General features: G+C 36.8%; 5 protein-coding genes across 5 annotated transcripts; 4 read left to right on the top strand and 1 right to left on the bottom strand.

Annotated features, from left to right (window-relative positions):
- Window positions 1-2299: 2299 nt before the first annotated feature.
- Window positions 2300-53938, top strand: LOC129369489 (ephrin type-A receptor 6-like). The gene is made up of 20 exons (XM_055044931.1): window positions 2300-2901; window positions 10596-10660; window positions 19464-19592; window positions 20064-20213; window positions 20301-20462; window positions 20573-20801; window positions 30746-30901; window positions 32036-32380; window positions 42614-42738; window positions 42906-43068; window positions 44592-44697; window positions 45761-45828; window positions 49968-50093; window positions 50760-50945; window positions 51145-51206; window positions 51320-51529; window positions 51616-51765; window positions 51880-52073; window positions 52527-52676; window positions 53150-53938. Exons 1-20 carry the CDS (start codon window positions 2733-2735, stop codon window positions 53262-53264), a joined length of 3060 nt encoding a protein of 1019 aa, XP_054900906.1. The 5' UTR covers window positions 2300-2732; the 3' UTR covers window positions 53265-53938.
- An 851-nt stretch (window positions 53939-54789) lies between these two features.
- On the top strand, window positions 54790-61199 carry LOC129369490 (ADP-ribosylation factor-like protein 6). Its single transcript, XM_055044932.1, has 8 exons — window positions 54790-54986; window positions 56207-56355; window positions 56600-56661; window positions 56811-56879; window positions 56953-57047; window positions 57376-57505; window positions 57747-57802; window positions 59121-61199. Exons 2-8 carry the CDS (start codon window positions 56236-56238, stop codon window positions 59144-59146), a joined length of 558 nt encoding a protein of 185 aa, XP_054900907.1. The 5' UTR covers window positions 54790-54986; window positions 56207-56235; the 3' UTR covers window positions 59147-61199.
- Window positions 61200-63250: 2051 nt separating this feature from the next.
- On the top strand, window positions 63251-69453 carry LOC129369691 (high-affinity choline transporter 1-like). The gene is made up of 9 exons (XM_055045260.1): window positions 63251-63370; window positions 64027-64252; window positions 64491-64604; window positions 64810-64965; window positions 65084-65232; window positions 65429-65572; window positions 66034-66187; window positions 67673-67890; window positions 67985-69453. The coding sequence occupies exons 2-9, from the start codon at window positions 64069-64071 to the stop codon at window positions 68651-68653; spliced, it is 1788 nt and encodes a 595-aa protein (XP_054901235.1). The 5' UTR covers window positions 63251-63370; window positions 64027-64068; the 3' UTR covers window positions 68654-69453.
- An 8410-nt stretch (window positions 69454-77863) lies between these two features.
- On the top strand, window positions 77864-79374 carry LOC129369385 (BTB/POZ domain-containing protein KCTD12-like). Its single transcript, XM_055044734.1, has one exon. It carries the CDS (start codon window positions 77982-77984, stop codon window positions 78768-78770), a length of 789 nt encoding a protein of 262 aa, XP_054900709.1. The 5' UTR covers window positions 77864-77981; the 3' UTR covers window positions 78771-79374.
- An 11768-nt stretch (window positions 79375-91142) lies between these two features.
- LOC129369668 (LIM domain only protein 7-like) lies at window positions 91143-114762 on the bottom strand. The gene is given in 32 exon segments (XM_055045228.1): window positions 91143-91605; window positions 91805-91907; window positions 92509-92617; window positions 92725-92913; window positions 92997-93125; window positions 93127-93173; window positions 93236-93287; window positions 93540-93584; window positions 93717-93901; window positions 94595-94678; window positions 94756-94863; window positions 94987-95012; window positions 96211-96270; window positions 96346-96409; window positions 96505-96674; window positions 96795-96956; window positions 97582-97696; window positions 99530-99811; window positions 100988-101614; window positions 101691-101844; window positions 101971-102116; window positions 102435-102603; window positions 103480-103539; window positions 107128-107269; window positions 108283-108448; window positions 108560-108673; window positions 108904-108934; window positions 109339-109445; window positions 111665-111734; window positions 112059-112129; window positions 114381-114481; window positions 114653-114762. Coding segments are annotated over 32 exon segments (4014 nt in total). The 5' UTR covers window positions 114759-114762; the 3' UTR covers window positions 91143-91585.
- Window positions 114763-144179: the final 29417 nt, after the last annotated feature.

A 144179-nucleotide genomic window follows, 5' to 3' on the forward strand; every position in this document is an offset into this window, starting at 1 on the left:
AAGTGGAAAACTGTAATTTAGATAGCCAACTCAAATATTTGCAAGTGGAGCACATACAGCTGCAATCTTTGACAACTGTCACTGGAAGTGAATGTGATACATACTCATAATTTTAGGGAGACTTTTTTAGTCGTATTTAAACAAAGAGTTTTCTCTATTCCACTGAGGATAGAACGAAACTTGCAGAGGCAAAACAGTTTGAAGGTCGATGTAGCTGTCCTTGGTGCTGAAGCATATTCTGTTCCCACTGAATTACATGGAGAGAAGAGGAGGGATTGTTTTATCTGAAAATCTCCATCAAGCTGTGTGCAGGGCTGCGTACAAAATTGGAGATGTACAGAAACAGGGTGGCATGACGGTGGGAATATATCACGTAATTGTGCTATTAATTTCAACCTTAAGATCATTGTGAAGAGAAGCCGATAAAGTAAGGCGTCTCAATAGACACGGCACAAAGACGCATCCGGGACAAGAGCTACGACTGTCCCATCGTTCCTGTCCAACCGCGTCTGAACTACAGACAACATGAGAAACATCTTAACTGAGAGAAGGAGGAAAAAATGATTGAACTGTTGCTCAGTGATCCAACTTAATCTTTTCAGATGAAAGTAGATTTGTTTTAAAATCCAGGTGTGGAGCGAAGAGACACAGAATCGAAGTTGCTTGAGATCCAGTGAAAAGCTTCCACTGTGAGTGAGGATTTAGGCAGCCTGCTGGTTTTGGTCAACTAATGCCCAAAGTAGGACATTTTGATTTATTATTATTAATCTTTTGATTGATCTCACCATTCAGCTCTCATTTTTTTAGATGCAAATTGGCAAATAAATATTGTCAAGTAGTGTTTAAATACATTTTCTAGATCACTTATTATTCCATCCAAGGAGTATTTTGTGATGGTGATTTTGCTCACACTGGAACTGTGATGATGACTTTATTACAATATATTGCGTAACTATATTTAGAACAATTTTTATCAACAATCGAGGAACCGCATGTGTGAATTAGCAATAATTTTCTGGTGCAACACTTCAGATGGTGACATTTATGTTTGGGTTTTACATAGCCCCTTTTAAAATAAAGCCAAAGTTCAAGTTCAGTCAGAAAAGGCAGCTCATATGTTTTCTCTTTTTTTTGTTTGTTTGTTTGTTTGTTTTCTTTTTTTATTGAGTTTCATAATGATTAGAATAGGTTTGTGATTATATGTTTGCTTTCATCTAAAAATAGCTAAATTGCCAAGAATCACAGATAAAGGTCAATGCAAAGCCTGACACAAAACCAAGAAATCCATTTAATTTCTCTTTTTATGTCTTTGACCTTTATTTAACCAGGAATCCCACTGAGGCTCAACATTTCTCCCTATCTTTTTTTAAAAATAAACTTCTCACCAAGATAGCAACGGAGCAGCTTGACTTCAACAAGAAGCCAAGAAAAACCTCCCCAAGTATACAGTATGTTATGTTTGTTTTCTTTGGTGGATTCTTTGTGATTGAGCTATTCCCAACTTCAGAGCGACCAGCAATTTCACCCACCTCTCAGCCAAAGAGACGGAGAGTAACTAATGTGACCCCCAGCACCTTATCAGCTGAGCTCTTATACTTTGGAGTCCAAAAGGTCACAGCATCTCCTCCCTGACTGGGGATCTCAGTTGACTTTTATAAAGAGCCACCTCTGGTATTGCGAAAGCTTGTGGGCTAATCAGCCAGGACTGGTTGGAGGGAAGATAAAAACAAAAACAAACAAAAAAAAAAAACTAGTCTTTGTTTCAACTAATCCTTAAAACAAAACTCAAACATGGAGTTTGTTTCCCCACTGCTCTGTGTGCACCCTGAACCCACCATTAGTTGCAACCCATCCGCCTAGTCTGCCTCCCTTCCTCCTCCCAGACCCATTACTATTCCTACAACATAATTCAATGCAGGTAAAACCTAGAGCACAGGCTTGATATGTCAGTGTAATAACGGCTTCATATTCCATCCCCCCCCCACACCTCCTTCATCTCTGCAGCCACTGTGCTCTGCTCAAATCAATAACCCCGCAGACTTTCCGTCTGATGGAAACTACGCGTTTTCAGCGACGAACTGTGAGAAATATCGCTAAGGACAAATTATTTTTGCACGTCTGGACTTGGCTCCAGAATTTCTGGCTGTGGAGCGGGAGAGGCGGGGGGCGTGGGGGGCACGAGTTGTTAGCCTGCGCAGGAGGATTTCTCCCATCCTGAGAAAAGAGAGAGAGAGAGAGAGAGAGAGAGAGAGAGAGAGAGAGAGAGAGATGCAAGAATTGATACAGAGCCACGGTGAGGGATGCATTGGCCGAAAGTGAGGCGGAAAGTCCGGATTTTTCCCCCCTCAAGTCTTCCACTTTATAACATATTTTGAAATAATAATAATAAAATAAACGAATTAGTAAAGTGACTTTTCATAGCTTTTGTTGACGTCAACTCTAGGGTGTTTTTCTTAGGTTTAAATGACTCTGTCTTTATAACTTACTGCAACTCAAGAAGCAATTTTTGCGCTTATTTTTTTGGGGGGGGGTTTGGGGGGTTTAGGGGGCGCGGAGGTCGTTCAAATCATCGGTCTGTCTGCCTGTCTGTCTGTCTGTCTGCATCCTGTCAGGGGAATCCGGGATGCCCGACAGAAGAAGAAGAATAAGAATAAGAAGAAGACAAGTCCCGTGGATTCAGCCGTGACTTCCCCGAGTCTGGAGATTGGAGATATATTTTCACCCCGCTCTTTATGAAACCCCCATCAACTTTTCATTCCGTGGATCCGTTCGGGAGGTCGCGCGACGGCGTGGTTCAAAGCACGCTCGTGTCTGACTCAACGATGCGCTCCGCTGGGAAATACTGCGTGTTTCTCCTCCTGCTTGAAAGTGTCCTGACGGACCCGGGAGCCTCGAACCAAGGTGAGCGGCGCCGCGCAACCACAGCGCAACAACAGCGCACCCAGAGCCAGGCTGTAAACCAGATGTGGCCATTTAAAGTCATTAAAGACTTTTCAACTGTGCCCAGACGCGTCACAATAGAAGTAGACGACAGTTTGTTGATCAAGCTGGATCACGAATCGGGACTCTGTCATGCAACAGAAGCGTGGAGTGCCGCAGAAATACAAATATCTGCACCCTGGTGGGACACGTGCTTTATTATTAAATGCAATGCTTGTCTAATTTTAGTGTTCCTCAGTTTTATTTTATGTTTTATCTTTTGGTAGTATTTCCAGGGAATTAACAATCAAACAAACAAACAAGCAAACAAACAAAAAAAGCAATTACAGTCTCAGCTCACCTAATAGAACAGGATAATGTAAAAACAAAAACTGATAGATTATCAGAAGAATCAAATCAGACGTTCTCGTTCACCTCCACAGTCTGAGAGCAGTAAACATCCCCACTGCAATAGGGGCCACTGAATGCTACAGTGGATGCAAGCCTCTGGCAAACTCTGTCAGCTGGTGCTGTGGAGGTGCATCTGTCTTCCTGATGAGTTCATACGGAGTATAAAAATATCAGAGGTTTCTCCCTGTCTGAAGAGGATTGCTCATACATGGAGACACACCATGTGACTCTTTTTTATTTATTTATTTTTTTTTACTTCATTATGTTTGCCTACTTTTGACAAAATTCACTTGCGCAATCTCTCACTCGCCTCCCCTGCTGTCTCGTGGATAAAGCTTTTGCAGCTGCATATGCATGAGAAACACAGGACATGATAATGTTATCTCTCCTCAGCCGCAGCGTCACACGGGCAAAAAAAAAAAAAAAAAAAGTTGCCCTAATGTAATCTGTTCTCCACATCTTCCACTTTGCACGTTTGCGAGGGTGAGTTCAACATTCCTCCTTTGAATACTTAATGTTTAGGACACACATTTTCCAAGATGACATGAGCCTTCTCACTACAGCCAAATGTCAAAGTCTCTTTCACTCGTTTTTTTTTTTTTTTCTTGTGAGTGTGTGTGTGTTTTCCCACTAGGACGCCTGTCTGCTGGTGACAGGTTGGAAGAGGAGTGGGTACACTCAGGGGAAACTGAAAAAAAAAAAAAAGAAAAACGTGAGATGTTTAAAATGAAATGAGAAAGAGTCAATACATGCCACTTAGGTTTGTAGTGAATGTGATTTCCTCCTCATGATTTGAGGAGTTGAGGGAGCAGAATCATTTGATTTTCTATATAACCGGTTATTTATAAGTGGTTTGAATTTTTGAGGTCAGGAACACTTTAGGTGGTTTTACCGTTTTTAAATAAATGTTGAACCAGAAAATGTCTTCATAATAATTGTGGCATACTTCAAGGTCAAGATGGGATATTTGAAAACACACAAATTTCTGGAGTTTATGTTATTATGTCAAACCAGTATAAATAGGTCGCACATGCCTTTGGTTCTGCACGTTTGAAATATTGGGTTTAAAAGCATGATCTAACACAGCATATTCTGGCCAAAAAGTTTGTGTGTTCATTAATCAAGCCTCCGTAATGCTGAAGCACAAAAAAGCAGTTTTTTTTTTTGTTATGCAACAGATCCATTAAGCATTTACGTACTGGTCTGCTCAAGTCACCTACCTGGTCTAAGGGCTTATCGCTGTGTTTTTACATTGTACTGCAAATGGACTCTTAAAAAGCATTTTGTCAGAGGAAATGGTTCTGAGTGTCTTTGTGTTTAAACGACGTTGTTTAAAAGCCCAAGGTTCTGGCCTTAAACATTGGTAGACCTCATCGTTATTCATAAATGTTGACCTAAAGTTCATTTCCTCTCTACAGCACTCCATGCATTTTGGTGTAAGATTAAAAAAAGGCTGCACAGCCACAACACAAGTTTTTGCATTTTTATTTTGATGATAACAAACAACCTGCAGCGTATTTCCGCTGAGACGCTCAACCTTTCATGTGCTAAACCCTTTCAATCATTCTCTTACATTTGTAGAACAATGCTGCAGTCATCTCTAATTAATTTTTATATGATAATAATTAGCATCTTCTGTTTCTAAAGATTAGCATTTCATTCATGGATTTCCCCTATTTCTGATCGTTTGGTTTTATGATGCAGAAAATAGGCATCCGCGATGACTCTGAAAGGCTCCTGAGGGACCCAGTGTCTTGAAATTCACACCTTTTAAACTTTTTCACATTTCATCAGAGCACTTCACTTTATTTTATTGAGATTGCATGTAAAAGACCAGCAAAGAACTGTAAATAGTGTGGTCTACGACTGGTCCACTCTTGAGTTAATCCTTTGTAGAGTCACCTTTTCCTCATAGGTTTACTTCTTTTGGGGTCTGTCTTCACCAGGTTAAGCATTTTAACAAACACAAATCTTTGTCTTTTACAGTTTCAGTCAAACTGGATGAAGAGTTAATTTAGGTGTCGACCTTGACTGTCTTATTTTGTCACATAGTTATTGGCGTGATCTAAAGCCTTCAATCGTTGCCCTGACTTTATGTTAAAGGTTCATATTTTACTGTCTTTCATAAACTTAAACACTCTAATATATTTTATCTTCTAAGATTACATCACAGACCAACTTTCCTCTTCCTTCTGCAAGTGATGACATGATGCTGCCACTACCATGTTTCAATGAATGACTGGAGTTCAAGTTGACGCTTAGTGTTTCTTTACCCCCATTGCATTTGTTGTGAATCTGCTCCAGGCCAACTATTAGTCAAGCAGTTCACCCAAACCGACAGGTTGGACATTAATTAAAGACATCAAGAGACCAGTGGTAACTGGTTGAGCTGCACAGAGCTAAAAGCTCAGGTGAGAGAATCTGATTGCAGGACAACTATTTGTCTGTCGGTTTGGGTGGACTATCATGCATAAGAAGGTTTACAAATATATCATATTCTTTCCATTTTCAAGACCCAGCAATGATCAGTGAGGTAATCAAAGATTTGTATGTTGTTTAAACATCTAAACCTGCTTTAAACTGAAATTGTTTAAGTTACAGCTTGATTTCTGACCTTTGTGTGCTTGGTGTGCTCTTTAGTCTTGATGATGCCATATGTTCACAATAGAGTAATTATACTCCATTGTAATCCAACAATAGAGTATAATTAAGTTAGACAGAGGTGGACTATATTTATCAGTTTAAAGCATTTGGTTGTACTGGAGTTTATTAAGGAGTTTCAGAGTAAAATAGCTGAATACTCACCTACTCCACAATTTCCACATTTTTATTTTTTATTTCACTTCAAAATTGAGGTTTATATAAATTACAATGAAACAAGTTAGAAATCGCTGTTAAAACATGCCAAAATGTCACATGTAGGAATGTGATTACTTCTGCAAGTCGCTGTACACAGCTTAACTGACTAAAAGATGTTGCCTGACCACTTAAAGATGTTTTTGCATAAGTCAAAAACTCTTCAGGTCCTTAAGTCGTCTCTTAATAGTGTGACCCACTTCCCATGTGAACTTTTCCTTCAGGCTCAGCCTGTGACTGAGTGTCCGGCCGCTACGCTTCAGTTAGTTCTAACACCTGAAAAATAAAACCTTCAATGTGTATAAAGTCTCACCTTACAGCTTGTGGGTAGAGGTGTGACATTGTGAACACTGCAGATATGTTCTTCATTGCTGATTTGGGTGGAAATGTTTTCTTTTCATAAGCGTTGTGTTAATCAGTCAGAAAATAAAATGATAAGGGGATTTTGAAATGAACAGGTTATCATTTTAATGTATCTTCCAGGCACACATTGCACATTTAATAGCCGTAATGTACCTCAGTTATTTTGTTTAAAACAAGGTGGATATTTTTAAAACATTACCTTTGTATTGACTTGTGACTTTTTAGGTTCACCTTGCTGTTTTTGCTTTTTTGCTCTTTCAGTTGGTGTCTAAAGTTTGCCCTTAAAAACCGTGCTGAAGCTTAGAAAGTAAAGAGTATTTCCTAAAGTTATAAGAAAAAAACAAAATCTGGTTATATATCTGGAGACTGCTGAGGTTAAAAGATGCACTCCAAACTCATTAACATATGCTTTTTGATTGACTACTTCCAGCAGAGTCCCATTGCTGCAGAACAGCAAACAAAACACAGATCAAATTATTTTAACCTGTTTTACTTTAAAAAGTTGTGCTTAAAAATATAAAATGCATGACAGGCTGTGGTTGCCTGTTGTTTTTTTAATTGTGTAAAACAATGTGTTAAATGGATTTCTATAATTTATCACTTCCTGTCTAAAAGCTTATTCTTTTAATCTCATGAAGCTAAGCTCATTTTAAATGCACATGTAATATTTCACAATTTAATCACTTACGAGTCTTATACTTATCTAAATAAATATACGACTTTACTAACTAATCGTATTTTTTTTGTTGATCATATCCTAAATTATGTTGACACTTAATTGAATATAGCATCAATCAAATACAAATATATAAAATAATCAATTAAACTTGGGAGTCTCTTTATATGAATGCTTAAATACATTCATAGGACTGTTTCTACTGTTTGACTTTATGATTTGATAACAGTAACAGACACTTGGGTGATCATTTACAGGCAGGTAGATGTGGCCATTGACAAACGACCACCAAAATTAAATATCCAGTGAATCAGAAAATATTTTTTACTATGAGGATTTAATCTTCAGGCTCACGCTGGACATCCCATAGTATGTAAAAGTAAAAGAGTTTTGGGGCAAACCAATTTTTCCAAAACACTCAGTAAACCTCTGAAGAGAGAGTAAGAGAAACTTATTCTTCAAGATAAAACACTCAGAAAAAACTAATGTGACTTAGCCTCTTGCTGCATTGTGTGGGCACTTGAAAAAGTCTCTTATATGAGCCACTTCAGTCTTCATTGTTTCTTGGCTCCATAGATATTTTCTGTATTAAATAATTTTCTGACTGCATTGCCGTGCAAGTATATTGGCATATATTTGAATAGGAAAAGGATGCACAAAGAGAATAAGTGGAAAATGTTACTGCTGCCAAACATGTCATGGGACATTGCTCCTGATTATGAAAGATTGTTCTAATTTGGTCAAGAAATCAATATGATTGTGTCTTGCTGTCTGTCTCGCCCTCCCCTGTCTCTCTTTTTGTCCTCCTTTCAACATAGGGAAGGAAATCTTATTATTATTCACTCCTTAATTACCAGCAGGGAATTCAGGCTAAGTGAAGTCTCTGTAAATACTAAAGTGGTTAATTTAGTCTCTCACTGCGTTTATCTTCTCTGGTTATCTAGGCGGTTCTTAAAACAGCCCGGCCCCCATTAAAGAATCTGGGTTTGCCAAAGTGCTGTGGTGCACCGGAGCGACAGGTCATCTGAAGATGTGACTCTTTGGTCTATAATGTCGACCACTGAAGTGGGACATACTTTATTGATAGAGATTGTAATTAACTGGCTGTGGGGAGACAAAGGAAATTGCACATTCATCTCATCAAATTGGCTCAGGGGGCTTATAGCATGGGCCCTATAATGGTTCTCCTCATGCCTGAGCCGTGACCAGGGTGCAGACAGCTACAGGCGTTATGTTTGTATGTACGCCATGCCATTTTGGATTCAGGAGAACAGACGGTCGTTAGCATGCTCGTGCGAAAACACCAGCAGGCATTAATACTGAGATCAGACTCTGCTGTTTGTGCCTTTTTGAAATGATCAGCGTGTCAGATTAGCTTTGAGAGGCATGAATTATTGGCATGGCTGTACGGTGGTTAATGATGCCACCCCAGAGCACCAACTGATGTTCGTGTTTGTGATCACAGCGTCATGAATAAAAGCAAGATACAAGGTAAGCCTGTAGCTGTGGGGCTTTAATATGCACTCACAGCAGGTAAAGGCGCACCCACAGGTGTGATTTAATGGATTAATTTTCCCAACTGGCGGGTAATACTGTTACACAGATTTGTTAGATGCTAAACAAAACCAATCTCCTTTTTTTATTATCACAGCACACTACACCTAATTGTCCTGGTATAGGTTATCAATGAAATCAATAAAAAAAAAAGTCAGATATCATTATTAAGCTTGTTTTTTTATCTTCAAGAGCAAAATTTTGTCATCATTTGTTGTTTTTCTCTTATCAAAATCATTAGTGTAATTAGATTATGTTGCAGGAACCCGCTACTTTTAGTTCATTCTCTAGTTTCACACATTGTTCTGCCTCTTCCATCTCATTAAACGATCTATAGTCAAACTTTGACATGAGTAGCATTTATTTATAAATGTTTCAATCTAATCTGTTTAATAGTCTTCGCCTAGGATCTTCATAATGGCTTAAAATAATATATTAATTTATAATTTAGCATCTGTGAAGTGTTTAATTGATATCTTTTTCTTTGCTCTGTTGTAAAAGAGGTAGATTCTTGAGGTCTTTGCATTTCTTCTATCTGTTAGAATGAAGTCACAACTTGGTGTTTACATTGTAATTAGAAAGAGGTTCTGCATGTGTTTTAAAGATTCATTTAAAGGTGAAGATCTGGCAGGTTTATAGAAGGTTTGGATATTTGACAAAAACTACAGTTGGTTAAAACTATGTATTCTTTGTAAAACATTTAAAGCTTTACAGCAGGGAGTTAGCGTCTTTACTTCAGGCTACCTCTGTTTCCTAGAAAGAGATGTTTGTTTGATTAGAATGTGATTGTAAATTTGTTAATCCATCTCTTAATGCAGTGACACTTTAACTAGTCTCAAACTCTCAGCGGCACTACCTGGTAAAAAAACATCACATAGAAAGACTTTATCTTTAAAGACAAAACTACTCTGCATCTGTTATTTCTTTGTTGATTATGCCAAATCCTGACAGAAATTGTGACTCGTTCACATGTGTTCATGTCTTTTGTTAGTATTTAATGTAGCAAAAAGAGCAAAATGCTTTTTCCCACCTTACGAAATAAAAAAAAAAATTGGACTACATGTGCTTTACTTGTTACAACTGACAGCTGTTAAATATTGCTCTGTGACAGAACTAAACTCCTGTTCACTGTGTGAAAGCTGCCACTCGTCAACACACTGGAGCTCCCTTCACTAGTGTTTAAACGCACAGCTCTTCCTGCTGAGGTGAAGACTGGCTTAATACAAGCGTATAATCCCAGAATGCCAGCCTGAGCAGATTTCACACATAAACTAATCACGTCTCTTCACTACCAGAAAAGGCTGTAAAAGTGTTGTGTTTATTTGTATATTATTTGCTATTGCTTCCATTTTTCACAGTGGAAACCTCTGTATTTTCTTAATATTGTCTCTCTAGTGCTTCCGTCTTTCCCCATTATTTCTGTATTGTTTGTTTTTGATAAAATGTTGCAAAAAAATAAATAAAATGCTTGACCTTTGAAAAGGAAAGTACTAATTTTCTAAGCTTCAGCCAGAAAGAGGATAGATCTGTGTTAGTCGTCCTGCACTTCCTTGAAAGCTGTTATTTCATAGGTGGTTGAATCTGTTAAGAGCTTTGCAGCTTATGTAAGCTTCTCATTGACAGCTTGATAACTACTGTGTGCTCTCTTCCTCTTTTGTCACCTCCATTTCTCCTCTTAAATTCACTGTACAACCTCTCCTGCACTTACTCCATTCTCCTTTACTTTGCTCACTGTCATTTGTCCTTCTTCTGCTCCACCAACACATCCCCTCCGTTTCGCATTGTGTTTCTCCCCTCACCTCTTTTCTATCTACAGTGGTTTTACTGGACACCACAACTGTACTGGGAGAACTGGATTGGAAGACGTTTCCAGTTAATGGGGTGAGTGAATTTACCTCCTAGAGTTTTTTTCATGTTTTTTCTTTGGATTGAAGAAGAAAAAAATCTTTAAAAATATAAAGATAAACACTGAACATGCCAACATTTATTTAATTTCTGTCTAGTGAAGCTTGATTCAAACCAGATGTTCAGATGTTCTTATCTCTAAACTTAGTTGTTGTTGCTGTTATACATCAGAGAAAATGTATATCACATTATTACTGACACATTGTAGTGGAGCCATTCCTCCTCTAAACATGATCCGTACACTGAGATCGAAAAAGCTAAATTCTGGTCTCATCTGACCCAGACTATAATTCTCTTGTATTTTACAGGCTTGTCCAAAGGTTTTGTCACAAATGTTCATTGAAGTTTACCATAAACTTCGACATGCTTTTTCTTCAGCAGTGGAGTCTTGTGGAGTGAGTGGGTACTGAGACATCTGCGGCTGAGTGCATTACTTTTTGTGGAAAAATTCACCTAGTCATGGCGATCCTCGCTGAAATTAAAACGTAAGAAATAAATCTGTAACAGATTCCATCTTGAGATGGATCATCATGAGATGCTTCTTGTGTGATATCTTGATGACCCTTAATTAATATACATCACACATTCTAAATGCTGTCCTCTAAATCCTGACACAATTGAGCTTTTCCTTGCTTTATGCCAATTTGAAGTTTGTTTTCTTTGCTATCCACTTTGTTCTACATAATGTATGAATTTCTTCTTCTTGACAGATGCACCATGAATCAGTGTGTCACCTACTTTATGGTAAAACAACAACAAAAACTATCTCTATGCCCTCTAACACTGGTGCTAAAGGGTGACTTTAAAGCTGTTCTTTTAAAATGGAAACACAGCTTATCTTTGTTAAATAGACCATATACCATCCCGCTGTTTGATATCTGGGCCCTGACCTTTTCAGCATAAGTGAACACGAAGCACAGGACAGCAGGGAGTGAAGAGTAACAACATTAATTTCCCCCGAGGGAAAGGCAGAGTCAGAATCTGGGATGGATGTGGGGCTTTTGAATGTCTTTGTGAACCGCGAACAGAGAGCAGCAGCCGCACACGAGCTTTCAGTTCAGGTGTGTCGCAGATTCCATGTTATAAATGCAGCGGTGTTGTGTTATTTCTTGCCTGACTTGAAGAAGTCCCAAGTGAGGTGTCCGCAGATATTAAGTGCTTTATTAAAATTGGTGTGCTCCTTTTCTTCTTCTTGTGCCTTAGTTGGGACATTGCTCTGCCTTGGGCTTTGGGGTTTTCATGCCTCCCCACCGAGCCGTTAATATTTTTAGTCGGAGTATAAGAACAGGTGATGGCTTGTGTGTGTGTACTTCTATAAACTTCGGTGTTCACCTGAATGGCCACAATGTGCTGAGCGCAGCACAAAAAGCCAGCCTGTCATCCTCTCTTTTGAAGTTGATGCTACTGTCCACGGAGTTGGTGTGCTTTGTGAAGTTTTCTGCTTCTTGGGTTTTGATTTTTACCCGGCTGTCATCTTGTGTCTGCACCAGTAGCTGGTTGTTGTTTCCTTAGAGAACTGCACGTTGTTTTCACTTCCCCTAAAGTAGAGGGTGGTGGCCTAAAAAAATGTTGGTCAAAGCATATTTTGTATTTGTGTAAACAGAATGTGCTCGAAAATATATTAGGAAGAGAAACAAAAGTAAGCAGATGTCATAAAAATCTTAATTATAGCCAGGTGCTTGATGTTGAGCATGCTAATTAGTCAGGTGAATGCAGTTTTATTTAAAACTCATTTAAACAAAGCTTGATTTTCCAAAAGATATAAGTGCACACAATATTTTTGCCCAATGATCAAGAAATCTTACAGCACTAATAGGGGTGTAATTTTACATGCCTTTATTCCAAAAATATTCTTCCTGTGTTTGTTTACCAAACAAATAGAGTCTGGTTTTATATGTAAAAACATTCAAAATGTTTATGTGTGGAACTAAAGGCACAGCCCCACATTCTGTAGTGCAACTTTAAAAAGTGACACCAAACCAGAACAGAGAGACGACTTCCAGCTATCACTAAACTCCGCTAGTAGAGAATGTTATAGTTTCTCATGCAATTCAAAAATGTGGAAAGTCAAGACACAGAGCGCCTCCCTGTGCATATTTTTCAACAGCAATAATATATTTTGACTCACTCTGCACTTTTTGTCTCGAACCAACATCCAGCTAAATGTAAACTTCACTAGTAAATCAGCTAATGTCCAAATTTAGCTGCCTGCAGTATTCACACAGTCCATAACGCTGCACAGCATTAGAGGCGGCAACACATAGGTCCCTTTGTCCAGAAAAGAATTCCCAACACTGAAGTATTACTTTAAAAGCAGAGAACATACCTAACTGGTTACTGTGCACAATTTTAAAGATGCACATGTATTTTTTTCCAAACATGTGGATATACGTTCTCGAGGTGAAGCGTAGACTCTTTTCGTAGCTGTGTAACCTCATCGCATTGTGGTGCCATGACACACATTTTAAGTGAGGGACGAGAGTATTTAGCAGAGTGATTAAATGGCCTGTGTAAGTCAAACACTTAGTTAGGATCATAAAAGGAATATTTACAAAAACGTGGAAGAACCTAGCATAAAACACAGCATGTTTGTTGATTTGATCAAATTGCCAACTTTGCCTGAATTCACACCACATAATTTATTCCACTGTCATAAAAAATGCTGTTTTCCCCTTGTACAGGAAATGACTTAAACATGTACAAAGCTCTACATTTGTACCTTTTCCTTGTACATTGTAGGCTGCATGACGATGAGGTGGAGTTCATCATCTTACCTCGTGAAAATATTTTTTTTTGCCAGTCCTTTTGATTGATGGCTGCTAACAATCGTATTATTTCCTCACTGAAAGGATTACAATAAAAGTTTTTACAAGACAATTGTGCACAATTGTCCAATTGTGTAGCTGAGTGCACAGCAACCTATTATGACATCTGCAGTTAATTAAAGTTAATAAAATCAGTATTAGGCCCCCAACAACCTTTACAGGAGTGAATGCACATATAGGTTGTTTTGACTTCCCTCGTGATGGACTGGGCCACTTTCTGAAGATTTACATCAAATGCAAAGGGTCAATAACTACAATCATTGACAGATTTGCCTCAAGGAGTGTCCACGACATGTTAACTTTATTCTATGTTGATCTGTTTCTGTGTGGTGAGGCTCTTTAGAGACAGACTTGATAAAATAAAAATCCAGTTTTAGTTTGAGATGATAGACAATTTGGAATCATGTTTGTGACTTTACAAACTTTCCCCCCCCAAAAAAAAACAACAACAAAAAAAAAACACTTTTTGTTGAAGTGGCTGATAACAAACTAAGTTGAATTTGTTATGTGGTCATTTTTGTAGCACTAAAACAATTAAATGCCTCCTCAAAACACCTGAAATACAGAAGCATTAAACGTGTGCACGTGAAAACATTTTCTATATTTACCTATTCACAGCAGTTTTTTCTGATTGGGGTGGTGATAATCTAATCTAGATGGAAAAGATGCTGAGTAGACACTGGACAGACTACAAGACCTCTACGGGGCGACGTGCTGACGTATGGGACATCACTCACAAACATACTCTGTATTTGAACAGAGCATCTCTTTACTACAAGGAAACAGAAAATAAAACCAGTAAAAATCCAACATAAATGACTAAGAGAACACAAAAAATGTCTGAAATCGTGTGAGATTAAACGAAGCGCTTCTTTCTAGCCAATAACTCTCTTTGTTATCAACTATCCATCCATCCATCCAACTATAAAAATAAAAAGCAATTTTAAGTATAAGTAAAAATGTTAAATCAGGCTTAAAAAGCAAAGAAAACATTTCCCATGAACACTCTCACTTGTATGTCTGCTTTTATAGAAGCAATGACAATGTTAATATGTTGTACAAGCACTACTGAAAGAGCTAGTAAAATATCCAGAGATTAAACTAATTTGATTGTATCATATTATAATAAGCCTAAAGGGAAAGAGAGAAAAAAAAGGAAGTTAATTCTTACAAATATTTCACCTGGAACTGAGAAACCATAGCAACAGCAGCGAATTATTATTATTTTAATTTTTTTTGACAATCTGTGTAGTTGAACATAAAGTAATGTATGTGTGAGAGAGTTTGGGGGTAAATGTTGGTACTTTAAATCTTTTATTAAAAGTTTAATAAATCAATAAAGCAAGACCAATAAACACCAACATGTTTTGTAGATCTTTTAAAAGTGAAACACCTCGATGGACGAATCTGCTTGTTTCTCTGTAAACAGACTTTATTGCAGTGGGGACCAACAAGAGGATTAAGTGATTGAAGAAAAGCACAGCACGATGCCACCCAGATTCATATCAAATCAATAATTCATCAAAACTACAGAGATTTAATGATATTTCCATAACAACTACTCTCTTTTTTCCCTTTAGTCTGACGAAGACAAATTGCTTTATTTTAATCAAACCCTCAAACGGGATGAGAGCCCCCACCTTTGTTGCTCAAGCAACGCAGCATGTCCGCATTATTGGTTGGATGGTGAGTGTGTGTGTGTGGGGTGTGTGTGGGGGTGTGTGTGTGTGTGTGTGTGTGTGTGTGTGTGCCACAATTTTTCTCAACATTCAAATGTCTGAATAGGAAATATTTAAACCCAGACAGGAATGTCACAAAAAATGTTAGTTTTCCATTTTCTTTTTTCCCCTTATTGTTGATGTTGTCTTTGATGATGTTGCGTTAAAGAGCAATGACTGCAGGTTAAGATATTCCACAATACCGTTAATCCGAGAATGGGTGATGATGACTGTCAACATGTTTTAGCTTAACAGTACAAAACATTTTAGCATTCTGCTGCAGTGATGTGCAGATAGATCTGCACTGGTAGATAAGGAGTTTGTGGTATTTATACAGGAAAACACACAAAAAAAATATGAATCCAAACACACCTTAAGGACTTATTTCTTGCTAGATACATTGTTTGCTCAGGGTTTTTAAATTCTGGCATCTGTGATTGACAACAGTCAAACAAAAACGTCTGATCATCTGTGACTATAAACGCAACTTTATTGACAGCCGAGACTTAAATCCCAACTGTGAACCTAGAGTCATTGTTGCATAGTGTCGTAAGCAGTGTCCTTAGGAATCTGAGACAAAGTTGCATTTGAACTTTAATAACTTTAGACAGAATAAATTCTGAGGCTGTCAAAGGCACCCATCAGGAACTGAGAATATAGACCTTATACTGCTGGGAAACATGATAAAAGAAAAAAATATATATTGTAGAAATGTCTGAATATCACAATGATGTGGTTTTGCACATCAAGAAGTCAAGGAGAGATTCTGAAGGAAAGTTATTCAGGAGGTGATAGAAGGCAAGATGTGTATGTTACCTAAGATGTTAAGTGCCCTTTCCGGAGTCCTGGTTATAACGTTAGGATTTATAGTATACACACAACGTACTGTTTGTCCTGTCCTGTTTGATTCTTGTCTGGTTGGTTTAGTTATTGTCTTTTTTTCTGCCAGTCCATGTTAATATTAAAATTGACAAAACAGAACCAAATAAGTGCTATACATGAACAAATCTAGGTTTCATAAGTTCAATAAGCAAGACTGAAATATAAGCTTTTCAAAAACATCACTTATGGTCACGACATAACGCAATCTGTAATTCTTTGTATGGATATGACAGCTAGGCAAATAGCCAAGTGTTTGAAAAAAACCCGATAAGATGCGTTCTCAAGGACTTTTGTCTCAAGGTTGTACATCTTATACAGAAATTGAAAAACTAAAAAAAACCTTGAACAATGCAAAGTTATGATGGAAACTGAGCTACATCACCAAACAGTTTTTCCTATTTTCAACTTTTTGAACCCTTAAGTTTTTTCTAAAATTCTCTGACACTTATGTGCTTTGACTAACTGTTGCATTATTTTCCACCCTTCTTTGAAAAATGAATGCAAACAATAAAATTAATTGCTGTGCTGCAAGCATGAATAAATCTAATTTGGTCTTGAGAGCATTTCAAATTAATAACAACAAGACAACACAAGAATGGGTACAGAAAGCATCCTTACAGTAGTTTTGTTTTTAGTTTCATGTCTTGTGATGAACTCAAATGAAACAATCACCAGTTAAGTTTCGGTGTTTCGTCACATTACCAATGTAAAGTAACCTGTAGGAATGAAAGTCTTAAAATATTGTATTGAACCTTCATATTCCAACATTATTATGAGCCTCTGCACATTAATTTGTTCTCCTGTTGCTCCTAAAATTCGTGTTACTGTCTGCTGAGCTTGTTACTATTAGTCAAAGCGATTAGTAAGCGCAGATCTCATTGCTTCTTAGAGTCTGAGCTGTAGCTCATCTTTCATACTCATCGCATTTGTTTTATCTGCTCTGAACCGTGTTTCATCCCCAGGGGTACATTTTCAAAGGCTGGGGCAAATGCAGTGACAAATCACCATTTTTGCTTGTTTGTATGCATCATGGAACTCTAATTATTTAATGCTGATCATATGCAAAACAATTCTTTTTAGATCCTCAGTTTTCTTTTCAAGTTCTCCAAAGGAGGACACTGAAATGAGAGAATAGGCTCGTCTTACATAAAACATGGGAGCTGTGCAATGAGGCACGATTCGGTTTTATTATTTGTATGTGAAATCTAATTCATTAACTCAGTAAATGCATCCTGGTATTGTAAAAAACAAAAACAATGCCATTCAATATGAAATATGAAAGTAGATAAAGTGAAGCTGAAATAATGAAAAATCGATCACTGGAAGGATTGGTGCAAATCGTTACAGACTGATAAAATGTCAGGCTTCAATCAGTCATCATCAAATAGTTTTTTGTTATATTAGCTTCATTCTTGCTTGTGAGCAAATTAAAAGCTAAAGTAACACTACTAATGTCACACCAACACTTTCAACGCCCGTAATCTAATCATCTGTCTAACACTTTCAATTATTTGTAATCAGGACAAATCACCCAGTTCTGACCCGAGTTTCATGCAGTTCCTTTTTGGCTACTGTCACTCCACTTCCCAAAGAAACTTGTTAAAAAAGTTTGGTATTTTTGATCTTCTGGTGACAGTGGTAATACAGAAAATGACAAAGAATGCTCCAGTTAGTTAACATAAACTGTTTCTCTATGTTTTGTATCTTGTACATTTTAATTATTTCCTAAAACTCATTAAGGCCTTTTGTATTTTAAAGTTCCAATATAAAATATGACAGTTTTGGATTTTGAATTTCTGAAATACGGGTGTTACTGTCACTTGGTCTCAATTGAAAATGGACATGATTAATAATGTAATAGGTTCATGAGGCTTTTTGACATTGTACATCATATTGATCAGTCAGTATTGAAGAATATATTGCACCGACAGTAAACTCATGACAGCATTGGGAATATGAGTTTATTACAAGGGAAGTGGATTGTTCCACTGTTAAAAAGTTTTTGGAGCACAATTTTAAACTATAGTTTGACGAATGAGGACACAAAGAGATATTTTGGACTAAATGGAGAGAGAATTATTTTTTGTGTGTGTGTGTGTAAACCTGGAGTAAAAATAGCATATGTTTTTCATTAACTTTTGTTTAAGACGCTGCTGAAAATAAATGTAACCATAACAGATCAATTTGTCTCCATATTTTGCATTGTAGTGTTCCACATTTGTTCCTAAGAACATGTATGTTTTTTTGAAAATTTAAACAAACCATTTCACAGAGCAAAATGACAAAACTGCAAAAGTGTGAAATGGTGAACTGGCATAAAGACCAGATTCCTTCCAAAACCCGTTGGCATCAGATTGTTTAGTGAGGGGGAAAGAGTTGAGTTAAACACATTTAATGCATTTTTAATGGTTTGAATTAATGAATTGTATATAAAGGGTATATTCATGCAGAAAATATTGTGAAGCCTGAACACTCTGCAAAACCAAACATACTCTTATTTTTTAAGTTAACACCACAAAGAACTGCACATAATTACAGTCTAACAAGTTTACTAGACATTATTAAGAGACAGGAACAGCATTGTTAGATGACCAGAGGACCAAGTGAAAGAGAAAATGAGTATGATTGATTAATCATTTGGCCTGGGGGTGTCACATAAAGATAATTTACATATCTTAATTAATATAAGATTAATTGCTTTTGGCGCACTCCAGTCAAGGTTAAAGTGTTATTCAATAATTCATAATTGAGAACACTCTACTTCAGTTGTTTAATTTCCTGTTTGATTCTCAGAGTCTCCAAGCTCAGCTTCAAATATTATCTTTAATTTAATAATAAGGAGTTTAAGTTGCATACAAAAAGATTTCTAGCTTGAAATTTAAACATAATTCCTCTTAAAATGTGTTTAAAATTTAATTCCAGAAACTCAAAGTGTTTGTGATGTTTAATATCGCCTTTCTCTCTCCGCAAATAGAAACAAAAACATCTTCATACAGCTGCGCATTATTGCTCAAAGTCTCGGGTACAAAAAGCTAATTTTCCCGAGCAATAATGTTCTGTACAAATGGCACAATATCAGCTGCCGCATTACTAGTGGATGAGTCTTGCCAATGTTTCAGGGCTTTTTGCGCTCTGATTGTTACACTGTTAAAGAGGAGAAAACAAATGAGTGGGAATGCTTGATGTGTAATTGAAGACTGTAGCAAAACTGATTCATGCTCTCTTTAGTGTCATGATTTTCTTTGTGTATATATATGTATATATATATATATAAAGCTATGTTGAAAGTTTGAGAAGACTCGCTTGTTGATTAGCTATTTATATTTATTTGTTTTGTCTGATGCTTGTCTGCAGTGGGATGCCATCACAGAAATGGATGAACAGAACAGACCCATTCACACCTTTCAGGTTTGCCATGTGATGGAGCCAAACCAGAACAACTGGTTGCGATCCGGGTGGATCCAGCGACAAGCTGCTCAGCGGGTCCGGACCACATTGCTACACTCGACATTTTCTTGTGAAATCCATTTGGAATCAAGTTATGCAAGTGCAGGGTTTTGCTTGTCACAGCTTAGACTGAGGACATGTCTTAATCCCTGGAAGGAATTTACTTTTTGACATCTCGTACAAGAAAAATGATGGGCAAATTTTAGAATAAGAAAAAACGTTGCTCTTGACAGAGTGCTGCATCAAAATAAGGAGGTGCAGGATATTATTTTAGACTTTTGAGTGCTTCCTAATTGTAAAATTAAATAATTGTCTCCCGAGATGTTTGCGCACAGTTAATTATTGCACAGTTTATGCCAACATTGTAAATGCAGCCAATTAAATAGTAGAATTACAGAAGCCAAATCTGTTCCTGAGCCAAAGCAAACATGTTTACCCAAACTAAAATGATGAAAAAGATGCTCACAATTTACTTTTATTTTCTGTTTCTGCTATGTTTCTACTCAGGTATATGTAGAGCTACGTTTCACACTAAGAGACTGTAACTCCATTCCCTGGGTGTCTGGCACGTGTAAGGAAACCTTCAACCTCTTTTATCTGCAGACGGATGAACCGCTTCCTGGGGAAACGCGGTTTCGCCCGACTGACTATGCCAAGGTTAGCTGATCAGTGATGTTATATTTCTCAGGTCCACTGCTGTCATATCTGAAAACTAAGCACAAAGTATTTGTTGTTGGGTTTAAGGTGGACACTATTGCAGCAGATGAAAGCTTCACACAGACAGATCTTGGAGATCGTGTACTTCGTCTCAATACAGAGGTCAGGGAAGTGGGACCCGTGACAAAGAAGGGCTTCTACTTAGCATTTCAAGACGTAGGGGCTTGTATTGCCCTTGTCTCTGTCAAGGTCTGTTGAACTGGACTGTGTGACATTTATTTGCATAACTGACTCTCATCAAATTTTCCGATGATTGTCAAATCCCTCTCATAAATTCAATTTGTGCTGTTTTGCTGAAGGTGTTCTACAAACGCTGCCCATCGACTTTGAGAAACCTAGCAGCATTTCCTGACACCGTGCCACACATGGACTCATCTTCTCTCGTGGAAGTGAGAGGGACTTGTGTGGAGAACGCAGAGGAAAGGGACACGCCCAAACTGTACTGTGGCGCTGACGGAGACTGGCTTGTCCCATTGGGTCGCTGCATCTGTAGCATTGGCCACGAGGAGATGGACGACCACTGCCGAGGTGAGGAGTTGCATTTTGTGCTCTCGTGAATGCGTTTGTGATCATTTTAGAGCGGCTCACTTTTTAAACAGTATGCAAAACTGCAAATAGAAGGAAACTAATGAGAAAGGAAAGCCTTACGTCACACTATCAGGTCTCCAGAGCCCTTTTGGAAATTGGGAGAAGTGGGAGCTCATAGTCTCCCCTCTCATCTGAGATGAGGCACCCTTCCTTGTGTGTTCCTTTCAATCCAAATTCCTGTTCATTTCATTTCCCATCATCTTCCCTTCTTTCTTGTCCACTTTGTTTACTCTTCATTTTCATTTCCCCCCTTTTTTCCAACACATACACCATTACTTTAGCAGGAATCAGTTAGAATTCAATGTACACACAGACGTCCACATGTAAAAACCGGTGATAAACACCACAACGTTTCAGCAAATGGCTTTTTAGGGAGCTTGTTCTCTAATGAGTACTCTCAGCATCACCTGAAAGTAGCGCATTGTGAACTGAACACATTAATGAAAAGTTAAAGAAACCATTTGCTTGTTCCAGATAGTCTTTTGGCCTGGTTTCTCATTTCGACTGTGCAGCCAGACTGGGAGCTAGCTGGCTAATTGCCTTCATTTGTTAGTTTCACAGATAATTTAGCTTGCACCTAGTCTTTTCTAAAACTCCCCCAACCCCCTCTTTCATCCCTGCCTGACTCTTGTAATTAAGGCAGTAGCTAAATTGAGCCACACTGCGTGATTACAATTACAGTGCCCTCCCTGTTTCTTACTGCATTTCTGCAGACTTACAGCAGTCTCGGTTGGCTGGGGTGAAATTCATGTTGTACCCCTGTGGAGATGTAGTTGCTCAGGGTCTTGCAGCTCAAACACTCATTAGTAGCTGATATGTAGGACAGTCTGTAATATCTTCTTTATTTGCTCATCGGGTGTAATTTTTCTTCTTATCTTTGTCTCTTTTATCTGCTTTTTATTTATCTTTTCACTCACTTTCACACTCAATCATACCAAGTTAAACAATGCTGAAGTCTGTCAGGAGAGATTACCAATGAGACGGCGGCTTAGAAGCAGCCGTCTCATGAAGCCTCCTGTATACGTCCCAAATCTATGCTCTCCTTGTTCACACTCTTTTGCTGACAGTGGTGGCTTCTCCTGATAGTTCAGTAGTTGCAGCACCCTAGGCTGTCTTGGCAGCTATATGCCAGTAAATTGTGCAGTTGTGACCCACTTAGCACTGGGAAAACAATGTGACAGATACCTCAGGCAATTGCTAAAGTGTTGTCAGTATTCACTGCAAAGCTGACTTATGTTTATAGTGATAAACTGTACTTTCCAAAAATTATTTACTTTTTTGCCCCAGATGAATGAAACAGTAAAATAAATAGTTTTCATTAAAACCAAAGTTGGTTGACTTAAGTCTAATAAATGAAACTGCTGGTGTCATTCCAACAGCTTTCAGATGTTTCCTTTCTCCTACGTACTTGTATTAAATGGCTGAAGCGCCTCACTAGCATGTAGTTAAGCTCTACAGACCTCTGCTAATGAGCCAATATTGGAGCCAGATGTGATGAAGCAGAGAGACATCTTGATGATCCTTTCCCACGGCCTCTGCTCTACCTGGCTCCATTCTACCCGGCCTGCTTAGCGAGCGTTTTGCTTTTACGGTCCCTGCTCCTGCTGGAGATGAGTATGTACTTTACTGTCACGTAAACTTACTGCTGTTCACTGATTGGCCATGAGGCATGGTTAGATGTAGAAGCAAAGAGAGCAGAAACTCCTTTGAGCTCTTGATTTGAAAATGTTCCAAGAGTTTCTGGTTCAAAACAAGGCAGCTGCCTCTCAAAATGTGATGAAGCATGAAAAAGACGTATCACTTTTGAAAAATAAAAATGTGTATTTGTTCACATCTTAATAAAAACGTGTAAGCATTATTTATGCCAATCACAAGAATCAGTGACTTACGATTTGTCTTTGATTGTGAGTCCCTGCCATCACCGTGTCACCTTGTTTATCTCCTCCACAGATTCAGCACAAAATTCAAAACATGCCAATGAGAAGAAACATGTTAGTTAAATACACTAAAAGATTAAAAAGATAAGATATAAGCCTCAGAAGCTTTTCAACACCTGAGTAAAGGACTATGATAGAGCAGTGTTCATTTTGCTGAAAAACCTCAGAAATATGCACATGCTCAAAGGAAACACATTTTTTCTAAAGAATCTTAGTTCTCATATTTCTTCTGCCATTGCTCCAGGGTCACAATCAGAGTTTCTTTTACTGAATTCTTTGTCTTTTCTCTGAACAATATTCATTAAAATATTCAATAACCAATATATATATATATATATATATATATATATATATATATATATATATAATATATATATATATATATATATATATATATATATACAAATTTCCCTTCTCACCCACCGCGGGTGGTTCTTATCCTCTGAGCTCGGGTCCTCTACCAGAGGCCTGGGAGCTTGAGGGTCCTGCGCAGTATCTTGGCTGTGCCAAGGACTGTACATTTCTGGACTGAGATGTCTGATGTTTTTCCTGGGATCTGTTGTAGCCACTGCTCCAGTTTGGGGGTTACTGCCCCGAGGGCCCCGATGACCACAGGCACCACTGTGGTCTTCACCTTCCAGGCCCTCTCCAGTTCTTCCCTGAGGCCCTGGTATTCTCCAGTTTCTCGTGCTCCTTTTTCCTGATGTTGCAATCACTTGGTATTGCTACATCAACCACAACGGCTTTCCTCTGATGTTTATCCACTGCGACAATGTCTGGTTGGTTCGCCATTACCATTTTGTCTGTCTGGATCTGGAAGTCCCACAGGATCTTAGCTCTGGCATTCTCCACCACCTTTGGGGGTGTTTCCCACTTTGATCTCGGGGTTTCCAGTCCATATTCTGCACAGATGTTTCTGTACACTATGCCTGCCACTTGATTATGTCGCTCCATGTACGCTTTCCCTGCCAGTATCTTGCACCCTGCTGTGATGTGCTGGACTGTCTCAGGGGCCTCCTTGCACAACCTACACCTTGGGTCTTGTCTGGTGTGGTAGATCTGGGCCTCTATTGCTCTGGTGTTTAGGGCCTGTTCCTGGGCGGCCAGGATGAGGGCCTCTGTGCTGTCCTTGAGTCCAGCTTTTTCCAGCCATTGGTAGGATTTACTGATATCAGCCACTTGGGTTATTTGCTGGTGGTAGATCCCATGTAGGGGCTTGTCCTCCCATGATGGTATCTCTGGCACCTCAACCTCCGTTCCCTGTTGTCTGAGACATTCACTGAGCACATTGTCTGTTGAGGCTTTGTCCCTGATGTATTTATGGATCTTAGTTGTTTCGTCCTGGACAGTGGTTCTCACACTCACTAGTCCTCTGCCTCCGTCCTTGCGGCTCGTGTACAGTCTCAGGGTGCTGGATTTGGGATGGAACCCTCCATGCATGGTTAGTAGCTTTCTAGTCTTAATATCTGTGGCTTTTATCTCCTCCTTTGGCCAGCTAATTATTCCAGCAGGGTATCTGATTACTGGCAGGGCATAGCTGTTTATCGCACTGATTTTGTTCTTGCCATTGAGCTGGCTTCTCAGGACTTGCCTTATTCGTTGGAGGTATTTAGCTGTGGCTAGAGGAGGTGACTGATGTTGGCCCCATTTTTGAGTCGGTATCCGTAGCCAGTCTTGTTGATAATTTGGCTGAGGGGGTTCAGGCCTATGCAGAACAGTAGCGGGGACAGAGCATCTCCTTGGTATATGCCACATTTGATGGACACTTGTGCAAGTGGTTTGCAGTTGGCTTCAAGGGTGGTTTTCCACAGCTTCATCGAGTTTGCAATGAAGGCTCTCAGAATCCTGTTGATGTTATACATCTCTAGGCATTCAATGATCCAAGTATGCGGCATTGAGTCATAGGCTTTCTTGTAATCAATCCAAGCCATGCACTGGTATTTACACCGATACCCTTCTGTGCCGTGCTCATGTGTTTATCCATGTGTTTGCTTATCTTGGCCGCTATGATGCCTGACATGAGCTTCCAGGTTGTGGAGAGGCAGGTTATTGGTCGGTAGTTGGGTGGGACTGGACCCTTTGATGGGTCCTTCTGGATTAGGATTGTCCGCCCTTCAGTTAACCATTCAGTCGCTCATGGAGAGCAGTGAGTTTCTTTAGCCAGTAGGCATGGATCATGTCAAGCCCTGGTGCTGTCCAGTTTTTCATACCTGAGACTCTTTCTTGAACATCTGTCACAGTGATGGTTACCGGGGCTTGCTCAGGGAGGTTGCTGTGGTCCTCTCGTAGAGAGATCAGCCACTGTGCATTGCTGTTGTGGGACGCCTCCCTTTCCCATATGCCTTTCCAGTATTGTTCAGTCTCCAGCCTTGGTGGGTCTGCCTTGTTATTAGTTAATCCTTCTGGATTCATTCTCCCTTGTGTATCTCTTTAGGTGGCTGGCCAAGCCTCTAACCGTCTTTTCCATGGTGGGTATTGGGTCTCATGGTTGCTCTTATAGCCAAGTATCTCAAGGATCACTGATGCTGAGTTGTAGATCAGCTCATTGGTTTCTGTTATGGTGTTGGTAGGGATCGTTCTCAATGCTCCATTCACATTCTCAATGAGACTTTCTGATGGTACTTCACTCAGCCGTTGATTCTCTTATATATATATATATATATATATATATATATATATATATATATATATATATATATATATATATATATATATATATATATATATATATATAAACATCCTCCAACTCACTGTAATTAGCCAAAAGGACCGGCGTATAGTAACAACACAGCATGGCCCTATGATAAATTATTTACTGCCTTAACGGTTTATGTCCAATCTTTTTTTTTTTTTTTTTTTGATGAATAATTTCTACATTCCTGTCAGGGCTTATGCCGTTATAAAGACATGCACTTCAACAGTAGTTGCAGGAAGTTTAGGCGTGAACTTTCGGTGACTTCTGCTTTCTCCTCGTTTTCATTTTGGAACACTGCTTCAAAGGGTGCTGTGATCAAAGCTGTCTGAGAGGCAGCATGGGGAAAAAAGCAAAAGAGGGAGAGAGGGAGCGAGAGGATGAGAGTCAGAGAGAGAATAGGGAAAACCCCAACGCTCCAAAATATAAGCAGAACTCGGCACTAACATGTCCATCTTTCCCTCCCAGCTGCCTAAACAAAGGCGTTGGGGCTTATCAAACCCGGCTTTCCACCCCAACAGCATTCTACCAGACTGTTCTGACATCTCAATCATGCACTTTATTATTCTGTTGCTTTCCTTCAGTGTCAGTCACAAGAGGATTACTCAGAGATAGGCTGGTTATATCATGACCTAGATAAGGCAACATCATAGAGCTGACTCTATTTGTTCCACATCCTTTCGTCACAGCACCACATACAAAAGAATGCAGCGAAATGCGGGGGGAACCTAATAGAGATGTCTATTCAAATTCCATTTGAATCACCGCAGATACTCTGCGAAAAATCAAAAACCCACCAGTCGCATACGAGACCAGACCAAGCAGAGAAATTCTGATGTTTTGGGACTGAATGTAGCAGTTCTGAGGTTCTGTATCTTGATTTTAATTGTAATTCATACATGTGCCTGGTAGTTGTCCTGTTAATGTTCATTTAATGATGGGAAAGTATTTGAATTGAGGGTGACGCAATAAAATGTGTATATTTTGGCCTAAAATTGAATATGTTGAAAGCCTACAATGCTGCCTTCTGATCTTAAATTTAAGGTAAAATGGAATAGGAAATGAGGGAATCGATAATGTCTTGGTTGTGTTGGAGCTGCTGTGCCACTCTTAGGTCCATTAAGGATTGTTTACTCGGGCCTGTAACTCAGCACAGGCAGGCAGCCTAGAACATATCTCATTCTGTGTGAACTTCCCATCTGCATATCAAAGCTGAGAGACCAGGCAGGGTAATCACACTCTCTGGCACCATCTGTTTCTGACAACGTAAAGCCAGCAGACAGCTTATAACCTTGGACGGTAAACTCAAAATTACCTACAATGCATTCTTGATAAATACACAACTGATGGTCTTTGATGGACCACTTCTTTGCAGGGTGACCTGCTGAAACTTATGTTTTGGTAGAAAAACTCAAGCTGAAGTTGAAAGATGAGCTTGATGACTGTGTAATCCCTCTTACTTTTACAGTATTTATGTGGATCCCTCATTGAAAAGGAAATAATTTGTGGAAAAAAATAAAGTTTTCTTTGCATCCTGGAATGTGTTTTAAAATTGAGCACCAGAGGAAATTAGTTGTTGATTTCATCATGTGCAGTAAAAAAAAAAAGCAAAAAATAAAATATAAAAAGTTTGAAATCAGCAGATTTGGAGCATATGAGATTCCACAAGCTTTAGTATAAATTCAAACCTAATTTACCAACATTTATTGATACAAGATGTGGACATAGAGCATAGTTTATATGGCTTTTACTTCATCTAGACTTCCATTTGCATCAGAATTACAAACAGTCAGAATGAACACCAACATCTGGGGACGTGTCTGAGTGTTTCGTGGAATGTTTCCCAGTGTTTTGTTAACATTTGTTGATGAGAAATTAATTCAGTTCAGACACCTTCTTGGCAACATTGTCTGGCAGGGTTTCAATCATCTTTGCTGAACGACAAGTTCTATGAAAACATGAATATGGCTAGGCTAGCAAGAAAGCTCTCAACAAGATACGTGATTTTTAAAATCATCTGTGGTGTGAGAAAAATAGTCCTCTTTGTTTTTTCAGCCCATTTAATCAGCAGTGGTTTCTTTCGTTTCATGCCAATATTTATTAGATGCATAAGGAAGTGCGTTTCTTGTCAGCTGTATTAAAAGTAATCTTAAATCTTGTATGTCTTTTGGCTAAAAGTTCAGCTAAAAATGCTGATTTCTTACAGTTTCTCTCATACATCTTGTTAATTTATATACACAATTCATTATACAGTGCACTGAATACAGATATGTTAATAAAAATGAGTCTGTCACAGTGGTCCAGACATTCTGCCTCTTCAGTCAGGTACCTTGATGCTTCCTTTGTGACAGAGGAGACTGAATCTGTGCATTACTTTTTTCTGAGTGAGGAGAATAGTTTGCACAACCTGAGTTTTCCAGCCCATTCCTCTAAGGAGTACCTTAGTCTGATTCATGTTTCAGAGAAATATAGCTTATTTTGATCAATGTTAGTTTGTATTATTGTGCTACCTTGAGGAGGAAAGGTTTGTGATTTTATAATGGTTTGTTAAGAAGTTATTGATTCTGGAGGTAAGAAAGGTAACTGAGCCCAAAGAATGATACCTTACTTGAACTCTATTAAACTATTTTTGTAGTTTCTTTTCAATTTTTAGTTAAATAACTGACATATGCAAGTCTCAATAGAAAGATGAAAGAAGTATTTAAGAACAATTTCCGTTCGTTGTATATGTGTTCTCAAAGTCCTGCAATAAACAAGCTACTAATGGTGCTTGACTGTGAAAACTGTTTCTTCCTTCTTTATGCTGAAGTGTTGGTCTGATTCCAGACTTTTCGTTTTTTTCATTTATCAAGAGGTGGTGCTCATCTGCTTGCTATGCGGTGCTTTGTTTTTTCTGTTTTTTGTTTTTTTCACAGAGATGGTTAGTGCTTAGATCAGCTGAAGGCACACTGTGTGGACTGTCCCCCAAGGGAACAAGGATAAATTTCTGTTCCTGTGACCCCGTACATGAAGCAGCTGTAGAAAATAAATCAATGGATGTTTTTAAACCATAAATTTGATCTTCTGGATGAATGTTATGTTAGGTTTATGCCCAAAAATATCAAATCTACAGTTATTCAAAGTTTTAGTACTAATTACTCAGGGTGGATTTTACTGTAATTACCATAAGAATAGCCACCTGCTTTATATCAGGGGAGGGGGGACAGCTAGAGATATTTTAGTGCAGTTTGTTAACTTATGGAAGGTAAAATGGGATTGGCTAAATCCAAGCCTCCCATATAAAGCTTGTTACTATGTAACTTAGTTGAGTTCCAACTTTTTGATCTGGTTTTACTAAATTGCACTATGAGATTTAAACCTAAGGCACATGTTTTCTGTCATTTTCCACAATTTGACATTGCAAAATGCAACACATTTAAGGTCCCATATTACTCTGCTATTACATTCAGAGTTCTCTGTTGTTTATTCAACCAGCTACAAAAAGGTTTACTGCACAGACCTTACTTGCCGTCCTGGAATTCAGAAAGACAAGGAAAGTGTAGATTTACACAAATTATAAATCTTTTTGGGATAATTTCTAAATCATTGTTCAAAAGGTTCTACATGTCTAAAGACTAAGCCTTCTCCGCTCTGAAATAAATTAGGACGTCAAGGAACAACTTTGGAAGAGTCACCAAATGTCAAGGTTGCCATGAGCAAAAAGCTGCAGGAGCACCACTGTCTAGGTTTAGACAGTACACAAAGTCTTGTAATTTCCAAATTCATGCTGACTGTATTTCCACTTCTGAACAAAGCTGGGTGTAGATGTTGCACACATCTGTTATTATCTAAACTGAAATCTTATTCATTGGTTGCATTTTGTTGTGTTTCATTTGGCTTCAATTTAACATGTAAATTTTCATTAGAAATTTATTGCATAACATACAAGATGTATCTGGATTAAAGAATATATGTGAGGCAGAGAGAGAGAAAGCATTTCATGTGACCCACATCCTGTTTTCCAGGTGTTAAATGTGTTGCTCTATCATTTCATTTCCTGTCCAGTAGCAGGCATATGTACTCGCTAATTTTGTAATTATTATCCTTCCCAGGAGTATATAATGTTTTCTTATGCAAATCGTCCTGAAAAATAAATTCCCAGAAATTAAATAAGCACTGTTATTGTTTTACTGTACATTCAAGGAAGTTAGGTAAGATAGGAGTAACTGTGTAATGGCTATTTCCATCTTCTGATAAGTGTTGGAAAAAAAAAGGCAGCAGAGAGTAAAGCAGGGAGGCAAATGGAAGAGGAAATGTAATGGAAGAAAGTTGACAAACAAGAAAAGGTGAAAACGGAATAGCTACACTATGTGAAATATTGAAAATATGAGAAATATTAATCGGAAAATAGAAATGGGAAGGTAGAATTTTAATTTAGAAATTCAACAGCTATGCTGTTTAAGGATGACACTTTGAGAATACCTGATTGAACTAGACATCATGAAGTTCAGCTGTAATTATTTTCATTCTTTTTAGTATTTTAATAGCACTCACCCATAAATGTACTTTCTTTGTCTGTTTTCAAGGTATTCTCAGTGTGAAAAATCTTGTAATCCAATTTAATGAAAACTAATGAGCTCCTCACAACCATCATTATTACTATTCAAACTTGGTCTGTGGCTTTTGATCTGTCATTTGTCATCATTGTTATTGTATTTTTTTCATGGGGTCTCATCAATTCAGTACATCAATTCAGAGTGTAACAGTAAAGAAAGGGAGTCAAAATACAAAGCTCTTGATTCCAAAGAGTGTTGATAAGGAAATATGAAAAGAAACCTGCACTTTCATGACACCTAAGCAGTGCCATGGGCTGATAATAGGGAAATGTGAGCTGAATGAAATTGTTGGCACATGCAGCTAAAATGAGCTTCCCTGGAGATAAGTAGGAAATGCAGAGGTTGTAGGCGCCTTTACAATTTCATATTGTCTTTGCTTTCTTTTCATTTCCAAACATGTTAGTGAACTGTGAATTGATTTTTGAACATAACCTTACAAGCGCAGCTTCAAAAATCCAAATGTGATGAAAATGAGCCATGAGGTTCACGTTCTGAAATGAGTGACAAAAAGTGTTGAAGCGTTAAAAAAGAGATCTAATTTTCTGGAGCTGCGCTTGCTTTGCTTTGTGAAATCGTCTAATAAGTAGGTGCTCTTCAACCACAGTACTTTACCTTTGAATGTTACATTTTCTCAACCGTTTGACTTTTTCTGTTCTCCAGCTTGTAAACCTGGCTATTTCAAGGCTTTTGCTGGGAACACTAAATGCTCCAAATGTCCTCAGCACAGCTCCAGCCATGACCAGGCTGCCACAATCTGTCACTGCGATAAAGGCTTCTACAGAGGTATCAAAGATCCTTCATCAATGGCCTGTACCAGTAAGTAGAATTATAAATGAAGCAAACATTTCAAGTTGCAGCCATTTTAGTTTTTAGAAGGAAACAGAGAATCCCATAGACGGGTAAAGATAGCATCCACTGTATAAATACAGAAGGTTGGATTTTTCCCACAGCTCAAGTTTACATTTTAATCCACTATGATACAGTTTATTGTATTTTCAATATTTTTTTTATTTTCTGTTATCAGCGGACATCAGGACTACAATCAGGACTGTGGGAATCCATTTCCCTACTGTAGTCATTTGTGTTAATGTATCCTACTTCCTCCATTAGCCACATTTATTTTTATCCTTATCAACACTTTAGGCTTTCTTATCATACTCACTTGACATTAAAGGGGCAGTATTATGTCAAATTTATTTTTTTTAGCTTTAAATGACATTATAAAGTTGTTGTTTTTTCTCATCAAAAACATACCTGGGCATTATTATTATTGTCTTGATTCTTTAATCCACGTTCGAGAAATCCTTTGATCTCCTGTGGCGGCCATTTGGCTGCGCAAAATAAGCGCTCACCTTGGAGTGTAACGTTTGCTGCAACCTTTGAGCAATGTTTTAATTAATTTAAAATCTTATTTCATTTTAATTTGTGATTCTCAGTTTAAACATGCTTTCACAGTGATTTTCATTGCCGGTCTTTAAGTTTTGACAGTCTAAGTTGTATTTTTTGGTTTCAAAAGCAGTTAAAAACAAAGTACTCCATTACAGGCATGGAAATTTCAGATATTTGTGTGTGAAAGATTGACAAGTCGGATGCTGGAGCAAAATATTTAAAACTCTGTGAAAGCCGACCACCCACACAACTTCACACAGACATTTAAGGACATGCTCACAAAACGTCACATTTCTTTGCCAAATGATATCACGGACAGCTTTGAAAGCTAAAATAAAGACGAGGAGCGGCTGATTTCTATCCAGGAACAGAGATATATTTATCCTCAACAACCTACATGCTCACTCTCTTTGCACATTATTTGCCTAAGTTTTCAGTAACACTCACTGCCCCCAACTTGTTATATGAAGAGTGAATTTAGGACAAGGTTTTTGTTTAAAAAAAGATGTTTTATTTGAAAAAAATATATATATTTTTTCTATTGCTTGCTTTTCTCTTTAGGGCCCCCATCAGCTCCAAGAAATCTCATCTCGTTAATCAATGACACTGCTCTCTTCTTGCAATGGATGCCTCCAGTCAACACAGGAGGAAGAAGCGACATTACCTACAACGTTCTGTGCCAACGATGTGATGGTAGTGATGTTGGTGTGAGCCAATGTGAGCCATGTGAACCAGACCTGAGATTTATCCCCCGACCGCTCGGTATAACCGGTACCTCTGTGGCGATACTGGATTATGCGATGCATACCAATTATACCTTCCACGTGGAAGCTGTGAATGGCGTCTCTGGACTGGGTGTGGCTCCGCGATCACTGGCAAATGTTACCGTCAATACACACCAAGCGGGTGAGTGAGCTGTGGTCGTAAATCGCATATTTTGAGAATAAAGCTCTCATCAAAGCGTTTTTGAATATTTTACAGACTTTATGTTTTAAGGAGGGTTAGGGTTAAGTTTGAATAATGTGAACACACTGCTGCATTTTTGAATGTGATTATTCTTATGTACTTTATTTATAAGATGTGTGAATAATTGAAAACTACATTCAAACTGAAATTGGTTTTAATTCTGGGATGTTGGTAACAATGGTGGTAGGAGTTGGCCCAGCAATTGGTGGGTCACTGGTTCAATTCCCACTTTGTTTGCCTCTGCTGTTGTGCCGTTGGACAAGACATTTACCACCATGGCTGCTGGTATTGGTCAGAAGAACCATCATCTGTGTGTGAATGAGAATGACTGATTTCTTTGTAAATGGTCTTTGAGAGTCCTGAAAAGTCTGAAGCTATTTTATTTGATAAAATAATTACACATTGTGTCTTTTGTATCGCAGGTTATGATCTCAATCATAGTTCATATTTTTTACATTTTTCTGTTGTTTGGTTTTGTGCAATTTATTTAAAAAATGTCTTTTATCTTTACATTTCAACACATTTTGGATGGTAGTCTATTGCTTTAAGCCATAATCACTAGGTGTAAACAGATTCTTCCTTTTTGTGTATGTGTGTCCAGCATTTGTTTCACCAAAGACAGACAAGTTACTGTTTTCTAAATGAGGTGGACGTAAAGGGTCAAAAGCACATGCATATTTTTATGCAAGCTGAAATCACAGCGCCATCTAGTTTTCTGGCATAACAACTAGACCAGGTTCAAGATGACTCTGAAACGTCAAGATCTGAAATACTGCCAGTTTCCAGACAGCAGTCTCATCACATAAAATCTGGGAAAAAGTGCTACTAAAAAAATCCTTGATTTTAGGCTCACAATGACATAACTATTTTCTTACTACTAAAACAATGGTACAAGTAGAGCTTTCTGTGGAGTAACATGAATGTGCAAAAAGTAAAGTTCAGACTAAGAATGAGGGAGAGACGGTGAAGAGGTATTTGGGACTATTTGCTTGCAATAATCCCAGGGGGCTGTCCTGCCTGTCCAGCCAAGCAGAGACAGATTAAAATGTTTAAAAATTTTCAGGCAAGAGTTTTTAATTACTGAAACTGATTTGAAATAGTTTCTTGTTTTAGGTACTTCATATACAGCTGCCTTCACAAAGTTCTTTGCAAAAGTTCAAATTCATGCAGTAGATTTACTTTGCTTTTCTTTGTTGGGTCAACACTGAATTGCCCTTGAATTGCTTTGTATGTATTAATATGTAAATGTATGTGCTTCATTATCTGATTCATACTTAAATAATGTTGTGTTTGCAGCTCGAAGTGATACTCTAGAAAATTAGCGGTTTTGCGTCCTGAGCACCGTGCTCTCACTTGACCAGCCTTGTAGTCCAACTTAATGAGTCAATGTGTGAAGCATACTTGTGACCCTCGAAGAGCTGACAGAGCCTCTCTGAGCTGAAACTAATTCTAATTAGCAGAACCCAGCTGACCTGAAGTCTGCTGCACCACAGGTTCACAAGGGATCACTGTCTTGGACTTGAATGAGCAAAAATATAAACACCTGAGGTCTAACCTCAAACTTAAATTTCAAGGGCAGAAATACTGAAAGAATAGCTGATTAATAAGGTCAAAATGAGGGTGGAATTGGGTAGGTTAATACATTATTCCAGTGTATTTGGGAATGTTTTCCCTAAGCAGCATATTAAACTCTGATCAGTTCTCCATTTGCAACAAAAATGTATACAGTACATCTGTGATAAATCCTATTATGTTCTTTTAACAGATCATATGGATTTCCTCATATTTAGCCTATTGTTTTTTGATAACACAAAGATGACAAATGTCTCCAGTGGTTGAATCCAATTTGACACTATAAAAAAAAAAATAATAATAATATAATGATAATAATAATAATTATATTATTATTATTATTATTATTATTACATTTTCCAGTGATAAGCAGTGATGCCTCTTGAATATCATATGTTTTATAATGTGACATGTGTGTTTAGATGTTTTGCAGGAGAATGTTTCATTTTGTATTCTTTAAAATGTTAATTAGCGACATTTGATGTGATTCTCCTAACTTATTAAGCGCTAATGATGGAAGTGATTATGAGCACCAGGCAACAATAGAAACCACCCACTAAATGTGTTATGTTCCAATGAGGAACACTCACACCACAGTAAGCCTCTAGTGAGACAAAATAATTTTTCAGACTCACATGGTGTAATCTCTTCTCTCATATGCTGTGAGAAGCTTACTATGAATAATAAATGCCTGAAGAACATCCACCTCTCTGAGGATGGAGCCAACCTTGTATATATATATATATAAGTATATATATACATTGTTCAGCATTCAAAGCTTTTATGTTTTAAATTCCATGTAGACTCTATAATTATATCTATTACAATGCTTTAGAGCTTTTACTCTAAGTATACTCACCAATATCCGTCACATCTTAGTTAATGTTGTAATAAATAGCCACAATAATCATTAGTGGATTCAAAATTAAGCTTTATCTTGTTGCTGTGACTTTGGATTGCAATTTGTGGCAGTGCGTTTCATTTTTCGATCAGTTTTATTCACTATGCTGGCTTGAGCTTTTCATGACCCCACAGATGTGTTTTGGTTGTCAGCGCTCTTTGTTCATAGACTCTTTGGTGCCACAATGTCAATGTCAGATTGCCTCTTGCAAAGTTTTCACTTTTCCACATAAAAGTCTTTTACAAAAAAAAAATAATAATAATAACTCCATCCATATGGATTGAATCATCGAACAGTTCAATTTATTCAAAATTAACTTAGTTTTATATAGAGGGAAAATTATTTGTTTTATTTTTCTGAAACTTTAATTTAGTTTAGTTTAGTTTAGTTTAGTTTAGTCCTCTGAAAACTTTGACAGGTGAACTACAAACAACTGACATCCCTGTTGTTTCTCAAGAGAGAGAAATCTACCATTATTCTGCAGGATCGGGGATCTTGATCAGAACTTTCATCTGCACAATGCAGGTCTGACAGGGTCCAAAACAAACAAACAAAAAAACTCTGAGTTTTTCAGTTCAATTTAATCCTGCTTCTTTCCAGTCTATTCTAATTCAATACAACATCCCAAAACAATCTGAGTTATAATCTAATTCAGTTCAGTACTGCCAGTTTCAATAAATCAGTGGTTATAAAACAACAGTTTGTGAAATAGTTGTGCATATTAAGAAAGAAACAGGCAATACTTCAACTTTACTTGCAGTACCTCTGTAGGAGCTTGAGAAAATATATATTTTTTAAACTGAAATTTTTCCTCCAAAACTTCAGAATACCAGTAACTGCACCTTGTAATTTATTAAGCAAATGTGAAAATAAACCTAAATAAATAAATAATAAAATAAGTAAAGCCATGTTGCAGTTTTCATTGAATACATGTTGTTGAGCGAGTAACATTGTAGCACAGTGTGCCGTTCAGTTCTTATACCATTAGTAAGTTCCTGCTGGCAGGAAAAATGCGATTCTTCAGGACCTTATTAGTACAATCTCAGAACGCCATTGGAACTGCTTGTTCCAAAACATGCATCATCAGTTTACGTTGTCGCAATTTCACTAAAGGAATCCATAGCAATATCCATAAGTGGAAAAGGGGGGGATTTTGCTTTTATGTGACTCAAGTAAGATGTACTGCAAATAATTAAGTTATTCTGTTTTTAAATAGAAATCTGAACAATTGGAAAAATATTGTTATTTTTCACTGTCATGAATTAAGCCTCTGGACATATTTAGATTGTGTTTTCATATAAGAAAAGCTAATCGTATGATTTTTTCTAATAATGTATTGTCTTGTTTACCCAACTTTCATTTATTCAGCTGTGTAGGTTTTAATTTAATTGCTCAACTAAGGGATTTCAGCTGAAACACTGGTGCTAACATAATACCAGATTTTGTCACTGTATCTCTACCTAATTGCCTTCTGATGCATAGAGGACAATAATTTATAAAGCTGTTTTTAGAGTAGATACGCTGCAAAACATTCATCTTTTTGTAAAATCAGATGTCGGCTGTATGTGTGTCACCACATTCCAGTCTCCCTGGCAAAAGCTGCTAGACTGATGGGAGGATGTCAGAATGCAAAGTAATCTCCACAGAGGAGAAGAGGCAGCCTGTGGGGATGTTCCTATTAGGATGTTTAGGCTGGATTAAGTTGTCAAACTGCTTTTCCTCAGCAGACATACTGTATGCATGCACAACGAGGCACATATATAAACAAACAAGATTCATAAAAATGACATTTGCACACAATTACCACCTACAGATATGCATATTGTTTTTCAAAGATTTTCTCAGTGGCATCCTTGGATTTCTAGCCTTTTCCTCCTCCTACCAAGATACACATTTTGTTTTTCCTGAGACTACATCTAATTCTTTAAACCCAATTAACAAAATTTGCATATACTCACTACAATTATTATTTCTATTGTTTAACTTTAGATCTCTGAAGCTAAAGCTCTTTATATCATATATTGTAGGTAATCCATCATATAAAATACATAATTCAATATTTTGGATTTTGTAGGCTAATCAGATTAAAGTAATCTCTGTTAAGCTACTAATTCTCAACAGACTTCACAAGCTGCTTATGCATCTGTGGCTGCATAACTAGTTTTTATAGTGAGCCAAGATTTTTCCTGGCCAATGACGGTCAGCTGTCATCCTGACGTTTCTCAAAGCAGTGGTGCAGAGCTGGGAGAGCTGGATGATCTCTCTATTTATGAAGACTGAGCTGCGCTCTGCCCAGAACACGCTGTGGGCTAGTTGTTGCTCAGCAGAGCATTTGTCACTGAAGATTCCTCCCACTTATTTCACTGCAGCGGTCTTTGAAGAATCATAGAGAAGTGAGTGCAAATTGGTGCAATGGGTTTGCTGCACGGATCAGAAATGTGCAGCACCAACAGGAATTCACCAATATAGCCTCCCTCTGTATGAAGCATATCAGAACAAGTGTGATCTAGTCTGTTGTGCATTTGTATTCGTCCCCCTTTGCTCTCACATCTCTGAATGTCATAAAGTGCAAACAATTACTTTCCTGAATCACATCAGTAGTAGAACTGTTCTGGGAAAACCTCCATGGTTGGTTACATAATATTAGTGAACAAACAAAATGAATAAGATTAAAAAAAAATATAAATAAGTAAATAAGAAAAACACCAGAGAAAAACACCAGACAAATCAGGGGTAATGTTTAACTATAGCTTAGAGCAGTCCTAATAAAAGAAAGAAAAATAAACATACACACACACACACACACACACACATATATATATATACCAAGCTTTTGCACCTCAATCACTGTTCAAAAGCCTTAATCTAAGAAGCCACCAATACATCCATGGTGTTGTGGGAATGGCCCGAAAAAAAATCCATGCTTGTTTCAAATATGTTTAAAGATTGTCGAGGACCCAGCAGGCATTTCAAAGGTAGTCTCCTGATCACACGAGACCAAAATAAATCTTTCTGAGCAAATGCAAATCACTAAGACTGCAAAAAGACCTGAGGAAACAACACACCAATGATGCACTGACTACACAGAGACAGACGTACAATAGAACAGTTTAATTTAGAGGATATCTATGTGCTGGGTCCATAGGGAAAGTGGCAAAGGTTGAACATTGATGTTCACAGACAGCATCAGTTCAGTTGTTGAGTTTAATCTATTTTGTAAAGAGCAATTAAAAACATTGAGTCTGAATGTGTAAAAATTGCAAAGAAATAACACAAATAACTTGCAGCTGTAATTGCAGCAAAAGCTGACTCCAAAGTCTTTACACTAAGGCATTTAAAACCCACAGCTCCCAAACCTCAAACAGATGTAAAAACTAGGTTATTTTTCTTCCGTGTACTGTGTTATTGTGGTCCATCACCAAAAATTGCAATGAAATGCATTGATAATGGAGCATGAATACTTTTTAAAGGCACTGTATATTTTTAGCATAAATAATATAAAAACTGTAGATTAAATGCACTGTTAATAAGATGAATTTTTAAAGTTTTATACTTTGTCAGTAAACATGAACTGCCTTTCAAGGATTTATTTGATCTTTACATTAAACAGAGCTTGTTAGTAGAAAGGAAACTTCATAATTTAGTGAGTATGAGTCATTCTTTTTAACACTCATGCAAGAAAATATTAATTTAATGACATTAAAACATCAGAATAATTGATTGATTTTGGACAGTTGAACTGTTTGATAAATTAAATAATGGAGGAGGATAACCTTATAATTATTGGTTTAGCTAACAAGAATATACTTAGCTTTAATGAGGGGCAAATTAATGCATGCAATTACTTTTTTACATAACATTATATTTGTATGGATTGGTTTCCTCCCAATAATTGTAATTATTTCAAATACCTTTTTTTATACCCCACCTATATTGCTATATGTTTGATAGTATGAAACATTTAGTTGTGACAAAGCAGCAAAAACCATAGAAATCTAAATTTCAAATATTGTTTTACACTCTTTTCAGGCCTGGCAGTTGGATGCCCTTAAAATGTCTTAATGTGTTTTGTGTGAGTGTGTGCTTAGGTTCACACAGCTTTTCTCTCTTTAACTGCAACTGGATGTGTTGTCATTGAGGAGTTGTATTTATTCAATCATCTGTTGATCTTATCATTTTGCGTGGCTGCAAACTTTCCATAATAGCAGGCCAATTCACACATCAAGAAGTTTCCATACCCACTGCAGAAAATAAGGAATGAAACATTTAGTGTTCAGTTAAGCTTTTTTATATAGAAGAACATACTAGACTCCAATCATAAACATTCAAAACCATGCAAGAGAACCCAGCTGTTTTTGTTTATTAAACTACAGCAAAGCCAACATGGAGATGCAGTAAAAACCTGAGAATACCCTTGTAACCTCCATCTCATTTAAAATGCTAAGCAGCAGCCAAGTTGTGCTAATGAAAGCAATTCATTTATCATTAGCAACTCTAAAACTGTCTTAACTAGACATTTTGTCTGGAGTGAATAAATATGTTTTAGCACAATGCCAGGAAGGATGGGCATCAGCATTGATCTAAGAGAAGCATTGAGTTTATCCATCAATCTGTTCAAAGTTATAAGGCCTTTTTCAAACATTTTTAAGTCCATTGTTCTACAGTGAAACAGCGTCAATCACAAGTGGAAAAAAAAATCAGGGAAGTTTTTTATCTTTAAGTTGCAGTGCCTGGTGAAAGTATTCAAATCTTGCCATTTTCTGTGTTAAAGTGTAATGCAATGTATGTCAAAGGAGTATTTAAACATGTTTGTGGTTCAGGATTTGGGCTTGTTCAGCAGCACCAGAAACACGTTTTAGGACACTTTCCAAACGTCTCACTCTTTCCTAATGTTGGATTATGCAAACTGTGAAATGTTGTAAAGTAGACTCACCCATTTGAGATTAATCATTTCATACATAAAAAAACCAAGACATACTTTTTGTTTTCCTTTTGTTCAATAAACAAAGCCACATTGGAACCTCACAAGTTAAGTTAGGTTTACATATTTTCAGTGCATGGTGAAAACCCGCTCAGTTTTATTATGTTCTGATGCATAAAACTTTAAAAATTATAAAGTGTGACCAGTTAATTTATTCTTAGCAAATTATCTTGACTTGTAAACTTTATTGCTCTGCTGCTCCCATTAGAGTGATCTATCCTTCTGTGGAACAACTGGTCTCGTGAACATTTTCCACTGTTTTGGTGTCCTGATTCAGTGGAGGATTCTCACTTTTTGCTTTCCCCCTGTTCCCTTCAGTTGATTCTCCTCTGTTTTCACCCCCCTGCTCTGGGAAAAAAAAAAAAAAAACTGTCTTCTATTTTTATGCTCAGATGCTGGGGAGATGCAACCTCATGGGATTTTTTGCAGCTCTCCCTGTTCACTCATTCGCTCTCTCCTCTTGGCTTCGTTTCCTTCGTTTTCTTCATCTTTTTTAGCATCTGCTAAGGGTTAACCCATTTTCACATGTTTTCAGATTTTCTATTACATTAGGCTGAGAGCTCTGTAAATAAATTAAAGTTTATTTTCCTAGAGAATCTCATAGATGGAGATATCTTGAAAGGTGTCTGCTTTGTGCCAAACGAAAATAGGTTATTGCATAAGAATGCATGGGTTTTTTTCAAATATTCATTTGTTTTTTTATCTTGATGCACAAAAATATTTTTTTTACTGTTGGTTTTCTGCCTAACTAATAGACTGTGCAAAAAGCATGCTAAGAAACTCTTGCATAGTAATGTCCCCTATGTGGTTTAAGCATTTCTTTTGTGGCTTTGACAGCTACTAACAACTAATTTTTAATTATCATTCAAAGTTTCTGAGATACTACTTTTCAACAGATTCCTCCAAATCACAAGAATTAATCTAATATTATTTCATGCAATAAGTTCCTGAAGGCCTTAGAGCTCAAGCATTATGCGTCTCCATCACGGAAGCTGACAAACTGTCACCACATAAAGAAAAGCCTCCTTTCTGCATGAGGATGTTCTGCCTGTGGGTTAAAGTTAACCCTTTGTATTCCCTGCTAAAGTTTTGTGGATTTCCTATGCAGTGCAGAAGTGAAAACATTCAGTTTGTCATTTTCAAGAATTTGAAACGTGAAATTGTAAAATAAATATAGAAGACAGGACAATATATTTTCATTTAACTGAAAAACAGAATTTGGTCGCAGAATGGCCGATTAGAGCAACGGAGCATTTTCACCTCATGATTAGTTGAAACCAATTATTTTCATGCACTGTCTGAAGAAAGGTAACCTTTTTCTCTCAGTGTCTGACTTAACATAAACTAAATTCTTCTGAAATCAATTGTGTTAGAATAAAGAAAATTATTTATTTTTTTCCACATATCAGAATGAGAGAGCCTTCTTATTCAGTTTTATTCTTCACTAGCAACAAAACACTCCCACAGCATAATGCTGCCAATCACCTTCTTTAGGATGGTTTCTTAGGAATACACAAGCCAGTCTCCTAAAATGTAGGTATTCACCTCAGAATACATTTGCAAGCTTTAATCTGACTTTTGAGCCATTAATCTTCTGGAGAAACTGTTGTGGTATTTAGTAAATAGATATAATTTTGGTCTTTTTAATTGGGTAAAAATAGGTCCAGTCTGTTTTCATGTCAGGGAGAGAGGGTAAAAAGAAAAAGGTTATGTAGCCTTTATCTCTTTCCGACTGCATGAAACCAGACTTGTATCAAAAGTCTGAATTTTTGAATGCTTACATGAAAAACTAATATTTTTGCAAGTGTCAGCATTCGATTCCTGCTTTCGGCGTGCTCCACTTCTTCTCTGCTGCGCTTTTTAATGCGAGTGTTTGAGCTGCTGAACTGTGAAGTGTTCTGTCTGAGCCGAGAAAATCTTGGCTTCATGACAAGACGGAGAAGTTGGTTCTGCAACACAAGCGCAACTGAATGAATGTAGCGACATGTCGCAGTCTTAAAGAGCCCTGTCCACTTTGAGTCTGCGGCCATCTGTCTGGACCAGGTTATCTGCTTCTCTGAGGATGAGAACCCTTTAGGAAACACGTCTGGTCCTGCATTAGTATTCCAGTGATAATCCTTCAAACAGTAAGCTCAGCAACAGAGAGCTATTAGTTTGTTGAATCTTACCACAGCAGCTCTGGGGATAATTGGTGGTAAATATTTGAACTTCTGATTGATGATTTTATCATGCTTGTAGAATCATTTTGCCCAGATTCCCTGTGGTAGTCACAGGCCTGGTGATATAGAAAAAAATACTTTTTGAATCTGCTCATTACACAAGAGTTTGGTGGTAAAATAGCTGCTTGTTTGTCATTTTTACCTTCAACTTTTCTTGAAATTAGGTAAACTGCTTTCAAGTTGTTACATCATTTTATAAAGATTTTCTACAACAAGTTTTGAAGTGATGATCTACAGGACCCGGCATTTCCCAAAATGACTACTTTACCTTCTTGTTAAGCTATTTTACCTCTTTGAAGTTTTAAAATGTTTTGTTGTGATCTGATGACTTGAACTCTTTTAGGTCATTAGTTTCCACAGTCTGCTGTTCTTCTTAAGAAGGACTCTTCTTGAGTCAGCTCCAAACTTGTTAACACTAAGGTGCATTTTTTCAGTCTTTTTTAAGTCCTTCATGTAATATTTAAATTCTCTGATTTCCCTTCTTTTCTGCCTTGACTCAGGTCCTGCCTTCGTGGGAATAGTTAGGAAAGACTGGGCCACCCACAACAGCATTGCCCTCTCCTGGTCAGAAGTAGAACAGCCGCCTTCAGACATTGTGGACTATGAAGTCAAATACTATGAAAAGGTAAAATTATTATACATCAGTGATACTTTATCACTTTTGTTTTCTGATTTTAAAGGTATTCAGAAAAACAAAATGATGTGTCTTGGTCTTTGATAACAAGCAGGAGTACAACCCAGTTATCTAATTCTTGTTCAGCATTTACTCATTATCTGTTCACGCCCATCCAGGAGCAGGAGCAACTGAGCTACTCGTCAACCCGAACCAAATCCACCAGAGTGGTAGTCACGGGCCTCAGACCCTCGACTGTTTACGTCTTTCATGTGCGGGCTCGTACTTCAGCCGGCTACACAGCTTACAGCCCCAACTTTGAGTTTGCAACTGCACCTGAGGGTATGAGAGTGAATGTTGGAGTTTGTGTTCATAAAGGTCTGAGGTAGAAAGCGGGCATGTTTTTAAGTCACAAGCTTTTCAAGCAATCCAGAAGATGCTCATGTCATTATCATCAGTTAAATCCTTACAGAAATTTGTGATCTTTCTTTGCTGCACATCAATAAAACTAATTAATGTCATTCATTAATTAGTTTTGAACTGAATTAATGTGGTATAGTGTGAGCTATACCACAATCTCAAAACTTCTTCAAATCTGCTTTTGATTTTGTTACAAATATATCATATAATAAGATAATATAATGTGATATGACTCTTCAGAAGTTTAAGCAATAAACTCAAGCATATCTTGTTGGAGATTTTCATATTTGTTTTTATATTCTTTTATTTTTTTTTACAATTGTCTGCAAAACCTATTTCTAGCAACTGCATCTGAACATTTTTATTTATGTTAATTGCAAGATCACCCTTTGGTGTGAGTTATTTGCTGTGCAGTTCCTCCTCAAGGACGTGATCAAATCAATACGATGATCTACATAATGTACTGCTATCTATCATAGGCAGATCACCCTAAATTGACAGGAGCTACCTTGAGAATTTCTGTCAACTGCAGCTGAATTAAAGATCAGCTGGGATCCACCGTTATAGAAACAAATAAAGAAAGAAAGGAGAAGACAGCCTGGATATGTACAAGTAAAGTTAAAAAAATGTGAACATTGTGAAAGATCTAAGCTGGTCGTTGAAGGTCCGTTCGGCCAATCTTCAACCAAGCATTACGGGACCAAATAAATCAGACTCAGCGTTTGGTTCTGTTACCTAAAACCTAAAAGTCATACAAAACAGGGATAATCGCAACCCTAAGAGCCATTCAAGAATGTAAAGGAGCTTTACAAGGAGTCACCTGAGCCTGGAATCAGTTTATCTTCAACTGCTATGCAAAGATGATGCCTATTCATGAGTTATAAGTATTGCAGTTCTTGTGGTAAGCCAGTCCAGAGGGAACATCAGAGGTATCCTACAGGGGCTAAGGAGAAAAAGGCCTGCACTGATGCTGAGTGGTCCAAAGTTTTCTTTTCAGATGAAAGGAAAGTTGCCGTTGCATTTGCAAATCAAGGACTCAGAGTTTGGAGAGAGAGTGGAGAGGCACAGAATCCATGTTTCTTAAAGTCCAGGGGGAAATTTCCACAGATAGTGATGGTTCTAGTTGCCATAATATCTAATGGTGTTTGTTCACAGTTTTTTTTTCCTGAAATGACAATTATATTTAAATTATCCAATGGTAACTGGTCTTATTATTCAAATTTTCTAAGACTTTTTGAATATTGGGTTTTTACTATAAGCTCCAAAGTTACAAAATATTTCAGTTTAGGTATAAATAAACAACACAATATTTAACTTCCACTTCCTGAAATAAGTGACCAAATTTTTAACTTTTTTCATGATATTTAAATTCTTTTGTGCTGTGCTTGAAAATGGTGTGCTGATTTTTTCATTATCACCTCTTACTTTCCTCCCACTTTCTGTAGATCCAGACATTGCTGATCAGGGTCAGGTTCTGGTTGTTGTCACAGCTTCTGTTGGTGGCTTCTCCCTTCTGGTCATCCTTACCCTCTTCCTCCTCATCACAGGACGGTGAGACGTCTTATTTTTCTTTCTGCATTGACTCTTCACACATTTGCCTTTCTACGCAAACACCATTCCTTCTCCAACTCTACAAAGTAATGCTTCAGAAATCTGTTAATGGACTCTTTTTTTTTTTGCCACTGAGCAGACACTCTTATTTTCCAAATGGCTGAACCCATTTTCTGCCTAATTACCCAGCATGTAACACACGTACCAGCAGTTTGCTCCATTCCATTAACCTCCACAGGTTTGCCCAGACTGCTGTCGTCTGTTCACCTCTCGTTAACAGGGATTTACCTTTAGTAGCTCATGTTAAAAAAAACCTATAAAAATTAACACAAAAAAAATAAAAAATCACATCTGTAGTTCTAATAATTATCTACTCAGTTTACCTCTGGGCAGTGATGTAAACTGAAACCATCTGAACTCAGAAAATTGTTGCCCTTCACAAATGGTGGGGTTATTTTTTAATATTCTAACCTTTGGTCCTGATTGTAGTCACTAAAATTTCCATTCCAATTTTACCTGAAATTTATCGTATTTGGGTGGTAAAACGTTTACGGTAACATTTCTGTTACAGTTTTCAACACTAACCAGACGGGAATGAAAGCTGTTTTGTTGTACTTTGTACTCTGGGAGAGATTCAGTACCCGTTTTGATGAGTAGGTGTCAGAAAATGTATTACATGGAAATGAGCTTTACAATCCATTATATTTGATCTTGTTGCATTTTATTTAAGCATCAGTGACTCAATAAAAGTATGGAAAAACTATTTATATATGTGCTTACAGCAATAAGAAAAAGTCCAGCTGCATTTTAAATCATGACATTTTCAAAGAGCAAGCTTCCAAAAAATGCCTCCTTTAGTTTTATTGTTTGTTTTGTATCAATTGATACCAAATAAGGAATGTGCTGTAAGTACAGATTCAAGGTAGAATGTTAGTTGTATTAGCAATTTAAGTAGGTGGTTTTGAAAAATCCAAAGTTCTCATTAGCAAAAACATCTCTTGAAAATTATTCTTGTCAGATTAAGGCCAAATTACACTTTTGTTCATTTGTTTCTTCTGTGCAGGTGTCAGGGTTACATTAAAGCCAGGATGAAGTCAGAGGATAAAAGAACTCGTTTCCACAGTGGACATGGTACCGTATATACTATTTTTCTCTCTCTTTTTCTCTTGCACAAGTATGTTTTTTTGTTCTTAATTTGCCTCACACTGGTTAGTATAGTAACCAATGTAACAGATGAACCAGAACCTTAAATGTCCACATAAATTTGTGCAAGAGACTCTAGCTTGGAAAAGATGCATTCTTTATCTAAAGCATAAGTTTTCAATCTAAAAGCAGGTGCTCTTACTTGCACTCTCAAGTATTTTACTCATCTCTCTCAAATGTATATCCTCTCATTAAAAAACCATGCTTGCTTGCAAATTTGTCCTCCCTCAAAGCCGTCTTTCTGGACTCATTCTGAGTTCCTCATGCATAAATATTCTCTCTCATTGCTTTCCTCCTGTTCAACACACTCAAACCTGCCCTCCTCAGATTTAACCTCAGCAGGGCTTGATGCAATCGATGTCACGTGGCTGTACAAACACCACAAAGTAGGCAGTGGTGTCTCAGGTCTACCATTTTGGTCCCACAAACCCAATTGGCACTCTCAAAGAACCCAGACTGTAACTCTGCCTGGTTCTCCCAACTAACAGAATGACAGCATGAAGGTTTCACCCCTTATTTCTTTTAGATGTTCTTGTGACCGAGCTCACAACAGCAAACTCATTGAATTTGAGGACTGTGGACACTTACTCAGGATAAAAATATATGATTTAAACATGTTTACACTTACATTTAAAAAAATGCTATATGCACAATATTTTCAATTAAATAATATTCAATGGTGTCCTTTTAGATTTGCATCTAAATGGAGGAATAGAGGCTTGTCTGTTCCACCTGTAAAGACAATTTGAAATTGAAATTCTCCAACAAAAGATGGTTTTGTTCAAGTTGTTAAAAAGGTTTAAATGAATATTTAAATATGCAAATATTACCAGTTTATACAATCAAAGTTATTTAATTGTGCAGCATAAAAAGTCAAAAGAAAGCAGTGATGTCTTAGTCACCTTGACAAATGTGCAATATTTGTTTCTATATGAGGATATGGATTTGAGAGAGATATTAACAATATCTGAGTGTGGAAATAGAAATGTTGCTGTTAGATTTATCATGTAATGAAGCTTACATCCTTTAATACATGTTGTCTTTTTCATCTTTATTTTTTATCCTTGTTTTCTGTTTGTTGAAATATAAGTAAACCAGAAATACATATTTTAAGCCACTCTGAAGCCACAGTCCCTTCTTTCAGGGATAATTTGTTGGAAGTTGAAATATTGAAAAGAAATACAACGGTTGTTTGGAGCTGAGTGACATTTAAGTTGAAATGATTTTTGAGACAGCATTGACAGCTAAGGAGAAAAAGATACAGACAGTCTCAAAAAGGCTTGAACGAATTAGCGCTTATAAGAATAACTAAACTGAATATATTCAGAATCCTTGAGAAAATGCCTGAATTTCGCAGACATTATTCATGTAATTTCAAGTGATAATCAGAATAATATCTCTAAAAATTCTCAATAACAACAGAAGCAGGGGTTAGCGCTAAGAAGGTTGGCAATATAAGTTTATATGTGAGTCTTGGCATACTAACTGAGAAAGATATGCTGCTTAATAATTTGAAAAAGTTAAGTGACTGAAGGAGAAAACAAATTGATCAGCGGCTCCCTTTGTTTACCTTATAGAATCAGAGAAAAATCTGAGGAAAAAAGAATTCTGCTTTCTGAAAGTGAAGGAACACTTTAGCAAAATGGAAAAATGACCAAAGGATACATCAGATAAACAACATTTAATAGTGTAGAAAGACTGAACAAATCCAACTCACTTTCAGATTGTCACAAAGTGGAGTTTAAAATATCATATAATGAAACGTAAATTACATCAGTTGCAGTATGTGCCTTGTATAGTTAATCTAAAAACATATCCAAGAAAACTGCTATGAGACACATCCGCTTTGCAGACCTTTTGTCTTTTTCCTACCTTTAAAACATCATAGTAAACTGCTTTTATTGGATTTTTTAAAAATACGCTCTTTCCTTCGAGAATTGCTGCACTGGCCATATTATGGGGCTAAAATTACAGATAACTGTGAGTTATTGATTTCCCTGAAGGAACAATGTATCTTTCTTTGGGAACTAAGTGATCCTCTCTGTTATACTGAAACCATTTGTGCTGTGGATTTTCAATTTGATTCCATCGGGGGGCTGGTCAAGTTCTTGAGGAAGCTATTCGGTCCTGTTTGGGCCGGATGACGAGATATTTGATTGATCTGAAACAAACAAGGAGGACAGGGATGATTAATACTACAACACAGGGAATTAACCAATACATTCACAGATCTGCTGTGCCGTTGCATTGACCTACCACAGTTTCTGTTTGAACTTACAATTATTGTCTGTGTTCAGTTTTTTTTTCTTTTATTGAATAAAAAAAAATTATGTTTTTGTTTTCTTCTTGGTTGTCGATGATTCAAAAGATTAAAGTTATTTAAATTTATTCACTAATTTGTTCATTGCATAATGTCGAGGCCTTTCATCAAGTATTGCACATTTATGATTTTGCCTCCAGTAGATCACTGATTTATAGTTATGCTTTTGTTTTTTGCAATTGGCTTTTAAATTTCTAAACGAATAAAACACAAATTATAAAACATAGCATAGAATGTATTCTATATTTTTTAAATCATTTTATTTAAGCTCTAGCTTACAAGTCTGAGTTACACAGTAATACCAAAATTGTAATATAAATTATTGTGATAAATTAAAGCTATGCTAACCTACTGTGATGTGCTGTGATCTGTGCAGTCATGCCCAATGACTGTTGGATTAGCGCAACGGTAAACAGTGGATGGATGGATAGCTTTAAGATAAACTACATTTAGTTCAGAATGTGAAATGATACTGTTTCCATTTGTTTGCTGAAATCCCTGAAAGGATTTAATGTTATTTTGATAGTTGTAATTCTTGCCTTCCTTGGTATTTCCTTGCTTATTCGTTCCTGCTTTTTTTTTTTTTTTTTTACTGGAGGCTCAGTCAGGCAGGTAGTGCCATCAGGCTCAACAAACTAGTAAAAAAAAAAGCTTCTTCTTCTATTTCTACAGACACCCCAGAGACAGAGGTGCAATTCAGACTCCAGACTTGAATCTTGAATCTGTCTCAAAGCTTTCAACTTTCTGCAATGTGAGCTGACAAAGCTATAAAGTACATTTTGTCCCAACCTCTCCTGCTCGAGGTGTCCCATGGTCTCCTTCCAGTTAGCGTTTGTGCCAGTCATCATCTACCCTGCTCTGAAGCAACATCCCAAGGCTCGCCCAAACAGCAGGTTGCTGGAGTCTGGCTACCTATAGTATTGGGGTTATAACTTTGGGGATTTTCTCACCTTCATACTTTATATTTATTCCACAGCTTTTTTTCCCCCATCTCTTGGCAGAAATACAGCAAAGTCAAAAAATAATAGAAACAAGTACTCCACCAGTTATTGGCTTTCAAATTTCTTTGGGACTGTCCCAGGAAGTGTCCGAAAAAAGATGTATAGGTTGAAAAAGCTTTGTTTCTTAAGAAAAATTAGCCCAGATATACTGAGCAGTTGGGAGCTATAAGCCAATCTTTGAGAAGTTTTTCACATCAGAATTTGCAAGTTGTTGGAAGATCTTTAGGTTCAAGATTTGGCACGTACTGCTGAGGGTGATTAAAAAAATAAATAATACTGAAACTAACCTAAGGCTCAAAACAGGAAGACAGAGTCAAATTAAAAGATATGAATCTACAAGATTTAAAAAAGTAATTGAAGTGTACAAATCTGCAACAGTTCCTGTATATATATTTTAATGTGAAGACAGACAAAAGGCAAATGACAAACTCAAGGAGAAAGTGGACACTAAAGAAACTCATGATGTATAAATATCAATGTCAAAAGTACTTTTACTGAAGCAGAATCAGAAAACAGTTACTTGTCAGCTTGTGATTTAGACACACATGTGTAGATTAATAAAAGAATAAAATATGATATGCAGTTCATGTAAGTTGTTCTATGTTGTTACAGAATATCTCTAATTTGAGTGTCTATAGTGTATAGTTTTGTACATACCAACATTTCCCTGAAAAACTTCCACGGAAAGTTTGAAAGAAATATCTAATATCATGTCTTGATTTTCATATCTCTCTTTTATGCATCAGTTCCATTTTCTGGAATAAAGACGTACGTGGATCCAGACACATATGAAGACCCGACACAGGCTGTGGAAGAATTTGCAAAGGAGATAGACCCCTCATACATATGCATTGACAGAGTGATTGGTGCTGGTGAGATTATTACTAATCCTTATCAGTAGATTGCTATAATTTGTGAACTTCTACACAGTGCCTGGAAGTTTGAGAGCGTTTTGAAAGTGTGGTGTCACCTTAAATTAGGTGCTGTTTTCTAAAAATATTACACAAGTCTGCCTAAGCTGTCTCAGTTATTATTATTGGGCACTTGAGAAAGAGACATGATCTCATTTTATGTCAAGGAAGATAGTAAAAATTAATGATTAATACTATAAACTTGTCATTGGAGGTTTTTATGGTGTCTAATTGTAGCTGTTTTTAAGGAAATTTATGCTTTTGTGGCTTAGACATGAAAAGTTGAAACTGCGTACTGCAATCAACACTTTTCATTGAACTGAACAGATGGCCCCTGCACTAAATACCAAGATTTGCTGCCATTTGATGATTTCCTGTCACACAGCCTCCATCTAGTGGACAAGAAGCGCAATTACCTATATTCAATATAAAGGCGAAATGACAAAGTTCTGTTGCAGTTTTAATTGAAACATTTAACATTCAAATATTCTAATATTTTTATAACCCTAAAATGTAAAGTTGTGTCTGATAAATCTCAATATAAAGAGTTAATTAATACCAGAAGGAAAATAACCATAATACATCACTAAAGAGTCTGATATAGTTAGTCTTGATTTGTCTTACCAGGTGAGTTTGGAGAGGTGTGTAGTGGGCGCCTGCGTATTCCTGGAAGAAAGGACATTGCTGTGGCAATAAAGACCCTCAAAGGTGGCTATATGGAAGAGCAGAGACGGGAGTTTCTGCGCGAGGCCTCCATCATAGGACAGTTCAACAACTCTAATATCATCAGGCTGGAGGGAGTTGTCACTAAGAGTGAGCAGAATATTTTTTTTTGTTCTTAAAAACAATGGTTTTATTGAGTTCTGATATTTTGTATATCTTACCAGCAGTCTACTCATGTTATTTGTAATCACCTTTCAATAGAGGCCCGCTTTTAAAATCCAATCCCTTTTTGTTTTCTGCACGCATCTTTCAAATCGTTTTACACAAGTACTTTTCTCCATTCTCTCAGGTAGACCAGTGATGATAGTCGTGGAATACATGGAAAATGGAGCACTTGACACTTTCCTGCGGGTATTGAGTTTTTTTTATTATTCTAATATTTATTTGTACGTCTTCATAGTGTAAAGACAAAACACTCACTTGTTTATCTTGTTTTCTCTTCCGTCTACATCTCCAAACTCCAGACCCGTGAGGGCCAGTTCACTGTGCTCCAGCTGATCGGTATGCTGCGAGGCATCGCAGTCGGCATGACATACCTTTCAGACATGGGTTACGTTCACAGGGACCTCGCTGCTCGCAACATCTTGGTGGATGAAAACTTGGTGTGTAAGGTGTCAGATTTTGGCATGTCTAGGATCCTTGAAGACGACTCTGAATCCGCTTACACAGCTACAGTGAGTGTGGAAATGGCGACTCAAAAGTTATGTTATGGTAAAACAAACTGAGCGTCAAAGGATGATTCTGTGTTACTTTGAATCAGGGAGGAAAAATACCAATACGCTGGACAGCACCAGAGGCTATTGCTTATGGAAAGTTTTCTTCAGCTAGTGACGTATGGAGCTATGCCATTGTTATGTGGGAGGTGATGTCATATGGTGAAAGGCCCTACTGGGAAATGTCCAATCAAGATGTAAGTTTCTATTTACATACAATCATTAAAAGCTGCAAGATTATCAAAAATGATGTCATTTTAAGAATAAAAAAGTTTAATCCAGTTGTTGCTTTTTTCTCACATTTCTCTTAGGTTATTTTATCAATTGAAGAAGGGTATCGTCTGCCAGCACCAATCGGCTGTCCTGTGACCTTACACCAGTTGATGCTGCACTGCTGGCAGAAGGAGTCCAGCCAACGTCCAAGCTTCAATGATGTGGTTTCTTTCCTTGACAAACTCATAATTAATCCCTGTAGTATGCTGACTCTGGTCAATGACGCTCTAAGGTAAATGTCAATTTATTATAAATGTCTTTGACTGCTTTCAAACCACAAACAAAGGAGTACTACAACCGTGCTAAGAAATGTTTTTTTTTTAATAATTACGTGAATAACGTCATAACATTTTGAGAATAAAGTTATAATATTATGAGAATAAGGTTGTATTATGATAATAAAAGTTATAATATTACAAGAGTGAAGTCACATGAGAATAAAGTAGAGATAATATGAGAATAATATCATATTTTTTAGAATAAAGTCATAATATCATGAGTGAAAAAACAAGGATACAGTATATCTCGTACCTCATAGTGAAAGAAGAGTAGCAAATCTAAAGTGTATTTTAATTTTTTTTTTAATTCACTTTGCACTATTAACTAGCCAAATAAAATCAACCATTCAGTTTGTTGGCATGCCAACTTGATGTTGTATCAGCTAATATGTTGTTTGTCTTCTCAGTTTTTCAGACTCTCCTGAGGAGATGCCAGACTATCCTCTTTTCATCTCTATCGGCGATTGGCTGGACTCCATCAAAATGAGCCAGTATAAGAGCAACTTCCTTGCAGCAGGATACACTACTCTGGATTCTATTGCAACTATGAGTATAGAGTAAGTGGAGCTAAATTATAAAGGGTGATGCTACACACAAATAGAATAAAAAATTGCATTAAACTAAAAAAACAATGGGAACACTATCAACGCATTGCATCAAGAACTGTGAGGATTCTGTAGAGTGCTGTATATGAGAAGGCATGTATTTGATGCAAAAGGTTAAAGTAGGATGCTTGTGATTTTTGACATGCCAAACAAATGTGTGGAGATCTGGTTTGAGTTCACATTAAAAGTAACTAAATATACAACTTCATCACACTTTCAGGATTTCTAATATTTCTATAAAAAATTTAATTTTGAGGTTTGTTTTTTATTACACTACCCCTGCTATGCTAAATATGTAAACGTTTTAGACCTACCTTTCTTCAACTTTCCTTGATTTTAGCATTTAAAGTTCAGGTTTCTGTCCAAGCAAAGATTTTGTCTAATGCTCTTATTTAAAACTAGATAATTCTCCTTCTCCTCTTCAGGGACATCAAACGCATTGGAGTCTGTTTGATTGGCCACCAGAGGAGAATCATAAGCAGCATACAGTCTCTTCGACTGCAACTTCATCACATCCATCAGAGTGGATTTCAAGTTTGAGACCATTTCACAAAACCAGACTCTTTTTACACATCCGGCTGCAGATCCTTGGCATCATTATCCAACCAATTGCACAAACACTGGACTGTTAGGTGTTGCCAGTACCACGTGCTGCGCATGAGGGAGGGGTCTTGGTTCTAAGACCCATGGCTGTCCAGATAAGTTGCACTCATAATCCCAACTATCATCTCTTCGGACAGCTTCCACAACAATCAACCTCTGTCAGCATTGGCCAAACCGGGTCTTTTTATTATCTCAGCAAGTACTAGCATTCACTTGAATTTAGGACTTCATGTCTCTAGTGTCTATTCAAGTGTTCACCAATACCTCTTATCTTTCCAAGTGACAATCCAATTGTTTCTATTGACTTTGAAAGGTGTCAATTCAGTTACCTCATGACCAGGGAAGATGAGGAGAGGATATATACCATCTGGTGACGTATGAGAAATAATGTGGTTCTAAGATTTCCAACTGGTTTTAAACAAAGAAATATTCCACAATGATTTTTGAACTGAAGACCACTGAATGTCAAACGATTTATTTATTTATTTATTTTTTAGAAATGTATGTTCTCTCCTCATGATAATGCAGTATGTCTTGTACAAAAAGAAGTCTTGTGAAAGTTGTATGTTTTATTCTGTAAGTTTCTTCCTTAATAAACAACTATATTTTAAGGCTGCTTTTTGCTCAAACTCTAAAAAACATCTTTGTGCAACGCTGGCTTTGTGGTTAATGCACAACAATAAACGAGAAACTTTAAGCATCTGTAGACGATCGCCTTCATGTGAACAGTCTTCAAGGCATGAAGTCTTATCAGGTATATATAAACAGACACTTGAAGGTCATATGGTGATAAGTACATGGTCATAGTCCTTATTTTTATTGACCAATCACATGGTGCAATTTGTTTTTGACTAGATGTTGAATATCATAAGATTTACATTTTAAACAAACAGGCGGGTAAAAGATGAAAATCATGCCAAATATCACTCTCTTCTCGATTTATTTCAAATCTTTATTTACATGGACATTTTAACCTTACGAGAAACAGGCTTCTTTATTCCATGCAAACAGTTTTGGTTAGTAATGTTAGCAATTTTAATATGTTAAAGTGTATTTTAACAACAATTAAATTGCATTGCAGAACCCCTGCTGCTCTAACCCCACCACCATCCCACCTCGACACTAGTAGTCATAGCATTGAAATTCACTTTTCATTTTTATTTTGTGTAATTTAGTCCTAGCTGACAACAGAAGCGGAAAATTTCATATTTGCCAAGTTTTAGAAATGTGCTTTGCAGGCTTTTTAAAAATAACAAACGGCCAACAAATAATAACGCTCAGTTTTCTCCTTCATAGTCATTACGATTAAAGGTTTCAAATTGTGGGTTTACCGAACATCATTGCACCTCTATCCATAGATCTGATTACTATCAACGTAATCACAGCAGAGTAGACCAATCGTTGCCGAGCAACACATTGACCAATCACGGCAGACCCCTGTGCGGCTGACGTTGAAAACCAGAAAGTGCCTTCCGTTGCCCCGGTGATCCAACCTAGCGGCAAGAGAGTGGTCTCCCAGCAACGTAGTGTAAATATCCAGTTATATTTTTATTTTAGGTAATACGAGAGAGCATCAGAGAAATGAATGAAACGTCAGTTAGTTAAATGGGACTGCACTAGCTGATCCAATATTAGCAACATAGCACGGGCGAATTACAGGTAAGTTACAGCTCTACTTAACGATCTGCGACAGGATAATACGGGCTAACGTTAGCGATATCTTAGCTAGGCTAACAGCGGTGTTGGTATTCGCTACAATTGCAGAGCTACATTTGGATTATTCAGAGTGGAAAGATATTGCGATTTTTTTTTTGTAGAAAGACCAAGGAAATACGAGTGTGTCGTATTGAAATGCCTGAAGTAGTTAACTTTCAAACAGCTAACGGTTAGCAGTGGCTTGCTAGCGACTATCGTAACAGAGATTAAATAGCTGTTATGGTGAAGCAAATGCGACCAAATCTGGTTAGAACCACCAAACACCTATGTCTGTAAGTAATGCTCTTCTGTTCTTTTTTATTATTATTTAAATACAATTGTGTCCTAAATGTTAGTTCGATGTTCATGGAAAATAAAGTGGTTGCTATTTAAAAAAAAAAACGAATTCCATTTACATTTATTATTATTTAGCAAAGCATTTTTTTTGCTCTGCATTATACTTTTTGTGAAAGAGGCTTAGCACCATGGACATATTTTCGAATGGATCAGCTAATAAGAGGGATATGGATACTGCTCGATGTAACTGTACCAGAGTTTTGTCGCTTAATTTCTCAGCATGAAAGGAATTTCTGTTCCTCACTGATCTTTGCTCTGTTTTAGGATACACTGGGCTTTTCTAAACGTAAAGGAGGCTAATGTTTTCTAAAAACATTGTAGCTAGCAACCAGATCAGTGTGGTGCATCTTTTTATGCACTTGCACAATAAATGTTCATTTTAATCAGAGCTGGATGAAGGTTTTATTGATTTCAATATCAAAATTAGACAACTTCCATTCTTAAAGAATGACTGGACGAATGTAGCCGTTGAGTAGCCATAATGAATGGAAAGGAGTAGTGTATATACTATGCTATAATATTTTAGTAGCCAAGGATCCACCTTCTTCAAAGCATTAATATATTTAGCCTGTTAGATGGACATTAACCACCAACATCTTATTTAAATCTCAGTGTTTGAGATAATAAAGGTTAAAAGAGGGGAAGACGCATAATGATGGCTGAAAACAAAAAAGAGGAGAGGAAAATATTAGTTAATGAAAACTCGTATCATCATTGCAGCTGGGGAAGTGTGACTGACTTGTGTCTATTACAGATTTCTTTTCTTTTCCTTATCTCTTCTCATTTGTAATTTTGACCTACTAACTTTTAAACTTTTTTCATTGAAGGCTCACAGCCGATGGTTGCTTGCTAGCCAATGGGACTATTTGACAAGTTGGTCGGATGGCTGGGCTTAAAGAAGGAGGTGAATGTGATCTGCCTGGGCCTGGATAACAGTGGCAAAACCACCATCATCAACAAACTCAAGCCTTCCAATGTAAGTTAATGATCCAGTGAAATGTGTGCACTTGTATTTAATACAGCTCACACTGACATACGCTGTGCATGTTCTCTTTGTGTTTCAAATGTGCTTTCCTGTAGTTATGTTGATCTGCTGTTGCACATTATTTACAACGCAATTAAGTAAAAAAAAAAGACTCCTTTCTTACATGACAATATAATTAGCTTTGCCTCTGTGAACTTGCCTTTGAGCCATTCCTGAAATTCTCTTTTTCTTTTAGGCCCAGGTGCAAGACATTGTTCCAACAATTGGCTTCAGCATAGAGAAGTTCAAGACATCCAGGTATATACTTAATACTATATAGTAAAAATTAAATGTATTATTGTTGTACCACCTTGTTTTTATTTGAACATTTCGTCTAATAGGTGATAGAATATTTGCTTCTTATGATAACTTTTAGGTTTCCAACTTGATTTTTTTCTATTCTCCAGTCTTTCATTTACCGTCTTTGACATGTCCGGTCAAGGCAGATACAGGAATCTTTGGGAGCATTACTACAAGTGAGTGCACACATACAATCTTTTGCCTTTTTGGTGATGTACATGCATTTTATTCCCATTATTCTCTTCTCAGGGAAGGGCAGGCTATAATATTTGTCATTGATAGTGCAGACAAGCTAAGAATGGTTGTAGCCAAAGAAGAATTGGAAACATTATTAAATCATCCCGGTAAGCGCTTTCTTATTTGTCTGCAGAGTTTTTTATACTGTTCTGTGTCTAAACCACAGAAGTTTGAATACAGATTTTTGGTTTATATTTTATAAAAAGACACAAACATCAGTGACTCTAAAGTAAAACCCTTTTTATTTTTTTTTTGTATGTATGTATGTATGGAAAACAAAGCACTTCATGCGTGAGAAACACAGTGAACCACTTTGCAGAACACATGCTAAGCAATATTGTGTCAAATATTAAGCAGTAGTGTCAAAATATTGTCCCTTGTTATGCAGCATCACAACTGTGGTTTGTTTACACTTTCCTCACCGTTTTGCTGCAGATATTAGACACAGGAGGATCCCCATCCTTTTCTTTGCTAACAAGATGGATGTCAGAGACGCTCTGTCTTCTGTCAAGGTCTCACAGATGCTCTGTTTGGAAAACATCAAAGACAAGCCCTGGTACATCTGGTATGAACAGATTAAAACTCTTTGAACTACTTGTCTCATAAACTGTACACTACTAATAATAATCTAACATAACTATTAAACCACAAGAGTGTATAGAACCAGTCATAGATTTTTGTACAGAACTTTTGGATTTCTTATAAGTGTTTTGTTTTGTTTTGTTTTGTTTTTTTCTGCATGGTTGGTAGAAATGCCTGGGTGGCTGCAGGTTTTTGCTTTTCAGAACAAATTTATTCTTTTCCAGTGCCACCGATGCTATCAGAGGAGACGGTTTACAAGAAGGAGTCAACTGGCTCCAAGGTAAGAGACCTAATGTGCATAATTGAAAATGCAGTCCGATTGTTTCTTTGCCCCCTAGATTAATATGAAGCTTACTTTGCTTTCTACTTTATTCTTAAATAATACATTTTAGTCAATTTGAGACAAGAATAGCATTCAAAATCTAATAAAATAACAACCACACACATGTGGTCATATTCCTCATGTTTTTATCCCAGTGGATCACTGAAGGCAGATGATAATCAAGTAGAATGACATAGAAAGGTAATGGTCAGGCTAATTAGGCTCCATAGCTGAAGAAAAGCTTCATGCTGTGTATGTGGTTTTCATACACAGCACGGAATTAGAAAGTTTGGGAAGTGCTTTTATTTATTTGGTTATTTGATATACCAGACTGCCAATTTATTCGAAGCAGCTGTTCTAATATCAAATTAACCCACCGCTGCTGTTATTGCCTTTCTAATGTAACTGCAGCTGTTCAGATTAGTTTCCTATCCACAGTAATACCCCAGTCTTACTTTTTCCAACCTAGTTAGAGTTCTGTAACGAAATGGTTATAACATCAGGTTAAGTAGGTGGAGTGGTTGTGAAATGAGGAAGAGATAAACCAACGAGACATTTAGTTCTAACCTCCATAACAGGGAGCTGTCATGTGAATGAAGATAATTACATCATTTTTGTCTCATCATTTATTAAAATATCTTTGTTTCCTCAATTTTCTCATTACTATCTTGATATCTCAAATTTCAAGATGTCTTCATCTCTTAACAAGACGGAGTTATTTTTCCAAAGCATGTTCATAATAAATATGTTTAATTGTCCGAGAATGTCCATGTCTTTTTTTCTTCTGTTATGTTTAATGCCCTCATTCAAATCCTTCCATAGATCAAATTATACAGTGAGTACTGGTTGCTTTTTAATACTACTTGTGTTGTATTTGTTTAGGATTTTTAACTGGTTCCCTTTCCTATGTTGTTGTATCCCAAGTACATGAGTTCACATGAAGCCACCTGTGCAATGTATTTAAGTGAGAAACCTACTTGTATCAAGCAATTTGATCTTAGTCTCATTGGCTTTTGCTAATGGGAAATACATGAAGGGACTGTGGTAGCTGAAAAGTATCATTACTGAAATGAATATTATTTATACACATAGATATTATTTTATGCAGTACATTCAACATTAGATTTAAATTAAACCCACCATGTAAACTCTTCATCCTGACTCATCTTTGTCCAGTTTTCTTTTAGTAACCCTGAGGATTCAAAGAAACAGCTGTCTGTTATTAATATTCATATATGTTATATTTTGCTGAATAATCATTTTCCTCCTTTTCTAGAGCAAATCAAAACAATGAAAACATGAGCGCGTGAGGAGCAACCACCAGAATGACCACCAGGATTCACAGATGTTTTTTTGAATTATTGCTTTGCTGTTTTTGAAGCACCATTTGAAGCTGTTTCCGATGATATATAAGTGTTAAAACAAAAAATTCAAATGTCTAAAAAGCAAGTGGACCACATTTTCACTTGGTTAGAGAAGTGCACAAAAAGCAGCAGGTGGACTTGGTAATTGCTTCCTATAAAATTTTAAGATTTGTTAAGATACATTGTTGTTTGGGTAAATTTTACTTCATTGTAAAATCATTGGGAATCAGAAGAAAAAAGAGGCAAAATGTGTTGAGATTCCTGTCTTTTTCAAAACTACATTGGCTGTTTTGTGCTTACACTAACGACAGGCACTTTGTCTTCACTTCATATAATTTAGAATGGAGCTCTGCTCAATTTTAAGCAAAGTTACTCTAGGACAATAAACAAAACAATAAATAAAAAATGAAAAACAACATTCCAACAAATTTACCTATTTTAAAGAGAATATAATTTATGTGTAATAATACCAATTGTAATGTTCCCTTTTAAATAGAACATAGTTAGCTGAAACAGTCATATACAAATACTAAGTCAGTGTATGTACAGATGTGAAATAAGTAGGTGAAAACTGCAAAAATAAGTCAAAGTCAGTCTCTGCAAAGCTAAATTCCAGCTACTGTCCTTTTTGGATTGATTCCATTTCCAGTGAACAAGATGCAATCATTCAAAAAGGCTGCTTTCAGTTTACTCTCAGTACTTCAATGAATCAAAGGAAGACCAGAAAGCATAAAATTACAGTCTATACAAAAGATTGTTTGTTTTTTTTTGTTGTTGTTGTTTGTTTTTTTAAGGCTTTGATCTTTTTATATAGACTGACCTAGTGCTTGCTATAAAAGCAGCTTGTTTCGTCAATGTTAACCTGTAGTACTTCAGCCCTGGTTTCTAAAAATTTTTTTGTTTTTAAGCCTTTTTTGGTTAGAATTAATCAGTATTATATATGTATATATATATATATAGACAGAACAGTGTGACAACTAAGCTCACAGATTTAAAAGTGGCAGCTACAAAGGCTTTAAGTTGCATTTATTTCTAAGAAATAATCTGACTTTAAAGCACTAAATTAAAATCAATACATTTCTTTATTTTAATCCTTTACCTATGCCACATACAAGGTTTGTCAATTGTGGCTAAATAATGTTTAGCAGCAACAACAAAGCTGAAACAACTTTTTCTACCATCATTTGAATGTTGTCTCAGAAAGTAACTGTTCCTAAAGCAAGACTTTATTGAACTAATTAGAGCTTGAGGTCTGTCAAAGATGTTTTCCTTCATGTGAATGACATGTAACTAAAATAGTGCAGATGGAGGAAGCTGTTCCAGTAACAATCACATTGAGGAACTATTGAGGTATTTGCAAAACCTAATGGTAGCTGTGAAGAAGCTTGTACTTGTATAGCATATAAAGATCAGAGAACCCCAAAGCTCTTCATGCTACGTTCACTCAATCACCCCTCCTCATTCAGATATCACATACTCTGAACTATGAATAAAACCTTATCAATTTGTTTAGATAGTTAGGGAAAATATGCTAAAAAGTGTGTGATAGTTGTCAGGAAAGCAAAGAAAAACATGTTTTAATTTATGTTACTTGTTTAAAATGTTATATCCGACAGTCTGATGCTGTCTTTGTTGTGAAAAGCTGGTGCAGGTTAGGCTCCTACATCAGCAGGCAATGTTTCTTCAGCGCTTCATTTGTGAAACAACCAAATCAAGAAAACCCCTGCTTGCTGTAACAGTGTAAACCATGTGGATTTATAATATTTCTGTGATTGTAAAATATAATGACTTGCTGTAAGGAGTTTAGTCTGTATCTTGTAGAGATCTCAGATAATTTCTGAAGGTCAGCTGTCCTGGATTAATCATGTTTTATATTTTAAACTGATATCATTTTTAGATTATTTGCTGAAACTGCATTTTTCAAAGGCCTGTTTCTATTTTATTCCATTCCGTGTTTTAATTTTCAAATAATAAATTTTGTGGAAATCCAACATTCATGTTCAGCTGTTATGTTCATATATCAGAGGTTATTCCAAATCTTGTGTCTCTTTCTCTCTTCCATTTATTCAGACTTTCTTTTTTTTAGAGATTTTGTGGAGCTGCCAGCAACAGCTGCTCATTAAACCTCCAGTCCTATGACTCCGAAAAAATTACTCGGTTGAATGTAATCAGTAAAGTTACAGATGTTTAAAGGTTTTCTATGAACACAATATATATTTTTTTTATTTTATATATTTTTTTCACAATCGTTGTGCTCAGAAATACATGAGGCATGTACTTTATATCTAATGAGATTCTTACTATAAACAAATCACACAAATGCCAAAGTTAAGATTCAGTGTTTGATTTAAAAGTGCTTCAAGGTTCTGCACCAACCATCTGTCCAGCATGCAGTTAGAAGATTTTCCAGCTGTCTTTTTATTTTTTTGGCATAAATATTTTCCAGAATCATTCAAAAGTTATCGCATTTAATTTCATTTTGATCCAAAAGCTGGTTTGTCTGTAAATCATGTAATGTTAGCAATATATTTTAAATACCCTGCCATACAAAAGCGCATAATGTAGTTTGCCAGTGCAGGGTGTTTTATTACTGTCCTATTAACTGCTAACTAGAAACATGAGTTAAGGTATAATTTCAATAGTTTTGGAATGAGTGACAAACTTTAAGAAAAGCTTGATATTTATAAACATAGCTCAAATCTATTTTATTTTCATCGACATGAATATTCTTCTTGTAAAAGTTGTAATATCGTCTTTAACGATGTACAAAAGTAATATCAACATCGATGTCCTGTATCACATACAGGCTGGGCCATATGTTTCCATATGTAGAAAAAAAAACATTTTATTTTTTTTGCGGAACTCTGTGTCATCGCTATGTCATCGCTGCACGTCTTGGACCTCTCCGTGGTTGATCAGCAACATGTCCAGTTTCCTGAAACTTGCAAACTTGTTTTCCCTCAGTGTCGTGAGTGATGCTCGTTCGTTTTCTGATAAAGCTTCGTGCGGTATAATGTCAATTCTTTGCTCTTTTGTCAAACGCATCTTCTTGGGTATCTGAAATATAAAATAAATATACATTTGACATTCTCCTATGTATGGAAACTTGTGGCCCACCCGGTATGACCTGTTTTACATGTTTTTGGTTTCTCTCCATGGTGCTGAATTGCTCTGTTTGACTGCTGAGAGAATCCTGCTCATTTGCCACCATTTACCATGACAAATAATCATCTTCTGTAAGACGGATTTTTTCCCTCTCTCTCTCTCCTGTTGCTGTGTGTATGTGTAAAGATCTTTTTTTTTTTTTAAGTCACATTGTATCATTAAACCTCACTGCATGCTCGGGACCCATCCTAATTGGATGCCTGCCAGTTTCGACAAGTCTTGTTCAGATAAACGGAGCGCAAGCTGAAGTGGCCATTAAGTGGACGCAGCTCAAAGATATATATCCTGAAGGGAAGAGGCGGACACACACTTAAGACTGGTCTAATTGCTTAAACGTGGGGAGTGTTTTATCCACGAATTCGTTTGATCACAGAAAAAAAAGAGGAAATGGAGTATTTCTCCTTGAGAGGGTGTTCGTAATTCCCGGCAACGTGTTTTAATAATAACATATTTATGCTGGGACATCCTGAAGGATGTCCCAGCATCCTTCAGGTGAACAAAGAAAAGCAAATCGACCATCAGAAGGCCATCTGAATTGTGCTGCTTACGACTTGTATGCGCTGAGTATAAAGAAAAAAAGTACTATAGGAAGCGGACCAAGCAAAAATCCTTCACAAATTTGTAATTATTCGAAGCGTGATGCGACGCTTTCAACAACCTTCTTTTCATCCAGTGAGTTAAAAAAATGTTCTTGGGTAAAGGAATTTCGGCCCTCTTCCAGTAACATCAGCCGGAACATGGTGACGTGTTTTTTTTTTTTTTTTTTCCCAGGTGCTCATTAAGAGGGACGGGTGGTTTCTCTGACGCGTGTCTCGGTCCTCTGACGGCATCTGCCCCCTTTATAAGCCTCAGCAAGTCACCCGAGAGACCCCCACCGCCGGCTCGCTTTACGCTCACCCACCGTACAAAGAGGGACGCGTATTTCAATGCTGCTGGAACTGTGATGCCCGTTTTCTTTGCTCATCTGCCCACACGCATGACTCTGGAAAGACTTTGGGTAAGTTCTGCAATCCTTTATATACTATTTCAAAAAAAAAAAAAAAAATTAAGAAAGAAAGACACAAAGAAAGGATGTTTCTGAGATCATTTGCGCTTCTGTGGATTTAGTATTTCTGTGCGTAATAAGGCTTTTACGCATACACATCCTCCACAAAGAGCCGAACTAAAGTAACAAAAAGAACATGATTTATTTAACGGATTAAAGTCATTGTAATGTGGAGTTAATTGCATTGTTTAAATATAGTTTATATTAGCTTTTTGTGGGGATTAATTGTATCTTTCAGTTATTTCAATTGGGAATTTTTGCCAACAAGAAAAAAACACATATTCTAGGTTTCTTATGAAAACATTTCCGTCTTATTTGTAATGATAGTATGACCGAATTTTACGAGTAATTTTACAAACTATATCAAAGTTCAATTTAACATTTAAAATCCAGGTAATTTAGGTAATGATTGAAGAAAATTATTTATTGGTGTTTCTTGGACCCGTCTTTATTTTTCAGTGTGTCTGGTCAGTATTTCAAACCGGAACAAAAAAAATAAAATAAAATAAAAAAATAACTGTTTCCACTCCAAACTATGTTGATATTTCACTTGCCACAAACACAAAGGCGCACATAACATCATAACTACGTTTTGTACTCCTCTGCAGGTCTTCATGTCCTCCCGTTCCTAGCAGAAGACCACTGCGACAATGACCATCCATGCAGAGGGGCTCGTGGCTATCGCGGTCTTCTATCTCCTCATTCTGTTCGTGGGCATCTGGGCGGCATGGAAGAACAAACACTCCGGGGAGGCGGAGGGCACCGACCGCAGTGAAACCATCATGGTCGGAGGGAGAGACATCGGACTGTTTGTCGGTGGATTCACAATGACAGGTGGAGTTTGTGTCAACTAAACACTGGACCTGGTTTGTTGTATCAGTTCTGGCATTTTTTTTAAAGAGAGTATTCCCATAGTCGATTAACTTTTAAATTTATTGGAAATGTTAAACAAATAAAAATGACCATTTTGTTTATACTCGAATTTGAGTTTCAATTTTTTTGTTTTATCATTTTTCTGTCCAGATAAATGTAATTTCAGTTACGTTCAGTGACGTGTTTGTGTAATTTGCAGCGACCTGGGTGGGTGGAGGATACATCAATGGCACAGCTGAGTATGTGTATCTTCCTGACTATGGTTTGGCTTGGGCTCAAGCCCCATTTGGATATGCTCTCAGTCTGGTTGTTGGTGAGTTTTCTTAAGTAGTATGCCATTCTTAAATGGCTGTCTCAATGCTCTTCTGTTCAGCTTTCAGTGGTAACATTTAAACACGTGTCAAATAATGATAAAGTGATAATCTTTTTATTATCATCATTTCATTCAAATCCATTTATTTTGTAGAATCTTTGGGCTCTGACATGTATTTCCATCAAGTTGTCCCTCTTTATCCCAGGTGGTCTTTTCTTTGCTAAGCCCATGCGCTCGAGGGGTTACGTAACCATGCTGGACCCGTTCCAGCAACTTTATGGGAAACGCATGGGTGGTCTTCTCTTCATACCTGCGTTCATGGGTGAGATTTTTTGGTCTGCTGCCATCCTGTCCGCCCTCGGTAAGTTCATGTGTCTGCACACAGCAGAACAAAAATGTTCTTGGATATACCTCAAAACGTATCTGAATTTCTGACACTACGGGGGGCTGTGATGTCCTTCGACCTTCTCTTGACCTAGGTGCTACTCTGAGTGTCATTGTGGACATCAACATCAAGATGTCAGTGGTAATCTCTGCACTCATAGCAATCTTCTACACCCTGGTTGGAGGACTGTACTCTGTGGCCTACACGGATGTGGTGCAGCTGTTTTGTATCTTTATTGGCCTTGTAAGTTCAAGACTAGCATTTGATTAATTTTATGCATTGGTCAATCTCTCTCAGAATTAGAGAAAGAAATGTACAGAAATACAGTAATGTCAAGTTCATGTGTCCCTAGAAATCAATTCATTGTGTTTTCAAACCTCTTCTGTTCCTAGTTTGTGTTGTTTTTCCTGTGTATTTACTGACGTCTGTTTGCTTGCAGTGGATCAGCGTCCCTTTTGCTTTGACTAATGCTGCGGTGTCAGACATCACCGTCACCGCAGTGAAGAGGGTTTATCAGTCACCATGGAGAGGCAGCATCAAGAAGGAAGACACCTGGATGTGGCTTGACAACTTCTGTCTTCTGGTACTGTCTCTACATGTTTATTCAACTCACAATATTAGATCTTAAAACTCTAGAATGCAGTCAAAAACTGATTTTGTTCACAACCATTTTTAATGTGTTGATTAACCTTGTTGGGTTTGGCTTAAAAGTAGATGAACTTCATTGACTTTATTCATTTGTTAATCTAGAAATTAGTCAGTAAATGAATTTGTTACATTGTTAGACAGTTGGCCAAGTAAATCATTCATTCATGCCAACACAATCATTCCCTTATGAAATTACTTAATTGAAATACTTAATTTGCTCTGTCCTCCTCTCCATATTTTGAACTTTAAATACTGTCTGTCAGGATATTCATTTTCTCTTTCTTTTAAAATCTGTAGAACAGGATGGATTTGTGACTTTGGTGCTTTCAGATTCAGGTTTCTCAGTCCTGGACCTCACTTTTAAATGTGTTTTTCCTGGTGGTCATCATGCTGCAGATGCTGGGAGGAATACCTTGGCAAGTGTATTTCCAAAGGGTGTTATCTGCCTCCTCCGCCACCTATGCACAGGTTCTCTCTTTCCTGGCCGCGTTTGGATGCCTTGTCATGGCCGTGCCCTCCGTTCTCATCGGAGCCATTGGGGCCTCCACAGGTGTGAGGCATTCACATACACACTCTGTGATTGTGTTCACCTGCGTGTTTGTTTTGCTGGGGAAGGCTCTGGGTGGGTTCTTGTTGCCCTTAGATCTAAGAAAACCTGGTAAATAGCAGCTGGTTCACCTCATCTATAATGAAGCAGCAATCCGTTTAATAACCGTGCTGGATTGTAAATATTACATTAGAGCGAGGCGAGGGATCAAATTAGTGCTGTGATCTCCAGATTTCTAGGTGTCAGATTCTTCCACGGAGAAATGATGACACAAATGTGTTTTATCGTGTTCTATGAATTTGCTCAAGATGTGCAGTTTAATACCATAAGACGGCTCAAATAGAAACAGAAATAAGGACAAATGAACGGACAACCATAATGTTCTGCTGCGTCCAGATTTGACCCCTGGCTTCCCAATTTGTTCTATGTTTTTACAGCCGTAAGATGTATTCATCTTTTATTGCAATAATCTTACACAGAAAAAAAAAATCTTGCAGTTAAAAATGTAATAGTATTTTTGCAACAAAATTAATTGTATAGCCCAACTGTGCAAAGGCACATAAGTTTCTTTGCTAAGTTTCTGCAGAGTCACCAACCTCCAAACTGCATGTAGCTCTCAGATTGGCTTGAGATCTGAGCCCGCACAGCTTCATGGTTTGTTTTTTTTGTTTCTACAGATCCAAGCCACACATTCCTAAATCTGATGCAAAAAATTCACTGGAGTAAAGTACCAAAAAGCTCTTCAGCAATAGATACACACAGTGTTTGGAGAGATGTATCTGACATTTAGGATCATTTTATACTTTCATCTTTGGGACCAGTTTGGTCCCCTTTCATTTCAATCATCACTGCACTTCAGTTCACAAAACAAGAGCTGTCAAGGCATGCCAGAGTGAGTTTGGTTTCAGTGAACTCCACAAATTCCAGACCATAATCCAAAAGAACATTTTTCAGGATGAATAAATGTCCAGATTGTAAGCCAGGCATTCTTGTCCAGCATCAGTGTTTGACCTTAGAAATGATAAGACAGCATTTACCATCCTTTCACGGGCATCTAAGACCCTGAACAATCTTATTTAATCTAATTAAAAATCTGTTTTGAACTGAAGAGAAGCAAACATAAGAGAGGAATTGGGCTCTGGAACATTTAGAGAGATTGTACTAAGAAGAATGATACATCTCTTCTCTACATGCTCAAACCATGTGTCTGATATTCTGCTAAAAGTAAATATTATAACGCGATTTTTTTTCCCCATCTCAAAACATTTGCTGAAATATAATTCTGGATTTCACCAAACTGTTCAATAAGAGATTACTGCAGTAGATTGTCTCTACCAGGGAAAAAGGATGTTTTAGATTTTCATATACGGAAAATGCAGTAAATTAAATTGTGATTTCAAATAAGTTTGTTCCTGTTTTTTAATCTACAAAAATGTAAACAGAGCATGTCTTCCTCCATTAGAAATAATGATTATTTCTCTTACTCAGACTGGAACAAGACCAGTTATGGTGGTGAAGCTCCTAAAGACAAAGATGAAGCAGAAATGATTCTCCCCATTGTGCTCCAGCACCTTTGTCCGCCATTTGTTTCTTTCTTCGGTTTGGGCGCTGTGTCTGCCGCTGTCATGTCCTCTGCAGACTCCTCCATTCTGTCTGCAAGCTCCATGTTTGCAAGAAACATCTACCAGCTTGCCTTCAGACAGTCAGTAAGTTCAGGAACATAAACAAAGATTTTGTTACTCATCGCCTCTTTCTGAAGTTGTCCATCTAGTTGCTTATGTCTATTCTCTGTCTTCCCAGGCATCCGACCGTGAAATTGTGTGGGTGATGCGAATCACAATCTTTGTATTTGGCGGCCTTGCCACCCTGATGGCCCTGGGCACTGGCACGGTTTACGGCCTCTGGTACCTGAGCTCAGATCTGGTTTATGTCATCATCTTCCCGCAGCTCCTCAGCGTGCTCTTCGTCAAAGGTACAAACACGTACGGCTCGGTGGCTGCGTACTTGTTTGGCCTGGTGCTGCGCATAGGCGGGGGTGAGCCCTACCTGCACCTGCCTCCTTTCATTTATTACCCAGGCTGGACGACCGAGCAGCAGAAGAACAAGTCAGGTGAAATGGAGGAAATTATCAGACAGAGGTTCCCCTTTAAGACTGTCTCAATGTTGGCCTCCTTTTTTGGTAACTTTGTTTTCTCGTACCTGGCGAAGTACTTATTCGAGAGCGGAAAGATTTCACACAAATATGACTTCCTGGATGCCGTGGTGTCCAGCCGCAGTGGGGAAATAATGGATAAAACTACTCTTGTTACCCGAGGCAACAGCATCGGGCTGTCGGAGTTAGCGTCCGTCAAGCCGCGGCTGAGTGTAACCTTGGCAGCCGCCTTTACCCGCCGTGACACGCTGCCAGAGGAAACAGTTGAAGAGGAAGAGGAAGAGTCCAGCCCTGACTTCTCACATAACGAAGAATAACAAAACCTGGATTTCATAAAAATATAAAGACGGAATATTTGACTGAACTGGCAGGAGGCTGAGAGACAAGAAGAAAATATCCTCTTTCTGGACTTCAAAGTACTTGGACATCCCATTTAATTGGATAAGAGCCACATGTCAGGATATTAGACTAATTATAGCCGCTTGCTGATTATCACACCAACATATTTAAATATATACATAGAAAGCACTTATACATTGTCACCTTGCATACCTCCTGCCTTTTTGACAAGGTTAGAGGTATACAAGTCCAATTTATTTGACTATTCAGCACCAAAGACAAGAAAGTCTTCAGATTTCTGTTTATCATCCAAAATCATGTAAAACAATTGACAAGTACTTCACAAGAATTGACAGCACAAATACTGTTTGGAAGGGAATCAATAAAAAGCAATAAGATATACAGCTTCACACACATGCAGCAAATGCAATGTAATCTGACAATGACTATAGCAGTAGAGTAGATCAGCTGTAGGTAATTATGAAAACATGCATCTATCCTTCATTATGTCAGTTCATGGTGAAATCTGATGCTGGTGATTTAAAAAGGAAGTGTTTCTTTGACTAGAAACACCGCTACATTTCCTATTATTATTTTATACTCTTACTAAAGAACAGACTGGGATTTGAAAAAGACGCAATGAAATGAATAAACAATATCCAAGCAGAAATTACTGTAGCTGGCTGAAGCATTTGCTTTTGCTCTCATAAATGTTGGCCGTAGAAACAGTTTAGTCAAAAAAAAAAAAAAAAAAAAAAGGTTGGTGTTTTAAAAGAACCTGTATTCAACTGCCTTAAAGATGCTCATATAAGAGATACTTTGCTTTCATTGTTCTGACCAGATTCAAGAGAGACCGGAGTAAGGAAGACTTTACAATGAATGTAAAATCTGCAGAAGATCTGGTTTAAGTTAAATGGGACTCTTCTTCTTCTCCTTCATGTTGCGGAGTGTTGTGTTCGCAAGCTCTGACTTACCTTCTGCCGGTTACTTGTTTTTTTCAGAAGCAGTGAATAGATTATTTTCTTGTGACATGTGTATTTGTATACATGCTGTATAAGGATAAAACATATATAAGAGTAACAATTATTGCTGTTTCAATTATCCAAATGCGACAAAGAAAAACATTCATTATAAATGTTCATTTATTTTTGATGTGACACAAAATAATAAAGTCTCAAAAGAGGGAAGACATGATAAAATATCCCAAAGTAAATTCTTTGTAGCTGCTTTCTTGCTTTTTTGCAAAAAAACAAAAAACAAACAAAACCAAAACAGGAACCATCTGCATTTTGGTCCTTTTCAAAAACCAAATTAACTGAAAAAGTCTAAGAGTCACCATATTTTTGTTTTATGTGTGTCCATAGTGTTTTTGTTGTTGGTATGTACTGATGAGGTTGTGACAAAAGGTTTCAGAACTTCTTGTTAGTATATAAAAGTTTAAATATTCTTACAGTGTTTTTGACAGAAAGTTTCTGAAACATACAGATTTTCTTTAAAAACCCTCTTGTTTAAAAAAAGAAAAATGCTGACTCAAATGGTCAAGCTAAAGGCTTATTTTACATTCTTTGATTTCATTTAACAATATTTAGAAAAAAGTAAAACATTTGCATAACTGCTGATGTGTCTTGGAATCCAGGAAATCGTCAAGCTTGATGGGAAGCTCAACCAACAGAATGCACCCAAGTCTTCATGCCATAACAGTGTTTTCTAATCTAAACCAAAGATGTTCACCTCAGACTCAGTTTTGCAAAGCAGAATTTCTTCACATATTTTATTTTGCTGCTTTCTCTTTGAATCATCTCTCTTTAGGTCTAAAGTTGATTTCCAGTAGTCCCATTTGCCTTGGTCTTTTAAAATCTGTATGTTTTATTTTTTTTTTTTTTCTGTTCGAAACAGGACAAATATGTTGTTCCAATCTATCGTGTCTGTCGGGCCCTTCAGCGAGTAGAACTGAGGAAGGCTACATGTCGAAAGACGTGATTAAAATTACAATCGCATGGCTTGCGTCTTTGTCCCCCTCCTTGTCCACAGTGAAAGACAGTATCTTAAAATAGCTCTCCTTGCTGCTTATTTACTTTAAGTGCTGTACTCTCTCTGGCTGTGGACGAGGGGAGGAGCCAGGGAGGGATGGGCGGGGTCGCTGTTGCTCAGGCAGGGAAAATGGATGTAAGGCGGAGACAAGAAGCCCACCAACGACCATTTTCATGGAATTCGCCAACCTGGATGCAAGGAAATGACGCAAGTCTTTGACGCATTCCCTGGGTCTCCTCCCCCCATAATCATTGACCTCTTTGATGTCCTTGAGAACTTAGACCAATCCCATAAAAAGGAGGGATGGAGGGGGGAGCGAAAGATTCCTCTCTCCATTCAGAGAAAGTGACTCTCAGAGCACTCATGATAATTAACAATTATGAAACTAAACTGTCGCTTGTCCAACAGGCGATCCATTTTTCTGCAGCGCTTCGCAGAAGGAGAGGAGACTGATGGGGGATGGTTTGTGTGGAACGTTTAGTAACAAAAAACAGTTTTTGTTACAACCACAATTATGTTTATATCCTATAATGTTATTGTGTTTTATGCGGGCACAATACTTTTTCTTTTATTAAAATGTTAGCTTTAGTAATGTGGAGGGAAAGGTTCTTGTAAAAACATCCAAAGTATCTCTTATCAGTCAAGCTTGAAGATGGTCAGATATCTGAGAATCAAAAGAAGCTCAAGGAGGGGTCAAACTGAGCAGGCAGCATGATTAGAGAAATTAAATGAAGGCACTTTTCTTTTCTGTGCATGATCTGACCCTGTCTTTCCTAATTTGTTACAGTCCTTTTTTCTTCCATAAAAACAAAAAGAAAGGGATTTCTGTGATGAGATTACCAGAAGCGGTTGATACATTCGGGTGGACATCTGATGTGTTGTAGCTGGGGATGATTTTGTGGAGATGGTTCGAGGCAAACTGGATGTCCAGGTAGCGGAGCACTTGTTCAAATCGTGATGAGGATGCAGTTTTAGTTGGACTGTAAAAGTTTTGAAGCAGTTTCCAATTTTGTATGGAGTGACCTACGCACTGACATAACCACATGTCAAGAAAAGCAAATATGTTTAAAGGTTTAATCAATGGGCTTCACTAAATTGTACAATCATGTTAAATTTATCAGTAACATAACACTTAAGTGACCAAGTATAAAATTGTAGACCATTAAATTTTCTGAATTCTGAACAGCAAAGGTTCAACATGTTGTGTTTACAGTTATAACTGAATGGGACTGCATTCAAACTGCTGGGTGTGGTCTCCGCATCTCCTTCCAGGACAATGCGCCACAAGATCTTCCATAACTCAAATAAGGATGAGGAATAATGATTATGACGGCAGGCTTCTATTTACGTCTTTCATAAGTAATGTCCCCTGTAATTTGATTGGACGTCAGATCATTGAAAGATTGGGAAAGGGTGGGGAAGCAGGAGCGGTAAGAAAAAAAAATGTAAAAATGTGTCTCCATCTTACATTGATGTAAATGAAAGCAAAATTTGTCTTTTGGGATGAACGTGGTGCTTTTAAATAGGATGCACAGTGTTAGACACCCACACACACACACATACCTTGCGACAATGCTTTTCCTGATTGTTTCCCATATATCTCCCTATCTCCTCCATTAGTCCCTTCAAGGAGCCGAGGAGCATCTACAGCAAAACGAACACAGCGACTGCTCAAATCAAATCAGCCAGGCGAACCTGATTATAGAGCCAGCCTTGCTCCATTCGGGTCAGCTGCAGTGTACAGGTGCACAGTCTGGAGCTCACTGCAGGAATGAGACAGGTTTCTAACAATCTGCAAGTTCAGTAATTCTTAATAAGTCAGAGCTGTGAATCAGCTTCACTCAGGATCACCGACACTCTGTCAGTGATGTCAGTCGCTGGTTGAGAATGCTTTTTTATTGTATTATGGTCAGTATGCGGATAATAGACAAAAGAAACAAACCAAAAGAAAATCTTAATTTAGATGGTCAATGTCTTATGTGGAGGTTCCTGTCAAAGTTACAGAAATGCAAATGTCAACTTTAAGAGATTATTCCAGGAAACCAGTGTGATGTGTTAAGATGAGTTGATTTATTTTACCTCTCAGAGATCTATTATTTCAATTGATTTGAGTAGGAATATAAACAAAAGTGATGTAAGTTCAACACACTGCTGTCTATTGGTTTGGGTTTCCAGTAGATCAAGATTTGCAATTCTTTGTCATTATTTTTCAGAAACTCTATAGTAAAATTGTGGGGTAAGTCTTTACAGTTGTTCTAAGTTTGGAAGAAGAATATAAGATTCAGACCAACAGCATCACAGATCCATGCATTTACATCTATTTATGACAATGTTTCAAATAATTGTCTGTTAGATCCACACTGAACGTTTGTTATGGAAAAGCTCAATCTGAATTTCAGCTAATGAAGAACAGTGGTTCTGGTTTGTGACGGGAAGATTGAAAATACTTTTTTTCTGTCATGTCTTTATAATAATTGTGTCTATTGACCCCAATATATCACTCATTCTTGCAGTTATCTTACCAATAACTGTGGATTGGGTGAGATTTTATCTACCCATCATGATCACTGGCAAAATAAACAAGGAGTCCTCATCTGGCCTCTTTCTTATAATTCCAGTTATTTTAAGTATATCTTACACTGTAATAAATCCAAATTTGGGGAAGTTGCTATTTTGTGTAGTCATTCCCTGATTTGTTTCACATTGAATTGGTACCACAGGGAAACAGAAAGTCAGGAGTTTCGAATTAAAAATGTTGACACATAAATTAGTGTTTTTTTTGCTTTTTTTTTTTTTTTTTTTTTTTTTTCATGGTTTTCTAGGAATTATAGCAAATGTAAAATTGCAACACCAATAATTTTGTCGAAAATTATTTTTGGTTAATGTGTTTTGTTTGTTTAATCTGAGATCACGATCTTGCCAAAATGTATTATCCATTATAAACATTTTGCAGATTTTTATTAGCAGGACGTATAATTGTGTATTTTTGACATCTTCTGCATAAAACAGCATTGATGTCAAATGGTTTTTGGTTTTCCAGCACAGTTTGTCTGCTATGTGCCATGTTTTTGAAGAAAGTAAGTCACTGAAATATTAATTGTTTGACAGTCTTTGGATTTACACAACACAGGAAAAAAGACTAAATCTGTCCAAAAACATCTGAAGTTTCCCAGCATTCCTCTACTTTTAATCCAGTAGTGTTGCTCTGCTTTGCAGCATGCATGTAAAGCAGGCCCATCTCTTTTATTAACACAGAAAGGAGGAGTGCCTTGGATGGACTGTCATTTTTCTTATACCATTGAAAATCAGTGGAGAGAATAATCGAGCGGCCATATACACACTCCTTTACACACAGCGACTCCAAAAAGCACACATTATCCCTAGAGGACCTGCTCTCCCTCTGAATGGAGCCACTAAGCAAAGCAGGGTGGATCGGCCGCTGTGAAGCGGTCACAGACACACAGCGACTCCAAAGGTCCCTGATGAGGATACTGATGGGGAGTGACAAAGGGAAGGAAGATGAACCATTTGAAACAATAAACCTTATATTTTACATAGTTTTCAGCTGGCAAACATAAACCTTTAGAATATTTTTTAAGATGAAAGCCTAGGCCCAAGTGGTCTTGAATGACAATTGTCATTTCATCTATTCCATTTAATTAGCTCATGTAAAATTAAAGTGTGGAACAGAAGAACTGTAGGGAAGTGCAGGTGAAGAAACAAAGGACAAAGACTTGGGGAAACACTCAAAAGGTCATTTTACCTTTTAGCTCATCCTGACGTACATAAGCTTTGAGCCACGCCCAGTCTTACTTTGCACAATGTGTGTGCATTTATGTGTGTGTATTTAAGTGTCTTTTGGATCACAATCAGAGTCCCGGTTGACTCTGAGCCAGAAGATCCATTAGGACTGATTAAAGAGCACAGGGATGCAGATGTAACCCTGAGAAGAGGTGACAAGAACGCCCTCTTCCGTGCTTTCTCTCTCACTCTGCCTAACACACTCACCCAAAGACACAAAGCAATGTCCACTCTGATAAAGAATGAATTCAAATGGGCCCACAAGCAGCTACGTCATGTGAAAGACCCACAAAAGCTGCAGTCATGTGATCAGTTTTCTGTGCACGCACATGCAATGTTTCGGGTGACAGCTTTGAAGACAGTTACACATTTCTGATGCTTTAACATGATTTCTCAGTCAGAGCACAGTAGTTCATTCAGTTCAGATACAGGACAATGATTTAAAATCAACATTATTCTGAAGTGGAGACTGACATATTTCCTTTCTGCAGAAATAAAATACAACTGCTAGATCAGAGGTGGGCAATATGGCAGAAATAGTATCATAATAATTTCTTATAGTGAAACTGTCTTGATTTTATCACAATTTCTTGACATAAAATATAGATTTTATGTCAAAAGAAAGTAATAGAGCTTTTATACCAAGGAACATTTCGGAAATGATTTGTGTGAAATGTACATACGATATTTGAAGCTGAAGAAGAAAATGTATATCACTACAAAGTCTTAATATGGGTAGAAATAGAAACTTGTGTATTTTTAGTATTTCTCAACTAAAAAATGCAATTTTTCCAACAAATACTAAAACTCATTGCTCCTCATGGGGGCCAAAACCCGGCCCCATTAGAAGAAAATTAAAGCCATTTTGGAGTTAGGTTTTGGACGAAGGCGTGAATTGATTTTCAGTTAGGTTTAAGGATTAACATTTACTAGAAATGCTGTGTAGGGAGTAAGTTGGGGCATATATGAATGATAAATAAATGGAAGTCAATGCAAAGTTCCTATGAAGATGAAAAAAATGGTGTGATATGAATGTAAATCAGACTTTAAAAATCTAAAGCTCAATTAAAGACCATTTGGCTGGTTACATGAGCTGTTGAATCCCAGAAATGACAGCCATTAGAGATAGAGACAGGCAGAACTTTCTTATGAGGTCCATGAATGAGTTGCCACTTAGGATAGACTTCCTTTTCTTCAGGAGGTGCCTAAGTTTTACAACCCCTTTCATCTAATTATCTTGTTTCAGCCTGCAATAAAAAGGCCACATCTTATCAAAAATGACACCTCCAAGAGATTAAGACTGGCCAAAGCATTTTGATTTTGAGGTGCAGGTAGAGGGTCTGGAAGTTTTACTATCTTTAAAATCTTTGTGCCTGTTTACAGACATTACTGCGACAAACCTTTTTGTTTTGCTTGTGCTATTCACTTAGAGAATGACAGAGTGTCATGAGAAGTCCATTTAATATCTCCCACAAGTCCTCTATACAGCAAACATGTGGAAGAAGATGTTCTGGGTAATTGAGGCCAATATTAAACACACAATCAGAACAGTGAAACAATGCTGCTGGTAGACTCGGCGTCCATCAGCTCATTAGCACCAGATGTACTCCATGAAGCTGCCATATGAGCAGATCCCCCGGGAGCTGCAGCCCACCACGAGGAAGCCAGCAGGTGCAGAAAAGCTGATCAAAGTTATTGGGAGAATATCTGTTGAAATCAAGAAAAGCCTTGAGGCTGGTATTGTAGTTTACTATCCAGCAGAACAATTCTAAAATAGAATAAGCTAGAGCTAGTTCATATCCATGCAAATTCAGGCGCTTGAATGTCTCAGTTGTTAATATTGTCTAATCACAGACATGCTATGTGAATATGATTCAGGTTATTTTGCAAAATGGAGTGTGTGCAAAAATGTCAGTGTTGAGATGCCCAGCTACACTAGACATTTACTGAAATTGTAGCAAAAGAGGGGCTACATAAAAATGCACAAAACACTTTCATGTTAGTTTAAAAAACATTTGAACTAACTATTGTTTCACTTCCACTAAAACAACTTTGCACTACTTTGTGTTTGTCTATCAAACAATAGTCCAACGAAACACAATGATGTAAATGGGTGTAATCTTACAAAATGTAAAAAGGTGAAATAAGTCAGAATTAATTTTATTTTAACAGTTTATTTGTTGTACATTAAATAAAAACATATTGGTGATTCAAAACTTGTGAACTGTCACCAATCGCAACATCTGCAGACACCAGAAGACAGAAAAGACACCAGAAGACAGAAAAGATGCTTCTTTGGATTCTGTCCACTAGATGTCAGTGTAACCAAGATAACAAACAAAACATCACCAGAAAAATAGTAACTCAACGTTTATGAAGAGTGAACAACTCAAAACATTTTGTTGCGATGGAAAAGATGAACCTTTGAACGTTTATTTTTGTTTTCCATCTGCTTAAAATATACCCACTTAACATCGGAAAGTCAACTATTTCTGTCTATGTTTATTATCTTGTAAACATAGACGAGATGTTTATGAAAGTGATGGCTGAGAATCGGGCATTCAGTTGTAAACGTTACTTGGGAAATGAACACATAGCTTTCTGTACTGCAGCTTTAAATCAAAGATTGAAAAGGAGAATTTAGCTTAATTATACGTTGGGCTTTGGAAAGCTGAAAACAGGCCAATGTTCAGGATTTTTGTGGTCTTTGTACCATTTCCTCTTTTTGGGATGTTTGGAAACATAGTAGTAGCATGAGCTTTCTATGTGCCATGTTAAGCATTTTTTTTAAAAAAAAAAAGCACATTTACAGCATTTTAGAAAAGTTGGGGAACAAATAAACTATGTACAGTGTCACACTGTGCTCATTGATGTCCACTTTGTAATCATTTTAAACAGCTGAGATGAAAGATGAAATGTTATGTCTGTTTGGGTGAGGTTCTGAAAAGTCTCAGAACCAAAATATGAACAAATTCCCCTGATGGGTTTCAAGTAATATGATCAAAAGTTTCGGAACTTCTGCTAAATGGTTGAAGGAGTGGCCTTTCCAACACACCAGACAAAAAATGTCTACAAATCAGCTGCAGTTGGAAAATGATCCGAGCAAAAAATCTAAAATCTTTATTCTGGGAGGATTCACTCATATCTTTGCAATTCTAAATAATTGATCTTTCGGTTTGTTTGTAACTTCAAGACTGCGACACTAAGAAAAGGTCCAGTGTGCTGCAGTGAATCACATTATGAAACATCTGAAAATAACGTTGAGGATTACAGACGAGCCTTGAATGCAGCACGACTCTTTATTTTCCACTGAGCTTTCCACTGAACAGTTAATGTCTCTGCTGGCCGCCTTTCTCCTCCTCCTCCTCCCACACAGCCTCAGCCACTATAAACATTACTGTACTCTGAGGATCCTCCCCAACTATCCCGGCCTGAGGTCAGCAACTGGGACCCTGCAGGGAGCGGGAGGCAGAGATGGCTCAAAGTTCAACTTTCCCTGAAGTAGTGGAGCTCAACGTGGGCGGTCAGGTGTATGTGACCCGTTTGGAGACTCTCACCGCGGTGCCCGGATCTCTCCTGTGGACCAAGTTCACCCAGAACTCTCCAGCCGACCTGCCTAAAGACAGCAAGGGCCGCTTCTTCTTTGACCGGGACGGCTTTCTGTTCCGCTACGTCCTGGATTACTTGCGGGACTCGGAGCTTTTTCTGCCGGAGTTTTTCAAGGAGAGGAAGAGGCTGCAGAAAGAGGCGGACTTCTTCCAGCTGCCGGAGTTGTCGAGGCGACTGGCGGCGGCCAGCAAAGACAGCTCCTCCGCGGAGGACAGCGGGGAGCCGGAGGAGGCTGAGCTCACCAGCCCGGTCACCTCCTCCTCCTCGTCGGACAGACCTCTGCGCTCTCCGGGGGGAAACTCCGGCTACATCACCATCGGGTACAGAGGCACCTACACCATCGGCAGAGACATCCAGGCGGACGCCAAATTCCGCAGGGTCGCCAGGATAACCGTGTGCGGAAAGATCTCTCTGACCAAGGAGGTTTTCGGGGAAACCCTGAACGAGAGCCGCGACCCGGACCGGCCCCCGGACAAATACACGGCCCGCTACTACCTGAAGTATAACTTTTTGGAGCAAGCGTTTGACCGGCTGGCGGAGACCGGCTTCCACATGGTGGCCTGCAACTCCACCGGGACCTGCTCTTACGGCAGCAACGACCCGTCGGAGGACAAACTGTGGACCAGCTACACGGAGTACGTGTTCTGCCGATGAGCCGCTGGACCCCGCGACGACCAGCAGCTTTGGGAGAAATAGCAAAATTCACACAGTTACAGAAAGTTCATTAACATAACAGCAGTGCCAGCTTTGCTTTTAGATTCAGGTTCTCGGTCTGCAGAGTACAGGGTCAGGCAGGTTCTCTGCAGCAACAAACTTCAAACTCCTTCATAAATCTCTCCACTAGAAGCAACGACAAGCGTGACTTTTCAGATAATATCATTGGGTTATTTTTGTGCGCTGGCGGCCCCATGGCCTTTATGGCTTTTAGAGAAGCTCCTTTGTTGTTAAATACATGACAAGTTTTCTCCCCAGAGTGGCAGAAATGTTAGGAACTGCCCCAGCACTCTCATTGTCGGTGTTTTGCCCTCTGTAAGTTCACTGTGGAGATGCTTGAGGAACATACTCACTAGAATGTGCACTGTATTCAGTCTGGGTTTTCACCATCAAGTCTTACATGTTGTGTGTTGCCTTACTACATTTTTTTTTCTATTGTTCCATGTTGCTTTTTATGACACTTTGACATTTTTTGTGTGCGTGTGTGTGCTTTGAGATCATGTAATTTTATTCAAAACACAGCAAATAAAGTGTGACACTTTAAGACTATGTGACATATTGTTCTTATTCCTCCTTCCAAACTATAAAATAAAGAACTCAGATTGTTTGGAAATTCAGTTGGAAAATGTCAAATATTTTCAACTTAATTTTGATATTTAGAGCTGATGATGACTCGAGACATGCCGTCAGAAGAAAAAAATACATATTTTAGGATAGAAACTTTTAAATACTGAAATTTCAGCCTATTGGAAAGTATGTCTTTGCACTGCATAGTACATGAGCTCAGTACTTGGTCCAAATTATCACCCCGTTTCCCAGGTTGGTGTATTTTCAGCCGAAATTTGTTTACATTGTTGGATCTGGTGTCTTCTTCAGGCAGCAGTCCACAGATTCTCAGTCCAATCCCAAATCAATATAGAGCTGACATGAGTGTGTGGCAGCTCTTAAAGCACCAACTCCAGCAACAGTTTATTCTTTGTGAATCATTACCAAATACTTAAATAGATGAATTGTCAGTGGCTTCCACTCAACTTTCCATTAATAGTTTTTCATAAAGCCCTCTGAACCACCAACTTCTCTAACAAACCCTCAGTTGAGGGTTACAATCTATATATTGGACATCAGTGAGCTAAACAGTTTCTGCCCTGATTAGTTCAAGTTGTATTTAAAAATTTGTGTTATGAGATTATAAAAATGTTTTATTAGGGGAAAATAAATACATTTTCCATTAGTTGTAAGCCATAATCAGCTAAATTAAGTGAAATAATCACTTAGAATACTCAATCATATAAACATGAGTCATTTTATTAATTATTGAAAAACATTAAGCCTTCTGCGCCATTCCAATCTACTGAGTTGAACCGACAGTGTATCATCATCTGCTCCTTTAAAAACAGTTGGATCCTTTTTACTCGACGCTGGTCTATTCATCCCTCGTCTTTTTTTTCCCCTGAAACCATGAAAAACAACAATTCCATGCACAGAGGAAAGTAATCAGTGACCACTAATGCCAGCTGAGCATTTGCTGAAATATTAGCTGAAATAAATTAAAGGCACAACGGTTTTGTAGCAGCCATTGGTTGAAAGGTCAAGAAGAAAGGAAGTTAGAATGACTGTTTTGCATCTAGATATAAATAATCTGGCAAAGAATCATCCGTGTTTGTGTTTCCTGTGTTTCACTTGCATTTCAAATCAGAAGCTAAATGGTGAAATTGTTTTAACTGAAAAGCTTTTTTTTATTTTATTTTTTGTACTTAGAATTTAAAGCAAACTCAGAAAAACACCCCGGTGGCTTCTCCCAATCAAGGCCCATTGAATTCAAATGATTCATATTGAATGTCCACAGAAAGCTTGCAATACATTAACTTGCAGGAAAAAGAGAACTTGGTTGCTGTTTTTCAAAAGCAGCATAACACTGAAGTCTTCTTTATCTCCCCTGGGCAGGAAGCACAGGAGGAGGAGGAGAGGGGCTTCTCTTTGGCTGACAAGTACAGTAATCAAATGTCTTTTCTCTTGTGGGATCCTGGGGCAGAAATCCAAGCTGTCCCAGGATCAAGTCTAATACAAAAAAGGCTTTGTGTGTCAGAGTGAATGTAAATACAAACGTGCAATAAAAAAATATATTAGAGAAGCTGCAGAGTGAATCATTCACAGAAGCTGCCGTTGTAAAATACATTTTTAAAGACGGCTCACGTTCCCTAAATTTCTGGCACACAGACGCACACCGTTACTTTACTTTATCAACCCTCATGCACATTTACAGTGCTGAGAGGCTTCAAAGACTGACATGTCTAAAGAAGAGACTTTCTATCTGCTGTCAGCTGATGCTGCCATCTGGACAGGAAAAAGGAAGGATGGGCCACAACTCTTCCCCCAATGTCTACTCCAGAAACAGGATATAGTACACTATTTTCAACAAGATAGAAAAAAAAAAAAAAAAAAAAACACAAGGCCAAGCAAATTTTCTCTAAATTTGAATATACTATGGGGGGAAATCATAGTGAAACCTATCTCAGAAATGTTTGATTGTTCTAAATCTAGTATTCAATGCTGTTTAAAAACATTTCAAAGGCTTAATCTCCTTGGTTTAAATGTTCATGTTTTCTTCTTATGCTCACATGAAGCAATCACATTTTCTGTCCCCTGTGAAAGAGATTTGTCACTGCCGATAAAACACCTCCCAAGCACATTTCACTCACTGCACGCTATTTTCTCTTTTGAAGAAAACTCTTATCACCAAATGCTATTAATGTTCTCACACATATACACTTGTGCACACACACATATTTCTGCATACACAAAGCGCAGGAGGGAGACAGAAGAAGGGAGCCAAATTAGCCAAATTACAGAGCTGCAGATAACGCCAGCCTGCTGGCCTTCTTTATATCAGCCTCCATGTGCTAAATCCTTCACACTTTCCCTCCCTGTCTCCATCTAGAGCTCATGGTGACCTGCTTGTGTTTAACTCTGTTTGCATTTTTTAATTCCAACTCCTTCAGCATACAGACTCGGCACGCTGTTCACGCAGAGAGGTGCACATGAATAAATAATTCAAGCTCTGTTTGTCTTTGTATAGATCAGGTGTGTGGGAGCAGAAGAGAAACTAGGATGAATGTTGAATGTGAAAGCAGTCTTTCATTTCAGCTAAAATGGCCTTTTTACAGTCAGTTTTTGGTTAATGTCAACTCTAAAGTTGCTGTTTTACAAATAAGTTAATCAAATTAAAACAGACAGTTTTCTGTTCTTTTTGGTTTTATTTTACAACTCAATGTCTCACAACACCAGCATACAGGTTAAATATTGTCCATGACATTTTCAATTGTGTGACACAACAAAAGAGTACTCGATGTAAAAAAGATGTATTTGAGAAAAAAAATCAACTATTTCTCAAAGTTTTTTTTTTTTTTTTGTGAAGTGGTTAATCTGACAATTTACCTACTGTAAAAAGTGATTGAGAAAGTTTTCAGATCTCCAACAACTGAACATTTTGTCTCAATAATAAATTTTAATATAGCCTAAAAGCATAAATGAGTGCTCCCACCCTTCAACATGTATTCATTCCTCAGCTCTGCAGAGCCCCGCTAATGAGCCATTCATCTGATCCAGGTGTTGGAGAAGGGATCCATCTTATCTTGAGGACTGGACTTGGAAACCCCTGATAAAGCTTCAAGTGAAACACCAAAAGTTCAAAAATGATAACAGAAGAAGTTTGGTTCACCTAACTTATGGTTGATTGTATTAATAAGCTACTTTAATGGTCCTTGGGATGTTTGGATTCAGAGCTGGTTTGTCTCAAGCGAGCATGAATTAAACTAAGATCTGCTACCCATATTTGGTTTTATTTTTCTTCTCTTAAGCTCATGTCACCATTTTTCTTATCTTGTCACATACGCTGCTCTGTCTGAAAGGACTTTTTATGTGGGCGTAACAAGAAAAGCTGTTGTGAAATATCAAGTCTCGTCATGTTTGAGAAATGTGTCTAAATTTATGTTGCCTCATTACACATCTTACATATTCATTGGAAGGAAAGGTGAAAATAGTGCAACTCTATAAACAGATGTGATCATTTCAGCACAGGCATAGTCAAATCCCAACACAATAATGTCTAACACATTGTGTTCAATTTGACAGCGACTGTGCTAATTATTCAAACATGCTAAGTTAAAATTATTCAGCACACAATCAGCAAGTCGATGTCCTTCTTAGGCCTTCTGATGAGCCATCATTTGATCCAGGTGCATTAAACCAGGGAGAGAACTAAAACATGCAGGATGCCAGAGTTAGTACATTCTCCCTGTTCCTATCTGGGCTCTCTCTGGGTACTCCAGCTTCCCCCCACAATCCAAAACCAGGACTGTTGGGTGAAGTGCTCTCTGTTACTATTGTAATTTAAATTAGGAATGAGTGCATGGCTGTTTGTCCTGTGTATACCCATGTTAACCTGTGACAGATGTGCGACCTGTCCAGAGTGCAACATGCCTCTCTCCCAATAGCCACTGGAAAGGGTCACTAGCTTCCCCCTCTGCCTTGCATGCATAAGTTGGCAAAGAAACTGGATGGATGGATTTCACATATTTAAATCTTTTATATTTACTGCTCGTCACCAAAATGTTGTGCAGATTATATTCCTGTGGTGTCGATGTTACTTTTATACATGCATATAGTTGATGCAACAAGGTGTATCCACATGCATTTTCTGATTTACTGTCTATATTTTTGCAGCTTCTTATGATTTCTCACTCAAACGTGAAAAGCATTTACAGAGCCTGATATTTAGGTTGTATGCAAATTACTTTCTGAAATGCATTTCCATCCTGTATTTAAAAAAAACTTCTAAAATTATTTTTATTGATGTCAGTAGTTAAAGGGGGTTAAAACTCTGAATTGAATCTCAACAGACAAGAACAGAAAAAAACATCTGATTTTGAAACATGTTCTTGGCCCACAACCATTCAAAGATCTGCTGTTGTGAGAAAGTAGGAAAAACTACTCAATACATCTTGGTCTTCAGCCAAAGTAGTCTTTTTTTGAACCACTGCAATCTTGAAATCTCATTTGCTCAACTTCCTTTGTGTATGTTCACTTAAAGCAGGGGATGAGTTCAACATGCTCATTCATTTCTGATTATTTAAGGCTCAAAATGCAACTATTTATTGGAAATCTTGAGAACTTAGGCATGAAATGTGATCAAACGCTGGGTATGAGCCTTCAGTTTAAAATTACCCTGTAGAGTGCTGTGAAAAAGTATTTGCTCTTTGAGAGATTTAATCTGGTTTTGAATGCTGGTATTCTGAAACTGCTGAGATAATCAAACTGATTATAATATTGAACATAATTATCCAGTAACTACAGAAAATTTTTAAAATATTTAAATCAAGGTAAGAAGCTATCCACACCAACTAGGTCCCTGGAAAATGACAATGGACCCCCTTGTTAAATGATGTCTTGCAATTAAATTATATTTTGTAAGAAGCTGAGCTTAATTTCACGAGCTAAACCCATGCTTGATCATCAAAGCGACACTTCAGAAAAAAGGAATAAGATTCAGAGAACATTCAAAAAACTGAAGGATTGTAAGACATTGGCCTACAAAAGTTTACAAAACTATTTCTAATACATTCAGACTACATAGGCTCACAGTAAGAGCCATGAATCACAACTGGAAAAAAACATCCAGCAGTGGTGAAACTTCCCAAGAAAGGCTGACCACAAACACTTCAAGAGATTTGTCAACGATTTGACCAGAAAGTGAGACTAGCAAGAAATTAGACTGGCCAAAACAGCCCCTATGGCAGAGCTCCAAGGTGAAAATCACAGCTGACCACGAAGAGCATAAAGCCCCATCATTTATTAAAACACATCAACGACCCCCATGACATTAGAGAACATTTTCTGTGGATTGTTGAGACAAAAGTGGACCTTTCTGGAAGACGTGCATCTCATTACATCTGACCTAAAAGAGAAATGGACCATCATGTAAAGATGACAGTGCAAGACTTTAAGGGTCTTTGCTTTCTCAAGACCTGGATGACTTTCCATAAGCATTGAAAGAAAAAAAAAAAAGCTAAATATGTTGAAGGTTACCAAAGAGACACACACACACACACAAAAAAGTTTTCCACCCAGATTTATTCAAGTGACAGATATATTTTGGAGATATTCTCAGTAGTTATCTGATGGTTGGTAATCTGAGGTACTTTGAAATGGAAAACAAGATCCACCTTAGTTCTTGTAAAGCCTTTGAAAAATATATTTGTCCTGATTCCAGAGTAAACACTTCACTGTTTGCTTAAAGCATGACAAGAGACTCGTCTCGCCTAATGCAAAGCACACATTCTGTAGCATCATAGTGCAGGCCGACAGTGCTTGGTTACCACCTGAACACATAACAGTTTGTGTTTCCAAGCAATCCAAGTATTATTGCTCATTTTAAATCATTAACACTTCTTAGAACTATGCACCACTAAAGAGAAACTCTCCATATGAATGTCTGTTTTATTGTGAAAAGTTATGCATCATTAAATTGTTCTAGTTCTGCAAATTGTACCAACATGTTCATAAGAAAACAAGCTCCCTCTATTCCTCTTGTCTAGAAATCTCACAAAAACCCAGTTTCTTTTCTTAACGTCACAATCCATCATTCAAAGAAATTCAGTCTTGTGAGCTGTGACACTCTGGGATTTCAGTTGTTGGCATCTGTGACACATTTCACTGACATTTTTACAGACTGGCTCATGTGTTACAGTCAGAGTGGCTTTCTGGAATAATTTCCTGGACTTAAACCAGAAATGACAGATTATCTAGCCAGTATGTTTGTGTTAGACAAAAGGAATTTAGTGAATGTACAGAGAGGCAGAATAGAATACATTCCAGCTAAACCCAATTCTCTATGGAACACTGACTATACTATAGCTTATTTTATATTAAAACCTACCAAAATAATTTTTTTAAAGAAAAAAAATCATCAGAACTCTTACTGTGTGGCATTTGGCAAATGATTTTTTTTAAATAGAAACTAACTAAACAGGAACAAGTTAATAAAGGAGGAAAGAGTGATGAGGCACAATAGCTAAAAATGTCAAATTGTCAATTTCTGATAGTCATCTTTTTAGTTTTGATTGACAAAAACAAACACGATTTGGAAACACTCGAAAACTGCGCGACATACTAGCAGCCAGGAGTAGCTACAAACTGGGGATCTCGACTCACTGTCTATCTCCTGCAAGGACTTTACTTCGACATCTGACCAAAAAGCTTTTTTCTGTCTGCTGTGGTTTTAGTTGTTGTTGAGGGAGCACGTAAATGTCGCCAGTCTCTGCTGAGCTGCTCTCGGCGCCCAGCAGCAGACCGGAGATTGGTGCAGCTCCCAGTGACAAAGCTGAGCCTTGCACTGAGCCGGTGAACTAAAAGGTAAAAGGCTGCCAGCATCAATCAGCGGCAGGGAATAGAGAGGAAGAGAGGGAGCATCCTCCTCCCCTGCTGTGGCTGCAGCAGGCTTCCTTTCACAAGAAGTGCAGCTCCTTTCTCCCTCCCTCTCCAGGCTGTTTAAAAGGGCAAGACGTGAAATACTCAAATCAAAGTCCCACCGATGAGCCATCATATCCTCCGTGAGTGCAAGTGGGTCTATAGGACTTTAACTAATGTCACCTTAATTTCAGCTGTAATCTGATCTTGTGAATTATAACTGTGTACTTTGTTCAACATATTTCAAAGGAAAAATGGCTCCCATCAGAAAAAGACCCTGAAGGTTTCACAGGATTTATACTCCTGGTACATTGCTGGAGTGCAATTGCCTTTTAAATATTGGTGTTCAGCTTAAGATTTCAGGAATAGAAAGACAATCTGCCCTTGACGCACAATGTCACCCTGTTTGGTTTTTGAGCATCAATAGTAAGAGTTGATTCAAAATGAATGTACAGACGTGTATGAACAAAGTAAAAAAGAAAAACATGCCCCTGAAGAATAAAACTGATGTTAAGAATCAAATGTATACATTTTGATAGAGCAAGATGGTGAGACATTGAGATTTTTCAATCTCTAGATGACCATCTTGTACTCATTGTTACACATTTCTTCTGTTTTTGTTAAACAAGTGGCTCTGGTCAAGTTTAATATGAATATATTAACTTTATCAGAGCTTAATACATGTTAACATGAAAGAACCAACTAAAATGTAACCTTCAAATAATGAGTGCATTAATGACAGTGGGGTAGGCGAGTTATCCAAACCAACTCTGTTATTAGCCTCACAGTTGACCAGTTTTCACAAAGCCAAGATTAACTTTACCAGTTGTACCCATGCCTGATAAAAGCCAAATTTGGAGGATCAAGAAATATTACAACTTCTCTGAAGCAAAAAAAAAAAAAAAAATCTATAAAAGTGTCACATCACAGTGCATCACAAAGAAAGTCAGTAACATGAGATAAACTAACTTATTGGCATCTATTAATTTGAGAACAGTTACACCATTTAAGTTTTTTGGACATTATAAAAATACAGTGCGAGTCGTTATCTAGAGATGAAGACGAAGAGGAAAAAAACATGGCATTGTGGCAAATTGTCCCGTGAATGACGCAATATACTGCTGTTTCAAAGACGTCACTGAAGAACATGGAATGACATCTAAATGTAATTTACTTAAAGTTGGGGATTCAGTAGCATGACAATGACCTACAGCACAATACAAATACCATTTCTGAATGGCCTAAAACAAAACAGAAATGGTCCAGGAGAGGCACAATCTATACAGACAAAAGCAAATAAAAATACTGCTGTTGCTGCTACCAAGAGTGGCACAAGAATTTTATTTTTACATAAGGCCAGGTTGATTTGGATAGCAATCCCCTCATAAATATAATCTAAAAGCTACATTTTGTAGTTCATGTTGCAATTGTAAGATATTACAAATTGTTCAGTTTATTGTAACAATGAATCTGAGTGAAAGAAGTAATTTGGTGCCAATACAAAGATTTATGAAAAGCCGCTGCCATTTTTCTTTTTCCTTTAACAAAATGTTAGAGGCATTCCAACACGTCTCTGCAGGGTATTTTATTATGTTTAAGAGCTAAGACATAAGTTAGAAACACTCAGAGGTACAGATAACTGTCAGAGACTGTACAGATAAACAGTAGTTACTTTGTCTGGCTTAACAGCTGCTTCTCCATAAAAACATCACAATACTGGATGGATTTCTACTTTTGGAAAGACATCAAATGATTCAAGTCAACATGCAAAACGAGGCACCGCTCAGTTAAGCACGTTTAAAGGACAAACCATCCAAGCCTGGCCACAGTGCAGCCTCAGTGAGCCAACTGAGGGTTTTGAAAAGTACGCCACTTCTGTAACCTGAAAATAGACACTAAACTTCAGATTCAGTTATTATCACAACTCAAGTGAGGAACCATAACACATTCCACATTAGCCTGTCTGTTTTTTTCTGGAGCTAGGAGTGCCGTCCCGACTGATTGGGCTCTGGATAATGTTAGTGATGTTTCCCTTGCATGACACAGATAGCTGCAAGGCAAAGCCCCGCCTATTATTTCTTCCTGGGACAGCCACATGTTGGTTCATGTATCAAGAGACGAATAATGGGTATGGTTTCAACCACATTGGCGGTTTTAAAGCGTTTCCTCATGTCATCATAATTTTCTTTCATAAGCAGAGCAAAGACAAAAAGCCACATTGGTAGCATTTTTATATCAAACTGCTTTCCCTTTCATTCTGCAGCCCATGCATACATGATCAAAGTCTGGTGCTAAAACCTCTTAGGAAATCTTTGTGAGAATGTGAGAAAGTCAAAAAGATCATGGTTCCAACTAAAATTTATTGCAGTGCTGCCCATGATAAGATCAACCCAAAATGAAGTTTCTTCACAGACAAGGATAAGAGGTTTGACAGAAGTCTGCATTGCTTGTGGCCAATCACACAAAGAAGTTCTCACATTAGAGTTGAAGACAGACTTCCTGCAAATTAAAAAAAAAAAAAAAACTAAACATTTTTCATCTAGTAAACAACTTCTGGGCATCTGTAAGAGTCTCCTGTGTAAAATAACCAAGTTGAACTGCCTGATACCCAGAGGAAGTAATGAGTTTTAAACATTTTTCAGATTCTTCAGTGAAGACAAGGTCAAGATTTTCCACTCGGCAACAGAAACCCTTAGAAAATACATACTTCCATATATATCCCAGCACTACTTCAAACCACTTTAAAGATTCAAAAACACTACTGGCTGCTTTGGAGTTTCCTCCATAACTAAACAGCCTTGATGTTGCATGCGGTTGTCAACCTTTAACTTAGCATTTCAGGATAATTTTGTTAGCGAGCGGCACATATATTTATATTCTTGTGAACTAAAGGACAAATGAACATCTGACAAGTCAATGGAAAATTTTATGATGATTTAATATATAAACAGGATAAAAAGATTTAGTTTAAGTGGGAAAGACCAGCCATTACACTGTGAGGAATGTTTGATACTGCGGCTCTGTAAACAGTGTCCCACACGATCGATCAGTTTCTTTCAGCTCAAGTTAAATTTAAACAAATACCTTTTAGCCCGTGGAACCTGCCCATTTTGTTTGCCCTTCTACCGTTTCCACCTTACTTCACTTGTGGTATTTAAATAGGTCATGCTGGATCTGTCCTGTCAAACAGATGGAGGATGTCACAAAATGTTTCCACTGTGCCTTTGGGGAAGTGATCTCTCTTACAAAAGACCAGGGTCACAGTGAACTGTAAAATAATGATTAGGCAATGGGTGATGAAAGTTATAGTTATAACCGCCTCTTATCTAGGACCTATATTGCACCCTTGTAAAAATATTTAAGCTTTTTTTCCCCCTTCTATCTACATGTCAAATTGTGGGAGAGTGAAAGCAAAGCCAGCCAGGTGAGGTGAGTTGGGATGTTTTGTGTAATTTACCACAGATGTGCACATTTGCATGAACAACTTCCTCGTCCAGACAAAAATACTGCTGTAAAACCCTCCTTTGTGCACTTCCAGTGCCGAGTGTCTTTGTATAATTACCATACTATAGTAGTCCCACAACGTCACCTGTAAATATGAAGCTGAATTACAAATAGATGAACTTATGAAACTTTTTTAGTCAAAAACCAGATAAGTCAAGATCCAGAGAGCTTTAATCCAGCATGTTCCAGAAAAGCCTTTCTATGCTGAAGAGCCAAGTAAAAAAAAAAAAAAAAAAACCTTCCCTATTTTCCTATTAATCTGTTACCCAAAACAATGTAAAACCTTCACATTTTCTCTGAATTCTTCTAAATGGAAGCCAGCTTTCAACTTATGACCAAAACTGTCATCCATCAGCATAATGGAAGAATTATGGATGCCTAGTAACAAACAGAACTGTAGACGTCATTTTCAAGTGAAAATACACAACCGTTTCTGAAGTTGGATAAATTTGCTGGATGGATGCATATTTCATTGGCTTATTGTGGATTTATAAATATTCAAGATTTATAAATTCTCATCCAGCTGTTTTACAGCTTCTCCAGTCTTAAATGCCGAAAGGAGTTTTACACGACAAACCACACATAAATCCTGGGTGAGGAACAACGCATGGTTCAGGGCTTTGTTCAGGGACATTTCTACATGTCGTGCGGCGGAAGCTGGAACAACTCAAATGGTAGATTACATCTGTTCCTCCTGAGACACAAACACTGATCCATTTCTAAACTTGTAGTATTGTAATACTGTTGACAATTATTTTCCAATTTCCCAGAAGCAATGATGATTAGATACTTTTATTAGCAGAATTTAGCAGACCAAGTTATTTGCTCAATGTTTCTCTGTGCTATTATTTGATTCTTTTCAAGCTTCTTACACACATGCACACACACGCACATCACCAAGGTAAATAAGCAGAAACTAATCTTGTAATAGTTCTTAGAAATGTTGATGCATTACACAGTATTGTTGCATATACAACAAAGTGGAAGAAAAACAATATGGGGACATTTCTTTCCTCTGTCAAGTCAGATGTCTTTAGAAATTTAAATGACTGTACAATTCCTTATTTTGGTCTCGTTTCCCTTGTTAATTTTTCACTCTTTGGTGAAGAGTAATAAATCCCACTGTGCACAGACGTCCCCATTAACACAAACCATGAATCCGTTCAGTAAATCACAATACAAAAGGGAAACATTTCAAAGTCTTCCACTGCTTCACCAGTGATTAAATAATTTTGCATATATTCAGAAGAACTCGACATTTTTATTAACAGTAAGACTCATTACAAGACCAACAGTGCCCCCATGTGGATAGAAGACAACATGAAAAACTCAGATGGATTATGTTTAGTGTACTTTTATTTAGATTTTAATCAAGATAACACATATCCCACCATGTGGCCTTACATGTTAAAGTGTTTCAGTATGTTGTTAAAATGTGTCATATTTGACAGCCTCTTAAATATCTGATACATTTACAGCACTGTCGGGAAAACGGTAGACACAGCACACAGATGTAATAAACAGCAACATAGACGTCACAAAATCAAGTAATTAGATAGTTGCAACTCTATTTAATTTATATATTAAATCTACATTTTTATAATTAGGTCAGCAGAAATACAGTTGAGCCAAATGGCATCTATCAGATAAAAATCAGCTAGGAGGAATCTAATTTGGTTGTTTGTCCCAAAAACTAATAAATGACAAAAAGAAAAAAAAAACATACATTTATTATGGTTACACTATTTTCCACAGTTTTTTCTTGTGTCTGGGGCACAGTGTATTGGTCACATGTGGAAGGCAGTGTCTAAAATAGAAAACAGAAAATTAGGCTTCATTTTCAAAATGACACTGCTCTACAGGATTTTTTTCCTTACAGAAAGAAAATTAATCTCAAAGACCGAATATTTATGACCCCCCTGTTACACTTCTGTATATAAGCTGTGAGGTATTTTATTTTCCTTATCTTGTGTGAATCAGTCAGTCTTGCAAAGTCCAGTACTCACACTTCAGTTGGAAATAGCAGTAGTCACAGTAGGGCTTCCTGTTTCGGATGCGAACTTGGACTCCAGTTTCTGTTCCTCCGATGTGTTGGTGGCAGCCCACACACTGACGGTGGAGAAGTGAGAAACGGATCAGAGTCAATTTAAGATTCCAGCTGATGTGAAATGTCTCAAATTCACTTCAAATTGTCCACCACCTTAGCACAAAGCAGATTGTTGTTTCTGTATGAACCTTACAGAAATGCATGTTTGTCTGGGAACTCAACAGCAGAAAGTGAAGTTATTTTACATCTACTGGCTAATGAACCACTGTCAACAAAATCCCATGCCGGTGAGAACGTTAACAATTGGCACCTCAGAGCGAAGCATGACAGAGTAGCGTTGTCACCCAATCGGCTAATAAATGTGCTTAAAATAGAAACTGGAGCAGAAGGAGCACATCTCACTACTTCTGGGAGAGCAGACACCAATCCAGATGCTTTAAAGATCAAAGCTCTGAAACCTTCATGCAGGCAAAGCATGATTAAAATAGACTAAATGGGATTTCTCCTGACCTTATTGGAAAGAACATTAATAAAAATAAATAAATAAAAAAAACCTTCCCAATGCAAGCACCAGAAAAGAAAGCAGGAAGTGTTTCTGGTGACAATTATTTAAAGCGAAAAAGGGCTTTATGACCACACCCTAACCAGGTCATGACCTCTCACCTGGAAACAGGTCAGGTGGAAACAGAGACTAAGGGCATCTATGACCATGGCTGCCCCACTACCCAGGGCACGCTCACACATACAGCAAGTCCTCCTGCCACTGATCATCCTGGGGTTCCACATGTTAACAGTGTAAGGCAACCATGTGTGAAGAAGATGGAGAAAAACTCTTGCACACAAAAAAATTTGGAAAATACATCTACATGAATTGTGTACCTGGCGTGATGAAAGGACTCCATGTTTGCATTTCTCTGAAATGATATTGATCCAGTGCTGTAGCGTGTGGAGGCATTCCTATTCTGATAATTGTAAACTGCAGCAGCTGAATTGGGGCGAGGGTAAGTAAATGTTGGAGCAGAATCTATGCCCTGATGCAAAATATCCAGGTTGTCCAGAGATTCATATCTGTGGGACGTTGCAAAAAATAAAAAATAAAATAAAAAGACAGCCAATATGCAATACAAGCTTTTAGCCAATTTTTGAGTTACCTCTTCATGGATGTGTGAACCTCAACTGGCTCCTTGTGAAAACTGCCGCTGCGCTGACGAATCCAGCTGTTGTCAGTCAGAAGCTGAGTCCTTTTCTTCATCTCCTCCAAAATCTGCAGTCTCTCTCTCAGCCTTTGACATAGTCAGTGCTCTTCCCTTCCTTGGATCAACTAAACCAATCCAAATTTTGGAGTTAGCCCAGTGCAAAGGAAAATAATTGAGACTATGGTAAACTAACCTCTTGTTTGTTTGTATGGTCCAGAGAGAGACGGAGTTGACATGGACATTGCCCTGTTAGAAAAATGAAAAAGTCATTTCTAAATTCAACTTCACTTTTTTTTGGTAGAAGTTTGCTAGTTTTTCCATTGTACTTAACCTTAAAAAAATATACGATCAAATTAAGCCAAGCCAATTCTTTATTATAACTTAAGGGGGGAAAAAAATGCAGTAAAAGTAATTAAAGTTACATAAATTAAAGCAAATAGCAGTGGGATGAAGCCAGAGTACAATAATAAGTAGAAACAGAGCTAAGCTTGTTCAGACCTGTGCGTATGGGACAGCTGAGCGAAAACATGGGAGCCCCCAGCCCTGACCAGCCAAAGCACAATATGACCCCGCAGCAATGAGAGAGGGAAAAAAGACAAACATCTTAGGCCATGCTATGCGTGTACTTCATAAACTCTTGAGCCCACAAGAACCCTCGAAGGAAAGCTGGTTTACCAATCTTTTTCAGGATTCCTGTTATTCTGCACTCTGTGTGCATCATTGGGAAGTTTTAGTTCTGCATCTTTCCGATCTCTGTTGAGGTTCAGCTTCTCATCTTTTGTTTCCTTTGTCAGTCCATTCACACAAAGCTGTGAACTGAGAAACTTCTCGCAGCCACTCGTCTGCTCAGCTGTGTTCTCCTATAAACATGAAAATATATCTTGTAGATGAAGTGCATCAATAGCAAACCTTTGTGTTGCTTGAAAATTATTATCTCAAAAGCCACAAATTTTAAGTCACATCTGTTCTTTGGTTTAAAATAAGACTTATGTTTCAGAGTGTTTTTTTTTTTTGTTCAGTGTTAAACTCCATAAGGTGGTGAAACTTATGCTGTTTCCCATTTTACACTTCCTCCCAAAAGCTCCAATTCCAGCTTTTGGGAGGAAAAGATTGAAAAATTACAAAGACCCAAGTCACCCATTTTTCTAAACAAAATCAAAAATGTTGAGCTTGGATGCCAGAGATGTAATATCTAGTAGCACACTTATTGAAACAAGAATCGTATAGAAGCATATGCCAACTTATAATATTGAAAGAAGGGGAAATTTATTTAAATAAGCCAATATATAGTCATGCCAGGAAGCTTGAGACTAAATTCCATTTAGTGGAAATAGTTACTACTCTATATGACTTTGGGGGAGGGAGGGTTTCCCCATCAATCAAAAAAAAAAAATTATTTTAGACGAGAGAAAGTAATTTTTTTTTTCTTTTTAGTGTATAAAAATTATATCTGTTGGATCTTGCAAAACAAAAACAAAAACCCCCTCTTAATTCAGAGTGATGGCATAGTGGGAGTATACAACTTAGATTTTTATAAAAATCTAAGACAATACCTTCAGCATCCCCCCTTCTATTGCAGCCTGTTGTGCCCTTTGCCACTCTGCCTCCAGCCTCTCTTGATCTCGCTGGTATTGTTCCTAAAGAAAAAAATAACTCATGCAGTTTTTCTTCATCACTAAACAATTTGTTATCCTGACTGCATACCAGCATTTACCTGTAGGAGGCGTTCTTGCTCTTCCTGCCACTTCTCCTGCCGCCTACGATCCTCCTCTCGGTCCCAACACCAGGTGGATGAGGATGGGTTAAGGGAGGGCACCTGAATCTGGAATTGAACAAATTTATTGTTTTCTAATCACCGGGAATTTTACATAAACTAAGCATAAATCAAATCACGCCATCCCTGTAATAAATAAAAATAACACCTTGATGAATTTCAGTAACTTACATCAGATATTGCCGATTCTGAGCCTCCTGCGTGAGAGAATCAGAGATCAGCAGAAACACCACACATTTTTTCAGATGGCAAAAGCAAGTGGAGCATTATATACAGTAGATTGAACAGACACCACGCAAAGACTGGGGATACATTAAGGCTGCTGAATTTATATTTTACACTGCATACATTCCTTTTGCTACTCCCATGGGCTGCATCTAAGGCACACACTCAAAATGAAAACAGAACAGTTTTGCTTTGTGCTGCAGTGACTTCTGGAGCCCAAAACACAAACATGCACTCTAAAGTAAATAGAAGATTTTTCTTTTCTTCATGTACATCTTTACCAGGAGAAATGTGTGAAATAACTTGTTCCAAGTTAACTGGACCCGAATCATGAACGCAAGGCTGCTTTTAAATCAGCATACTGATGTTTCCCCAGCCTAACATGGCGCAGTGAAAACACTCAAATAGAAACTGTTCAGGCACAGAACAAAAACGACAAAAAATAAAGGCATTCATCTGTCATTCTGACAAATTGAAAAGCATTTGGTTTACTTGCTGATGCTCAACAAATGGTGGCTTTGCAGATTTTAGCATCTAGCAAGCTGCTCAAAACAAACATGAACTCCACACAGAGCAAACATTTACCACACAAGTAAACTGATGAGCTGATTCCTGCAAAGCCTGGGGAGAGAAGCAATTGCAGAAGAAATGTCAGGTAAAGCAACAACCACATAAGATGGCCACACGGTCAATTTACATAGCCAGAATCTGGCCATAAAAGCATGGCACATTTTCTCATTTAATGCGAAACAGTGAAATAAAGCTACAGAACACTCACTACACCATCTATGAGTCAACATATCCTGCAAGACTCACTAGTAGGTTATTTTATGTAAAAAGGACAGAACCAGTGGTAGCAGTCTTGTGGTCATTTGTTTGCATCAAGTGCAAAGACCTGAACAATTTTACTTCAATTTGCATTAACTGTTTTACATGTAAACATATTAAAGTTGTCCAAATTCAAACTTTTTTTTTCCAATGACTCTTAAAGATTTTAAAGCAGATTTTGTAAATTTACCCTCAAGCCTGACATGTTAGTCAGTGTAGCCATTAATGTACACAAACAGCAGTTAAATGTACATTAATGTGCAGAAAGTTTAAAAGCTAAAGGAGCAAAGCAAAGGCCTTCCAGGCTGTGATACAAGAAGCCTTTAGTAATACTAGCGTTACCTTTCTGTGAGAAAAATTCTGTCCTCTTTTTCTGATTTTCTGTAGTTATACTATTGTTTTCTACATGGAAAGAAAGAATGAATTATACAGGGAACAATCTGTCTGCTTTTGAAGTAGTTTGTGTAGAAAATCTACCTTTACGTCTGACATTAGAGGCATTGCCAGAGAACAGTGCACCGATGGCCTTATCTTGGGTTTCCTGGAGGGACAAATAAATAAATAAATTTTACAGTAAGTGAAAACACCAGGAAGGTTTAGAGTCTAAATTGTGAGAGATTTTTATAATAGACCCACATCGTCTCTCTGCCCATTAAATTGGGATTCTTGTGTCATTTCTGTAGAGGCTGCATTGTTGGCATGGTGATCGGAGCGACCTATTAAAACAGGTGCTGCAGAAGTCAGGTTGAGGGTCAGCATGCTCTGTTTTGGCCGGTTGAGATCACTTCCTTTATTCATGCTCCAATCTTTAAAAAATAAAAAAACAACAGGCATCCATAAAAATAAATCTCTTGGAAACAAATGCAATACAGAAATTACAATTTCTTGTAGGAATCAAATTAATTACTACTGCTGGCATATTTTACCCTTGATGCCATAACGCCGAATGTCCATGGTTAGACTGCCGGTTTGCAGGGAGGACGCCATTTTATCCTTCCATTGACTGTAGGTCATGTATACAAGTGCAACACCATCGACTGCCACAATCTCATCGCCCACACACAGCTGGCAGTTCTCCGCTGGACTACCTGCAGGATGAGTGACATCAGGAAAATGAGCAAAAGACAGAACAATATACAGGAGATGACTTTGCAATACCAATTAATCAATATTTTGATTATAAAGGGAAAAGGAAGCTAAAGCAGCATCCTAATCCTTTCAGTTGACAAGTAGGCAGGAAAGCCAAACTTCAAAGCAACAAGTGACACCTGCGTTGCGTCTTAATTATTCATGGAGGAGCTTTAAAATCAGGAAATACAATTTTGAGTTTTTTCACAGAAAAATGGCCAAACAGCTGCATATCTGCTGAGGGCAGAGTTGGAACACACCGATTATCACCATCTGCCATTTTTAACATTTTGAAAAATAAATACTGAAAACTACCCTTTCAGCAATATTACATTTTGTCCCAAATTGACCCAGATATTTCCCAACATGTTGAAAAAATGTTCTCAATCCTGAGATCTGACTAAAGCAGTTATGTTCAGTTGGTTTAAAAAAAACAATTGTGGAATCAAGCTGAGAAGGAATTAAGGAATTTGCTAAGCTCAATGTCTTGACCCAAAAATCTAATCTGAAAATCATTTGGCTCCAACTGTAATGCATTACTCTGGCAATAATTTAACAAGGCACAAGAGATATAAAATGTCTTACCTGGTCGAATAGATTTTATTTTTACTCCTGTGGAGTCCCACTGAGTTTGGAAGCCAAAGTCCGGTACACTGTTCGGTTTAAGAGTCAAGCTTACTCTCATGTCACTGTGATCAACCTACAAACACACATACACACACACGTACGTAGGTAAAGGTGACACCCTGTGATCCAGTGTCCTGCACTTCCAGGTAGAAATAAGAAACCTGCTACACAAGTGTAGTAATGGATACCCTGAATACCAAATTCAAATTTGTTTTCGGTGCCCTCTCTCCCCTGAACTTCAGCACCATGTCTATAAATTAGATTTTTGCTAAAATTGTATTACAAAGAAATGTTTGCCAAGTCAACATTTACTCAAATGACGATCTACTGCATTATATATACATATGCAAAAAGCAGCCAACCAATAACAGTGTTTAAAGAATTTGATCTGAGCAAATTTAACAACCCAATTAGCCTTTATTTAAGATAATGTGCTTTAATATACTGCTACTACAAAAACTCAGCTCAAGCACAACTTGTCAATGATGAATCCTTTCCTTTGAGGGTCTGAAGCGAGTAAGTTAATTATAAATTGTAATTCACTGGAACCCCAAATCTCTCTATAGGTCTTAAAATTATGCAGCTTATGTGAAGGCAAAGAACAGTGCAATATTAAATATTATACTGATGCATTGCTTTTAAGGCTCAATACACAAACTCATCCAGTGTAGATAAGAATACTGTGCAGCATCCTTTGGTGGAAAAACGCTAAACACAAATAAGGCGATAAAGATACAAATATTTCTGCCTCTGACACTTTAGCTACGGAATCCCTCTTGAAGTTATTAGGCATCTGCATTGATGTTAAAATCCAAATGAGCCTACAGGAGGTAAAATAAATCTCAGATAATGTCTTAAGATGCCAAAATGTGTTTATTAAAATAAAAAAAATAAAACTAAGGTGCCTTGAGAGAAACGGTTTGTGGACATAATTATCCACTTAGGTGCCATTAAACTATAACAGTCAGAGAGGCACAGCAAGTATAAAAAAAAAAATTGTCAAGTTTTCAGTGTTTAACAGCATTTCTCTGCAAAACACACTGGCAAAGATGCTGTTTATAGAGGGCACTAGCTGTCCAAATTTAAAGTGACGTTAACGCACATTAACTCTGCCTTTAAGCTCTACAGATTTAAATGCAATTTAACTTTATTATGCTCAATTGAACTTTTGTTCAAGGTTTGAAGGCATTAATTTTTAAATAATTGATCATATTCACTTTAGGATACTTTACAGCAAGAATCACTTTTTCTTTTTTTTTAATGGAGCTCTAGTTCTATCACAAAGTGCAGATTGCTAGCACTGCATGTATGCAATGAATATAAGAGTATGTATTTTAGTATCAAATAATAAGAGCAGTAATTACATGAGAATTTATGAATGTAAATGAATTGCAGTTGAATGGCAAATATTTACTCAAGTCTTTGTTTCCCTAAACTACAAAAGAAAAAAAAATTCTCAATTTCAAAGTTGAAAATGTTATTTTTGTTTATTTGTTTTTAATCTAAATTATTTAATTTGACTCAATTACTAAATTAATAAATTCATAAGCTTCCTTTAAAAAAATTTTGGTAGGTTGCATTTTTGGTACATCATGCTTTAATGGGCTGCAAAAATTGTATTTGGGTGTGATGCATTTATACTTGCTAAAACATTTTTTGCCATGTTCATTTGTTACCATTTCATTTTAGAGTAATTTTTTTCGTGACAGTACTTCACAGTGAATTATGTAATTACGTCAAAGTTGCACCTACCGAGTTATCGTTTCTCCATCTTGTAAAAAGATAATTAAAGACACCTCAATGGACATTAATTCAACATTACAAAGCCTTGACTTGCTAATTTTATCTTTTTAGTGTTGACAGCATGCTGAAGTACATTTGACTTTGTACTAAAATAACAACATACCTTTGAGAGGTCAGCACCGGCATTATATGCAAGAACGAAGCTTTTGTTGTGGCAAGGTTGTTTTTTTGCAGAAGGTTGAGGTTGTATGTGGGTGGAGGGCCGACTGTTCACTTCCTCTTTCTGTGCTGTAGCAGTCTGCCTCACCTGGCTGGCCTTCTTCTGCCTAATTGAGGCCTGGTACTGACCCCTCAGGTGAGCAGCCGCAGTCTGTCTTTTAAAAGATGATCTGGTGAATGAGGAATGTGACTCCTCAGTGTTTGACATCAAACTCTGACAGTCAGCCTAGAGGAAAAAACATGATCACAGAGGATCAGGTACATATTATCAGACTGTGTCAAACCAGGTTTGAATATGTAAAAAAGAAAAAAGACAGTCATTGAAAACAGGACCAAAGTTATAATTTAAGAGGGGCAATGAATACTACAAAGGTACCTCTAGTAGAAACAGTGCAACAGTGTAAGAGCAAAATTTGGTTACTCTTATGAAACCAAATTTTTTTTTTATTTGAATGATTTCAAATAAAAAAAGCCATATTCCAGGCATGCAATAAATTAACTGGTTGACAAAATATATTTTCATTGCTAAAGCCAACCACATTATTCAGCTACACTCGTTTGATGTTCTTGAATGACTGAAGTTTAAGAAACCAATCTATGGGGATATAACTACTTATGCAATAAGCTGGGGCATCAAGTAGTGAGTTGAAGAATCGAACACAACAGCCTGGCACCTCAAGCTGGTCACCAGCTTCACCGCACTCTTTTGTGGGATGGCATCCAGTTCTTCAGGCAGCATTTACTGACTGTCAGCCAGTGTGGTTATGTTCATCACACAACAGCTTATCCAGGCAGATCCCCCAAATGTTTAGTGGAATTTAAGTCAGGACTGCAGGTGGATTTTTCAATTTCTCCTTTCCCACAGTGTGGAAATGGTGTGTAATAAATCCCGTTGTGTATTGACAGATATTGATATCTTGGCATATGGTCCATAAAGAGTGGCGATTTAAGATTGCTATTAATGTGCGAGTTTATTTCGACATCTTCTCTGCATTGAGATTGCCTAGAATGAAGACGAGACTAATTTTCCAGTGGGAAGATGTCTTCCCAAACCATCACACTGCCTCAATCAAAAGCTGCTTGGACCTTAAAGCAATTTAATAGGTTTTTCACAGACGCATCCACAGTCTGCTCTACTCAACACACCAAACCATTTCCTAGAGCATCTGGCACCATTTAAAAGGGAAATGAACAGGCTTTCAAGTGATACAGAAACTAAAAAAAATAATAATTCTTACAATTGTAATTGACATTTGTAAAACAATTTCTCTTAGGTTTATTGGTGAGTTTATTCAGTTAAGAGCATATTCACTAGCTTTATGCTAAGTATAATACTAATACTGTAAATTCATCTAAAAAAAAAAAGTTTAATTTTTCAGGTTTTTTTTAATTGCAAACTCACATTGTATTGTCTTGGTAGTGAGTGTCTGGATGGCTTTGTCCCAAAAGGTGTGGCTGTGATTGCAGAAGAGAGACGAGTGGAGCCCTCAGACCGACGGTACCCACGAGGAAGGCTAGCAGAACTGGACCATGTACTTCTGGACAAATACTTTGAGACAGCTGCAGAGTCCTGCTGACAGGTTACTCCATCCTCTACTGAATCAATAATTTTAGAAGTTTCTTGAGATTTCTTGATCCGATTCATCTGATCCTCTGTTACAGTAACTCCTGATTGACCAGCTACATCAGGAGAACAAATTCTCAATTTTGGCTCAGTACTGAAGGAACGTTGGTACAAAGCAGAGTTGTTGCTTCTAGTGGATTCTTTATTATCAAATGGTCCTAGTTCTGCAAATTTTACCGTACAGGAGTTCTGGTATGGCAAAACATTCTCTGGTTGTTTTTGCTCAGATGTGGAAGGAAAGCTAAACTGGTTGCCCAGAGATTTTACTTGAGTTTGAGTGGTGAAAGTTTGGTATGGAGAAGGGGTGGTAACTCTGTCTCTCCCATCTGCAGCCAAAGAGGCAGAGTAACTTTCCTCTTCTCTGACAGACCCGCCAGATTCAGGCTTGCTTCCAAGTTGAGACTCCTGCATAGACATGTTGAAATAGGTTGTAATAGATTTTTAGATCAAAGATAAAAATGGAAGTTCTCTGTAATCTCACCCAAGAATGACTTTGAGAGCTGAAAGGTGCTTCAGTAGTGTAGCTGCGGGTCAAAATAACTTTAGTATGTGGTCTGAGATCAGAGCTCAGAGGTTTGGATGGAGAAACGGAGTAAGGACGGGGAGAGGAGCTGTGCCGCCATGGCGACTGGTCTCTGAATTAAAAAGTAGAATGAAAATAAAGGGTCAAAAGCATTGATTTGCATTTAGCTTATATAAAGCTCAATTTCATTGCAACACACTTGACAATATTTCTTACTCCATATATAGCATTCACATACCTCTTTATGGGCCCTCCTGGTGCTTCATTACCATCAGAATTTATTACAGTCCCATTGGTGAAATGGTTGACATGATCCCTTTCAAATGACCTCCTGTACAGTTCAGGCTTTGAGCTCTTGCGTCGATTCTTCCACCTCGTCAAATCCTGAACCAAACACAAATCAACCACTACATTTGCTGCATGCATTCAATCACAATTTCATCGTGACCAGTATTTTATGAAAACTTTAGGGCCCTCACCACACCATTTTTTTTTTTTGGCAAGACCACATTTAAGTTAGTCTAGTCTCTGAATAGGTAGGCAAGTCTTGTTGGGAAACCAACATAAGAATATTCTTACTTCCATGCAAACTTTCAAACATCCAACAGTTCTACTTATCCAGCAGGTGAAAAGATAACTACACAGTAAAATACATTCAATGACTACTAAAGACTTGATGATGAATTGTCGAATTTGACTTACATCCTGCCACTGAGCTTCGCTGTCCCTGGCACCTACGCTATATTTTCTTTCAATGTCTAGATTCCAGTCCTTCGCCAGACTGGTGTCTTGGCCTTTATCAGAAATGGCATTTCCATTTGAAACTTTACGCACAGGATACACCATAGGGATGTCACTGAGGGATTTGCTCCTGGTTCAGAAAGACAAAAAGAGAAAGAGTCTGAAATATTGATGACAAAAAACATTGGTTGTCATTCTGGCCATGAGCAGCTGAAAGGTTTCAGAAAATGTTCACTGTTGTATTTGAGTCAAATGTCAGTATATTACAAAGATTTAGATGTTTAAACAATGTTTCCTGTAATATTTCACAATGTATATGAAATCTAATTTTCTAAAAGCCCGTTGGACTTTTTTGTATTTCTGGCCCACTACATTACATAAACAAGTTTGCTACTGAATAAGAAGTGACCAACATGATGCAGCAGAGCAAGAATAATGCAATTTTCTTACACAACAATAAGCATGGGCACAACCAGCATATTTGACAGCCGCTCTTAACAGATCACATCTACTCAAGCTGTAAAAACATTTTGAGCATACAAACATCACAAATCGGTAGCAAAGTGCAAGCAAGGGAGGAGCATGCCAGTCAAATACCACAGGCCCTTCACAGATGCTGCCATCTGCATAACACAACAGACATAACTTGTACAGTAACAAGTTATGGCATGGCTCTAGGCAACAGAGGATGTCAGATGCGAGCTCTAAATAAGTTACAGCAGCATTTAGCAGGTGGTGTAATCAAAACAACAGTCTTAAGTTGATAGGAGAAAGAGAGACTGATTGCAAGCAATGCTGAAGTCTGGCAAAAATCCTGCTGTCAATTCTCTGTCTGGAAAATTAACAACCCAGCACTTCATCTTATGAAGAGACAAAATAAAATTTGCAACTAAATTCTGCAGGCAAGGCAAAGCAGAGACAAAAAACATATCCAGATGAAGGAGCAATAAAATCTGAAAAAATGGGCATGGCTGGCTGTGTCTACACAACCATAATTATAACTCACCAAATCCAGCCAGGGTTGACCTGAACTGGTGTCTCAGGCCTGATTTGGGTTTGATATGCTCTACAGAACCAGAAAAAAGATTAGTGAATACCAGTTTGCACCCAGATGTGAGGAAACCGCAACCAAAATCCTAAAAGTGAAAAAAACTTAAACTGCAAGTCGTACACACCACATGTTTAGAATGCAAATAAAGCCCAAATATGATGGAAAAAAAAGATCCAGTTTAATATATTGTGTAGATATTAGAGTTTTTCAGCCCACATTTTATTCCCACACAACAGCCAACTGGAGAACAGTGCTGACATAAAGGTGTTAGTTTTAACATGTTTCTGTTATGGCTAAACAGAAGAGGCAATGCATGATTCATGTTCAACAGTTATTAACAAAAGACTACATCATCAACATGCTGGGAAAATATCCTCAGTTACATAGAGAGTAAAAGTCACAGAATATCACAAAATGCAGCACAACACAATCACAGTCCAATCTTTGATGTGCTACACAAGGGAGACCACAATATTAAATTAGTATGTCAAAGCTGAACCCAGATGTTCAATGTGATGGATGTGAATCTGAGTCGAAGCTCAGGTTTGAAAAAGTTTGTCTTCATTCAGACGCTTTCCAGAAGTGGCAGAGACATCATCCACCATAGCAGCTGTGGGTCGCTGGGAGGTGTTGCCCAACTCTTCAGTAAAAACTAAAGCTTTCCTGCTATAAAACAAAAGAAGTTGCATGAAATGATTTTAAAACAATAGAAGATGAAAACCAATTACATCAAATATAATTTCCAAAGTACATTTAGGTTATGTCCACAGTCTTGCTTCTTTTTGGCAAACTACTGATGCTCTGCAAGTATAGCAAATACTTTAGCATAAGGGATTATATCAGCATGAAAAAGAAAAGGTTAAATACAGCTTCACACGCAACCACAACAGATTAATTTGATTTGAAAACTCTTCAAAAGGCAGCAATACTTGTTAATGCAAAGTCATTATCTAGGAAAACCATATATGTGTAATACCTTTGGCAAGGTATACGTTTGACAGTCATACAAAAAAGATTGTATTTTAATGGGATTTTATGTGGCAGATCAACACATAGTAATAATTGTAAAACAAATGGAAAAGTACAATTAATTTTTAGAAGATACAAGATGTGTGGCATGCAACGTCCCATCACTGCAATTACAGCTGCAAGCTGGAACAGCTAATTATTTTACAACTCTCCTCACAAAATGGCTCAAGCATAGATTGTGATGATTGAATATTTAAATATCCAAAACATCCAAAAACATTTTCTTTTCACTTCTAAATTCTGTAACATTTTGTGCTGGTCTGTTATATAAAACCCCAATGAAATATACTCAAATGCGATGTTGCAATATTAACAAATAGCAAGATCTAAGCATACTGCTCTAGAACCGAAATGCCGAAATATATCTCAAGCTATCAATTTAAAATAAAAACAGACCTTAGGGCAAGCATTTTACGATACCATGGTCGTTTCTGTGAGCCCAGGTGGATCCTATGGACGTGAATCTCCTCTTCAGGTGTCCAGTATCGAGGCAAGAAGCGATCATAATAAGGATTGGATGAGGTCTGGTGTAAAGTCTGCTTCAATCTTCGCAAATACAAATCATCATGGACAGGGTCTGCTTCGCTAAAATTATCTTCAGAGTCATCCTCGTTTTGAACTTGAAGAGACACTTGTTCAGTGTCACGCTCATTCTCAGCTGGAGACCCAGGGAAGTGTGGTTGTTGGGACAATATGGAATCTACAACACTGCAGTAAAGAGTAGAATACCCAAGACTGATCAGTGCTGGGAGTCTTCCCAAGGTCACACCATGTTAGGAAATGTCAGCAGGAAAAATTCCAAAGTAGAGACGGCAAAATTAGACTTCCATAAAGCTTTTCAACTTGAGAAAGTTTTTGAGAGTTTTAGTTGAGTGCTACCCGTTAAGAAAAGCTCAGGCACATAGCAAGTGTCAAGGAAAATATATTATATAAAAGTTGTACCAACATCCTGTTGTGCAGCTGAATGTAAATGTACGACAGTCAGAAAGCATTATAAAGTACTACAGATTTACTTTACAGGTTTTCACAAAATTCAATGTCTACAGAGTTATTTTACTTGTGGTTAATATTTTAGAATATTAATCACAAGTAAATATTCCAAAAAAAAAAAAAACACTAGATGTAATTTGTAGAACAATTACATCTAGTGGTTTAAGTTTTACATAGCAGTTTTGACAAAACTGTTTTTTTTTTTTTTTTTTAAAAGGTTTACCCTACATATTACAAGTAACCATAGGTAGTGCTTACACATAAGCACCATAGTGCTTACTGAAATTTTAATTTCAGTAAGCACTGAAAGTAAAATTAAAATGCTTTCATTCAGTCGGTTTCATTCAATAAGCTAATAATTTATAAAAAGGGTTAGAAAAATCACTTATCCTTTTTATTTGCAACTCTTCCTGATGAGAATCTCCAGCCGTTTTCCCTGTTATGGTCAATTTTGTGTGAAGTTGAATGAAGGCAAATCACTGTATATACACATTAACCTCACATGAAATATCAGATGAACTTTTTTTCAGTTTTGAGAATGCATATAGTCACTTAATGCTTTGTCTTGACGTAGCTTAAGCTTAGGGATAAAAATAAAGCTCAGGTCATGTTAAGCTTTTCTCAGCATATTGTTTTATCAAAACAATATGAAAAGCACTAATTTGATCTGCAACATTTCAATTTGTAATTGAAAAAAAAATAAGACATGAAAGCATGTTTTTACAAGGCCAACATCCAATTTGATCCCTTAAATCCACAATTTTTGAAAGAATCTATTAAAATTTTCTAAAATTAACAGTGCCAAATCTTTAAAACCATGGTCTTTAAGGCCATGGTCTAATAATTTTTTTGACTTAATCTATTTATTTCTTAAAAATAAATAAAGAAAATTATGAAAGCTTGGACAAATTTTTGTATCAGATAATCACATTGTTTTTATGGTTAACGACTGACATTTTTCAATACTATGCATTAAGTGCATTTCCCTACCCTTTGAACAAATAAAAAAATAAAAAACACACAGCTGACATTGCTTTAGTCAGGATCCCTCCAACTCTGAGCTGCATTGCCACATGCACAAACAAATAAAACATGTATGACTAACACCCTCTCAAAATAACAAAACAAAATTGTTGAAATTAACCAGCAAATTTAATATAGGTGCTATTCTACTGAGAGAAGCAAATATAAAGTATAACTTCAGTCCATACAGATGTTGATGCCAATATGTTGTGCATCACTAGAATAAAATATGAATTTAATCAGTTACAAACTAAACCAAATTTACCCAGTTACCCCTTATGGTGCATCTTTAGAGATTATTTACTTCAACAGAACCAAACAAGGATGAAGGCTCAATTACAACCATCACAAGACCAAATATCCACATATGTGGTATTGGGATTGCAGTAATCCCAATACCACAACCTTAAATATGCCGTTAAAACAGAACATCCAGTACTGGTAGTGAAGAGGAATGCAAATAACATTAGGCCGTTCTCTTGTGCAAGGCCAGCTATAGATAAGCAAGTTTTTAGCAGTGTGTGAACTTTCTGTTAGAAGCAGCAAACGCATTGAAGTTACCTTGGGATTTGGCCCACCATGCTCTCGTCCCGTCCCTGTTTTCTACGAAGCGGTGGTGGGATACGTCCTTTGTTTAGGTAGGTTGAGTCCTTCGTGCTGTCCATCTTGTACACTTGCTCTGCTTCAGCGTCACTTTCAAAACCTGGAGATTTTACACACAAAAATTATCCAAATGAAAATACAATTAAAAATTGATAAAGCAAGACATTTGGTGAAGAAAACCAGGAAATTTTTTAAAGTTGAAAACAAACAGGGAGAAGACCATGAAGAAGAGGCAAACCTTTGGAGAAGAACCGTGTTCACACAGCCTCTGGGGTGCATAAGTCAAATAGTTAAACTTTTATCACCAGAGTGTTGAACTTGTCACTATGCAACGCTGACGTGCATCAAGCCAGACAGCCACATACAGATCATTTTTTATACTGAATTAAAAAGGCAGCCATTGGGTAACTAAATGTGAAAATTAACACAGTATATCATATTTTTCAAATGTACATTAAAATGTTGGCATCATCATGAATTGCATTTAAAAAATAACCTCAAAAAGGTGCAGCTTGCACAGTGAAATGTCATGACAAAGCCAGGTCCAAGTGGCCAAAAAAGAAATGGAGAAAACAAAAAGGCAGCCTTTTAAGTTTCAGGGTTAGAAAAAAACCACAGATTAACTGCATGCAATAGCTGTGACACCCAAATAAAATTTGCATCTAGATTTCTTCAAATTGAAAGAAAACAGCCAACATGTTTTATTTAAACATTGTTTGATTCCACTTAAGTTCAGGGTTTACAAAAGAATGCTCTCAAGACAGAACCTCACAAACCTCATTAGAAAATGGCACAAAAACTGAAAACGTCTGAATACGAGTTTCTTAGTACATAGGCCAGATCATTTTTGTCTCCACACCTTCAGAGTCATATTTGTTAAAGCCATTTTATCACTAATCTTATTTGCGGTCAGAGAGACAAAATTCAAATTGCCATATCTGTATTTTTTATGCATTTGACATTAGAGAGACTAGAATCCACTTTTTCAGAATCTATAAATAACTCAAAACTCCACCCAAACTGGCAGAATATAATTTATGTGACACTGCAGGAATGGGGTGTGAAATACGGCAACTTATCGATCAGGGCATTGAATGGAATACAAATACGTGCCTTCTTCATTTAGACGGCCAGCTGGTGGATCCACACACTCAAAGCCATCCACTGAATTTCCTCTATCATAATTCTGCCTTGTTTGCAGACTTTGCTCTCCCTCTGAGAAGTGGCACTCCTTGTAAACCCCATCTTTCACAGATGTATTACTGCCTTCTTCTAGAGCCTGGTTTTAGAAAGGACAAGGTTACTATGGATCAGAGGTCTTAAAAAAAAAGAAAGAAAGAAAGAAGAGCTGAAATATCAAAAACACCCTACAGTTGAACAAGCAGCTTACCTTGGACAAGGCCAATCCTAAAAGCCCCTCAAAAGCCTTGAAATTTAGCTGAGGACCACTGTAGAATGTGTCAAGCTGAGCCTTGCGACCCAGCCAGTATACTGTGATAAGGACCTAAAAAGGTAGACATTTGAAAACACAGTGACAACTGCCACCTCATCTACAGGGAAGCTTGTTTTCCAATTAAGGCATAAAAAGCATTTTATTATCAATTAAGCCGACATGTGCAGGCAGTTAAATTTACAGGGATTGTGTTTTGAGATTTTCAAGTTTTATCGTCACTTACAACTATTACCAATTAACAAAAACATTAAAATTGAAAAGTAAAATAAATGTAAACTTACATTCTTTAGCCTTCTCTGGCTTTCATCACGCCTAGAAACAAATTATATTTACACAGACTTTAAAAATGTGATAGTCTCCAGTAGGAAAAAAAAAAGAAAAAAAACAACCTCCTAACCCCCCAAAAAAACAGCTGAGACACATCAATGCCTCATTTGCAACTTGTACTAATCAGCTACTTATCAGGTTTTTATTGAGAACCGGGTATCAACATACACAAATGAAATGTTAGGCAGCCAGAGTGTCAGTCATTATCAATGCAAAGTAGCCCTCTTTTTACCTTCTGAGCACATGGCTTGTAAAAATGCTAATGCTGAAAGAACCAAATGTAGCCATAGACAAACTTTCAGACTGCAAATAATTGAAGGACTGTGCAGGGGAGAGAGTTACACAAGTACTGCCTTGAAAGAAGTTAAATTCTTCAAAAACAACTTTACCTGAGTGTCACCCGAGTGGACAGATCCTGAAGATCACCAGGATGGAACAGCTGGGATTCATTTAGTCCAAGTTTTCCACATGCTTTCAGAAAAACATTCACATTATCCTGAAATAATAATAAAAAAGCAAATTAAAAACAGAGGTATAACTTACTCTGGTCATCTTCTTTGGTTCACTCACCAACTGAACTGCTTCACTGAGACAAGTGTCAATGCAAAAGCAAACAATAAAATAAAAAAGTAGTAATTTGAAGAATGCCATTTCCATCTAAACTTAAGCACTTAAAAAAAACAGTCATATTAATGGGCCAATGATGCAACAGGCAATTTCTGTGACTCAACTGCTTTTCAGAAGATTTAAACAAGTTTTGTTATGAAAATTTTCTTACTTTTTGTTCCCTGTAAGGTGCAACACCTTAGAAGTGTTGCACCTTAAAAATCCAATAGGAAAAAGGAAATCCAGACTAAAGTGTCTGTTGTAATTTGTGTCAAGTCAGAGCCCTACATCTCCTCATAAACAAGCCACCCAATGTGAGCAGGCCACTTTTTTCTTTCAAACAGCAGCTAAAAGCTATAATTATTACTTCAGCAGGACACATGAAAATCTCTAACAGTATGCAAACTGAGAAATTACAAAACAACTTAAGATGAATAAAAATGATATTAAGTGCAGCCATTCCAGCAATGTTTTAAATAGTATATCTCTACTTTCAGCCTTTTCTGTGACTTTTACCATCTTTGGCATGTCATCTGTATCAAGAAAGGGGATCAACATCATCCACCCAACATGCTAAATATCTTATTGGCATTAAAAAAAATAATGATAATCATCATTATCTGGAATAGGTTCCAGATATTTGCAGTGCATTGTGCTGCTCTATTACAAAAATAACAAGTGCATGATTTTTCTACCCCAAATTTATATATTTAGGTACAGTCAAAGGCACAACTTGTGAAATGAGTCCATCTTAAAATATATATATACAACATAAACCATTACACAAAAGCATTTGAGATCCATCAACAGATCCAAATGAGCTTTCAGCTTAACACTGGGAGTGGTTTATGCTTAAATGACAGAAGGTGCACACCTGAAATACTATTTTTTTGTTTGTTCATTTTGGTTTTCATGCTGTTGAGGTCAGGTCTCAAGACAAGTCAGACAATAAATGAAAAAGTCCAAAGTCCTTATCAAGTGAAATGTTTTCTGTGAATGGTACAGAAACCAGGAGCTCATGTTTAGATGGGTGCAGGAAAACAACATAATATTCTGGTTCCGACCTCTATGAATTTACTTCAGGCTGAAGTGACTGCAGATTTCAAGGTTTGGCTTTTAAATGTGGCCTTGCACCACCACACTAGGTAGACCTTGTGATCTCTTTTACACCCGTATGTGCTTTCCATTCCAGGGTACATTTGTTTTGAGCATCCTCAAGGCTCTCAAAAGGAAGTTTGAGGGAGCTTTTTTTCAGTCCTTGCACCAACATTATAAAATAGTCTGTCTGGAGATACCAGGCATGTGCCCTTAAGACAAAGCTAAACCCTCATCCCTTGTTTGTTGAATATTGTGTATTGTCTTGTCATCCATTTCCAATTTTCATCTTCACTGTTTTCATTCAACAATATTGATTCAATTCCAAACAGTTTAAGACACTTTAAAATAATAAAGATTACCTAAATCTTTGCAAAGTTTTGGATGTTATAGCATGCTGGTGCTTTTCATGACTGGTGAAGTTAAACTGAATGCAAGAGACTTTCCATCTGCAATCACTTAGTTTACTTATTTTAAAGTGGAAAATAATTTACATCTGTCACATAAACAACCATCATGTTAACAGCATTATAAAGATTGAAACATGCAGTCCATCAGTGTGGTCCCTAAAGCTGTGAAAACCACAGGGAGATCTCTGATGTAGCTGTAGATTAATCCACAACCACCTCTCCTGCATCAATTGTTATGGTCTGGCAGTTTGTTGGCCTCTGTTGAAAGGATGAAATTGATATTTCTATGCTTTTGCTTTGGGCAGTTTTGGCAATCACACTTGTATTGAGGCTGCCTGGAGTCAAAACAGGCAGCCTCAACACAAAAAAAAATAATCCCATTTGTATCGATGGCCAATAAATTTAACATATTCCTGTTCGATTACTGCCTCAAAATACAGTTTCAGGTACATTCAGATAAAAAAAAAAAAGTCCCCCAACAGGAAATCCACACAACTTGACAACACTTCCTGGCTAGCAGGTGCTTTGGTTTTTTTTGTGCAGTTTGATCATATTTGCACTGACACTTGCACCAGATGGCTGAAGTGTGAAGTCTAGCACTTACCAGGCCAGCAATGGGTGTGGAAAGTCTGTTCATCCGTTTGATAATCCCAGGTTTCAACTTGTTGATTAAGCTTTGAAAACAAAATTAGCAAAGAGAAATGTATTGCTTGGTTACAAACAATAGACAAGTCTGACCTTCAAGTGCAATTCAAAGGAACTGTTTAAAACGTATAAAACTTAAATAAAATCTGATGTTTCATGTCACAAGAGACTAAGTTCATGCATTTAAAATCCAAAGTGAGCCAAATCCTAATTTTAGTAAAAAGTTAAACTTAACTTGCAATGTCCAACCAATAGCTGATATCTGCGATAATCACATTTCCATTTCAAGAATTTGGTTCAGTTGAATACCTCAGATATGAGTTACAATAATCCACTTGAGCATCAATACTTACTCGCAAAGCAGAACTCCATTTTCTAGGGCAGGACGGAAGTCTCTGCAGCCAAAAGATTTTCCAGTCACCTCCTAATTGTCGAAGAAACAAAAACATTCAAATTTAAAGATTGAAACATGCAGTTTCAATCTTTAAATTGAAACTGGTTTTCATGCTGTCATAAACAAGCCACCCAATGTGAGCAGCAGGCCACTGCATTTTGTTTTCCATAACATGTAATCCTCAATAATCTACTGGATTATTAATGAGTATACAAGTATAAACACACTGCTGTAACTTTTTGCTTCATAGATACAACTTGTACAAATAATTACTAGAAAACAGAACTTGAACAGGTGTTGCTCCACACACAGGGAAATTAAACTACATAGTACATAAAAAAAAAACATACATTAAAACTCAAATTCAGCATATCTGAAGATTTTAACTTTCCCACAAATTTGCAAGAATTATTCTATGGTAAAGAAACATATAGGCAACTCAGACATTTCCAATGTTGAATATATCCATGTAGCCGTCAGTCAAAAACTATATGAAATCTACTGCTAATGACAAGAAAGAAAATCTTCTTTAGGCTCAATTTAAACCTCAAACAGAGTACAAGAAAATCTTTAGAGCAAAATATATCAAAGTTACATAATCAATAGTGCCAAGACATTCAAAATGTTTTAAATAAAAAAAATATATAAATAAAAAACGCTGTGATTTCAAAGGCCAGGGGGATGAAAAGGGCAAGGGGTGTTTTTGTAATGAGGACATTATTAAAGTCTGCCTCTATAACTAACAGAGGGCCCCCAAAAGGCTGCTTCTCTCACTAATTAGTCCCCCCACAGGAATCCACAATCCCAATTCATTTATAGCCGAACCGGCCACTGGGTAGAGCGCGGATGTTTCTCAGCAGAGTCAGACAAAACAATGCAGTGCAAGGTTAATGCGGCAAGACACAATGAGCCACTGTGGGGCACGTTAATCTCACATTTCCGTAGGAGTTCATAAAATTAAAAAAAATAAAAAAACTATTGTGTAGAAGAACTTCTCAAACTCTTTTCATTTTATTGCTTTCTGCAATCTTCTGAGAGTAATACAGTAAATATTTGTATGGAAATTTGCTCTGATACTAGTTTAAGCTTTTCAATGTACCAATATTTTTACACAGAAATAATTAAAATGTCATTATTCAAGTTGCCCAGAGAGATCAGAGAAGCGAGAACTGTCAATCTAAAGGAGTAGGTTACTCAGGCTCACAAGGTGAATTTGCTTCAGCTTCACTCAATACCAAATGATCACATTGACCAATAAGCACTAAGCAAACATCCACATGGAGCTGGAACCATGAAACAGCAACAGACACTGGAAGCTTATCTTGCAGCACAGTATATTAGCGAGACCACATTTACATTGTGACTTGACACAAAAAGAATGCATGACAATTTGCTATTTGAAAATCTGCACACTTTGCTTCACTGCAGTCTGCCACACACACAGCTCATCATTGTTCGGCATACTTTCATCTGTCAGTGCAGGCAAAAAGACGAGTAAAATTGGCACGGGCTTCCTGCCAAGAGAGCTCGGGACAAAATTCTCATAATGATCTACTCAGACACAAGTGACATTAATGGTCCCATTTACAGTTGATTGACATTCAGCACACACAACCCACATGTTATGACTTGGGGATTATGGCTTACAAAATGAATGGACACAAGTGAGGCAGAAATATCAAGGTTGTGTTTTGCTGTAAAAACCACTTCCTCCACCGTGCGTGGCAAAGCGGGCCAACCATGTGTGGCACAATAGTGTGCAAAGATCTTTTATCTCCTTCCTTTGCAAGTTTACCTCGCCTCTCTCAGACACTGTGCTGAAATTAAACCTCACATGGCATAAAGACATGTTGTTGCATACTGGCCTGTGCTATTTAAAATGTGACCAATTATCTCTTCATTTAAATGCTGCATTCAAATGATTCTTTTATTTTATCTAAGACTGGGAGGATTTTAAACAAGCTTTTCTTTCGCAGGGAACAAACTCGTGCCCGAGTCTTATCAAGGTATGCTTTGCATTTAGATAAGTCTGCAAAGCGACGCCAGGTTAAATGTTAGCGTTTAAAAAACAAATAAGGCAGCAGCATGAGTTAAAGGTGAGACTTAATGTCACAAACGGTGCACAGGTGAATTTTAATTAATGAAATGTCTTCTCTGTTCTCACTGCAGGTTTAAATAACTTTGGACCTATATATTGTAAATATCTGTAAAAGACCTAGAGAGGAAAATATTAAGTTTCAGCAGCAAATAGACAGTGAGCGTGTGGTGGAAGTGGACCGACCTCAATCCAGCGCTGAGCCTCGGTGAAGGCGTCTTTACAGCTGACGCTGCTCTGCTGGCGCCACTCCATCTTAATATTCAGAACAAGCCAAAGGTGCAGCTCTAATTGAAGGGCAAAACAGGCAACATTTCATTAGTTACGGAGCGCGGCCACCGCCGAGCATACAACCCGCAGCAAGCGTTTTAACAGAGTCCAATTAACGACACCAAACACGAGTCCGAGGCGCAACACAAGAAGAGGGGAAACAAGTTCAATGAGAAACGAACCGCTACCTGAGGAGGTCTCTCTGGTTAACCTGGACCACGGCTGAACGCTCACCGGCCAAAGTTCCCTGATAATTGATGTCCAGTTTCCCTCTCTGTGACAAGTTTCAGTCATTAAGTGAGGCTGACAGGGAAGTCTCCGCCCACCAAAAAACTTCAAGCAAAGTTTTTGAAGGGAAGAAAAGTTTACCGACCCTCTAGCGGTCGGTTGGTGCATAACATCAAGGTCAGAGATGGTTTGTGTGGCACCCAGTGAGCATCCAGTCATTGGAGCAGATGGGACTTATCAGGGTTTTTGCTTTGTGTGCACAGTCATAATACCAAAAACGGATCTTGGACTGTTGTTTTTGACAATGACAGTCCGACAGTGTAAGCAGTCTGATAATTGGAGGGTTCAGCATGTACCAGAGACTGACTGCCCCAGTTCTGAATGCTAGACTGGTAGTCAGAGCATCTCCAAATGTGCCACTATATAAGTTACCACATTTATATATGTATATTTATTTTTGTATTTTTTATGTATATATCTTTGCTGCCTAAAGGTAACATTTGTAATCTTCTCTTACATGTTAGGTTATGCAATGCTATCTGGTTGCAACAGCAAAATAATGAAGACCTGCCTGTTTGAAACTATAACTACTTCTTTCTGTGAGACATGTGCATGTTGCATAATCAATGACAAACCTACTGCAACATTTCACAATCTTCTAATTGTTGGCTGTTATGGTTGATTCATGAATCGAGTATGAGCTCACAGCCAGCAGTTGGATTTTGAAAATAAAAGTTACGAAATTCCATCAATTTCTGAGGATTTAATATCCAGAAGGAGTCAAATAAAATATTTGAAATGTCTGAAAATACAGATATAGATCCAATATACTTCTTTTATTAATTTTATTTCCCGCATATTCTCTAGCTGTCTCTGTAAAGATAGCTGTGGTTTGATACCGTGCTGTGGAAATGACAGCACATTTCAAGGGCAGATCTCTTCACCAACTCGTCTTTTATACTGATGTGATAAAGGATGGCCTGTGACAATTTCATTTCCACACATGGACCAAGTTGCTAGCAAAAGAAAATTGTTTTTATCTTACATTTTCACGTACCTGAAAGGCATAATGAGAGCCTGCTGGATGGGTCTCATCCTGTATTACAGCTCATGCTTACTGCAAACCAATTTCCTGCCAAATGCCTAAGGATTTGCACTGCAAAAAGAAACAAGGGCAATGATGGAATCACATAATTGTAAAGTAAAATGAGGTGCAGGGGTGTAGGAGACTGTTGGAAATGTATAATAATCAATATTCTTTGTGTAGCTTCTATTAGGCAAAAGGGGAAAAAGGGAAGATAGAAGTTCTCAAACTTTTTTGCTGTTTCGGTCTATTTTCAGTCTGGTTTGTCATGTCAATATGCACAATGCTCTGCAATCTGAAGGTGTCCTAGACTTCAGAAGAAGTTGTTTCAGAAAAACAAATGAACAGATTCTTCTTATTTTCTTCATATTTATGAACAAAGCTGCCTTCAGACGGTTGGCTGTGATTGAAACTGAATGTGTGAAAACCCCCCTTGCTCATCTTCGACACAGCTAGAAATTTAACGTGATCTTTATTCCTAGACCGTATAGTTTTAATGATGCTTCATTTTAAGCGACTCCAGCGTTGTACTTTTGCTGGAGTCTTAATATTACTTTTCAGGCTGTGTTGGCAAGCTGCTTTTTCTCAGTGTGAATTACATATTTTATCAGATCTAAATCACTGGTCTTACGCATGAGGGATACAAATGAATTTCAAAAGATAAAAGATGCCATTAGACAGACCTGTTCTTCATCTCTATAATGAAGGTTGCTACACACTTATCTATTGATTAGATAAGAAGCTGGATTAGTATCAGTATTACCTCATCACGAGAAAGCTCAGAACCTTCAGTAATTACAGGAGCTGAGATGATTCATCCTGATTGTACATAAAGTGATGTAATATCTGTTCATTGTGCTTATTTGAGATGAAAGATATTAATCTGAAAACCAGGAGATTTTTTTTTTAATCTGATGTGCTGACTGCATATTTACTTCACAGTTAAATCTATTGTGCATTTTAAATGACTGGTTAAACATGGCACTCTGGACACATTTGGACTCAAGATAACCAACATGAAGGATGAAACCATAATTACACAAACCTCATCTTTTGCAGAAATATTCAAGAATTTTTCTGAAGAGAATATATATATATATATTTATTATTTGCTAGGAAAAGACCCATTTTTATATTAACATTCTCTGTCCGTTCCCTTTTCGATAAGGAACAACTCCAACAAAGGGGAAGAACAGAAATAAAAGAAATATAAAAAAAAAACAACATTGGAATACATATGAAATGTATTTCATTTTACTTGTGGCAGAGTTTCCTATGAATACATAATCTTATCAGCAGTGGGGAATTAATATTTTTTTTGCACTTGAATGCCAGCAGGGGCTGCTGTATCCCTGCATGTGCATTATTTGAGAGAAGGGGAGGAAGGAGTGTGTGAGGAGAGTTTGCAGGCAGAGTGAAATGAACAGTGACGACAATCTGATTTGCCTCCACATGAAGCAGCTCTCTCCCATGTTTTCCATCTCTGCAGTCCCCTGGGCCCAGTCCACAGTAAGGTGAAGAGCAATGCAAAGCTGCTTAGTCAAGAATACTCAGTTTTCAATTATATCCACTATCATTTCTGCTGTCAGCAGCGGCAACATCAACAAATAATCAGCGCTCCATTATCCTCCAGATAACATTTGAAATGAAAAGAAAACGAGACTGACATAAAAACACTCCGAACATATGATGTCTGAATGTGAAAATTACCATTTACATATCTTAGCCAGAACAGCCGAATACGTTCATGATTCAGAAAGTGCTGTTTATTTGTGTAAAGTTGTTTTGACAGAATTTAATGGATGGGTGTTTAGTAGGAATATGGCGCAAGGTCTTGTACACAAAATGTGATTAAATGGATGCAAGTAATTTTATTTTGGGCTCAAGCAAGAAAATGTTTTTATGGAGGACATTTTAAACATCTGGGCAATAGTAAATTGCTGCTGTAGAAAATGACTAATTGCTAAAAAAACCTTTGGAAAGTCATTAAAAAGTGCAATCATCAACAAATTATTGAAAACATGCTCCAATACAAAGAACAGGTAGAATTTTAAAGGCAAAGTACCAAAGGAAAAGAGCGTCAATGGATTTTTTTCAATGTCACAGTTTAAACAGTTTAAGAGGCATTTTATATTTATTCATGAAACTCAACATGCCTCACATAATCCTGAATAAAAAACATATCATATTATGAACACCATCATATCTCAATCTATCAGAGTGGATACTCAGAGAGTTAACCTATTATGCCTGCCTTTAAAGCCAAATGACTTTCTGAACCACATTAGCCATTTTGCGCAGTGAGAGAGAGTTTAACAATACACTCCTTTGCAGTAATGTACATATTATAGGAGAATAATTAGGATGCTGGTGCTAAAAATTAAAATAATTAGCTGGAAGGTTGCCCCACAGTTCTTTTCTGAACTGCTTGAAAGGCAAATTAAGGGAATAAGATGCAGCCCTCAGAAATATAGCAACTGTTGACTTATTATCTTCTCTGAAATGAAAATTTTTGAGGTTTGCATGCTGATAAGCTTTTTTTATCACTTGTCCGGACACACATACATGTTTACATGTATCAAGTTATTTATTTTATTGGTGAACAAAAAAAAAAAAAAAAAAAAAAAAAAAAAAAAAAAAAAAATATATATATATATATATATATATATATATATATATATATATATATTATATATATATATATATATATATATATATATATATATAATATATATACATATATATATATATGTATATATATATATATATATATATATATATATATATATATATATATATATATATATATATATATATATATATATATATATATATATATATATATATATATATATATATATATATATATATAAACAAACAGTTGAATCCAGATATCTATGTACACTGTATAAGAGCTCGGCAAGTTTTTTGTCCTTAAATGTCAAACATTAAGGATATTAAACTTTTCCTGTCTTTGGTTAGTAAAGAATTTCCTTTTAAACTGTATAACTTTGAAACATATTTTGGGTTTTGTCTTACAAACTCTTAAAAATAGTTTGCCAGAATTTTGTCCCATTCCTACAGATAAAACTAGTAAGTGAATTTGATGTGTATGTTATCTTGCTCACACCTTTTTTCCTAATTTATAAGTTGAATTATTTCTGTCACGTTTCAGAATAGAAATCACAGTGTGCATACCTCCTTCATAAAGAGAGCTAAATGTCTCTAAGTCCAAAGGTAATAGAAAGAAGAATAATTAAGGAACAAAATCTATTGAGGAAACTGAAAGCTTTTTTAATGGTTGTGGATATCAGAAAAATTCAAATTAATGCTTACACTAAACAGGTGACAGAATTGTAATTACAGGGTACAGAGAAGGGTCCCACAATGTTGTGGTTCATCTCTTAGGGTTTGATACTAAGAGAACTTATTTTTCATTCATGAACCGTGCTTTTCAAGCTTTGTTTTATCTTAAAGAAAAAAAAACAAAAATAAAAAAAACTTTGCACTATTAAACCAAAAAATGACAGCATGATGTTGAAATGAAAGATAGTCTTAATACAAAATTACATGGGTGAGTGTCACTGAGTGTCATTAAAAATTACCCAATTTATGTCTTTTTACCAATGAAATGGGTTTTCACAATTTTATATAACACAAGGCTGCTGTTTGGAATCTAAAGACAGAAAATTGTATTATGCAGTCAAGTTAAATCCATTCAAATTAACAATTTTAATTTATTTCACTTTAATTGAATGCATTTCAGACCCTTTATTTAGTTTCAAAAGACTCTGTCAGCTTTTGAAACTAAATAAATGGTTGAGGGTTCAAGTTTTCCTTCTTCACCTCAACTGCTCTCTTCTCCCTTGTGTCTGGTGTGTGTTGTCCCAGGGAAAGACTGAAACATTATCACAACAGGATGTGGGCTGGGATAACACTGAGAGTGCTTCCTCTGCAATGAAAGTCACCTGGGAGACTCTCCAATTATCATTGCATTTTAATGCATCATCTGAGTCTGAGTTGAACAGCAGCTTAGAAAAACCAAGAAGACAGTCTGACATGGATATCTTGGAAAAAAAAATATCAGAGGAATGATTTTGAAGTGTAGTGTCCTTTCATAAACTTGCAGTCCTTTGCAAGTTTATAAAATAAACCAAAAATGAAATATTTTAAAATGAGTTGCATCATGAGTTTCATCCTCTCCAAGGTCCTGCAACTCCTTTGCACAGGACCGTATTCATTTCATGAACTTGGACATGATTTGTATCCTGCATGAAGACCTTCTGCACCAAATTTGACTTACAACTTGTGTCTATCCAGTCTGCACAATATTACCTTGGACAATTCATAGAACCTAAGACAGTGACTTAACCAGAAAGGATGTGCAATATCGTATTTCAGCCTTGGTTTGCAGTCCTTTCTTCTTTTCTTTTTTTGTTTTTACTTCGTCAGTTTAAGTGAATTGATTACAATGACCAGAACTCTTACATTTAGAAAATATGTCTTCTTACTTTTGCCCAAAATGTAATCATTTGTTAATTTCTGAACATGTCACTGAGTGATGTCAGCTGCTTTAGGTTTCAAGGGACCAACATCTGTGAGGATCTGAGCTAGTCAAATTACATACATGTAATCAGAGATGATATTCTTTCTGCAGGGAGGATGTTTAAGAAAGCTTCACATGGACTCCAGAATCTTACCCAACTTCTGCTGGTGCATCATTGAAAATAGCTTCCTGTAATGATCTTGTATCCCCAAAATCACAAGGGGTCATTTGATTTACTCAGTGCATTTGAAGGTATTAAAATATCAGAAGACATACATAAAAATATAAGTTAAACTGGGACCACAAATGGTGGATGTTTTGGTGAAGCATTTATCAGACAAAAATACTATTCGCAACAGAACCTGAACTGCTAGGTGAATAATAATTATCCACAAAGAACTGTTCATATTTTCGGAGTGCATGACCGGAGCACCCATCCAACAATTGTGACACAGCAGATGATAGCAGTTTAAAACATTTACCAGTCAATTTCACTGCAAAAACATAATTTGAATGGATACTGAGGGAGTTAAACGAAAATTGTTGTATTTGATTTAAGTTTATTTAACCAAATACTAGCATGAAACATGTAAACAAGTTATAAATGTTTTGTTTATTTCTATTTTTGGCTCATTAACAGTAAAATTAGTTTGGCATGCGGCGTTATGAATGTTTGTATGCAATGTAATTTATTATTATTCCAAGAGTTTAACTGCACTGTTGGTAAAATATCAAGTGTGAGTCTTTGTTTTAATATTATTTCTTTCTCCGCTTTGAATAAGCATTTGCAGCATGCTGTTTTAAAATGAGCATTACTGTCATTACACTTGTCCTGCCTAAAATCACTTTAGGTTCATAGTAACCTTTAGAACTATAATAAAACACCTCTAAGTGTTTGAAACACAGAATAAACATTGATAAAATACAATAAAGTAAAACTCAGTTGATAATGTTGCATAAACTATCCACTGACCAAGTGATTAAAGGGGATGGGTGAGTAAACAAGCACAAATGACAATAATACCAATTCATATAAATACATAAATTATTAATTATCCTTTTAATTAATAATTAATTATTAATCAATTAGGTAATTAATTAATAATTAATATATATTTATTCGTTCCTTAAATAAATCAGAGATGGTAATTTTTGATGCAATTTAGGCTGTAACGTAAAATATTGAGCTTTATGCATATGTAGAACTCTATGTAGTATACAAATAATATTTTTTGAATTTCCTACTGTCAGCTTGATTGACAGCTATGTAGACACAACTCTAAAGATCCCACATATCACTGTGTTTTTTGTCATACTCCTGGGTAATTTTTACTTTCAGCCTTCATCCCCAAGAAACAATAGACTTTCTTTTAGGAAGAAAGTTGGACTTGTCACAGCAGGGAAAGCAGGGAGAAATTAATGATGGCTGAATCCCAATCAAGGGAGGTCCTGCTTTGATGCATGCTCGGTCACTGTCATGGCTCACTGGAGCGGCCTCATTGATTCCACCTGTTCTGTCATTACTGAGACAAGTCAAAATGTCTTCTCCAGAAAAAGGTGGAAATTGAAATCAGGTTCCTAAGAAAGTAAAATTATAAAGTGTCTAAGTGGCGTTCAAGATAAGAGCTAATCTGACTGATTCTCCTGTGGATAAGGGAAGACACTTTACTGCTTTTTTTGTTATGCCTTTTAGCATGTGATATTCCTGAACATCAATTATGGAAGGAAGTGTGATATCTCTTTCCCTCATTTTTTTATGACTGTTCATGGCAAAGCTACATGCTCAATTATTTCTCCACAAGGTCAGTCTTGGTGAATTATATAGCTTTGCATTCTCTTCACGTTGTGAGGCAGAATTATAAATGAGAAATGAAGCAAAAAAAAAGTGTTTAGAAGCAACACAAAATTCGGAGATAGAAAAGATATGACCTATTCAACTTTAAACATGTTTAAATAATGAATATATGGCATTTTCCATGTTAAATATGTCATAAGTTTTAATGAATCTGCAAACAACTAAACTGGCCAATTTGAAAATTAAACACAAAAGTAAAAACATCCACAATAGGCAGAACAAGGAAAAGGTTTTAAAAATTCACAACCATCCATTTGCCATACCAGTTTCATGAACTAAACTGAACCAAAGAGGAGGTAGTCGATCTTAGCATGGATGAGTTGGAGTCTTTTTATGGAATTTTGCTCACCACAGGCTACAGTTCTGTTATGTGCCACTGAGACACATGTATTGGTCAAATGACCCTGATGTCTACAATGAAGCCATCTCAAAAGCAATGAGAAGGAAACACTTTGATGAGATAATGGCCTCAATTCATCTGGTGGATAACTTAAATGCGACAGATGACCCTATTTACAAAGTACAGCTCATATTCAGTGCACTGAATGACTCCAACAAGATGTTGTCATACACAAAAGTGCTTTCGGTTGATAAAAGCATGATATCCTATTATGGCAACCAAGGCTGCAAACAGTTTATCACACGCAAACCAATCCAGCTTGGCTACGAGTTATGGAGCCTTGTTTCACCCACAGGATACATGTTTCATAAGGAACCTTATTACGGAGTCCATGCACGGCTTCCTAAACTGGCCGGCTTCCTAGAATGGACAATTGTGCACGATAACCTTTTCACCTTAGATCACAATGATTGTTGCAGAGTATTTCCGCAAACATAGCTGGCATGAAATACAATGCATTTATGTTGAGGTCTGAGGATCGAAATCGCATCCGCTGATACTGCAGTGATTAAATAGGTTATGGTTAATCTTTGCCTGTCCTTAAAAGACATAATTTCTGAAGTCCATTTCTTTTCAAACTTGAAAATTTTTCTCTGTTTTTCCAATTCTTGGTAATGGATGGCTTGGATTTCTTGCTATAACCTTTGTGCTCTTATTTATTAATCATGAATTCAACAAACAGCAGATTGAGACACATTCACTTCAGACTTGTGAAGCTTTTTGCTGAAGTCAAAAACAGTTATTTCTGCTTTTATGTCTTTGAAACTTTAAATGTGTTTCTGTCATCTACTTTTGATGATGTCCTTCATCTGCCCCTTTAACATCTGACATTTATTACAAAACAAATGTCTTTTTATGTCAGGACATTCAGAGTTAATTTACTTGTAGGGAAATGCTTGCTCACTGATTTTAAATACTGTAAGTCTCCACATTCTATTAGTTTTTACAAGGGTCTTACTTTCACCAATAGACAATTGTCTGAATGTCAAATTGGTTAATAAATTCTGTATACGCAGGCAAAAATACAATGTTACATCCATTGGTGTAAATACTGTCTGTGGTTAGTCCTGTCCCTTTAACTGGGTGTGTATCCTTATGTTTTAACTGGTTAAAGAGGGAAACTGAGACTGGAGAACCTTCTCCTCAGCAGCAGGAACAATTAGATGAGTGTTTGTGGAGTTGCCAAAAATAAAACCATAAAAAGCTAGAACTCAACTTTTTATATTACTTTATCATGTTGAGCAATCATCATATTGTGTGTACTGATACAGAAAGTCATACATGCTTTATGTGTCTGTAAGCCTTGGTATTTTGTTTTTGTTGTAGATATTTGGTGTAATTTGTTAATATTCCATAGCCGGGCACACCTGAAAAACCTGAAAAACAAAAAAAGTCGGTACCGTCAGCTGTTCCAATGCTTTTGCTCAGCTGAAAATCTGTTTTTTGTTATGTATCATGGTGTCTTCTGAGCTTTGCACAAAGTGTACACTCATGAAAACTAGAAGTTTAACCTCTTGACTCAGGACATCATTTCATATTAATTCCAAATGATGACAATCTACATCAACAACAAAGAATTTAGCCTTGTGGTTCAGTTTTTGAATTAAATGCTTCAAAAACTAGCATCGAGTCCACCCAATCAAAGGCAATGAAAGAAATGGTCCAGCATGAAAACAGAAAAATCTGCCTGGAAGTAGTCAGGTGACCACAGGGGTTGTCTTTAAAAGGAAGATCTCTCCACTTGCCCATTGGGCATCGTTCCTTCATGTCATGAGCTCTGTTATCCTCGTCAATCCATCATCTCCCGGGCAATAAGTCTTTTCTCTCTGCTATCCCAGATGCATCTCTGTAACACCAATCCTTTTACAAACCCATGATTGGTCCTCCATGTGTTGCTCGATCAAAACAGCAATTTTTCCCCACTCCCAGTTCTTTCCTGTTTGGGTCTTGCCAGCATGCGACACTTTCAGTATCCAGCTCATTACCCTTACTTCTTGTCTCTTCACTGACAAAACCTAACCTTTGGTATGTTCAACTGAAGCAGTTACAATCATTGTTACCTCCAGACAAGTGTAAGAACAAATAGAGCTGAGTCAACATGACTGAGGAAATTCATCAGGGTGCAACCCAAACAAGTCAATGGAAAACGAAGAAAAGAAGCTGAAGTCGGAAACAGTTGAACAGAACTCCATAAACCTGGCATATATAAATTATGGTTTTGATTTTCCTTTAGTGTACAATTGTAAAATGTGCACTAAAGTTTCATATGCCCCGCAGTTCTACAAAAGGAGAGAGTGATGACATCTCCAAGTTAGCAGGAAGAGATTAATGCACAGAGTTGCTTGTGAGAGGACATGTGTGGAATGCTAAGAAAGGCACAGCTTCTGCTCTGGGACAGAGAGGAGTTGATGCAAATTCATTTTGACAATGAGCGACCTGCAAAGAGAAGCAGAGGAGGCAGCGAGAGGGGTCAGCAACTTTTGTCTCACTACTAAAGATGAGAGGCAGTGTTTAGTTATGGACGATCTTTGACTTATTGCTTCAGCTGCACGATTTTCTTTTTTGAGATTTAATAAAAACGACATCCTTAAAAATTCAAACTCTGTACAAACATGTAGTTTATCTTGTATTGATTGTTGCATAATGTCACTGTATCAAATGTTGGAGGGTGTGCTGTTCTCAGTTTTACAGCTCTAAACATGTAAAATGATGACAACACAGAATGGACGTGGTGAATTTGGCCATTTGTTTAAGGTGTTAACTCTCAGCGTTCTGTGTAGTTCTGCTGAAAATGTAATACTTTAAAATGCAACATGTCACTTGGCAAATTGTGCAGTCTATCTAATAAGTACTTTTTGATACATATTAAACCTAGTGCACTTTGTCATAATTATAAATAGTTAAATATCAGCAATTTTAACAATATTGTACAAAAGTCCTTATGGGTATAAAACGTAGGGCTGCCCAGCAAGCTACAAGTATTCAAGTTGCAATTTTTACTGTTATTCTTTTTCAGACGTGGAACCAAGAAATTCAACTTCTGAGTGCGGAGAGAATATATCCCTATTCACATCATCTTGTAATTCAGTTCTAAATGAAAATATATTTTTCAAGAAGCTTGAATTTTCTATACTGGTAAGACTGCCTCAGGAATGTTCTCGCATCAGATGAAGGCAGGTAGAGTACATCTCTCTATACTTTCAAATAACATCCATTAATTTTTTATGTGTTTCCAGTCGATTTTCTGGAGAAACCACAACTTTTAAATGATTTGAACGTTGCCTGGATAAATTAACACGTTAGAGTAGCTCTGCTGTTTTAGTTTTGATCTGTTCTGTTTTGTTGACTTTCTTTCATGCTTGTATGAGCAAGCATCAATGAGGCATTGCATGTTTGGACGGTTATTCCTTCTGGTTTGGAATGATGATCAGCTGGAAGGAGATTTGCTTTAATACTTTTACTTTTAGACATTTTTTTATAATACATAATCATGGCCCAAAAAATGAGATGACATCTCATTGATTTCTCCTCTCAAATCATATCCTTTAAAATCAGTGCAAGTTTTAAAATAATGCATAGATTAAGAAAAAAAGAAAAGTAATACAGTAATGAATATTTCATTTTAAAACTTTCCAGCCAGTCACACATAACTTGCTAATTGGTCTGTGTGTCTAAACACTAGTTCACATCTGTAGGCAGCAGCTTTCCATTTCAGGTACAATATTTATTCTAATTGTGGGAATATTTTTTTATGGTGCCACTTATCAACACCTAGTTATAGGATTGTATGAGGAAAGAATTAATCACTGTGGAGACATTATGGCACACATTTCATTTGACCCAGTATACAGACCCAGTCTAAAACTTAGAAATAAGTTTGAAGCTCTCCCAAATTTCAGAAACTGTAACCAGAGTATTAAATATGTAGTTTGAAAAGTGCATCAATGATTTCCCCGTTCAATTATTCAAAAGGATCTCTGAATTAGAAAAATTTCCAATAGGCAAGCCTAACTTTGTAAAAAGTTTAGATTAGTTTTTATCTGCATGATTCAGCTCTTTTTCTCTTGTTAACAGTAGATTTACTTTGAAAATATACATTGGATTACAATTCTGAAGCAAACCAACTTCACAATTAAATGTCATTTACATTGGAATTATCTAGACGCAGTGGGATCCCTATGGGGAAAGCTATACATGGCTGTGTGATTGACTTTTAACAAAACAATTATCTTTCTGATAATTGCATCGCATAAAAAGGTAAAATGGTGCGTTTTTACACTAATATTTATCTGACATTGAATATTATTTTAATTGGGGATATACAAAAAATATCAATGAACTTTAAAACCTGTGACAATTCCAGTTTTAAGAATGCCTGAAGGCAGCAAATGACTACAAACAATCGATATTACCCAAATACATAATGCAAAGAAAACATATTTCTATTGTGTATTTTAGAAATGTGCTTGGCAAGATCAATGCAAGAGGCTTTCTAATTAGTCTCCCAAGAGAACAATTGACTCAAAATATATTTGCAAGTTTAAGAATGAACTATTCATACAGAGAGAGCAACTGTAGAAATGTGATTTAGAATAGCTTGAACAAAAAGAAAATAAATAAAAAGAACAAAACAAGCATATGCAACACTGATGTTTCACCATAAAAGTATTAGCAAGCTGGTCACTTTCACTGTCTCAAATATAGTGCAAACATTTTTTATTATTTATTTATTTTTTTGTCACGGGACGGAGCACTGAACTATTCTCTGCAAATTTCTGGTTGCGTAGTTAACAGGTCCAGGAGGACCACTCAGAGTTTACGATTCCCAAGAACGTTGCACATCTGTTTCTGTCAGATCTCACAGTGTTACAGGCCAAACTTGTTGCAGATGACTTGTAGTATCATATCATCTAGTCTTTTTTCACTAATTTCTTTTTAAGCAGAAAATTTCAAAGCATTATGGCAGAAACATACAGACATTTTATTCTACCAAACATGTATTGAAGTGGAACTTCTGAAATCTTAAACATGGCATATTGATTCTGTGTGTGATGTTACAATAATTGAGAGTTTAACTCAAAAAGCAATTTGCAGTTATCCATAATTTGAAATTAATGAACACAGTACAGCCAGGTGGAATGTAATATTAACCCACAGCATAGTGCCTAGCCGTTCATCTCTCTCTGAGAGATAAAATAAATATATTCTATTTTTGGGTTTTGTTAATCCTCAGGTATATAAAATAAACTATTCTTGACACCAGTTCTGCAAAAGAAAGGTTGTAAGTAAATCCATGTTAATCAGAGATGCCTGAAGTGCCATGCTGATGAAGATAGTTTTTCTTTTTTATATGATTTAGGCTACAATTTTATGAAAATAAAATAAAAGCATTTCAACATTTTAGCACATCTGTTATGCAAAAACGTTCAAATTGATGGCTTGACTAATGAAAAGTAGAATAGCTTGGATTAGCTTGATCTTTAGAATATAATGGTAAATTATTCTTCCAATACTTTCACAAGGCTATAAAAGTCTTGGTAGTGTTGTGCTGTCGGACTAAAAACATTGCTAATGCAAAATGTTCAGTATTTGCGCTGCCAAGGTAGCAACGTTGGAGCCAATATGAACTGATAACTAATATGGAAAGTTATAGTCAGTTGTCTGATCAGAGATGATTTTTACAGATTTCTCCAGCAGTCGTAGAAAAACACACTCACTCAGTTCATAAAGTTAGTTGATATCCAACATACAATTTATGACACAGACTAAATCACGTACAAATAACATAATTCACCCAAGACCAATGAGCACGTGATCGTTGTAATCACAGGAATAGATGTTTATTTAGTCCAAAATTGTATGAGTTAAGGTAATATGATAAATTATGTATTACCAACCTCGAGGCAAATTCAAAAACCACGTGAAACTTCTCTGGATTCCTTTTTACTTGTGACTGCACGAAAAAACAACCACACGCAAAGAGAGTGCCATGTGTCTCATGTCAGCGCTGCTTCAAACATGCTGCGACAATAAATAACCAATCCTGCCAACAAAGATGGGGGCAAATCTTCAGAAGAAAATTGAGCATAAAAAAACCCTTATTAAACAGAGAAGCACTGTGGCATGTAATAGGAAAAATAGATCAGCTGGGGTAAACATACTGTGAAAAGTGTTTGTCTCATTATGTACAACTTTCATTAAAATTCAAGAAAAAGAATTAATGCACCTTTAAGTAATCAAGGACTGACTTCCCTACTTAAAAGATATGTCCTCTGAGGATTTCTATGTCATAGTTGGCTACACAAAACCTGTGGGCAATCACTTCCCCAAGATCACTTACAAGAAGGATTCTGTAAAAAAAAAAGTTTCTAATTTGATGCAAAGCATTTTATATTTAGCTTTTTGGAGGAGGTGGGGTGTTGTTCAGAGGTTACAAGCAGTCAGCATCTTTTCTTGAGCACTTACTTTCTCAGCACTCTTAGTTTGATAGTGAAGAGTTTCTCTTTAGAGTTAACAGTTATTCGAAGCAGGAAAATAAAAAGAGGATATTTATTATTTTATGTAAAGAATAAATCTCAACAGTGATACAGCAGGTTATGCAGACACTTGTTTTTTAGAAAATGTTAACCCCTCTTTTCCATTTGATACTTACTGACATACTGATGGAAAAGACTGAAAACTATTACTTTTTAATCCTTGTTATTAAACAACTAATCAGAAATGTAGTTAGCAGTACCACCAAATATGTTGAATTCAGTCATTTTAAAAGTTCAAAAGTAATTCATATTTTTCAAAGTATTTTTTTGTTTTTCATAACCAATCATGAGACTGAAATAGATGTAATATTTTTGTAATTTTATTGTGTGAACCTTTTGATAGACTAATTGTAAAAGAGGCAATAACTACTGATATTTTGTGTTTTGGTATTGACTGCTTGCTGTGTTCCTTATTGCTGAAAAGCTGTGAGGTCCTACACAAAAACAAATGGACCTTTTCAACTTTATATTGTGTTATAATGTGATTCCCTCATCAGAAACATACCCAAAGTGTTGCTTTTATTCTTTTATGCCTGTTTGAGAAATCCTTGAATCTCCCATTCAGAGGAGTTTAAACGCTTGCTCTGATCAAGACTCTTTACAACGATTGTAAACGGTTTAATGAACAGCATTGTTGCTGCTGGCAGAAGCTTCATAAGAAGCTTAGAGACAGAGGCCCAATTTCAAACATTCAAATTACAGAGTCAATTTTGTTTTAAGTTATGTTTGACATGTGCAGCATTTTCAACTGAAGGTAAAATAATTACTTTTTTTTTTGTATGAATGGCTCCACATTCCTGTAAAATATATGATACTACCCTTTGTAAAATTTATGCACTTAATTCTCAGTTATCATGATTTTTATTTAGTCAAAGAGCAGAATATTTCAAATTCATTACTTGCTCATGCAAGTATCAAAAAACTTGCATGAGCAAGCATTGCCAGCTTTAGATTCTTCATGACTATTTAGTACATCACATATTTCTGATGAGAACACCAACAATGCATTATAAAAAGCGTGCAGTAACTAACAGGGTGAGCATATAGATTACTTACATTCAATAAAACCATCTCAGGGTCGATGCCTCGTCCATGTAGGCGGATAGACAATGGTATTATAATGTGAACAGAATACTGAGTGTGTGCAAACTAAAATGAAAAAAATTACAGAGTTCCTAAATGTCTAAATTTACTATATAAAAAATATTTAGTGAAGAAAGCTGAATTCTACCTCTGGCTTTAAATCACAATGAAAAATGAGAGAAATTAATGGATCAATGTTGTCTAATAGCCTTCATCAGTTCTCACCTGCAGAATAAATTTCATGTACTGTGGTGCAAAAGCATTTGAGATAAGAGGAAAGGGTTCAGGGGTGTTTGTCGACTGATCGTACAGGAGCTGTGGCTCACCTGTTTCTTTGCAGCGTGAAGCATCAGAATTTAGAAAAATGGGCAGGAGATCACTGTGGAAGAAGAAAGCCATTATAAAGCCATTTACCAGACAGCTCCCTGTACAGTAGCTAGGTAATGAACGGTGTTCAGCTGAAGGGCTCATTCTCAGAGGAGGGCTGCATTTACCACTTCCATTGAGGCCAGTGGAAAAACAAAGGATTACCCAAGATACAGCGGAGACAGGCTTCATTTCATGGCACAGTGTGTCTTGTCTACAATGCCAACTCTTCCTTCCAAAATCAAATAAAAGATTGCTCTCATTGCAGCTTGAAAGAAGGAGTTAATGTCACGTGATAATGTATAGTACGTGTTAGATTAAGTGGAAGTAATTGCTTTTTATCCAGAAGCACAAAAACTGTCAATTTGAGTTCCAGTGTAGGTCTATGCAGTGGTTTGCATTGCTGTATTATAGCAAAAATGTAGAAATCCTAACATGTCCAGGGACTTGATTCCCGCTAACCGTCAATATTTGTCCAAATGTTTGGTGCTTTTCCTCTTTTGTGTTGACCACATAAATTACTTTGCCTCTGACATCCACAACATTAAGTTAAACATCATTTCAGTCCAATTTCCTTCCTGTCATCTTCATACCTTTTAATGAAACAAAAAAATCAGTTATTATTTTCACAAGAAAATGTATTAACAAGTATGAATAGTTCAAAAAATGTATGCCAATATAGAATTTGAACAGCCCATCTAACTCAAAAAGAGTAATGCATTGGACATGAAAATTACAATTCAATAAAATTATATCCCACAAATAACTGATATTAAGATGATTCATTATCTCACCTGAGAGAGATAGTGAATCTCTCTCAGGTGAGATAATGAATGGTTAAACTTGTCCAAGTTTAACCATAACAGAGTATGCAAGTCACACTTGTTTTTCCTGCTGTTGTATGACCTTTGATCCTGACATTCAGTAGATATCTTGACATAAACAAATTTTTAATTTTATTTTTGTATTAAATTTTATAAAAAAGAGATACACTTCCAATGTCATTTTAATTAAACTGCCTCTTTGCACAATGGGTGTAATAACACATTGGAGAAATATTTTCCCTTAATAGCGCTGACATGTTTTTCAGCACATTCTTTGTAATAAAATATGAAAAGTTTGTGACAAAGTTTTGGATGAGCACACACTATAAGCGATTTCCTCTTTGAATTTTCCTCTTTTTCTTGAGTAATAGTTTGCATAATTTCAACAGGTAAATTTTTGCCATCTGTCAAGCAGGAGGTTTGTCCAGGCAGTACAGCCATAATCCTTGAAACGCACCAATTATTTCCATCCTCTCTTGTCTCCAACACATCCTAATATTTTCCACCAGCTCTTGGTGGGGATCCCATCTGTGGAAGATGCGGGGGTGTCCACACACTCAATTCATTGCCTCTTCCCACTGTCAGCTTGAAAGCCTACAGCAACTATTGCCTTCATTTCCATTCCCTTCATTTCCATTTCAATCTCGTGCTCAACCTCACAGTTTCTTTTGTCTGCTTCCTTCAGACACGGTGGCATGATTGATGCTACAAGCATCGGAGTTCTACAACAATTGGGTTTTATATGCGGATTCGAAGAATTGTACATAATAATTGGCTCATAACAAGATTTTCAGCTTGACCGACTTGACCGGGAACGAACTGATCAGACCATCCGCGCTCTCTTTTCTCTTTTCTTATTTTTTACTAAAAACACCTCCTCAGTCCGATAAGTCTTTTTTTTCCTTTTGTTCAAAAGAATGTTACTATCACTTAGTAAAGCTACTCAGTGTTATCTGAGTTATTTTGTCTATGGAGAAAAAAAGTTCACCAAAAGAAAACACGAGTTTTCTCTTTGTCTAACCTTTGCTCTGCTCACTGACCAGTGACATATACCCCTCAGTTTTCCATTAGTGCTAGAAGAGACCTGTGACTAGTCTCAAAGAAAAAGTGACTAGACAAAATAAAATAAAAAAAAACTAAAAAAAAACTGAGGGTAGCTGATGTTAGCACTTGTACAGGAGAAGATTTTATATCTTTTGTTGTTCTGTGTATTACTTGAATGTTACTCTGCAAATTAATAGAAACTGAGTTTACTGGTAGAATGAAATTGATTATCAGAAAGTCTGATTTTCCAGCTGAGGTTGAGTGTATTCAGCTGTCTATCCCTGAGACGCGACCAGAGCAGTAGGCAGGCTCCCATCAGGCTACATGCCCCCATTATAATCAAAACGTGGGAGGGGTCCGGCTTTCTACAGACCTTTTCTCTGGCTGTAGTGACAGAAAGTAATCAGTTCACATGATGCATGTAATGTGCAATGTGATGCATAATGCATAGGGACAGCTGTCTGTGCGTGACTGCATAGATGGTTATATCCAAGTGATGAAGTGTATGTGGGATTCCCATAAATGAAAGAAAAAATAATGTAAACAACAGGGGAAATAAACCTGATGACAAAACTGTAGGACAAATATAGCAAATACAGTAAAGCAGATTTATCAAATTTTACCCTGGATTTCTACAGCAATGAAATAAAAGACGGAATAAATAAAATAACCACTTTTATAATAGAAACTGTCTACTGTTGTCTAGATTTAAAATTACACGCTGAAAGACTATTGCATGGGTCGAAGATTGTCATTGAAAATGCTGAAGCTGTCATGTTTCGTCATTGTGCGGATGAAGGAAAGTCCAGCCAATCTCAGTTCAGCAGAATTCAGAAGCTTTATTTCTAAACTAAGATAAACAGATCTTAACAACACTGAGAAAACACAGAGAGCTATGCAGAACAACGCAGAGGATCCCACAATGAACTAAGGACACAGATGAACTTAAATATGCTTGGAAAAACACAATCAGAAAAAAAACAAAAACAGCTGCATTAATTACACCCAGGAATGAAGAGAACAACTAATGACAACAAAACACATCATGACAGGAAACGGGCGGATACCAGACTCCAAAAACAGGATCTGAGTGATCATTTAGCATATTTTATCAAGATGGCCAGTAAAAGGCAAGTTTTGTGTTTTATAACCTAATAAACTTTAAGTCAAGGTTGTATTATGAAATGAGCAGAGATTTTATCTGCTTTTGCTGTCTGGCTTTTTACGATGCCTGGTTACTTTGATTGTGAATTACTGATGTCAATAGAATTTGTTCCCTCAGGCACAGGAAATGTCTCTGTATTCAATAAAAGCATATTAAATAAATTTTTGTCAAATTTCTAGTATGATGAAGAAAACAGTTATAAGACTTTCAAACCATTATGTAGTGCAGCAGTCTGTTTCTTTAAGGATGCTACAGAATCAGCAGAAATAAACAATCCCATTAACCACATTAAAAGTGCTGTATGTATGCTATGGAAAAGTTTTTGGGATATGTTGAAGAGTTCTTACCACTAACGAGCTCGGGAAACATATTAGTTATGGTGAAACTGGCTACTCTGAACAAAGAAAAGAAAGAAATAAAACTGCAGATTTTACTTTACTTTTTTTTCATCTCAACCCTGGATTTAATCAGCTGTTTACAGGAAAACCTCCTTTATTTTTATGGAAGAAAATTTGTAATGCAAAAAGCCTAAAGAGTGAGCATTATGCTTTTAGCAGTGGCTTCCCGAAGTCATTTCTTTTTTTCACGAGAAAGACAAAGTGGAAACAGCTCGACTTGGTTTGTTGTTCTAACAGGCAAAGGTCCCTGTATAATTAAAATCCTGTTCTTACTACTTACAGTGGGGTGTTTGGAAAGTATTGAGCTCATTTCCATTTGACATTTATCGTCTTTACCCACCTCCAGCAAAATGAGATCCAAAATTACATGCAACTTGTCATGTTTCCTGGCACTGAGACACTGAGATCTTTCTCTCTCCTTCTCTCTCCACACAGTAATGGGATCGAAGTGGGTAATTATCATATATAGTTTTGTCATTATCAGAACTGATTCAGTAAAAGAGAGGAGAAAGTATTATTTTCCTTTTGATATTATTTATATCATAATTTTTTTAAAAAATAAACTAGCTAAAAAAATTAAAGTCTGGTTTGGAAGGACTCTATAAAGGCAACATGTTTTCTTGTTTTTTTTTATCCACAAAGCATCGTTATGATGAGTACTAACACCATTTGCTGACAATTTGCTGTCTTTTATTGCTGCTATTCCACAAATTGTTAGTTTTATTTTTACAAGAAAGAAACCTATGAATGAAAAAAAAATATAACAGACAGTTCTTTTATTTCTTTTCAAATACAAACTCACTTCTTTAGTAGCTTGTCAAGAAACTGAAGTTCAGACTTTCACAAAATGAAAGTCAGCCTGTTTCACTGTCAAGATTGTCTCAAAAGTTGACACAAACTGCTAGAATATAATGTAAGACAACTGGGAAAAAAATATACTATTTGATAGATAGAATGACAATAATGTGATGGTAATGGTTTTCAAGAAATATCCAAAACAAGGATCCTCCTGGCTGCACTAAAACACTGACTGAGAAAAAGGTGAACGTTTATCTTTAGAGTGTAATAAAAGTTATATGTCTTAAAAACTATTTACGCAATATTTCTGAAACCCATATTTCTTAATTATTTTCATGATCCATAAGAAAAGCTAAATTTATAGTTAAATCATTTAATTAGACCAGAAATATATGTTTCTGATGTAAATAAAACTAATCCTGAGCGAGAGTAAATCAAGTTGAAAATTGTGAAAGAAATAATATGTTTTGAATTACATTTTGCGCTGTCCAAAAAGTCCCTACCTGGATTTAACAAAACAAACGAGAGTAAAAAATCAATTTCTTAGAAAGAGATTAACATTATTATGTATGGTTATTGTGGTCATTAATATATATATATAAATTATATATATATATATATATATATATATATATATATATATATATATATATATATATATATATATATATATATATATATATATATAAATCTAAGTGATTTTTGCAAACAAGAACACAAGAAAAGCAGCGACTGACTTTTTTTTTTTATAATTGAAGACAAATGGCGCAGCCATGAAATGGTAATGACCCATCTTCTTCTGCAAAGAGAGACAACTGTTGAGGCCAAGACATGACATTAATGGGAGAGAGAAGGAAAAGACTGATGTGCGTGAGAGTAGAAAGCCACATTCAGTCATTTCTCGTGGGTATTTGTGAATGTCTGGTCATAATGGTGACATAAACTGCAAGGAAGGATTCCTGTTGGGAGGAGCAGGAAACCTCTTTCTGTTGTCATTCAGGGAACATTGCTCTAATTTCTACAGGGATCACAGCTGCTGTGGGGTGATGCTGAAAGATGTAGAGTGACAGTTAGTAAGCAACTAATTAGCCATCTTCTCATGAAGACTGCTAAAAAGGTTTTTTCATATATCTTTCTCTATATATTTATGCCTGTAATTTTGTGCTGTTGCTGTATCTGTAATGATGCTATGGTTAAGTGCTTCATGGTTTCTGCTAAGCTTCTTCTGCACTGTGGTCACAATTCCCCATGCCTGGTGGTGCATTAGTTATTTACAACCAAAGTTTAATTGTTGTTCTTCCTATCCCAAGACACAAAACTGTAATTACAAAATTCACTTTTGTCATTAAATATTGGTGGAATTCAAAGCTGGTATATTAATGTCAAGACATTTATATATCTACATGTAATTGTGCATAACTCAAAATGGCTAAAATGTTTATCAATATTTTTTTGAAACATTTGGGTAATAAATGTTAGTTTTTCCCATCTGTGGATTTAATAATCAGGTTGGCAGAGTCCAAAAAGATTGCAATGAAGAAAAGTTGCCTTAACATTGGATTAGATGAAGAATATTAAAATAGAATCAAGACTTTCTTGCAATGCAAAAAAGTTAAACTTGCTTAATATTTTATTAAATTATTGCTGCCGTGATGGAAATGGGTCATCTTTGTAAATATCGGAAGAATAAAAATATGTTGAATGCAACGTATTTTAAATGAATTCTGTGCAATGATCCAAACTGAAAACATTTTGCAGATGTACTGACATAAACGTAATGCGTATCTGACAGTTTGCACTGAAGAAGATGTTGCCCAGACGCAATAGAAAAAGAGAACAATCATAAAAAGATAATTACATAAATGAATATATAGTTAAAACACAAAGATAGACAAAAGAAACATACAAGAATAAAACAAAAAGAAACTTCAACAAAAAGAAACAAATAAAACAAACAATTGTGTAGATACGTTCCCAATGAACCACTCCAGAATGTTCTTTCATAGTGACATTAAAATGCTATTAAAGCAAACTGCTTCAATAGTTCTTGGGACAAATCTAGGGGTTGTAAAATCATAATAAATGTATGATCAAAGCATGCAATTGCTGAGTGTTCTCAAATATATAAACCTGATGTCAGAGTCCTTTTGCTTGTTAACCTGAATGCACACAGAGTTTCAAATGGAAGCCAACAGCATGCCGGCAAACAAAATAATTTGTTTATTTTTTTAGCTTTTCAATCTTGCAGCTGGCTGGTTGCACATGCCATATGCCATCACTACAACACTATCAGCCTCTTTCATTCTGGCAACAAAGATAAAAAAACAGATTGTTTACTGGCACTTTTGTAGGTGTTAAATGCAATATTATCATTTCATCCAGACCCTATTGATATGTCTGTTTTAGATTTCTGAAATTAACTTCTTCTTAGATAATGCCAAAATTTTGCTGATATTTTTCTAATGTGTTCCTTGTTTTTAATGAACATGTTCTCATTTATTCTCTTATTCTTCTAGATTGTTTTTTTATTACCTTGTGACTTAATGTTGTTCAAATACATTTCCTATGCTTGCCTTACCTTCTCTTTCTTACAATATCAGCAAACTCTTCTCCACACAGACTGTAGAAATGAATGAAAAATGGGTTAGCATGCATTAGAGATAAACTGGTGCTGTGATCACTGCCTCTGATGCACATCAGTAGATCGACTTCTTCCAACATTTGTTATTTTAAATGCATCTAACAGAATTGAAGCTTTTTTATGAGAACTCAAGTTTCCAAACACAAATTTGACTTTCACTAAACAAAGCTAAACATAACAGAAACTAAATATGTATTTTCTTGAAGACCTTCTTCTTCATTGTAACATATATTTTATTATATTTTTAGTGAATGGGGATAATCTATCTGCAAACATATGTCTTCAGGTTTTTGATTTAAATGCTTTTTATTTTCCCAACATGGCAGTGAACAGCTTGCCAAGCTACTGAGAGGTTGCTCTAACAAAGCTTTAGTGCACTGTTTTCTTTCTTGGTTGAATATTTTTACAGCAAACGCAGCAGACTGAACTATTAAAAGGAATTAACATTATGACTCATCAAAAATCAATGGCAGAAGATTGCTTTCATTATTGCGAAGCTTCTCCTGCATCTGCAATTCAACGAAACATTTTTGAATTGTTGCTGTTCATTTTCTGTATTACATCTAGTCTCCAGAGCATTTCAAAAATGTAAAGGTCAGAAAAAGCTGAAATCTAAGTCTTTAGTCTCGTTTAGAAAAGCACAGCAAGTTACAAACATTAAAACAATGGCAGGCACAAAAATGGATGCTCTAATGGTGCTTAAAAGCCAAATTTCAAGGTCAAAGTGACAGATTATCTTCCAGCATGTTGCTATGTTACACCACTAAAAGCAAAGCTGGAGAAAATGTAGGTCAAAACTAAATGATAATGATGTACAAGACTGCTAATGTGCTTAATGTGTGCAGCAGACAGGAAACCTTTTTTGTGTGTGGTTTGTTGCCTCTGTGTTGCGTTCAAACATATAAGTTGATATCTTCTTTCTGTGGCACTCTTTTCAAGTCATCCTATTTTCTACACCAGCTCAGTCCATACAGTGTCACATATTTGTCTTGTGACTAGCAGTCAACAAGCAGCGGGCAGGGTACACCTTAACTAGGTTGCCTATCCATCATAGTGAAACGCAGAGCCAATCACATTCCATTCAAGCTGCAAAATGCACTTGGAAATTCATCTAATATGTATTTTTGTCAGAGGACAATGGAAGGAAAAAACATGGAAACTTCAAAGGCAAAGTCCCTGACTGTGATTCTTGCTGTGAGGCGATGATTCTTATAAAATGTACCGTCATACAAGCTTTTCTGGTGTCGTTCTTAAAACAGTTGCAAATGGATAATGTTGGTTGTGTTTACCTCTATGTGTACAGAGAACATTCATTTTAAAAAAAATAGGTTTAATCCCTTTGCAAACCTGGTCAGTGGCAGACAAGAAAAATATGCTTTGAAGAAGTACGGTTTACCCACATGAGTTTTCTTAAAAAACACGGTCAAAACAGTTCATTTAATATTGATCTTCTCAACCAGGTTTCCTATGCTAAAACAAAAAACAAAACAAAACAGTGAAAGGTCTATTCATAGTGTTTTTGTAGCTGTCATCAGCAGTCTATTATCAAATCGATAAACCAAGTTTGACTTTTATGCTACATTACAATTTTAGGATCCTGGATGACACCTTTCAAGAGGCTAAATATGGCTTAAAGGCTAAAAGCAATAGCGTTTGCTATTTCAGGCTGTTATATAACAAAAGATAAACTGTGGTATAATATTTGATTTTCAATGCTGCACTTTAAAAAATATGTGGGACCACAGAGAAAAAAGGGTTGTGATCAATAATCCTCACTCTTACTGATCATTATTCTCTGTGGGTTTTTCTTGTTGGTTTTCTTTTGCTACAAAAATCAATGCATGTATCTTGAGAAAATGAAGAGTGTAAGCACAGGGTATCTTATCCTTATGTAAAATTAAAAGTAGACAAGATGAAGTCATGTCTGAGGTGAAGTCTTCAGACAGAAGCATGTATAACCTTGAAACTGGGAAAAATACTGGTACAGAGGTGTAGGCCTACTCTGTTAAAAAAAATATTAACAAAAGTCAGCAAGCAAAGGAGGACAGGTGTTTGAACGAGAGAGAGACAGGTGGAACAGTAGTGAAACTGCAAAGTACAGATGGTGGATGAGTTCAAGTGCCTGCGGTCAACCATTCTAAGCAACAAACGGTACACAAGAGTGATGAAAAGAGTGCAGGTATACTGGATGGAGATGTGTGTCCTTGATGATATGTGAAAGAAGGACAGCTGCAAGCGAGAAAGGGAGGTTTTTACAAAATTGGATGTAAAACTGGCTTAGGTGTACGGTTTGGGAACAGTTCACTGATTCAAAGAAAGGAGGTGGAGTTGATATATTATGTTTTTTTTTAAAAAAGTTTCCTTTTGGCAGTTTTTAATTTAAAAAAAGCTCAGCAGTGGTGGTGAAAAAGAAAACCTGACCTTGAGCTTGTTGATTGTTATAAAGCAGACTAGTTGTTATGGAGATCAGAGATTATGGAGAGGCAGCTGTCTCTTGAAGTTAAAAGTCGTTTTGGCATTTTTTTTCATTTTAAGTCTAAATGTGGGCACTTGATGTCAAAATTGATAGGTGTAAGAAATAGGAGAATTACCTGGGCTCAAACTCAGGTCTTTTCAGGTATAAACACTGTTATACAAACATATACTGCTAAAACCACAAATAATGTACGCTTCCAAGACTTTCAAGCGTGCCGGCCACGGTTTTATTGCTTTGACACAGAATTATTGGCTTTTATTTCTGCATTTGTTTTTACTTCTTTGCCCTCCCCTTTTCTGTTCCCTCAGTTTTCAGCGTCACACATGCAAGTCATCATCAGACACACTTCTCAGTATTTGTGGTTTTAATCCCAGTTTTCACTCACATGTCCAGAGAAACCTTCCACGGTTCTCAGATCTTTTTTTTTTTTTTTGTCAAGATGTTTATTTATTTATTTTTTTTTATTGCATGTTTTGTCCTCAATCTCCAATCTTCATTTTGGATCGCTGTAATCACATAAGGTATATTTGGACACATAATGAAAATAACTTGTCACCTCTGTTAGATGGATGTACTCCTTCTGATGGCTGTTGACCAAAGATTTACCTGGGATGTATTGGAACATGTCACAGCACTGCACTTACACACACACATGCACACCACTGCAGATGCACAATTAAACCAACCATTGCTTAATGTGGCTGTTCATCACATTTGCCAGCATGCTGGTCCCAGGTTTCTGCTCCTGGCACAGTGTCCACTTACAGATTCCACTAAGGAGCACTCTTACAATCAATGAAGTCAACAAAATGAGCTGGCACACTTTCAAAGAAGTTAACATTGCTTGATGTCTGATGAAAAAGTTTTGCTTTGTGGAAAAAGCAACATGATTATAAAGAATATGACGATACAGGTCCTCTGTGCTATTCCAAGCTTCTGGTTGGAATAGCACACAAAGTTAGCCTTGTGTTGTTTTGATTGTTTTTGATTTTTCTATTTGCAGAAAACTGAACAATGCATATTAGCAAAAATACATTCTACTGGTTCAGTTTTGTGTCATTTGAACTAATAATATGTGTTTCTTGTCCTTCTGTGAATATTAAAAAAGTAATTACAGGGTGTTGGGTACTCGACCTGCACCATATGCAGAGCCATAACTTCCACATGCGACTCAATGTAGAAGTTATAGGTTCCATTCCCAGTTTTGAATTATTTGCTGCATGTCCTTCTCTTCTCTCCTCCCAGTGTATAATATTTTGAGTCATTGCAGAGGAGCAACATTGTCTTTGTTGTTCCAGCAATTTCAGCACATCTTTATAAGAGCAATGCCCACTTTAGACCAGCATACTCTAGTTCTACAAGATTTCCACAGTTTAAAAAATAAAAATAACAGTGTATTAACACACAATGACCCTTATGTCTGGAGTTATTATCTTTGGTATGTTAAAACTTTCCCTCCTTTGGAAATTCCAAAACAAGTCTCACCATTACTTCATTGCAAAACACCCAAACATTGGGATTAAATCCTGGTCCATCATCCTTTGATAAATCACCAATATTCCTTGATAGTCTTTGCAGAGCCACATAATTACATGCATAATGGTGGGCTGTTGCTGCTTTAGGACTGTGTTGTAGCTAAGAAGGGGGTGTAATTGGCTCAGTAATGTTTAGGTGGGTGGCAAATTTTTAAATGACATGCTTGAACATGTTACAATTTTATTTTTTCCAACAGAATATTATGAGGCAAAAAACTGAGCAGCCAGAAAACTTTCTTTTTAATCAAAATTAATTAGTGGGCATTAGCAGCATTTTTGACCAATCTGATCCAGATTTATATATTATTGATTAAATTCAGTTTTGCTTTCAGTTCTTACAAAGTTGTCATGATTTTTTTAAAAGCTTTATTGACCAACATTTCCCTATGACATCTACTTTTTCTGCTTGGAGAAACTTACCACAAAATAACAGCAGTAGATTACAGATGAGTCAAGTTGATTTACTATTATAGAAAGAAAAATAATAAACATCCAGATTAGACGTGTTATTACATTTTGTTTTATTCAGTGTGACTTGGAACAAAAACATCCACCAAATTTGTCTTAAAAAATCTTTGTCTGTGTTAAAAATCTTTGTCTGTGTTAAAGTTTCCCGTTTACATATTGTGTCGTATAAAACTCATCAGAGCCTATATTGCTATTCTAGGAGAGAGTTTGCAGCGTGGCAGTCATTTAAAATCCATTATTCTCTTAACATTCTCTAATACATTTAAACAGTTCCATGAATAAATCTCTGGAAAACTAATTGGAAGTCACACTCCATGTCCCTTGGAGAGACCCCTTTGGCTAAAGCACAAGAAAAGGTGTGTCAGTGCTTCAGTGCTTCAATAGGCAAGCAGGTTTGTTGTGGCACTCATGTTTCAACCCATCAACAGAACAGTGAAGAGATTCAATACATCTTACGCTTTGCTGTTTGATAGAGAAGTGCACATGAACCCAACTAAACATTAGCAATTGTGCCCTGTCTCTGTGATGCATTAAATTTATATTCCTCATATCATTATTTGTCTAGTGGGAAAAGAGAAAAACAAGAACAGCAGTATATTATGAAAGTATCACATAGCTGATAGTCAGCTGATGGTGTTGAAGCTTTACCATCTTGGTTTTGGGTGCAAGTTTTCTAATGTCATTAATTTATGTTCATCCATGTATGCAACTTAGCATTTGGTAGAGGAGAGTACCTGCTTTCGACTTAGTGCAGTGTAAGATTATTTTCCGCTTCAATGGGATCAATCAGCAAAGTCATTATTTCCTATTAGCATCAAAAGTTTTAGGGTTAATGCAAAAACTAAGCTTTGCTACATCAGTTCCTGTAATTTAGTCATTTTTAAAATGTGCAATAAGCAGTTTTAATATAGTTTCTGAAAACATTATGAAGAAACTGACATGTGCCAGTTAATGTCTTAAATGTGATTTGTTATTTATTTGAATGTGTAATTTTAACAAAGAAGACAAGAGTACTTTTTAAATTAAATCATTTTTTATGTATATTTAATATTGTTTCAGCATACTCTATTATTCCTTTTTGTTAGACCTTTAGTTGTACATCTTTTATCTTTTTATGTCTTTCTTTCTTTTTTCTTGCTGTAACACTAATTATCCTTTGGGGAGACAAATAAAACTGAACATGAATTTATTAACATGTTGGCTAAGTTCTAAGTTCACCAAGAATAAAGAGTTCAGTTCAGTTAAGGTTAATAGCATTATGGATAAAACTGATTTATATTTAAAATAATTATGAATCAACCAAGATGTTTGTACAATGAACAATGTAAATATTCATATTAATATTTGATTTAATCTAATAATGTTTTTATGTATAGCCTTTTAAATAATCACTGGGAAAATCTTTGTCTGTGTTAAAGCAATAAAGCCTTTCATATAATTGCTGAGGAGAAATTTTTATGTTCCAACTGGTATCTCCTTAATTTATCTGTGGTGATTTGGCTATGTGATACTTTAACTGTAATTTACATTCATATATCAGCCCTTTCATCTTCCAAAATAACTTGTTAGATCTTTGTAGATGACATCTTGGGTTAAATAGCATTCTAATTGAGTCATTCCACAAAATTTGCAACATGCTATCTACCATCACATTTACATTTCTTTGATTCTGTCCTTTTTCCTGTAATCTCAGAGTTAAATAGTGCTAATATTATTATCATCACCTTCCTAACATAATAGCCCCAATCATTTTTTGCCAAATGTGATTTTGGTGGGGAAAAAAGGAAAAAAAAAATCCCTCCTCTTTTTTGCTGATAGATTACTAAGGCAAAAACAAAAAAAATGTTTTTAGCAAGAGAAAATAACAGGCCATTACTTTTAGAAAAGTACTGATATGATAATCCAATATATCAGTTTTAATTTTCAATAAAACTAGAAAAAAAGAGTACATCATCCTTGTTCTGACAGAAATCCTTACATGTGTTCTCTGTGGCTCAAAGAATAAACTTTAAAATACCTTTGTTAGTTTATAAATCACTGACTAGCTTAGCATCAAAATACATTACAGATCTGTTGTTGTACCAAAGCTCCACTCGGCTCTCTTGGTGCAGGACTATTTAGCATCTCCATTAAACTTTTCATCTGTAATTATACTTCTGTTTTCATTGTCTATATTATAACATAATGGAGCAAGTAATGTTGCTCCAATTGTTCACATGAAATAAAAGTTGATTTTTAAATAATAAATTTTATGTTCCAAAACATTTA

Source organism: Poeciliopsis prolifica, unplaced genomic scaffold (genome assembly GCF_027474105.1).
Source record: "Poeciliopsis prolifica strain line A6 unplaced genomic scaffold, Auburn_PproV2 SCAFFOLD021, whole genome shotgun sequence".
Lineage (NCBI taxonomy): Eukaryota > Metazoa > Chordata > Actinopteri > Cyprinodontiformes > Poeciliidae > Poeciliopsis > Poeciliopsis prolifica.

Bases quoted from the DNA above. Each gene is read 5' to 3' on its own strand.
- LOC129369490 (XM_055044932.1), top strand. From the start codon at position 56,236: ATGGGACTATTTGACAAGTTGGTCGGATGGCTGGGCTTAAAGAAGGAG. The intron at 56,356-56,599 runs GTAAGTTAATGA...TTTTTCTTTTAG, and splicing joins ACAAACTCAAGCCTTCCAAT to GCCCAGGTGCAAGACATTGT. The intron at 57,048-57,375 runs GTAAGCGCTTTC...GTTTTGCTGCAG, and splicing joins AACATTATTAAATCATCCCG to ATATTAGACACAGGAGGATC.
- LOC129369385 (XM_055044734.1), top strand. From the start codon at position 77,982: ATGGCTCAAAGTTCAACTTTCCCTGAAGTAGTGGAGCTCAACGTGGGC.
- LOC129369489 (XM_055044931.1), top strand. From the start codon at position 2,733: ATGAAACCCCCATCAACTTTTCATTCCGTGGATCCGTTCGGGAGGTCG. The intron at 30,902-32,035 runs GTAAGTAGAATT...TTTTCTCTTTAG, and splicing joins TTCATCAATGGCCTGTACCA to GGCCCCCATCAGCTCCAAGA. The intron at 52,074-52,526 runs GTAAATGTCAAT...TTGTCTTCTCAG, and splicing joins CTGGTCAATGACGCTCTAAG to TTTTTCAGACTCTCCTGAGG.
- LOC129369691 (XM_055045260.1), top strand. From the start codon at position 64,069: ATGACCATCCATGCAGAGGGGCTCGTGGCTATCGCGGTCTTCTATCTC. The intron at 65,233-65,428 runs GTAAGTTCAAGA...GTTTGCTTGCAG, and splicing joins TTTGTATCTTTATTGGCCTT to TGGATCAGCGTCCCTTTTGC. The intron at 66,188-67,672 runs GTGTGAGGCATT...TCTCTTACTCAG, and splicing joins AGCCATTGGGGCCTCCACAG to ACTGGAACAAGACCAGTTAT.